This window comes from Cupressus sempervirens, chromosome 7 (genome assembly GCF_028749045.1).
Source record: "Cupressus sempervirens isolate cs-2001-9-10 chromosome 7, ASM2874904v1, whole genome shotgun sequence".
Lineage (NCBI taxonomy): Eukaryota > Viridiplantae > Streptophyta > Pinopsida > Cupressales > Cupressaceae > Cupressus > Cupressus sempervirens.
Window position 1 is genome coordinate 566267933 of NC_143124.1, and position 144179 is coordinate 566412111.

At 35.5% G+C, this 144179-nt stretch overlaps 2 protein-coding genes, 1 long non-coding RNA gene and 1 pseudogene across 5 annotated transcripts; 3 read left to right on the forward strand and 1 right to left on the reverse strand.

Annotated features, from left to right (window-relative positions):
• Positions 1-7636: 7636 nt before the first annotated feature.
• On the forward strand, positions 7637-94343 carry LOC149548017 (uncharacterized). Of its 3 annotated transcripts, none has more exons than XM_089792037.1 (3): positions 7637-7795; positions 7981-8296; positions 93781-94343. In XM_089792037.1, the coding sequence occupies exons 2-3, from the start codon at positions 8195-8197 to the stop codon at positions 93988-93990; spliced, it is 312 nt and encodes a 103-aa protein (XP_089648163.1). In that variant the 5' UTR covers positions 7637-7795; positions 7981-8194; the 3' UTR covers positions 93991-94343. The 3 variants fall into 3 exon arrangements, with proteins under 3 accessions (XP_089648163.1, XP_089648162.1, XP_089648164.1); XM_089792036.1 differs by having other exon boundaries at positions 8021-8296; XM_089792038.1 differs by lacking the exons at positions 7637-7795; positions 7981-8296 and adding an exon at positions 84975-85561.
• Positions 65594-66398, reverse strand: LOC149548018 (uncharacterized). The gene is made up of 3 exons (XM_089793651.1): positions 66383-66398; positions 66012-66256; positions 65594-65904 (listed from the first exon to the last, which is right to left on the reverse strand). Exons 1-3 carry the CDS (start codon positions 66396-66398, stop codon positions 65689-65691), a joined length of 477 nt encoding a protein of 158 aa, XP_089649777.1. The 3' UTR covers positions 65594-65688.
• Positions 67580-72904, forward strand: LOC149548019 (uncharacterized; annotated as a pseudogene).
• Positions 94344-106446: 12103 nt separating the features above from the next.
• LOC149548020 (uncharacterized) lies at positions 106447-107035 on the forward strand. Its single transcript, XR_016354438.1, has 2 exons — positions 106447-106644; positions 106763-107035. It is a non-coding gene; the product is annotated as an uncharacterized LOC149548020 (long non-coding RNA).
• The last annotated feature ends 37144 nt before the right edge of the window (positions 107036-144179 follow it).

Consider the following 144179-nt stretch of genomic DNA (forward strand, 5'->3'; position numbering starts at 1 on the left):
GAAGCATGTCAGTTTCTTACCAAAACTATCTCAATTTGTGTACCCCAAAATCTCAATTTTTGTGCAAAAAAAAAAGATTTGTGTACCCAAAATCACAAAATCATCACCTCAGGAAATGTGCAAAACATCTCAATTTGTGTGCCCCAAAATCTCAATTTGTGTGCAAAAAATCTCAAATTTTGTGCCAAAAATCACAAAATTGCTACTTCAGGAAATGTACCAAAAAAATCTCGAGTTAAAAAAAATTCTCAATTTGCATGCAAGAAAATTCTAAAAATTGCTACATCGAGAAAAGTGCCAAAAAAGAAAATCATCACCTCGGGAAATGTGTCTAATATGGGAACAAAATTTTTAGCCTCAAATTCCAATTGTGTCCAAATCGGACAAATTTTATATGAAAATAGGGGTTTTTGGGCACTCTAAGCTTAATGGTGATGTCCATTTAGGCTCAAAGTGCACCAAAAATGGTGAAGCCCCAAATACAATACAAAAAAACTTTGAAAAATAAAACTCTCTGAACAAAAAACATAGATCTGAAAGCCAAAGCAAACTTCTCATAAACAGAAAAGGGGCATGAAGATCTGGAGCTCTAATACCATGTTGAAGTTGATGAAAGATCAACCCCACAACTCCCCAGAATCACCTGCATGCAAACACCTATCACAAAGAAAGAGAGAAGCAAAAGGCTATGGAGGCTGGAATTGCTAGATCCATAGATGAGACATATTTGATGAGCAAAAAGATAAATTTCTATTATCAAAAGTGAATTAATAAATTACAATGAGATCAATCCTTATAAAAGGAGATCAAAACCCTAACAAGGTAAAACCTAGGTTCCATGATAATAATTAATAAAAGAATTAATTATCATATGCCTAAAGTTTAGCTTAAGTAAACTAGAGATAATAAGTGACTCAATAATTAAATCAAAATGATTTAATTAGAAAGGAAATATCTTATTACTCTAACATGATCAAGGACCTAGTAAACTTACTAGGGAAAGTTCAAAGAAACTTGAGGCCATGGAAGATAAAGAGCTTGATGAGCTAAGGACTTCTACAATTAAAATGAACATTATGGTTGATCAGGCTATAGACCTGTTGAAGACTTTCTAACTGTTCTTTTGCTGTCTTTTTTTGGGTTTTTTTTGTTGTCTCTATTGTTTTCCCTTTTGTTGAGGGCTATTTGGTTTTGGATGCCACTACTCTGGGTGTTGATGCATAGTTTCATTTGGACTTTTAATGCTTATGTGATTTGCTCTTTGTAAAAGGTTTTGCATCCTATCAAAACCTATTTTTACTTAATCAAAACTCAAGATGACATGAAGTCTTGGATGCCCAAACACATATTTTGCCTTGCAAAGTTGAGTTGATAGAAAGGGTGTTAAAAGGTTGGAAATATAAACCTATACATTATGTTGCCGCCAGTGAGTAACTCCAACCAGGGGTCATAGAAATTTTCATCCCAAATTCTCTTATGGTTTTGTTGGTATGAGTATTGGGAATTGAGTCAAATGGGAGGAGATCACAATTTCAATTTCCATCTAGTATCTATATCATTATTTTATTCAATTTGCTTCTCTCAAATTATTGTTATTGCCTCTATTCCATTCATCAATCTTTTTTTTGGCAATTAACATCTGATTGTATTTTATTTTTGGTTAGTCTCTAAGATCGAGAGAAGCTTTCTTTATGTGGATTATTAATTACTATTAGGATTAATGAGACAAATAATAATTACATGCAAATACAACCAACATCTGAAAATAAGAGCACAAGCCACAAAGATTTAACGTGGTTCACCCAATCCTTGGGGTACGTCCACTAAACAACGAGTCCAATATTCTTATTATCCAATGATTACAACCTAAATACAATCTATAATCCCTTACATCTCAACACCATTGTAAGAAGCTACAATCTCATCATACATACTAAAATCCCTAACCCTAAGCAATTTTATACAATATTTTGTTGCTTACAAAATTAGGGCTAGAATAAGCTAACCAATGAAAAAAATAACTCCCAACACCTTTTACAATATTAAATTTAGTTTTGGCTTTGGGGGTACTACCCCTCAACCTCGCCTTATATTGTGACAGGGAGTGTGCTTGGGGCTGCTAATCCCAAGACCCCACAAGGGGTGCTGCCCCTTGACCTCGCCTAGGGCATTGCCCTAGGAACCCGCAAGGGGCATTATCCCCAAATCCCCATACTAAAATCTAGGGGGAAACCATGCCAAATGAAGTGGGTAAAAATCAACCCTCGAGTTTGATTAGGCTCCACATAACAACAATTGTATTCATGACCTATGTTTTTGTGGCTACATGCGTATGTTATTAGTGATGATGTGGCATCATGGATGCTCATCTATCCTTGTCAATAGTCTTTGTTGGCATTTATTTTTTCTTCAAAGTGTCATTTATGGATGTGTAAAGGTTGTTCTCTTTCTTTCCCTGTTGGTTGCATCATTTTTTATTCAATGCATTCTCTTAGAATGTCGTTGGTATTGTTCTTGGAACCATTGATTCTTATTGATGTATGAGTTTGTTCATATTGGTAATGACACCTTGCATGCCATAGATCATTGTAGTAACTAATGTCTGCTCATTCCTAATAGTAGTTGAGAGTCTTTACATGTAGGTCTCTTTTGATTGATTTCATTAGGTTGCACATTTGTGTGTTACAAGGGTGATCATTTGTGTATTATTCTAGTTTGAAGATAGTGTGTGATTGTTCATGTTTCCCCACAGATATTCTTTGTTGACATTAACTATGTGATCATCCTGTGTTTTTATTCTACAACGTATGGAATTGTAAGTGAACAATGGTATTCTATATTTAGTATAGATTGAGTAGTGTATATATAATTGAAAAGGACATTCCATGAGTGATAGTTAAGTGTTAACAAGCTCAGCGAAGGAATCGTATAGAATCAAAAGATAGGTTTTCACATTATTGAATTTTGATCATAAACTATTGAATGCGTTTTTATATAATGGGTTAATATCAGGTTTATCCTTCTTGGTTGTAGGAAAAGGATGCAACAAGCATCATGAGATGAGGAGGGATCTTGTGATTCAAAGGAAGATGTTCAACTTCAAGGAGAGTTGATCTTGGATGAAAGGGAGTCTTTATAATATCTTTTTTCTTTAATCATGCTTTTAATGCTTGTGGTATTGTAGAATTTGATATTCTTGTTGGAAACAAGTCTCAACTCTAATTCTAAGTGTTGATTATGAGTTCTATTTCATGTGAAATCAATGATAGTTTTAAGGTCAACCTAATAAAATTTTCACTTATGAGAGATTTATAGTGAGCATCATGTAGAGAGAGTCCATGATGTCATCACGTTGAGAGGTTATGTGATGGGAGTTGGAAGTCATGTTGAGAGAGTCCATAACTATATCACATTGAGAGAGTTTGTGATAAAATTCTGGTTGTAACCTTTACCAACTTGTCATGTTGAGATATTTAATGAGAACATCATGTTGAGTGAGTCTGCGATGAAAAGTGATTGTGATTTTTGTAGTTTTGTCATGTTGAGAGATTCCATGACAACATCATGTTGAGTGAGTCCATGATGAAAGTTGAATGTGCTTTTTTTGGAGGTTTTTAATGTTGAGTAATTATGTGATTATTAGTTATGAATAAATATTTCCATCTATCATGTTGAGTGATCCCATGATTATTAACAATGAGTAAATTTCTCTCTTAGTGTCATATTGAAAGATTCCATAAATTTTATAGGATCCATGTGATTAGGTTTTTATTATTGGCATTTTGGTTGCAACCTTGTGTGTTTGTTTAGCTAAAGATATCTCTCTTGCTAAGAGACAGTGTTGGAGTTTGTAACTGTGATAAATATCTTTATCTTTGAGAATTAATACCTTACAATCACCTTCAATTGAAATAGACATTTATCTTGAAATTATTTACAAATCTTGTGCTTATTCAAGAAACAACATGAGAATTACAAACTTATTCAAGCTCCTTTCAAGCAAGCACACTAGAAAGAACATTTGGAAGACCAAGAGTCACAACTTAGAATCCACCTTTTACAATGAGACAAATACAACCAATAGAAGACCAAGGGTCACAACTTAGAATTCCACAAAGATGTCCCTCTTGGAATTTGAACCAGGGTCTCCACAATAAGAACTCATTGCTATAACCAACTAAGCTAAACCCCTTAGACTGAAAAGGACATTTATAATAAAATGTTATATCAAATATACTGAAAGTGTCATACAACATGCATTGAGGCATGTAAATATGATGAGTTGTATTTGAAAATAAAGACTTATGCTTTGGAAATTGTAGAGACCTTTGGTTGGAATGTGAAGAGTCTCTCTTTATGTTATATATATTGCAACAAGAGGAAGGAATTGTACAGTTGAATATTTTATGACCAGTAAAATGATATTTTGTTGTGTGGTTCGATTTTTCCCTTCATTCTAAAAGGGTTGTCCAAGGATATCTTATGGTGTTGATTGCATCTCTTTTCCAATTTCCTTATTCTTGTTTCTCATCTTAATTTTCTAGGCTCTATCTCCAATATCAAGAACATTAAAAGTTATATGTATATGCAACCATGTCACCTCTAAGTAGGGTCAGTTGTGGGCATGTGGGATATTAAAGACAATTATGTACTTTTTGTAAATGTGCCTAGCATGTCATTTAGGTTTAGGGGAGAGGATTTTTAGTACTTTATGCTTTGCCACGTAGGGGACTGGACATAGCTAGAATGTGGGAGCATTGACATATAAGAGAATAGAAAGAATGCAAAACTTGGTCATGTGTCAGTTGTCACAACAAAACAAGATGTATGTTTAAATGCATAAATGGATACAGAGACTAAAAGGTTAGGAACTTGTTCTTTTTGCAATGTTGAAGGAGAGGAAATCATGTTTAGAAGATATAACTACCCACATACCCTAGTCTTGTGCTTTTGTAATTTTTTTGTAAGACTGGTTTAGACTATATTCATGACAAGGTGTTTTCTTTGATAAAACAAGAATAAATATTTCATATTGCTGTCATTACCCTATTTCAGAATTTGGCAATAGTTTCAAGTCCACCTTCATATGAGTAAGGAAAACACATGATTTATCATCATAGTTTTAAATTTCACTTGGTTTCATGATTGGAATTTTAGTTGGGCTTCATGAACCAAGATCCATTGCAATTTAGATACATGATCATAAAAACAATTCCCTTATCAATATATTGTTTCCATGAGCAAAATTTCCTCTACACAAATAGCCACAAGAAATAATTTAACTAGGCGACCATACATGAACTTTATATTATATTCTCTTGCTATATGAAGGACTTTAATTTGATGAATGAAATATTTTACTAAATTCTAGCACCTCTTGAAACTCTATCCATATATATTTTTAAATGTTTTTTGCCTCTGGCAAGAAAAAACCAGAGATGAACTAGGAGTGGCAATGCCTTTTTCTCACTATTTATGGCAGTACAAAGTGTGTTAGGATTTGTAAGTGGTTCTTACAATAAATGGTAAAAAGTTCTTTTGTTCACAAGAACAGAGACCCATGGTGTCAATTGCGCTAATCTAAAGTTTGCATTTTTTTATAGCAATAATCATCTTAGTGTATACTATCATTCTTAATGTAGCAACCACCCCTCAAAAAAGATGGTCAAAGGCTCAAGTAGAAGCAAAAACAAGGGAAAAGGTAACATGAGGAAAAGTTCATGATCCAATTGATGAAGAAGATGATGATGAGGCTGATGAAGATCCCAAGAGACATTCATATTGGATGTATTTAGTACTTTCAGAGATCTCCCTTCTCCAATGTTGTGTTTACTTATTGTAACTGCACTCACATGGATTGTGTGGTTCCCCTTCTTACTATTTGACACAAATTGGATGGGTCAAGAAGTTTATAAGGAAAAGCCTTTTGGTCTTGAACCTCTTCCAAGTTTATATGATGAAGGTGTCAGAGTAGTATCATTTGGCCTAGTGTTAAATTCTATAACACTATGATAAACTTCTTTGATGATAGAAGCTATGGCTCATAGGACATGCCCTACATTATTGTGGGCAATATCAAACTTCATTCTGTGCTTTTTGCTTGTATGTACTATTATCATCACCAAACTTATTGTAAATCATGAACCTTTACCTCCTTATAGTTTTGTTAAAATTCAACTTTGGTTGTTTTTGCAACCCTTGGAGCACCTCTTGCAGTATATTTTAGACTCCCTCCCTTTGACTGTTATCTTAGATGTTACATATATACATAAATAATTTACCGTTCCTAATATAAAAGAATAATTCAAAATTGTAGTATCATGGTAGTCACTATACATTCTACCTTGCATCACTAATCCAACTCACATGAGATAACTAAAACATAGCTCCCTGAAAAAGATAGAATATATCATTTGTTGCTACTAGTGCCTTGAACCCTAGGGTAAAATGTCAACTAAATTTAGAATAAAAAATCCGAAATCTAAACTGAAAGAAAGGCACACCTAAGTGTAAGCGAAAATTGGTGTTTGGAAATGTAAGTCATTGAGTAAGAGACTAGATGAAAGAATAGATCCAATAGGGAAAAGTTTGGATCATATCTGTTGGTCTCTATAGAAGACTTTCCATTAGAAAAATGAAATTTTGATAATTAAGTCTAGTCAGAGGTTTCTAGAAAGATCCAGTGCATTGACTTATGTAGGAGTATAAAGTTTGGAAAATTTAGGTAGGAGTATATAGTTTGGAAAATTTAGCTATTTATTTATCATAAAAAATACTTTTCTCCTTGCTATTTTTCATATCAACCAATAGAAATTGAAATAATTAACTTTTCTAATAATTTTAAAATGCATAAATTTATAACCATAGAACAAATAAATATGTTCAAAAAATTCTGGAATACTATTGGTCGAATTACTTAATCTATTTGCATCGAACGAATGCATAAGTATCTATGAACTAATAACAATGATGTTTCTTATTTGATTACACAATTTTATATAATAATGTTCTAGTTACAATTAAAATAAAAGTTTTTGTTATATTTTGTGATACATCATTACGATAGAGAAATGATTTTGGGTTCAACCATTTACAAAGTTGCATTAAATCTAAATTATATGAGAATCTTATTTTCATAATCACTTTACCAATTAAAATATTGGTAGTAAAATGATTTGCACCATCATCTTTCTATACTAGTTTAACTAGGGAGTTCCATAGATCTATAATAATGTAAACTTATAATGTAAATAGTTTACTTTATTGTTTGCACCTAGATTCTAAATGGTTTTAAAAACTTTTTTGTCTTTGAATGTGTGTCACAATAGTGTCATAAAACATTGTGGCATTGAGTTTCGTGCATTTACTCTATTCTTAATTATTAATTTCAACATTTTCTATTTGTCACATTTATAAACATCTCTAAGAATACAACATTATATCACTAGACGATTGCACCTTATTTGATACAAGCACTAATATATATTAATATATCTTCATCTATTTCCACCTTTATAACTATCTAACAAATGTCCTCCCACACACCGTAATTGTATAAAAAAAACATATCATAATTTTTTGTAATTAACCTCCAAACATTGCACGCTAGGGTGCCGCAGCTAAGTTCATTTGTTAAATTAAAATATACAGGAGACCGTGTGTATCTTAAAGCCTATAAATATTCCACACGGGGAAAAACACAGCATAGTCTGGCTCCAATACAGGTTGCAACAAAGACGAAGTACTTGGGCGGTACTTAAATCGATTTTGGCAACGACAATCCAAATCATTGCAGGTATTGCGATTACGATTTCGCACTTACTTTTCCTGCGTGTATATATTTCAAGATCATCAAATCATTCTATCTCGTTTGATTTATTTAAACCAGTCACGATTGCGCTGCATTAATCATCTCGTAGAGTAATTCAGACCAAGAGTTCGTGTTACTTTTCTATAAAGCTGAATGGCTGTATTTTGTAGCAACTTTCTCACGGAAAGTTGTGAAAAAATCAACTTTCAGGCAAGTGGAAACTTTCCTCACCCCACGCTTGAAAACAAATTTTACCGCGTAACCTATATCTCTGTTTAAAAGGATGCGGAAAATGAGTCTAGTAGCCATTGCTGTGCGGATAATAGTTTGAAGCAGCACTCGAAGGGAGATTAGTTTTGGTTCGTCTCATTTAAAGAAAAAACAATGCTTTGGCAGAGTTTTAATTTTTTTCCCGTTAACTCTGCCCATTGTTTCTCACCGTTATCATTAATTGACAGCAGAACACAATTTGTGCAGATTCTCGAGGTAAGTCAGTTGTCAGGTTTCGGTGATTTTTTTTCGGACATCTATATGCGGCCGAATCATGTTTTGTTGCGTTTTATATTGTTCTAGACCATCTCTGTACTTATCTCGAAAAATAAAGGCATTGGCTCTATGGTTTTATCTATGCCTTTTTTAATGGTAGATTATCAAAATAAAAAAAATTCAAAATACAGTCACTTCAGGTGGAAAAGCGATTCAGAGGATTTACCAAGACATTACCAAGACCATAGACCTTGCAGGGTCTCTGAAAAAGAGATACAAAGTCAGCTACAAATGCAGAGTTGGGTCATACTAGTTCGTACACATTATGACATATATCGAAAAAGCTAAGCAAGGCCATCAAGCGCAGAGTTTGCAGGGAAAATGAAAGAAGAGCAGTAAGTATATAACACAGTAGCCAGCAGATATACAAAAACACAAATGCCAGTAGATATTACACTGTACCAGCATCTCTTAGAGATAGGTCTTTAAAAATTGCATTTTTTTACGTAAATATCAAATTTATTCCACTCAATAGCTAGGTCAAATTTATTAACTTTCATTATACGTGTCAAAGTTATTCTACCCAATAGGTGGGTCAATCTCTGAAATGTTATCATTGGACCTTACAACTTCAAGTGTATTGTCATTATGATGCAAGACCCGATCATCCTGAAGTTCTAAATTATTTTCCTAATTCTCATGATAATACATTTTGCTATAGCTCGTTTGAAAAGCCAGATAATTCTTCAGAAAAGCTCATTATTCTCTGTAGCATAGGACCAATGTCTATCATGCCTGACCTCAGATCTATTTATTTCCAATTGTTCCTCGTCCAGTAGCTTGTGAAAGAGATCTCTCCTCCAAGGTTAGTCACCTGCACAAAAATATCATAAAATTTGACTCATAAAGCTCCCTCCTCTAGACCTGGAACCAATTTTTGTTTCTCACTTTCCATAAGTACCACAAAATTTTGATGGAAAGAATAAGCAAAAGGTTTACCCAATTCGTTTTCTCTTGGCCAAAAGGAGTCTCGTGCCAATTCAAGTTGCCCCTATAACCATAACCCCCCTACATCAGCAAAGAATAAAAGCCAAATCTCTCTAGCATAAAAACAATAAATAAAGATATGTTTCACGGTCTCAGGGACCTTACAGATAGGGCAGAAGCACAGATTAGAGGGGAGCAGATCAATACAACTTATTCAGTACAAGCAGCAACCTATAGCAAGCTTTTTGGTGCTCCACAATATTAGACCTAAGATTTAAAATAAAAATAAAAATATTAGACCACCGGCTCGAAGAAAGCTATAATGTAGGAGCATCCTAGGGTAGTTGGCAATCCTGCATGGTGAAGCGGTTGGACCTTGGAGTTGGAGAACTTGGTCATAGAAGGACTGATGCTTAGTCATTATTGGGCAGTTCTTGGGTGTAGTATTGGCCGAGGAGCTTGGTTGCTGAAGGTTTTATCAACATCTACACTATTTTTCCAGTTATACTGTATTGCTCGGCATTTGAAGGAACTCGGCAATGCTTGTGGGAGGTCGGTCGTGCTTGGCTGGTGGTTGCTGGTGCTTGGCATTTTGGGCTTGCTGAATGAAGTTTTCGCAGATTTGATCAATCATCTTGCTGCATTTCATTTAATGCGTGAGTGTGATCGTGACGTGGAACAATCGTTGGAGTTTGTGTGGGCCTACTTGGGTCTTGTTTATTTGTCCTATGTGTATTTAATGGGTGTTGTAAGCCTTTTGTTATTTAATAGCTGTAGCACGCTGGCTTGTGGCTTGAATATGTATTTAATATGAGGTTTATTTAATTTGTAACTTACTAGGCTTACTTGTGGCTTAGTTGGGTATAAGTAGAGGGTCCTGTGGAGTCTAGAGTCATATCAGACTGCATGGAGAAGATGGAGTAGTTGAGAGGAGTGAAGTTTGAGTAGAAGTAGTAGCTAAGTGTGGCTTGGAGAACAAGAAGGTTGTTTGGAGAACAAAAAGGTTGCTTAGTGGCTTGCGAACACAAGCTTAGATTCTTCTTGAGGTTTTCTACTAGAGTGTGGATTTGGGCTAGCTAGGAGTTGGATCTTGTGAGATCATGTAGAATTACTATTGTAATTGCTTTGTACTTGGCCGTAACCGGGAAGGTCTTACAACCGGGTATGTTGGATGAAAATCTTATGATTTTATTATGAGAATTGGCATTGATGTGGGTCTTAATCTCTGTGTTATTGTTTATATTCCACTATATGGTTAATTGCTGGGGGCTAGGACATCTCCTTTGAGGATTCTCCTGCCCTGTACTACATCAGATGGTATTAGAGAAAGTTTTCTTGAGTGTAGACAGATCGCCAAAGTTGAGGTAGTTTGCACCAAGACCCAAGGTGAAGATTGTCAAAGTGAGGTTGGATTTGGTTGATTTTGTGGATTTGTTGCAGAGGGTTTGCGAAGATTTTGGAAGATGCCTTTGAGAAGATTGGACCCTAGGGCGATTGAAGAACTCTGTGATGCTATGCAAGCAAGGATGTCAGAGAAGGTTAAAATAGATTTTAGATTTGAGATGGAGTTGATGAAGAATGAGATCATGAGGGCTATAGCTGGTGTACCTCGGCATGTGGGTATTGAAGATGGTTATGAGGAAGTCTCTGAAGACTTCGAGGTTGCTGGATTGAGTGGTGAAGATAGAACCGATCGTGTGGAGATATCTATGGAAGACAGAGTTGGCCGGCCAGATAAATATGACACTTGGTTGAAGCTAAAGCACAAAATGGATATTTCTAATTTCTCGAGTACTTTGAATCCTGAAGACCTGATTGATTGGGTTGGTGAATTAGAAGACTACTTTGAGTTGGAGGATATTGGAGATCCCCTCAGAGTGAGGTTGGCACAAACTAAGTTGAAAGGACATGCTGCTCTTTCTTGAAAAGAATTGCAAAGAGATAGAGAAGAGGAAGGTGAAATAAAGATTACTCATTGGAGGTTGATGGTGACAAAATTGAAGGCTAAGTTCATACCTGCTGATTATGAACTTGAATTGTTTAAGAGGTTACAAAATCTAAAACAAAGGGATTTAGCTGTGAAAGATTTTATCGAGGAGTTCTACAAGTTGACTATTTGGCCTGGGCATAGAGAACTTTCTAAGGAGAAGGTGTCTCGGTACATTAATGGCTTGAGATTCAATATTCAGGATGAGATTGGTATGCTGAATTTTGCTTCTATTGAGGATGCTTATCAGTATGCTATGAGGTTAGAAGATAAGTTGAAGAGGTGAAATCAAGGTAGTTTTTGTGGAAAGGAAAAGTAGGATCACTTGGCAAAGGATAAACAAATTGCTGAAGATTAACCAAAGGACAGGTAGAGGTGCATTTAAGGGTTAGAAATCTTTTGAGTGTTCCCAAAGGGCTGGTGATAGGAAAGTTGCTGTGGTGAATGAAGTTGAGGACCGTGTCAGTGAACTTGAGTAGGAAGGAGAGAACTTGCTGGCTTGGCGAGTACTGTTTGGTAAGAAGGCACTGGAACCTTGTCAAAGGAGTAATTTGTTCAGGACTCATTGCAAGTCTGGTGGTAAAATCTGCAATGTGGTTGTGGATGGTGGTAGTATGGATAACCTTGTTGCTGAGGAGATGGTTTAGAAACTTGGTTTGAAGAGAGTGAGACATCCTTGTCCTTATAGGATTGGTTGGTTAAAACATGAACATGCTTTGGAAGTGAGGGAACAACGTCTTGTTGATTTCCAGATTGGATAGTATAAGGATCAAGTGTTGTGTGATATTGTGGACATGAGTAGTTGTCCCATATTGCTTAGTAGACTTTGGCACTATGATTGAAGGGCTATGCATGATTGTGTCAAGAATGTGATTATTGTTGAGAAAGGTGGCAGGAAGCAATCCTTGATTCCTTTGTAGAATGAAGAATTTGGTAGGAGGAACTTGAGTATTGGTAGTCGAGTTGAGTTGAAGGATTCTGAGAGGGTTAGAGATTAGAGTGGAAAACACACCTATGGAACACAAAAGAAAGATGTAATGAAGTAGAAATGGAACAAGGGAAAGAGTGTGCAAGTTGAAGACCTAAGGACATGTATGTGAAAAACTAGTTTGGGATTTATGTGTTGAATCCCATATGATGTTCTTCCAGCTACTGAGAACATCTTTTCGCACCTAAGGTGCCTGATGCAGGAGCATCCTAGAGTAGTTGGCAATCCTACACGGTGAAGTGGTTGGACCTTGGAGTTGTAGAACTCGGTCGTAGTACTGGTGTTCAGTCATTATTGTTCAAACTCTAGTAATGCAGCAAATATGGCTAAAGGAGTTTTAGTGTTCAGTCATTATTGGGAAGTTCTGAAATATTCAAACTCTAGTAATGCAGCAAATATGGCTAAAGTAGTTTTATATGATGTGAAAAACACTTGCAATGAAACAATACTTAAAATAATTACATCATATTTAGTTCCACTAATGGATTGTTGTTGAATGTGAAGTAAAGAGTACTGAACGTGATTAGTTCCACTAATGGACTGTTGTTGAATGCGAAGTAAAGAGTACTGAACGTTGTTACATAGCCTTATACATGATTTAAAACATAGACTTCCAATCACAAAACAAGGAAACAATGGAACCTGGAATAATGTGGATGCCCTGTAGGTTGTTTTGATTACATTCGTGACACTTTAAATTCATATGTTCTGAGGGTACCATCTTTGACCGTACTAGAGATTACCATGCCTGGACCCGTGACTTCCTCGTCCCTTTGTGGTGACCCTGATTTGTGGTGTCCTCGACGTAGCTATGTCTCCTCACTGTTAACGACTCTCCTGTATGCTAAATGCATTGATGGTTACACTGGTGGCTGTAGATGTATACCCGTCTGCAACTATTGTTGTTGCCATCATGACCTGAAGTGGCTGGCAGTGAAGACAACTCCACCCCTGACTGCTGCTAAAGTCCTTCTCGCCTGCATTTTTGTCCACTGTTGCTAGCTTCACGTCCACACTTATGCTTACTCCTCACGGGTGCAGATTGCAGTGCCACCTCAAACTGCTATCACAGTGACTTGACCCCGTGCTGCTATTGATGTTAATGCCGTCCACCTTCCACACCCAATACCACACAACTTCCTCTTGCTCTAACAATTGCGTAGGAGTTTAAACTATATATATTCCCAGTCAATATAAGGAAAACTTCTAATAATGTTTGTTGTAACACTTACTTCTGTCCAGCTGATTCGATTGGAAGCAAGAGTTTAATACTGCCACTATATGTTTGAACCTATTTGAACATTTGTGATAGCTTCTGGGGCTATGTCCAGTCTCCCAATGTCTTAAGGGGTTTTGTCCTTAAGATAGCTAGTCACATTCAAGCAACCGATTTCATAACAATATGTTGGTATATTTCATAGTTGTAAATCCCAGTGTAGCTCCTTGCTTTTATAACCTCGATGTGAGGGAAGATGCGAATAACTAAGCAATGTAGGATAAAAGCCAATTTCGTCTTTTAATCACTTAAGTTACTTTTGTCATGAAGTGACTTTAAATGATAAGGTAACTTTATAAAATAAAGTTACTTAACTTTAGGAAGTTCCCACTTAAATATCTCCTCATCAAACCAAATAGACTCCTGTGAGTGGCTAACATCTTCAAAATAAATGCCGTTAGCCTATCCAGATGGAAAGATAGACCAACAAGGCGCCATAAGGTCTAGTGCGAAGAAGGGGACGTTACAGTCCTCCCTTCCCGGGATAGCTTGCCCTCAAGCAATCTCAATGCCGAATGCCGCAGAATCGATTTGCCCTCCCAAATGGCATCTTCATATGGCAAATCCTTCTAGCGAATTAGAGACTCCCTAATGGACCTGTTGTGCAATTTCCTTTCTTGGATCTCAATCACCTCTGCTGGGACCAATACTAGCTTCCAAGTCCACATCGAGTGGGGGCAATCCAATGGAGGGTACTACATGCTGACCAACTGCTTTCTTGAGGCAAGAAACATGGAAACGTTTTGAATTCTGGAGTCATTTGGCAAGTCCAGCTCATAAGCAACCTCCCCAACCCTTAGAGTAATGCGATAGGGACCATAAAATCTAGGCTGAATTTTTTCAGACCCACTCTTCTTCAAGGAGCTTTGCTTGAAGGGTTGGAGGTGAAGGTAAACCATGTCACCCAACTCAAAACTCTTCTTTGTTCGACGACGATCAATATACATTTTTTGCTGATTCTGAGCCTATAGAATGTTCTTGCGAAGAGATTTGAGAATGTCTTGCTGATCCTGTATCCAATCTCCAGCCAGTGGTCCTTGCTGTCTTGTAATGCTAGATCTACGAACGATAGTGGTTCGCTGCCATAGAGAGCTCGAAATGGAGTCTCATTCGGATGGACATGTGGTAGGAGTAGTTGTAGCATGCTCCCCTAGATATAACCATTTAATCCAAGCTCTCTACTGTCTCGATACATAGTTTCGGAGATAACCTTCCACACATTTGTTTACTATCTCAGTCTGCTTGTCCGTTTGTAGATGGTAACTTGCGTTGGGTGTCAACTCCTTACCTGCCAATCTGAATAGTTCCTGCCAGAAAGTGCTGAGAAATTTGCTATCTTTGTCGCTCACAATGGTTCGAGGGAGACCATGTAGACGAAAAACCTCTCGAAAAAATAACTCGACTACTTGAGAGGCTAACCAATCTACTGGTATAGCAAAAAAGTGAGCAAACTTAGTCAATCTATCCACAACCACGAAAATAGAGTCTTTGCCCTGCACTCTCGGTAATCCTGTAACGAAGTCCATGGAGATACTCTCCCATTTCTGTGTTGGAATAGGAAGAGGCTGTAATAATCCAGCTGGAAACTCGTGCTCTGATTTGTTCTGCTAACAAGTTTGACATTCTTTGACATGTTGAAGGACATCATCCTTGAGGCCCTTTCATGAAAATCTTTCCTTGACCTGCCTATAGGTTTTGAAGAAACTTGGGTGTCCGGCTGATTGTGCATCATGAAGAGTCTATAATTTTTTCCTTGAGCTTAGACTTTGGTATGAGATAGATCCTATCCTTATAAAAAATCACATCATCAATCACCTTATACCTGCTGCCTTGGAGCTACCCATCCATGATTTGACACGCTTGAGAATACTCAACCAACAATTGAGACTTCCAATTTGTTGAAATCTCGGAAATAGTACAACACTCTACTACTGAAGGTCTCCTGGAAAGCGCATCAGCAACTATATTGTTCTTACCTTTGACATACTCGATGTCAAAATCATAGGCCTGAATCATACTAACCCACTTTTGTTGTCTTTCATTAAGATCCTTTTGTTCTAAAAAGTATCGCAAGCTGTTGTGATTTGTCTTAACTGTAAATTTGCCACCCACCAAGTACTGTCTAAACTTGGCTAAAGCGTGCATAATGGCTAACATTTCCTTGTCATAGGTGGAGTACAATCTCTCACCTTCCTTGAGTTTCTTGCTCTCATAAGCTATTAGATGCCTATCCTGCATCAAAACTACGCCATTTCCTCTCCTTGAAGCATCACACTTTAGGACAAAAGGGTGAGAGAAATTGGGAAGTGCCAAAACTGGGCATGTGCTCATCCCCTTCTTGAGCTTATCAAAGGTCACCTCTACATCATCGGTCCACCTGAATGCCCTTTTACGTGTGAGATTGGTGAGGGGAGTTGCTCTCTGAGAGAATCTTGTAGTGAACCTCCTATAATAAGATCAAAGACCGAGGAAGCCTCTCAAATCTGATACGTTCCTCAGAGGTGGCCAATCTAGGATAGCCTGTATCTTTTCCTGGTGTACCTTCACCTCATCAGCACCAATCACGTGACCAAGGTAAAGAATCTCAGTCAATCCGAACTCACAATTTGACTCCTTTGTAAACAATGAGTGCTCCTCCATAATACTAAGTACCTCATCTAAGTGCTGCAGATGTCTTCCCAAGTTTTGCTGAAAACCAGGATATCATCAAAAAATACTAACATGCTCTTGCACATCTGTTTCCTAAAAATATGGTTCATACATGACTGAAATGTAGCTGGCACATTGGTGAGCCCAAATAGCATAACCAAGAACTCATAGTGTCCATATTGACATCAGAAAGCTGTCTTGTGCACATCCTCCTCGCGAACCTGTATCTAATGGTATCTAGATCTAAGGCCTATCTTCGAGAAATAAACTGCCCCATGTAGTTCATCTAGTAACTCATCAATGCAAGGAATGGGGTACTTGTTCTTGATGGTCCTCTTGTTGAGAGAATGGTAATCAATACACATGCTAAGAGAGCTATCTTTCTTCATCACCAAAACAACTGAAGAAACAAAGGAACTGGAGCTAGGTCTGATGTGTCCTATGTCTAAGAGTTCCTTAATTGTCCTTTCTTTTTCCTCTTTATAGTGCCTGGGATGATGATAAGATGTAGTGATGAAGGGTTTGACGCCCTCTTCTAACTCAATGATATGCTCAAATCCTCTATCTGGGGGAATGCCTGCAGGTATGTCCTCAAAAACCCTCTCGTGCTTATCAAACATCGGCTGAATGTCAATATGAATCTATTGCCTTGAGTCTAAAGTAGCCTTAGAGGAAATGAAATAGTGTGCTGCCCACTCCATATCATCATGCCTCATAATAGCCTCCATCTTGTGGGCTGAAATCAACCTGGGTTCACCCTCTAGCATAGCCTTGAGGATCATCGGTCAGCCATCCTGTAAGAATTCCAGCTGCATCTTATCATGATCAACTTTATACGTGCCAACAGTCTGCAACCACGGTCTCCCCAACATGGCATCTAATCCATCCAAATCGACCACATAAAAATCTGCCTCAAGAAGAAAGTCATCAAAGTGAATTGGAAGTCTTGACACTTTCCCTGTGCACCTTAATCTCTCACCTCCTGCTGTTGTAATCTCAAACTCGGGTATGTCATCAATCTGCAACTTTCTCTTTGAAACCTAGCGCGTGCTTATGAAGTTATGTGATGCACCGGTATCTAAAAGACACAATACGCTGTCCTCTAACTACACCCTTCAAGCAAAAGGGGTGACCTGTGGGATCACTGGAAAGGGAAGCTATGATAGGAGATTGTCATGGAGTGGATCCCTTCTTTGTCTCTCTAGGTGGTTGCTTCTCACTTTCTTCCTCATCGCTGTCATCAACATTGCTTCCCTCTTACTGCTCATCCTCCTCTTCTGAGAGTACCTCGACATAATGTATTTTGCCTTTGCCAAGGCATTTGTGATCCGGTGTCCATGGCTCCTTGCAAGTGAAACATAGCTTCTTCCTCCTGAGTCCATTCGGTGTCTCAAAGTCCAACCTGGGAGGGGTAGCCTTATGCTTGTTCTTGTTCTTTTGGAACGAAGTAGACCCCTTATAAGGTTTCTTAGGAGGCTGTAGTATCGAAGAAGGTGAATCTAGATCATGTGGGATCTTAATAGCATCATCCAAGGTGTTTGGTTTAAGGGCCTTGACCAAACCTCTATATCTGTCCTGTAAACCCTCAATGAACAACATTAACTTACGCTGTTCTGACATATCCAGACCATCACCGAAATCCATTGAAACTAATCAATGAAGTCATCTAGAGATCCACCCTATCGGAACTGCGCCAAATCAATGTAGCAGACCTCAATGTCCTTCTTGTCAAAACGGGTGATCAGCTTAGAGCTAAGAGTCTCGTAAGACGTAATGAGACTATGATCTTGGGTGACTAGCACATGATGCCACCAATCATATGCTGCTCCCTCTAAATGCATTGCGGCAAATCTAATGGCTTCTATCTTGACATGGGCCTAAGTGTTAGGTAGGTATCTAACTTGTGAATCCAAGTCTCGTGGATGCCTTACTGCTGCCAGAAAAAATGGGGAGAGATTATTTGTTCATGGCGTGCTTCAAATTCCTATTTTGTGCCGTAGGCCTCCTGTCGTGCCGAGGTCTTTCTGTCTTCCTTTTCTGATTCATGTATTGAACAAAAGTCAGATTCTGTTTAATCTGGCCAGGGAACAGATCCCATTCATCGTACATGGCCATGACATTCTCTGGAAGTAAGCTTGGTGTTGCGGGTTGTGCTACTTCCTCCTTGGCATTATTCTCAGCAAAAACGAGCATTAGTGGCCTGTCAGTGTTCTGTGTGGGGGCCCTAGTAGCTCGGGGTGATCCTGCCACACTACCACCTCCACTGTGATGACTCGGTGCTCTCCTGTGAGTTGGAGCTAGCTGTTGCATAACACCTATAAGTTGTTGAAGTGCAGTAGTAATGTTATTTTGTCCATCTCTAATAGCCTGCAAGGTTTCCCTCACTTCGTGTTCTTGTTCATTCTCATAATGAGCCATTTGAGTGTCCTGTACCTGTTCAACCTGTTTACCCTGTTCAACTTGTAAGCTTGTCCCAAATGTTAACTCCTCATCAATTGTATAATTGTCCTCAATGTCAATCTGATCTAAAGATCCTGCCTGTTCAGGTCGGATGTGACTAAATTTATAAGGCTTCCTATTCATGCCTATTTGACATTGTCCCTGTTTAAACCAACCTGTAACTCAAACTTTACCCCCAAGTCGGTAGGCCTTGTGGCTCTGATACCACTAAAATATTCCGACTCCAGTAATGCAGCAAATATGGCTAAAGGAGTTTTATATAATGTGAAAAACACTTGCAATGAAATAGTACTTAAAATAATTACATCATATTTAGTTCCACTAGTGGACTGTTGTTGAATGTGAAGTAAAGAGTACTGAACGTAATCACATAGCCTTACACATGATTTAAAACATAGACTTCCAATCACAAGACAAGGAAACAATGGAACCTGGAATAATGCGGATGCCTTGTAGGTTGGTTTGATTATGTTCGTGACACTTCAAATGCATACATTTTGAGGGTACCAACTCTGACCCTACTGAAGATTACCATGCTTGGACCTGTGAGCTCGTCCCTCTGTGGCAACTCCGATTTGTGGTGTCCTCAACCTAGCTATGTCTCTTCATTGTTAATGGCTCTCCTATATGCTGAATGCGTTGATGGTTAGACTGGTGGCCGCAGATGTATACCTATCTGCAACTGTTGCTGTTGCTATTGTGACCTAGAGTGGCCGACAGTGAAGGCAACTCCACCCCTGACTGCTACTAAAGTCCTTCTTGCCTGCACTTCTGTCCACTGCTGCTAGCTTCACATCCGCACTTATGCTCACTCTTCACAGATGCATATTGTAGTGCCACTTCAAATTGCTGTCACAATGACCCGACCCCGTGCTGCTATTGATGTTAATGCTGTCCACCTTACTTCCACACCCAATTCCACGCAACTTCCTCTTGCTCTAACAACTGCGTAGGAGTTTAAACTATATATATTCCTAGTCAATATAAGGAAAACTCTTAATAACTTTTATTATAACACGTACTTCTGTCTAGCTGATTCGATTGGAAGCAAGAGTTTAATACTGCCACTATATGTCAGAACCTATTTGAACACTTGTGAGAGCTTCTGGGGCTACGTCCAATCTCCCAATGTCTTAAGGGGTTTTGTCCTTAAGATAGCCAGTTACATTCAAGCAACCGATTTCATAACAATATGTTGATATATTTCATAGTTGTAAATATCAATGTAGCTCCTTGCTTTTATAACCTCGATGTGAGGGAAGATGCGAATAACTAAGCAATGTGGGATAAAAGCCAAATTTGTTTTTTAGTCATTTAAGTTACTTTTGTCAGGAAGTGACTTTAAATGATAACTTTATAAATCAACTTTATAAAATAAAGTGACTTAACTTTAGGAAGTTCCCACTTAAATATCTCCCCAACAAAACCAAATAGACTCTTGCGACTGGCTGGCATCCTCAAAATAAATGCCGTTAGCCTATTCGGATGGAAAGATAGACCAACAAGGCACCATAAGCTCTAGTGTGGAGAAGGGGACATTACAAGTTCTTGGGTGTAGTATTGCTCGGTTGCTGAAGATTTGCTCGACATCTACAGTGTTGCTTGGCTTATACTGTATTGCTCGACACTTGAAGGAACTCGACAATGCTTGTGGGAGCTCGGTCATGCTTGGCTAGTGGTTGCTGACGCTCGACAGTTTGGGCTTGCCGAACTAAGTTCTTGCAGATTCGATTGATCGTCTTGGTGCATCTAAGCGTGAGAGTGTGATCATGATGTAGAGCGATCGTGGGAGTTTGTGTGGGCCTATATGGGTCTTGTTTATTTGTCTTATGCATATTTAATGGGTCTTGTAAGCCTTCTAAGGCATTTGGTATTTAATAGCCATTGTAGGCCGACTTGTGGCTTAGTTGGTTATAAGTAGAGGGTCTTGTGGAATCTAGAGTCATATCATCCAGCATGGAGAAGATGGATCAGCTGAGAGGAGCAACGTTTGAGTAGAGCTAGTCGCTAAGTGTGGCTTGGAGAACAAGAAGGTTGCTTGGTGGCTTGCGAGCACAAGCTTAGATTCTTCTTGGGGTTTTCTACCAGAGTGTGGATTTGGGCTAGCTAGGAGTTGGATGTTGCGAGATCTTGCAAAATTACTATTGTAATTGCTTTGTGCTTGGCTGTAACTCAGAAGGCCTTACAACCGGGTATGTTGGATGAAAATCTTATGATTCTATTACGAGAATTGGCACTGTTGTGGATCTTAATCTCTGTGTTATTGTTTATATTCCGCTGTATGGTTAATTGCTGGGGGCTAGGATATCTCCTTTGGGGATTATCCTGCCCTATACTGCATCAAGCTAAGATTCCAACAGACCTTAAGGTGCCTAATCACATCCCAGGATTTAACCAAAGAGCAATAAATTGCCTTTGAGTTTACTTTCTGAAATCCATTTCCATCACACCACTTACTGTTAACAAGCATATCAACAACATTGCTAGGTTGAACAAATAAGATAATCATTTGACAAATTTCCTAAGAATAGATTAAATTTTCCACTGGGCTTGTAGGAGGTAAAATCTGTACTTAGAGAAGCTCATATTTTCAACCGGTTCATTGTCAAAACTCTTTATGGCTTCAGCAGAGCATCCTTGCAACAGAGAAAGGGGCCTCTCTTTATTGTATAAGCTGGACCTGATAGATCTGGAGGGAAAATATTATTGTCTTCTTTATGAAAATTCACAACCTTTACCTTGCTCCCAGGCTTTCCATATACTTTTAAAGCCATTGGAACCAGCAGGGGAACAGGTAACTTGCCAAACAATAAGTCAAATAGTTGAAGATACTTCCAAGATCTAGCATGTTTTGAATTGCTCTCTGAATGTTGTTCCTTAGCAAGAGTTTTAAATATTTATTCCCAATTAAGGTTTATATGATCCACTTAACAACTAATGACACTCCATGTTTTCTCAAGATTTTCAAACTGAGACCACACACTGATTTATCAAGACAACACCAAACCCCCTTTATTGCATGTTTCTCTTTCTTTCCTTTGCCATCGAACTGAAGAACTTGTCTGATAATTTTCTGAATATAATCAACTTGATAACTGGAAGTAGCCACTCAGAGGAAAAGTAGAGGTGATAAGGTGAAAGGATTTTTCGACAAATTTTTATTTTATTGGAAAGAGAGAAATAGCCTCTATTCTGTTTATCAAGTTTTTTATCAAAATTTCCTATAATCCGTTCCCACATATCTTTCCAGGAGAGAGCCATATCAAAGGGAATACCAAAGTATCTAACTTGTTTGTTAGGTACCCCCATTGAAAGTCAATACTTTCTAATCCAATCAGGAGGACAATATTCCCAGCCAAAAATAATATTTCTAGGACTAATTGCTTTAGAAAGCTTTACAAAAAATGCTAAGTTTCTGCATTAAGATCTCCATGTTGTTTTCTTCAAGTCTCCCAAAATGAGCAGTACCATTACTAAATTGGATGTGTACAAAGATCTTCTGTGGTAACCCTGCTCAAATCTGATTGAAAACTTCTGATTGAAGGCTCAAGAAATTTTGTCAAACAACTCACATGCAAGGGTCATATGACTGATATAGTATTTCAGTTTGCTTTAATGACTCTTCTTCAATTTGCATCAATGAGAATCTTTTGCAAGAAGACTCAAAATTGACTACACAATGACCTAACATGAACGTGCAACTTATTTTGACAATATTCAATGCATATATATAACTAAAAACTACTTGCAATATGCTGTCACAACAAATAGTAATTATGACAAACACTTTGGATGCAACCTATGATGGCGTTAATGCACTTATAGCCAAGTGGTATTAACACAAACACTTGGTATGCAAAATTATAACATTATTTATGCCAAAAAGAGAACCTACAGGCAATTGACATTTTGTCAAACAATTGGTATGCAAACTAATAAGTTGATCATGAATGATAAACACATATTCAATTACAACTATATCAGACCTGTAACTTATGTCCCCTTTATTGCACATAAAATGTCAACTAAAATGCTAGTATGAAATGGCCAAGACTCTTGGCTTACATCCGCAAGAATAATGCTTAAATTTGTTACAAACTTTCACCTACAGCCATACCTTCTAATAGGCATCTAAATGATAAGAAAAAAATGCATGGAATATTCAAAAGAACCTGATTGTAGATGGCTGTAATAATTTTCTTTGCTTTTTCGAATTTGCTTTTTCGGATTGCTTTTTTCGGACTGCTTTTTTGGACTGCTTTTTTCAGACTGCTTTTTCGGACTACTTTTTCGGATTGCTTTTTTGGACTGCTTTTTGCACTCAAATATTTTTTCTCAATGTAGCACAAATAGAAGATTGAAGTATCTTCCTCCCAGCTGCAATAATTCAAGTGATATTTCACACCCTCAAAATTGCATACCAATTAAGAGTTTTCGTTCTCAATGGCTAGTTGTGACTACTGCAGAAACCTTAGGCTCCACAATGCACATCAACAAACATCAACATCAACAACAACAAATCTGCCTGCCGAGAATGAAGCCCAGGGTGCCTATTTATTCTTTTTTCTCCACTTTCTCCAGAAACTTCTAGAACATTATTTTATTTATTGACGTTATAAAATATTTTATAATTCAAGTCACTTTATTAAATTAATTAAATATAAAGTTACCTTTTAATATTTGTTTATTTGATAACTTTCTAAATAATTAACTTAATACCACTTATTTATTTAATTAAAATAATTAATTAGTCATCCTTATAAAATATTCATTATTTTGGACAACTTAATTAATTAAATTAATTAAATCAAATTACCTCCAAAAAAGGGACATGACAGTTCGCCCCCCTTGAAATTGCTTGTCCTCAAGCAATTCACCACCTGGATCCCACAAGAAGTACTGCATAATGTCCTTGTCATCACCGAACAATTTCTGCAACATTTGCTCAAACTAAAATTGTTGTACCAACTCGATATCATTATCAAGTGTTACAGAAGTATTAGCCTCAAGTGGGAGCAAGCCAAGAGACTGATCAACCTTGCCTCCAAACTTCGTACTATCATCCCAACTATTCAGCACATGCGCTCCTGAATTGTGTATAATGAATAGGTCATGTACATGAGAATCAAAAATGAAGTTGTGAGCATTCCTCACCATGTACACCTCTGAAATCTTCTTTGTGAGCCCCGTTTGCAATCCCGATGCACTAGTAGGATCACAAGCACTATCAACAATGCTCATCTCAAGACTGGAATCAAGAGAGCTATCATCATCCAAGCCATAGAGTGGATTTTCATATGACCAAGCAGCTTCCACTTTGAACAACGGATTGAGAATCATCTCATGTTTCTCCTGAATTACTTTTTTTTTTTCCTCTTACTGTCCAACCCTCTGATAAAATGCAAGCCTCCATCCGTAATCCCCCTCAATACATGCCTCCTACCATCAACCTCAAAAGACATTTCCATCTTAGGTACATTGAGGGTAAATACTCCCAAGTCTTGGAGCCACTTCATTCCCAGAACTATGTCCATCTCTCCCATGTTGACCACATAAAAATATGAATGTAACTCATAGTTGTTCAATCTCAAGGTTAGATTAACAACCTTTCTGATGCATGCGAGAGTATATCCATCTACTACTCGAACTTTGAATCCGCCAAAATCCTCAACCTGAAGTTTGCATCGAGCTACAAAATTTTCATTAATAAAGTTATGTGTCGCACTCGTATCAAGCATAGCGATGCAATTCTGTCCATTAACTGTCCCTCTGAACGTGAATGCAGTCTCATCCTGAACATTAGCAATATATGCCATGGGAGCAAAAGTCTCCTCACCCTAATTAAGTTCTGAAGCAACCTGCTGATCAATTTCATCAGAATCAGAGTCCTCATAGTATACCCACATGAAACGGTTCGCCTTGCTCTTCGGCCTCAAAGGGCAATCATGATCCTTGTTGTAATGCTCCTTGCACCAATAGCATAATTTCTTCTTCCTCAACTCTTCTCGTGTCTCCTCTTCCATCATAGGTGTTGATTTATTTTTCTTGTTTGATTGTTGGGGAGTCTCATTGCTTGTTGAAGGGATTTCCTTATGCAAGCTCTTGCTCTTTGGTGTTGCAAACTCCATGCTCCTAGCCTTCTTCATCGCCTCCTGAAGAGGAGGATCAAAGGCTTTTATCCATCCTCTCATAGGCTCCAATAAGCCTTCCATGAATAACACCACCAGTGGTCTCTTTGAGATATTGGGAACCATTACTGACAATCTCTGAAAGTCCTCGATGTAGTTCTCCAAACTCCCAACTTGCTTGAGTTGAGCCAAATCTCTGAAGTATGATTTTGGATCTTTCTTGTCAAAATGTTCCACCAATCTATCCACAAATTCTTGATAAGATGTAATCTGATTATGCTGCAATGTAACCAATCCATGATACCACCATTCGTGTGTTGTTCGTTCCAGGTGCAAAGTGGCAAACTTGATGGCTTCCTCTTTTGTCATGGGTCGAAGAGCCAAGAAAGTATCCAACTTATGAATCCATGACTGTGCAGTAGATTTGCCACTTCCATCAAACATAGGTAATGTAAGCTTATTAGTAGCTTGCTTGAGATCCTTATTCTGATTCCGAGGTCTCCTCTCTTGTCGAGACCTATAGTAGTCCATCCTCGTTTGTACAAAACGATCAAAATGCATGAGCTCTCAAGCTCCTGGTGTCAATCGTTGCCATTCATCATGAGCAGCCATATATACATCAGCAAAGGTAGGCTCCTCAACATCTTCATCATTCTCTTCTACTGTACGTTCTTCTCTCAAGAAGGTGGGTCGTGTAGGCCTATTTGCTGTTCTGGAAGGAGTTCTATAAACTCTAGGTGATCCCACTGCACTCCTGTTATCCTCTTGCTCTTGATTCCATCTGTTCTGTGTGTTCATGCGCTCAACCACGATAGTGAGTGCCTGCAAAGCCTCAGCCATCCACTCTTGTCCTGTAACCATTGCTCTATAAAATTCCCTTGTTTCTTGATCCTCATTCCTATTGTCTCTTGGTGGGCTATGCTCTTGCCTGTCACCCATGGTGTCTGGTTGCCTGTGAAAATCTTGTTCCCTGTCAAACCAAGCTTGCTTGCGAGTGTAGAATCTGGGTGGCTGCATGTGATTGCTAAACCCTCAGGATGGCAGGAATGTAGCTCTGATACCATTGTGGTAACCTTGCTCAAATCTGATTGAAAACTTCTGATTGAAGGCTCAAGAAATTTTGTCAAACAACTCACATGCAAAGGTCATATGACTGATATAGTATTTCAGTTTGCTTTAATGACTCTTCTTCAATTTGCATCAATGAGAATCTTTTGCAAGAAGATTCAAAATTGACTACACAATGACTTAACATGAATGTGCAACTTATTTTGACAATATTCAATGCATATATATAACTAAAATCTACTTGCAATATGCTGTCACAACAAATAGTAATTATGACAAACACTTTGGATGCAACCTATGATGGTGTTAATGCACTTATAGCCAAGTGGTATTAACACAAACACTTGGTATGCAAAATTATAACATTATTTATGCCAAAAAGAGAACGTACAGCCAATTGACATTTTGTCAAACAATTGGTATGCAAACTAATAAGCTGATCATGAATGATAAACACATATTCAATTACAACTATATCAGACTTACAACTTATGTCGCCTTTATTGCACATAAAATGTCCACTACAATGCTAGTATGAAATGGCCAAGACTCTTGGCTTACATCCGCAAGAATAATGCTTAAATTTGTTACAAACTTTCACCTACAGCCATACCTTCTAACAAACGAACCTGATTGTAGATGGCTGTAATAATTTTCTTTGCTTTTTCGAATTTGCTTTTTCGGATTGCTTTTTTCGGATTGCTTTTTCGGACTGTTTTTTTCAGACTGCTTTTTTAGACTGCTTTTTCGGATTGCTTTTTCGGACTGCTTTTTGTACTCAAATATTTTTTCTCAATGTAGCACAAATAGAAGACTGAAGTATCTTCCTCCCAGTTGCAATAATTCAAGTGATATTTCACACCCTCAAAATTGCGTACCAATTGAGAGTTTTCGTTCTCAATGGGCAGTTGTGACTACTGCAGAAACCCTAGGCTCCACAATGCACATCAACAAACATCAACATCAACAACAACAAATCTGCCTGTCGAGAATGAAGCCCAGGGTGCCTATTTATTTATTTTTCTCCACTTTCTCTAGAAACTTCTAGAACATTATTTTATTTATTAAGTGACTTTATAAAATATTTTATAATTCAAGTCACTTTATTAAATTAATTAAATATAAAGTTACCTTTTAATATTTGTTTATTTGATAACTTTATAAATAATTAACTTAATACCACTTATTTATTTAATTAAAATAATTAATTAGTCATCCTTATAAAATATTCATTATTTTAGACAACTTAATTAATTAAATTAATTAAATCAAATTACCTCCAAAAAAGGGACATGACATCCTCCCCATTAGGGAGAGTCACTCCTCTAACCACAGGGATGAGACTTGAGCACCTACAAATGCAGAAAATAGCATTAGATGCAATAGCAAAAATGGAAGGGGAAGAGGACATCCTTGCCTGATAGGTCTCTGCAATTGAAACTGATCATATCAAGCCGTGACACAGTTAGGTACAACAAACTACCAGCTATACATTGTTTGATGTGTGTGTAACTCATCATGCTTAGCTTGCAACTGGTGATCATAAGAGTACTTACAAGTTTGCAATCTTCCATCTGAAATTTCTTAAGCATCTCCTTGGTATACTTAGTCTGAGATAAAAATATTCCTGCATCCAATTGAGATAATTGCAAACAAAGGAAAAAATAAAGTTCTCCTAATCATTTCAAATTCCATTTGGATTTGTGTAGTAAAATCCAACATATGGTACTACTACAAACACTTGATCATCAACTGCTTTGAAATATAAGTTGGTACTTGCATTACCTTTGTGAAAGCCTTGTTGTAGAAAATATTTATCAAGCCTAAAATACTAAGCCCTAGGTGCCTGTTTTAGACCATATAAGACCTTTTTTAACCCGCAAACACAATCCTCTTTACCTGCATCAACAAAAGCTTTTGGCTGTTCCATATAAACTGCCTCTTCCAAAAATCCATTAAGAAAAGCTGATTTAACATCCATTTGCCACATATAACATTTTATAAACTGAAAATGCCAAAATATGTAAATAGCTTCTAATCTGGATATAGGGTCAAATGTTTCTTCAAATTCAGTGCCCTCAATGTGTGCCTACCCCTTGCATACAAGCCTAACTTTGTTTCTAACTATTTTGCCAACTTCATTCAACTTATTTCTAAGCACTCATTTAGCACCAATTTCAACTTTATTTGTTGGCCTAGGAATCAACTCCCATGTTTTATTTTTCTCAATACGACTTAATTTCACTTTCATGGCCTTAATTCAGTTTTCATCCTTACTAGCATCAGTATATGACTTAGTTTCAAAATCTGAAAGTAAAGAAAGACATACCTCTTTTCCATTATAGGATTTTACCCTTTTCTTCTTGTCCAAATACCATCATCAATAGGTCCTATGATTTGCTGTTCTGGATGATTTCTTTTTACAAACTTTGAAGGAATCTTGTCAGTATATTCAGAACTCATATTATTACCACCAGCTGAACTTGTTCAACAACATGTTGTAATAGCATCAATTTCAGAATTATTGTCCTTTTCAGATTGTGTTGTACTTGTATCTTCTGAATCATCTTCCTGCAAAACTCATTAATTTAGACATTAATAATTTCATCGATTCTTTTCAATTGTTCATTATAGCATCTATATGCTTTGCTATGAGTGGAGTAACCAAGAAAAATCCCTTCATCACACCTTGAAATAAAACTGCTCAAATTTTCTCCATCTCATCTAATGAAACACCTACTTCCAATTTATTTTGAAATATTGAACAGAAGCAGTTTTACCATACCAAAGATCATATGGGGTTTTCTTACTGCTAGGTTTCAATTGGACCCTGTTAAGAGCGTATATTGTCGTATGAACTGTCACCCCCAAAGATCTGACAAGTATTCTAGCCTCATAAACTCTGTGCGATCACTTTAACTGTTCAATTCTTCATCTCAACCACGCCATTATATTGTGCTGTCTTTGCTGTAGAAAAGTCCTTTTTGATGTCGTACCTTTCACAATACTCAATAAATTCGTTAGACATAAATTCACCACCATGGTTAGATCTAAAACATTTAATCTGACAATTACTGTCTTTTTCTTTTATTTTTTTTGGGTCAGTAATATAATATTTTATTTATAATAAAAGGATTACATCATTATTACAGCTAAGGCCTATAGAGCTGAAGGCCACATCTTACTAAAAAAAGACATAGACTTTTGCACCCCCCTTTACAACCACATATAACTAACCTTATTAACACCAAACATAAAGCCATATAAATTTTAATCTTTCATTCAACTACTATCCAAAGTTTTAGAAATCACTAAATTGGAAACCACCTTGTCGAAACCACTAAATCGGAAACCACCTTGTCGAAACCACTATCTGTCTTGCCATACCCGCGTTTGTTTTCCTTCCATTCTAGACTTCGATGCATCACTCTATTTCACCTTTCTTTTGATTGGTTGAAAAAACTACCATCTATTCCCCTGCACTTTCTTTGTTTTTCACCAAAAACAGATCAGACACCCTTTGTCAGACTAGTCACATTCGCAACTATTTCAAATCTATTCTGCTTGCGATGACAATAACCCTTCATTTCCCTCAACCCATCCCATTTACTTACCTTTGGGCTTCATAAAAAAGAGCCGAAAAAACCTCTCTACAACAAAATTGTCAGCCTTGCATCCCTATTTAGGCCAATGGAAACTGCATAGGAACTACCAATCTTGGACGACGAACTCTTGCCAACCTCCTTTGAGGTTGTGCAATTGGGAATCCTCTGACCCTTCTCCCCTGCCTCTCTTGGAAGAGACAGATTTCATCTTTAAATTTCAACCACTCCATCACTATTTGTTCTTTGTAAGCTTCTCAAACAACTCTCGAAGGCCACCATAGGAACAAAATCTGTCCCACCTCCATCCCTTCCTCCTTGTCTTCAAAACACTTGCTATAATCAAAACCAAACCTCAGGCACACCCACTCTAGCAGAGAATCTAGTCTAACTAACAAGTCGTTTGCAAACAAGGATTCCAAAAGTCTCTTCACTTCCGCTTCACTTTCATTGAGCTCTAAACCCGAGGCCATAATTGTTGCAACGATATCAATGTTAATCTTCCAGTGATGTTTTGCTTCTTAAACAAAATCCCTAAAGTTCCTTGCACAACTCAAATTACACTTGGCTTAGGGCATCGCAACAACTTTAGTCTATGATATGCAATCGAGCCAAAAAGGGCTTTCTATTGCTTTGCTGTTTGGAAAGTGAAGGTAGGCTCCATCGTCAAATTTCAATATTGCAAATACTTCAAATTATTTCTTTATACACTACTACTTACCATGCTCAAGCTTCATTCGTTTGTAGTTTGAAAGAACTTTATATGCTTAAACTGCATTAAACATCTGTCACCTCATTAAAGTTGATTAACTCATTTATGATTTTCTTTGTCCTAATTCTCCTTCCTCCCCGCCCACACAATTTGATGTCATCCACAATATGCCATCATTATTACGAAGTAATTGGAAAATATTTGTTTGTTATTAACAGTGATCAAGAGATCAATTTATACAAGAGATTGAATGATGTTTCCTTAAGAAACAATCGTAAAGAATAGGACCATTCTATTCTAGAAACAGAAAACTAAATATTAGAAACATTCTAATATTCACTAGAAGATTATAATAGATAACCATTAGATACTAAACAGAGATAATAGAAACTTTCTATTATCGTAATACCCTCCCTTAATAGTTAATCTATCTAAAGCATGAAGCTGTCAAAAAGCATAGAAGACAGATTCTGTTTGTTCAAGGGGCTCCGCATTGTTTGCTTTGGGTTGCGAACCAGATTGCTTAGATAGGGCAGCTAAGCACTTCTGACATTCAACCTTCATGTGGCCAAACTTGTGGCAATAGTTGCATTGAATGTTCTTTCTGGAGCCTTTTGAATCTGGAGCAGAGGATGTCTGTTGATGGTACTTTGGATAATGCTCCAAAACTTTGTAGATGACCATAACGCTCCAAAACTTTGTAGATGAGCATAATGCTCCAAAACAAACTGCAAAAAGCCATGATTTTTAGAGAAAATAAAAAAAACCGAACATGATTTTTGGGGTGAAAAATCAATCAAAACCCAACATGATTTTTTGAGATGAAAAATCAATCAAAACTTGACAATACAAAGCTTCCCTTTTTAGGAAAAACAGTAAAACCCAATAGATAATTTTTGAGGAAAAATCACTAACCCAACAGAGGAATCCCACACAGCTTTGTGAATTATAGAATAATTTTTTTTTTAGAAACCCATAAGAATTTTTTTTTAGGGAAAAAAATGAAAACCCATTAGAATTTTTTTATTGGGAAAAAATAATTATGAAAAACCACCAGAATTTTTAAGGGAGGAAAACACGAGACTTTACATGGTAAAGCAACACATGCAACAAACATGCAAGTATATGTTTTCTCAAAAATTTGAAGGGTGACCCAAAAGAGAGCTTGAAAAACGTAGAAAGAATATGTTGTCGGTTTCTGGATCAGCTGGCTGGAAAATCAAGACACCCAGAAAAAATAGACGGCAACCCAATTGAGATCTCAAAAAACCCACCAAGAATTAGAAGTCGACGGATTCACATCTATCAGAACGGAACCCTAGTTGAATTACAGAGAGAGTTGGAAGCAAATATGCATGTAAATAATTTCAAAAAAAAAAGGTAGGTAATTTCAACCAAGAAATTATAATTATTTTTGAAAAAATTTAGAGTTTTAGTTCTGATACCATATTACGAAATAATTGGAAAATATTTGCTTGTTATTAATAGCGATCAAGAGATCAATTTATACAAGAGACTGAACGATTTTTCCTTAAGAAGCAATCGTAAAGAATAGAACCATTCTATTCTAGAAACAAAAAACTAAATATTAGAAACATTCTAATATTTACAGAAGATTACAATAGATAACCATTAGCTACTAAACAGAGATAATAGAAACTTTCTATTATTGTAATAATCATAGCCTCCCTTCTCACCTTCATAGGCTCAAACGTTTCTATTAATAATTACCAACTCCAACCTATCAAAACATGAAAGGTGGAAACTTACCTTGATGCCTCTTCGTTTCATAGCCCACCCAAACAGTCAAATTTTTCAAAATGAAGTTCACACCTGTCTTTAAATTCCACAGCCCATTTTGACAACTTATCTGCCTCAACATTGCCCTCCCTTCTAACATGATTAACAAAAACATCCTCTAAACTGCTTAACATCTCTCTTATCTTTTGAACATAATTTTCCAAATGCCAAGCATCAATCCTGTTCTGGTTAATAGCCTCTACCACCACCTTTGAATCCCTCTCTAAATGTAGCTTCGACACACCCAAAGATTGAGCACATTGAACTGCGAGAAGAGCAACTTTCATCACTGCATTATTATTTGTCCCTTCTACCAAACTCTGTGCAGCAAAGGCAATTATTTCTTCTTTATGATCCCTAAGGATTACACCTGCCCCTGAAGGGCTGGATTCCCTTTAGCTGCACCATCAAAATTTGCCTTGATCCATCCTTTCTCTGTGGCTTCCCAACAAACCTCCACCCTTCCTTTACTCTTCCCATCCTTCTTCACCCCCCAACTTGCATTCCTCATCTTAATACCCGACCACTGTTTTTGAATTAAGCTGTTCGTCTTTGAAAAGGAGAGTTTAGACATATTACCTCTACAAGAAGCAACACTCATTACCTCTTCAATCAAGTGATCAATCCTCCAAATCAGCCTCTCCAAAGACTCCTTATTTTGAAAAATCCATCCATTCCTCTCCTTCCAAATTTCCCATATCACTATTGAGGGGATAACCATCCATATGTTTGACAACATAGATTTACTCCGCTGTCTAGGCCAACTTGCAAATAAAATCCTTTAAAGAATGCATCCATGGCCCTGCCATCCCAGCCTTCCCCTCACCATATCCCAACAAGCCATTGCCATTGGGCAATTAAGTAGAAGGCTGTCTACAGATTCATCCTGATTTTTACACATCTCACACCTACTAGGACCACAAAAAAAAAATCTTCTCCTTCGTTCCCCTGTTAAGATCCTGTCTTGCACAGCCAACCATGCAAATGAACCTGCTTTCGGGAGGCAATCTTGATGCCAACAAAGATCAGTAGCATCAAAACTTGACTCCTCATTCCTTGAAACCAGGCTATAGCCTAGTTTAACAGAATACTCCCCTGAAAATGAGGTGCACGAAAACACTCTATCTTCCTTATTAATTTTACAGACTTCCCTCTCACAAAAGATATATCTTAGCTGTTCCTGCTGTTGTGCTGAAAGTTCCTCCACCCTATGATTCTTCCATCTTCAACATCCTCTTATATGATTATCAACCCACTCCATATAATCAGTTACCTTGTCACCCCATAACCTGGTTAAAAAACCTTTAAGTTCTTATACTCTTAGGAATCAGCAAGAGCTGGATAACTATTCCAAGAATTATCCCAAAACTCTACCTTGTGCCCATCCCCTACCTTACAAGAGACATGATCAGTAATAACATATCTACAAGACATCAAAAAGTTCTAAATGGCTGAACCTGCAGGGGGGTTCCCCATAGTCAAAATCCTCTTATCCTCCTGTGAATCTAAGTACTTAGCTCTAAGGATTTTGACCCATAATTGATTTGAGTATCTATAAAGATGCCAAACTAACTTTACTCCTTGTGCCACATTCATTAGATTCCAATCCCGCAAGCCAACTCCAGCCAAATCTTTTGGTTGACAAATTTTTTCCCATGCATTCAAACGAAGTTTATCATCCTCACATGTCCCATTCCAAAAAAATGTCGTCATCTTTTGCCCTATCATTTTAATCACCTTTTTAGGGATATCCAAACACATCATAGAAAAAATAGGCACAACTAAAACTACATATTTCATCATCAATATACACCCTGCTGAAGTTAGCCATCTACCTTTCCATCCCTCCAATTTATTCATGCATTTATCAACCAAACTATTCCACAAATTGGTTTTGTTTCGACATTGGAACAAAGGGATTCTAAGCAAACGGCCAGGGAGGGAACCAATTCTAACCAATTCTAATATTTAAAATTCTGCTTATAGCTCTCTGCTTACTTAAGGACACATTAAAGAAGAAAACTTCCAACTTCTGCCAATTGATTTTTGGTCCAGTAACCCTGCCATACAAATCTAAAGTCTGTTTCATAACCCTGGCTTCCCTCTCTGAAGCTTCCCCAGCCAAAAAGGTGTCATCCATGAAATGCAAATGGGAAACAGCCTAAACACCATCAACCACCTTTACACCCTTCCAATTACCTTCATCTCTCTTCCAACAAATTAACCTTCCAAGACCCTCTACCATAATAATAAACAATAAAGGGAAAAGAGGATCCCTTTGAGGAATTCCCTTTTCAAGTTCAAAAAAACCTTGTGGTTCCCATTTACTAACACTGAGAAACGAGGAGTGAATATGCAATTCCTAACCCATTCTACCCACCAACATTCGAAACCAAACTGAGCAAAAACCAACAACAAAAAATCTCTATTAACCTCATCATAAGCCCATTTAATGTCAAGTTTTACCATCCTCTTTTCCAACTTAATCCTAAAAGAATGAATCATTTCGTGGGCAATTATCACTCCATAGGTTGAGCAACCGGGAGGAAATCCACTTCGTCTAGAAGACATAATCTCAGCCAAAACCTTTTTTAGTTTATTAGCCATCACTTTTGAGATTATCTTATAAATGGTGTTACACAAAGCTATGGGCTGAAAGTCTTCAAAGGAAGCAACTTCTTCTTTCTTTGGGACTAATGCTGTAAAAGCGTTGTTCAAATCTTTTAGAGTAAAACTCCCACTTCGTGACTCCTCCACCACCTTCCAAATATCCATATTAAAAATGTCCCAGAATTCCTGAATGAAAAGGGCAGGACATTTGTCAGGACCAGTGTGCTTTATCCCTTCCCAATCCGCACAAAGCTTTCTTCACTTCTTTCAAAGAGACCTTTTCCATCAGCATTTTATTCTGTCCCTCAGATATAACATGGGGAATTACATTCAACACTCTCTCAACTTCTACCCCATCCAAACCTTCTTTCTGCCCTCTCCTTTTAAAAAAGGGTACACCTTTGATGATGAACTCTTCTAAATCATATAACTCTGTCCCTGCATCATCCTTTATCAAGTAGATTTTGTTATACCTCCTCTTCATTTTTACTGAACTATGGAAGAACTCTGTGTTTCTATCTCCCTCCTTTAACCACATCACTTTTGATTTCTGCCTGCAAATTTTTTTTTCCATGAAAGCTTTTTCTTGCATGAAATCTGCCTCTGTCATGCCAAACTTGACGACATTTTCATTCAAGAGTTTCAACGAAAGTTCCAGATTAAGTTTCTTCTCAAAAATATTTGGAAAGTGTTGATTCCACATCTTCATCTGTTCCTTTAAGTATTGTAACTTCTTAAAGAAAGTAAAAGCTTTATTACCTTCTATAAACAGAGCATTAAACCACCACTCCTTGACCAAGTTTCTAAAACCTTCCTCTCTTAGCCACATAGCTTCAAACTTGAAAGGACACATGTCTGGAGAGGAATCCTCTTGCAGGTATAAACTTATAGGAAAGTGGTCAGAACTGGATAAGGGTAAAATTTCAGCCTCACACATCCAATTAAGATTTGACCATGCCCCTGCAATCAAGACCCTGTCCAATTTCTCAACAATATTGACAAAGCCGGAACTTATAGGAAAGTGATCAGAACTGGATAAGGGTAAAATTTCAGCCTCACGCATCTAATTAAGATTTGACCATGCCCCTGCAATCAAGACCCTGTCCAATTTCTCAACAATATTGACAAAGCCCGAGCTTCTATTAGTCCATGTGAACTCTCCCCACTTAAAGGGAACATCAAACAAACCATTGTCAGCAGCAAAGTTATTGAAATCGACCTGGCTGGAGGATATCCAACCTTGTCGACCCCTCTTCTCAGTTGAGCTGAGAATTGCACTAAAATCTCCTCCTAGTATGACCACTTCATCTTCTAGAGCCTGCAACACCCCTGTTAGAGACTGCCGCACAAACCTTTTTTGCCCATTTTGAACCTGTCCATACACATTATTGATATTAAACTCACCTCTCAATTGTTTAGACATTACTTTTAGCCACTGCCAATTCTGATCCTGTTGGATCATCTCCACAATTATCACTTTAACTTTCCATAACACCCCCATACCACCCAAAGCACCTAATGCTTCCATCCAAGAGCATTTCCATCAATGGAAACATCTATTAATAAAGGCAAAGTCATCTTGTTTAATTTTGTCTCTTGCATCAACACTAAATTCGGCCTCACTTGATCAAAACCTCGCTTGATCAAGTGAATCTTGTCAAGGGCATTGTAACCCGTGACATTCCATGAAAGTAACTTCATTGCTTTCAGGAAGAGACATAACCTCTTCCCGATCTCAATTTAGTCTGCCTAGCTGCACTCACTGCTTGTGTCAGTAGAGTTTTATTAGATTTCCTCCTTCTCTTCTTACGTTCCCCTACTTTCACTTTTGGGTCCTCTGCTTCTCTCTGAGAGAGAGATCTTTTCTCACAGAGGACGTAGACATCCTCCAAATCAAAAAGTTCCTCTCAGCCTCATCTTTGTCCTCCTTTGAATCAATCTCCACCGCATTGCCTCTCGAATCCTTTAAAAGTCAAAATAACTCTCAAGATTTCTCATAGGAGAGATCTATATATCTCGAACTTCCTCTCCCATATTTGTGTCTTCTATTATCCATAAACCTGATCCTTCCCCATCTTTCCTAGATTCACTGCCCTAAACCTCCTAATCTGCTTGACCACTAAGCTTCATCCCGTTGACACTCTTCCCCCAGCTTATTCGAGACCAGTGGGCTCTTTAATGGTCCCAAATCCTCTAACCCTTCATCCTCCTTTTGGTTTTGCATCTACTTAAATTGATCATCGTCGCTTAATCCCTCTACCATTACTTTGGAAACTTTCTGCCGCTCCACTGTTATCCCCACTTCCTGAAGGAAATTCTTTGCACTCATCCAATCTTTTCTTGTTTTCCATATAAGGGTTACCTCGACTTAATTAGCTCCCCACATCAGCTCTCTACTAGCCTAACCTCCCTTTCTACTGTCTCATAAGAAGGCATTTTATCTAGGGTAATAGCACATTCCCAAGCTGCTGCCATTGATAACCGTTTCTTACATGAAAGATTCTCTCTTTGTAATAGAGAGTCAGATAACGAAATAGCCCTTAGCAATAACTTGTCCTCATCTTTATCTTTGACCTTTCCAACAGCCACACAACCATCCTATTCATGGTCTTTACTCAGACAATCTGCGCAGACCATCAGGTCCTCTTCTATTGACAAGGTTTGTCTCCATACACCTCCGTGGAATGCAACTCCAGCAACTCTGGCACTGGATGACAATCATTCCAAAGAACGCAAATGCGTGGGAGCATTTCAAAGGTTACCTTATCCACCATCTTCGCCGTTCTAATATGTCTGCCCAGCTTATTTCCTATCAGCCTGTAGTATTCCTCATTCCATAATTCATGAGGGAGATTTCGCGGGCCTACACAATCAGGATAAGTCTGGATTTTTTCCTTTGTGGGATCAAAATTTGTTTCCCAAGGCTTCTTCATATAGAAATCTTTTCCCTCCAACATATATTGACCACTATTTAGAATATACTCTCTATCATGGGCGCTATCCACAACTACCACGTAAAAACCATGTTCCAACATTTTAAAACTTCTGACTTGCCCCCATTGCCTATCACACCAATTCTTAATCTTATTTACTGCTGGCCAAACTGCACCCCATTTAAGAAAAAAAGGCATGGCTCTTCATGAAACTTACTGAATCTTTCCATCCTTGGCCTGACACCTCCAAACCATTGCCTTCTTCTGTTCTGTCGCTATCTTTGGTCGCCAAAACTTCTTCTCTATCGATTTGAAATCAATTTTTCCTGCCCAAATTGATTGATGCAAACCTCTTCATAGGATGCTCTATCCCTTGCTCTTTCCGTTGGCTCCCATGCTCTGATTGCGTTTCCCTCTGGACCATAGTCCTATTTACTTGATCTGGGTCATAGCTTTGCATGCCATTCGTCGAAGACCATTTACTTCCCCGGATATTGAAAGGCCACTGTGGTCTCCTTTGTTCTACATACTGCAAATCCTTATGTTTCCTAAAAAGGGCTCCTCCCTTACTCCACGGTGCTTGCCTGTAAAGTCCCTGCCAGCGCCATTGCTGCCTGTGCTGAAACCCTACACCCGGTCTTTCTGCCATTGAATCGACACACTTAGGACAATTACTGTGTTTTTCAATCATATCCTTGAAGATTTTAAACTTTTCAAATACCTTTGGTTTCTCTTTAAGAAATACCATCCAAGTTATCCTGGAAAAATCATCTACAAATAGCATGAAAAATCTCTTATTTCTTAAACCTTTGTCTTTTTGGCCCACGAAGATCAATGTGAATCAGTTCAAGAGGTCACAAACTTGTGTGTTCTTTTGATTTAAAACTGACTCTAGTCTGTTTGCCTTGCTGGCATCCTTTACACAGAATATTTTTAGGTTTTACAATTTTAGGCATATTTATAGCAAAATTCTAATTGCTAAATCCGACTAAATTATCAAAATTTATATGCCCTAGTCTTCTATGCCACAGCCAACTAGCATCATGTTGATTTACCACGCATTTTTTACCTTCGCTTCTCATAGATCATACACATTGTTTTCTATTTGCATTCCTTCTGCAACTAACTTTCCTAATTGATTTTCCCGACTTCACAACCATGAGCATTAAATATAATGTAGTATCCATTGTCACACATCTGAGCAACACTTGATAAATTATACTTCAATTTCTCAAAATACCAGACATTGTGAATTGTAAAAGTACCATTTATACTGAAAGTACCTTTACCTCGAATTTGTACAGGTGACCTTTCACCGAATTTAACAGCTCTCCTATTCCAATCAATGAATGTGGTGATTTTATTTGTTCTTATCTTCTGTCATGTGATTTGAACAACCACTATTGATCAACCAAAGATTCTACTTCTTGGCATGTAATGCTGTCTAAGGAATCATTTATTTCATTTTCTTCTTCCTTCATACCTTTCCTGTTTCTCTATTCATAAATTTGTTCCCTATCTTCTTCTTTTCTCCAAAATTAAAGCGACAATTTCTTGCTACATGACCAAAATTCTGACAATTCGAGCAACCAAACTGTATTCATATAAGGAATTGAAAGGATTCCAACAAAAAAAAGTAACTTCTCTTTTTGGCACAACCCTACAGTTTACTGCTTTATGACCATAATAATTAGAAAGGTTACAATAGCCATATAAGGAATAAAATCTTCTTGTAGCTGCCAACCTGAATTTTGTTTTTTGTTTCTGGACTTTAATGAATCCATCACCCTCATCTTATGAATTAAAATCATTACTAGAACTTTGACCTTTTTCACAAACTAGACCAGATTTACTACAGTTTGATCTTTGCTTAGCCAACATTTCTGATGATAGTTCTGAACATTTTTCAAACTTCCATTTGTTTGTCGAAACCTACATTTAACTGCTTGGGTTCATTTCTTAGATTAACTACTTCATTTTCCAACTTTAGACAGTTGTTAGATTTTTACTTAAGTTCAGAATGCATTACTTCTTGCCTCTTAGCTTTTTCTATTTTGGCCTTCAAATCAATGATCATCTGGTTTCTATTCTCAATATCTCATAATTTTCTTTTTGTTGAGTAATTGCTCTCCTCAGTTTTTAAATTTGTTGTAAAGCACATGAAAGCTTTGTCTCAAGTGTCAATTAACTTAATTCTCCTCTTTTTGTATTATGCAAAAAATCTTCATCACTGAAATCAGATTTAGAAGATTCCATTGGCATCATAAAGTTTTTGAAATAGATTCTTCACTACCCTCTGAATGTGAAGTTTCTTTCTTCGTGGACAAATTCTTCTTCAAAAGTTTCGTTGTTTATTGTAATACTTTGTTTCATCTTGTTCATCTTGTTGATCATCCTTGATATAGGGACACTTGACAGAAAAATGTCCAATTTTTCCACAGTTAAAACACTTCAAGGGTTGTTTCCCTGTTGATTTCTTGAAACTTTTTCAAGTTTCTTCATCAGATTTGCCAATGCTTTTTCAATATGAGAGTTTGTTTCTGAACTTCTTCTTTTGTATTCTTTGTGGATTCGAAGGCAGTTTCTCTCTTGATGACCTGTTCACCAAATGTTCTTATTTCATAAGCAGTTAGTATCCCATGTAAATCATCAGCAGCAAATGTTTTAAGATCCCTAACTTCTTCTATAGCAGAAATCTTAGGACTATACGTGGATGGTAATGACCTCAATACTTTTTGTGCAACTGCTTTGTCCTCCACTTTTTTCTTCAAGGCCTTTTATGGTAGTCACTATATCGTCATTTCTCAACGAATACACTATGATTTGTTCTTTGTCTTTCATCCTTAAACTTTCAAATTGAACTCTATATGTTTGCAGCTTGGCCTGTTTCCCCTTGTCATTTCCTTTGCAGATGCTCTTCAGCTTATTCGGGTTCTTCTTCGCTGTTTTACAGTGCATAACTTGACATAATTTGTGTTAGATAAAACCACACAACAGAGCATTTTTGGCTTTTGCATTGTTTTCATTATCCTTGTATTCTGTAGGATCAGTTAAGGGATCCTTAAGTATAGTATAAACATTTTCTAGTCACCAAACATTATACCCTATTGAAGCAATATAACTTTCCATCCTAATGCTCCAAAAAGCATAGTTGGTGCCATTGCATAGGTGTGTCCTATTTGAAGAAAAGCATTCTAAATTGGCCATGTGTTCTACGACAGGATCTGTTTAAACTTTAGATTGACTAGGTCTTTTTAACAAGCACTAACTCTGGTACCAATTGTAGAGCACAGATTTACTGGTGGGAGAGGAGGGGTGGGTGGGGGTGAATCAGTAGTTAATAAGATTTCAATCCAATTTTAATAAATTAATTTTAACTAAAAACTGAAATTGAAAAGCACCAAACCAAAAACTTAAAGTTCAAAGGAACCACCACATAACAGAGAGAATGCACCAAATTTGACGTCAAATTCCCAGGAGGGAAAAGCCACTGTGAGTAATGCTGCCAGGGTCTACAGCCCTTATCCGGTTTTACAGCTAAAAATGATAATAATTGTTTGGTGGCATCAACCCAAGGAGTTGTTGCCAACACCACCCACTTTAAAAGCACCAACTTTTTCAGATACAATCTTAAAAAGGAGCACCAACTCAATACTCTTTAGAGCATCAACTCAGAACACTATAAAGTTTTGATCTTTGTTTGAAGGTTTTAACAAATGTCTTTTGACTGACTGATATAACAATGGATTTCCTTGATGACTTTGAAGAGTGAAACAAATTAGATATAAGAGATCAAATTAATGTCATGAAAAGTCTTCAAGATCATGTAATGGCACAAAAATATTCTTTGGAAGTCTGCAAAGATATGTATTTAAATAAAAACAAACTGTCCTTGAGATCTATAAAATGATTTACTGGAGTAGTCGGATTGAACACACAAAATAATGTCTTTGTATATCTGAATGTTTATGGTAAACAATCACAATTTGAAAATAACTCCTCACTGTATGCCTGAACTCTGTTTCTTGTCAACCAAAAAATCTTTACAATGATGTGACATCAAAATATTGAACAATCACTGTAGAAGTATTTTGTGTTCAAAATTAAAATTTCAATATCTGAGACATTGAATTCTATTGCCCACTGGCTTATGGATTCACAGGCTAACGTTCTTGTCTTCAAGCTTCCATGTTACTGAAATACCTCATCACAGCCTCTTAATTGTCCACACTTTTCATCTCCACACCAGATGACACTTCTGCATCCCTAATCGGTGAAGTGTATTCAGAACATGTCATCAGCCTTGCATATATATGATTTTATGTCCAGGATTATCAGTTCATATATTTGATTATCATATTATTTTCGTAAATATTCATCACTTACCCACATCTCTTCTCACTCAAATGAAGGCATTTGTATGTGTAAAATTCAACATATTTCACCGATGGAAGCCCTCAAGCACCATCCATTGGGAAGTTGTAACTATTCAACTTCCGTACAATCATCAAATGCAACCATCTTGAACTTATAGCAAACGTATATATGTCTTTGGTGACTTCGAAGAAGTTTCTGAAACGTATATTCATACTGGATCAAAGCATATTTTATAAACCTCCTTTCAATGCTATTGCATGTCATCACTTACTAGATTCCATGGCATTGAACACAGCAATTTGTTGGGCACTGTCATCTATGAATCAAGTTATGGTACTGTAGATAGATATTTGCCAAGACCAATACCAAATAATATTACTGACTGCATTTTCAGAGGCCACGATGTGCACAGAAACAATACAGTTCCAAACATTATTTATTGTATAAGCCAGTGATTAAAATACAAGTGAAACTTCCAACAGATGAAATGGATCGAATGCAAGAATTATTTCTTTTATGCATAAGACAAAATAACTTTGTCATGTTTCCCTTCTTCTTAGTCGAGCCTTCTTATTATGTGGTACTCAACTTAGCAGTAACCACTGCATATAGTTGCCAAACATAGCCTTTAAACGAAATTGCTGCTTATTTCTTTATTGATAAATGACGTGGCTGCTTGTTTCCTCCAAACAGATCAGCACCTATCATCATATATTGTACCTGTCAAAGCTACTGTCATTGGGAGTTTATTAATCTTTCAATACATCTGATATGTAGAATTTGCCAGGTATGCAGATGATGTATTCATATAACCACCTCTGTGCAGAAAATATATTCGACAACAACAGGTATAAATATATTTGTCAAGCTCTGTTTTTTATTTGTAAAGCTGTAAGTTCGAAAGGGTATTTTGATATCAATGACAAATTACAATAATGTCTAACAAAGTTGGCTCCCATGGATAATGAAAAACAAGACTTTAGGCAACTAGTAGGTGTACTCCTATATACTGTATGGGAGTCTCCGAAGATGATGACAAAGCACACAGTCTTAGGTTGGCAAGTGAGAGCGGTTGTTTCCTTTATTCGAACAAGGAACTGGAAAGTTTCGTCCCCTCTGATGGAGCCCCAATTTTTGGGCCTCCATTTGTAGAAGATTGCTACAATTCAATGCCCAATTTCATATACACATGACTGTCAAATATACGAAGATAAGAAAGGAAACACAAATGAATCTATAACAGTCTCATCAAGATGAATAGTGTATAAAGATTCAATGTCTCTTACATTGAGATAAACAGGTTTTGAGAGAGGGCATTCCAGACAAGGAAAATATGGATAGGTGCCATCATGAAATTCTCCTGAGAGTAACATTTGAAGATACATTCCAATGATTAAATAAGATTGTATCCCTATTCAGGCCACTTGACAGTTAAGCACAAGCCTTGGAGAGTTTTGTTTTAGCACAGGAAGATTATATTCGTCAAAAGTTGTTGCTACAGGAACATGATTTTGTATTGGTGATAGAGCAGCATACTTCAAGCACATGTATTGACGATTGCAATATAAACAGGAATTTATAGGACATTGATTGAAAGAGTTAAAGAGCAATGCCAAGAATTGATTGAAAGGCCAGATAAAAGACAGAATACAGTCATGGATCCTATTCACCAATGTGGAAAGTTGCTAAGTAAATAAGGAACACTGGAGGGCTACAGGTGCACAGAACAATGTTGCCAAGTCCCTTGAATATGTTGAAGTCTATAATGAGCACTAGCATACATGACTTATAAAATAAAATCTTGATGAAAGGACAAATAACGTTGAAAATATGCTATCATCAGCAGACCAAAGAAACCCACTAAGGAAGATAAGAATATTTGCAAAAGTGCCTGACAATGGATAGTTAAAAATGTTAGAAAGGATCTCTGGAAAGCGCCTGTGTCCAGTTCTTTCCGGAATATTAGTGAGAAGATGAAGTCAGATAGTCATAGAAATAAGAGAAACTCGTGGATATGCATTGCAGAGAATATGAATGATGAAGAACAAAAGTTTGACGAAGATTCCCGTGTCTTGACTTTGGAAGAAGCGGATTGCAGTTGCATCTAAATATGTTAGTATAATTTGAAGCATAGTTCATGGTTGATGGGAATCAAAGGAACAATGTCATACAAATTAGCACAGTAACAAGGACGGGATGAAGAACAAATTTCATATGTACCGTGGTTGAATAAATTGAAAAAAAATTCTATGACCACATATATGTGCGACTTCATAGGTGATGGTGATGGAAGGGACAAATTGAGACCAAGACTTGTGAACAGAGTATCTAACCATAAATTAAAATTTACAAAAAGAGTCATGCCACTGATGATGTGAATAGAAAGCCAATAATTTATTTTTATCATTAGAGCTTACAGCTAAAGATATGTTCCATGGAGTTTCCGGGACAGGCACGTTTTAGGGGATGGGGACGTGTTTCCAGTACGGTTACAGATCAAAGCCAAAATTTAGGGGATGGGACGTAAGGGGACGGCTATTAAAAAAGAGGAGAATTTTTATATAGAGAGAGAATTCAAAAATTCATCTCATAACATTGATAAACCATTCACCATAGACATTTTAGAAGCTCAATACATAGCAAATCAACAAAATTCAAATACTTTTATTTTGAAAAACATGGCGTACATATAGTGAAAATGCCCCAAGGCTCCTAGTTTCATGCATGAAATGACATAAAATATTGAAATCTAAACAATGAACATTCTATTATAACTAAAATACTTAACAGTAAATACTATACAAGAACATAGAAGTCCAACTCCATAATTAGCTGTTCATAAAAATATTAAAATGTAAATACAATAACTAGACTACTAAACAATATATACATAGGAGATCACAATAATAAATAGCTGCCCATAATTAGTGGATAGTATGTCTAAGAGTCTAAATCAAGTAAATTTGATGCCATAATTTCCTCTTTCAACTATTGTCTAGTGTTCACTCCTTGACTAATTGCTCCTCTTCTCCTTTGTAAATGTGAAAATGATTTAATTTTTATTTTTTTGGTTATTTTATGCTTAGATTAGGTTTTGTTATTGTTAAATGTGGATTGGGTGTATTTGGGGACAAGCCAACCTTCTTTTTCAAATTAAATAATGTCTTATTTTTTAACATTGATAGTCCAAAAATGGCTTGAGCCATAGGGGACAACTAGAAGTCCCTGGGATAGGTAGGGGACTTCTAGCACCCGGGATAGGTAGAGGACTTCTAGCAGTCCCCTAGCCGTACTGGAAACTTCTAACCATCCCCCTGTACCCTCCTACTCTCAAAGTGTCATTTCAAAAACGTCCCCTCTTTTTTGGGAAAAAGGAAATGAATTTGGGGACAGGAAATTCCCGTCCCCGTTTCATCCTTGATACAGGTACGAGCAAAAAACAGGTGGGGATGTGTCCTTGTGGAGCACTAGGCTAATTAGAAACCATACGATTATGATTAAGGAGGATATATTAAATAAAAGTTATAAAGTAAGTTTTGAAGAAGATTCAAAAGACATAATTTTTAAAGAGATAAAATATATATAAATAAAGAGTCTATTTTGAAGACAAGGAGAGAATACACTTGACAAGAAAAAATATTCATATATCTATTTGTATGGAGAGATGAGGAGTAAGAAAGATGACTTTGTAATATAAATATATTTATTATATTTTAATGATAAATAAAAGCCCTTTTTGCTTTTTGTTTATTTAAAAGGCATGGAGATTTTAGTTGCAGTTGATTCATCCTTTATAATCATCTGGAAATTCTGTAAACAATTTAAATGTCAAATAAGTGGACATGGTCATTTATGGCATTTTAAACTTGATTATCATAGATATAGTGAAATATTGAATTGTTTCCGTATCTATGTTAAGTTTGTCTCCCTACCTTGGGAGTTAAAGTGCAATTTGGACCTAAGTCACAAGGTTTGAGTTCGGCAACTATGAAATTCAGATAAAATTCGAGACCTCAAAAAAGTCTGAAAAAATTCGACATTAAATTCGCCTATATAAATTAATTTTTAAAAACTATAAATAAGAAAAATTTAAATTTATATAATTTTTTTTTTTTTGATAAGCTCTGCCTAGGGGGCAGTACCCATTTACATCAACCAAAAAAATACCCTCATAAATTTGACCAGATTATTCTCCTCTACAACACACTTCTTGAAGATCTTCCAGGCTTTCTTCATGAATTTCTTCTCTTTTACTTCAGAAGGATCAAAAAGTGCCTTTAATAACCTCTTGGGAGACTAGGGTCAGTGACATCTAAAGTTGCAGTCATTTGCAATTAGATCTTTCAAATCTGTTGGAATAGATTTGCCCTTATCCAAACTCATCAGGGAATCATTGTTAATGCTTGCATTTGCCAGTTTTTCAGCTACTCTCGATTACCTTCTTTGAAAACATGTTGAAACTTGTACTCCGTTAAACATAATAGTTGTGCTTTGATCTTGGGCATCCACTCAACCAGTTTCCAATTTTGCAATGAGCTGTTCGCAATTCCATTTATGATTACTTGTGAGTCGCCTTCTATTACAACTTTTAAATGGTTGTTCGACACACACCAATTTAATCCAGCCTCCAGCGCTGCTATTTCCCGCAAAGTTGTTAGATGCTATGCCCAAGCGTTTGGCGATGCCTCCCAGAACAACACCCTGTTCATTTCTAATTACAGCTCCGATTCCACTTGCCCCAGGGTTGTTGCGACTTGCTCCATTGAAGTTTAATTTCACCCAAAGTAACGTGAATCGGAATCGTATCGGAATCGGCACGACCGAATCGAATCGTGAATCGGGGGTGAATTGCCGGTGAATCGACGATGAATCGGCAAATTTGAAAAAACCTTTTAAATGTAAAGATTTTAACAATTTAAGACTTATTTCATGCACCCTTTATTGAATATAACTTAAAAACACTATAACATCATCAAATAGAATCTAACATACATAAACATGAAACATAAAATCCATCACATACGTATCTATGTTATCATTATGTACTAAAATGTAAATTGTATGCTAGCTGAAGTAAATAAAAATCAAATGATCATAATGATTCAAATCATAGAATCAGTAAGATGAAATCATGAAGATCTATAAGATATCAAATCATAAATGTATGTATAAATCTAAGATGAAGATCCATGAAAGTTTGAAACATATGTCTATCAGTGATTCAATATCACTATCAATATCTATACAGTGTAAACAAAATATAAAAACAAGGCTCCAGCTCAAGCCTCATCATCCTCATCATCATCCTCTAGCTCTACTGCAGCCTCAACCTAAGCCTCTGAGTATCCAGTTTGCCTATGAGAAAGGCATGTAAGGTAGGTCCTAGAGGACCGCCGAGCCATGTCCCCTGCATGGGTAGTGGGCTCATGAATAACGTCGCTAGGGCCTGCGTCTGTGCGTGCACGTGTGCGTCTACCAATGCCTGAACGTGCTCTAGTTGCCTCCTCTGCCCTGGCCACAGCCTCAGCCTCTACATCCACCTGGTCAACCCACGTGCGGTCTTCCTTAGTGAAGATTGGGTCCACGGTCTCTGTGATCCACTCTGATTCTGGATCAATCTCCTCCAGAATGATCGGAGAGGAGTCAGCGCCCAAAATCTGTCTGATCCTAAGACGAAGGTTGTAATGAACAAAGACAAGATCATTTAACCTCTGCATTGTCAACCTGTTTCTCCTCTTCGAGTGGATGTGCTCGAACATGGACCAACTGCGCTCACATCCAGAAGCGCTGCTCGGCTGACTCAGAATGCGGATGGCAATTTTTTGAAGGTTTGGGGTTGTGGCCCCAAACATTTGCCACCATCTATCTGAAATAAGGAAAAAACAAAAACAATTAGTCTCATTTACAAATTACAACTCTAAAATTAATGCATTATATAATCAACTTTAAGTTTAGAATCTAGATTCATGAACATTGAATATATTATTTAATTTTTACCTGGCTGTAGTGTTGTCTGAGCATTTATGGCCATCCTGCTAGAGAAAAGTTGCCCCTCCCTATTGTTGAACTGGTCTAGCTCAACAATCGCAGCAGCGCTATTTTCATCGCTACTCAATCTTTGAATCACTGTGTATAAGCCAGTGAGAACCTCCGCATCCACCTTGAACTCAGGACGGAAATGAAATGCCGGATTCAAATAGTAAGCTGTTGCGTGGATGGGTCGATGGAGCTGATTCTGCCATCTCCTATCGATGATGTCCCAAATAGGGCCATACCTCTCCTGCACTCCTGCATATTGGGCTCTGATGGCCTCCTTGGCCCTTTCCATGCCCTCATAAATGTAGCCCATAGAGGGCTTCTCCCCATCAGCAGTTCGTAGCAAAGCTACAAGGGGCTCAGTGACCTACATATAAAGTAAAACAAAAAAATTGAGTCAAAACTTAAATATAAAATAATATAACTTAAAGTAAAAGCAAAATACTAAATGTTAAATTGCAATAAATTTACCTTAAGGATTTCTCTAGCGGGTTTTTAAAAACCATCCTCATCAAATATGCAATCCGCCACATCTAACCCTACAGTGGTCGTAGCATAGGAAGAGCAAATCCACTCCTGCCCAACAAACATGCTCCTCAATCCATCCCTTGATGTCAACAAGGACTGCAAGGTGATGAAATTCGAGGCAAACCTCATGATACCTGGGCGAGTTAACTCCTTGCCTTTTGTGTACTTCCTCATTGTGCTAAGGACAAATGCATGATTATAAATGAATTTGCATATGTTTTTTTCCCTTTCCACACATGACTTGACAAACTCAAGTTTGCCAATTTCCTCCAACATGAGGTCAATGTAGTGTGCCGCACAAGGGGACCATAATATGGTGGGGTGCCTCTCCATCAAAAGTTTACCTACAACAATTTTAAGTCAATTAGAAACTCAAATTTCAAAATTCAAATAAATTTATTTTCAAAACTTGCAAAGTTAAAAGTTTACTTGCTGCAACATGACTTGACAAACTCAAGTTTGCCAATTTCCTCCAACATGAGATCAATGTAGTGTGCTGCACAAGGGGACCATAATATGGTGGGGTGCCTCTCCATCAAAAGTTTACCTACAACAATTTTAAGTCAGTCAGAAACTCAAATTTCAAAATTCAAATAAATTTATTTTCAAAACTTGCAAAGTTAAAAGTTTACTTGCTGCAACATAATTTTCTGCATTATCCGTCACCACCTGGATCACATTTTGTTCCCCCACCTCTGCTATAACTTCCTCAATAGCCTCACATAAATATGTGGCATTTTTCACATGTGTGGAAGCATCAATGGATTTTATGAACATGGTATATCCTACAAGTAACAAAACAACGAATTATAATATTAAATGGATCATTAACGAATTAGCATTCAACAAATCAAAATTTACAATGTATGTAGGAAAGTAGAATGATCAATCACCTCCACAGGATACAAGAAAATTGAGGAGTGTTCTATTCCTCCTATCGGTCCATGATTAGTCATGATGGTGCAACCCTTTGCAATCCATTCCTTTCGGTTCTTCTCGAGGTCAACCCTCATGTCTTCTACCATCTCATCCAGGAGTTATCCGTTCAACTCAGCCTCAGTTGGGGCTTTAAACCCCGGACCACAAATAGCAACCGCATCTATCATATTCTGCCAATAAGGAGCCTTGTCACAAATAAAAGTTTAGATGTCAAAGACTCAAATTATAAAACAAGTAGATATAATTAAAGTTTTACTTTTACTTTTAATTTTAACTTTAAAGAAAACGAAGAAAAAAGAATCAAATACCTGGCTGCAATAAATGGAATGTTGCAAAAGTACCAAAATTTGCATATCTCCTTTCTGGCAGCATCGTGAATCTCCTTGTTCAAACCCATGCCCTTAAGCGTGGGTTGGGAACCAGGAGTAGTGCGGGGCACAAAGTAACTATCCATTCTGTTTTTTCGCACTCTAGGCTGCAATAGGTTGGTGTGGGACTCTGTCTCAGTATGTGATCGACTAGCACTAGCACTAGCATGAGCAGAAGAACTAGGATAAAAAGGAGGCCTAGAAGAACCCTCTCCAACATAACCTACGGATGCGGAAGCTGATGCAGATGCAGATGTGGATGCGGCTGCGGATGCGGGAATATGGGAGCCAATACCCCTTAACTCTTCAACTTGCATTTTCCTATTTGCTTTGTCTTTTTCAATTTTTTCTAATGCCATTAAGCAAGTGCGTTTTGCCTCAGGAGTTTGGTGAGTGCAAACTGTAACATCGTGTCCAGGTATAGCAGCAATGTGGAATTTCAATCTATAAATACCCCCGGAAGTTATTTTTTCTTTACAAAACATGCATTTTGTTTGATATTTGGTTCTTCCAAGAAACTCTTCATTATATTTCCAACATTCATCTTTTTTACCCATTGGAATTTGCGAAAAATGAGAGCAAAGGCTGCTGCAATAAATTTTTTTATGTAAAATATCAAAGTTTGAAGCTAATAAAAATTAGAAAACAACAAACCCTAGCTTGCAACTTAGTAAAAATAAAGAACATTCAAGATTTACACTAAAATTCTTGAAAACTATAGAAATTTAACAAAAAACGCATAATACACTAAAAATTTAACAAAAAATGCATAATACACTAACATGCAAGAAAAAAATAAGCACTTACCTCTTGCAAATGAGTTGAGGAGTGTTGATATTGGCTCCTTAATGCTCCCAAAGCAATTGATGGGCTCCCCAAATGGCCTGCTGATCTCTTTGATGCTCCTCCTTCTTGCCGGTTGGAAACCTATGGCTTTTCTTTTCTCTTCTTCTCTCTCACTTTTCCTCTCTTCTACTTATGCTTAACAAATAGAAGGCCCTTTAGGATTATAACAAAGAGAATAGGTCAAAAACAAAGTGAAAAAAACAAGTGATTTTTTTAAAAATTTCAACTTCCCTTTTTACATGCCGTGGGCGATTCATGGCCGATTTTAAAGGCGATTTTTGGCGATTTTTACATGAATCGCCTGAATCGGCGACTCAGGCGATTCATGGCCTAGAAATTGGCGATACCGATTCACGATGCAAAAAAAATCGCCCTTCATGAATTTGGTCGCTGAATCACCGATTCAGGCGATTTTTGGGTGATTCTCATTACTATGCTCACCCAACCCGGTGGGGGAGGCATCCACTTCGTGATTGATCTCTCGGCCTTTTTAGCTTTCAAGCAATGCTCAGCCCTGATCTTGATATTCCACACCTTTTCCATATCTAAGTCCCACTTGACTAGATATTTGTATTTCAGTCCAACTATTCTGTTGTTAATCACTTCTTCAATTGCAAATTGGACTTTACTCAAGAACTGATCAACCTGCATCGATTTGTCCTTGATTAATCGTCAGTTTCTTTCTTTCCAGATGTGCCACGACAATATCGCAGGGAAAACATGCCAGAAAATACTCCATTTGGATTTTAATCCGTTTATTGGCCATGAGAATAGAAAATCCCAAAATCTCTGATTCTTGACTCCCTGCCATTGCAATTTGTCTAATAGTCAATCCCAACAAGCCTTAGCAAAAGGGCACCACAACAACAAATGGTCCACCGATTCCATTTCAGCTTTACACATAATGCACTAGTATGGCCCACAAAAGTCGATGGCTTGCAGTCTCTCCACTGTTAAAATACGTCCATGCAATGCTATCCACAAGCAGGCCCCTGCTTTGGGCAAAGTCCACTTGCTCCAACAAAGCTTTGACGGCCAGTACGAACCAATCTGTTTGGCTCTGAGTAACTCATATCCGAGATTAACTTTATATGCTCCTGACTTAGCTGCACACCAGATCAGGAGATCCTCTTCACCAGTTGTCATTACCATTCTATCTAACAATAACTCCTGCAAATAAGAATTATTGGTTGAGCTTGAATCTCCCAGGGATCTCCATCTAACAAACATGCAGGAGACATCTGTAACTATATAATCAGCCACTTTTCAGCCATATACAGCTTCCATATTATCAACCCAGTCCTTGTCCTAAATCGGATGATCCAAAGGGGCTTCCCCTTGCCACGAGTCCCTCCAAAAAAGAGCTTTCCTACCATTGCCAATCCGCCAGGTGAGATGCTCTGTTAAGAGGAATCTGCAGTCCCAAAGAAAATTCCAAAATGTTGAACCAGCATTAGAATTTGCAACTGTCAAGATTCTTTCCGGCTCTCTAGAATCGAAATATTTTGCACACATTACTTTACACCAATGTTTTTCTAGGCATTGATACATCCTCACACCAACTTCACCCCCAGGGCAATATTTTGTTTGGTGATGCTTCGAAGACCGGCTCCTCCATTTGTCTTGGGTAAGCAAGCCGTATCCCACTTTATAAGATGAATCTTTTTCTCCTCCTTAGCTCCTTCCCATAAGAATTTTTTGAACAAACTTTCAAAAGCTGCTGCACATTTCTTAGTAATTTTATACACTGACAGATAATAAATGGGAATAGCAGATAAAACAGACTTAATCATGGTGATTCGTCCTGCTTGAGACAACCATCGATTTTTCCAGGAGGAAATTTTATTACTAATTTTGTCACCAATCCCTGTCCACATTCTGCTGATCCTGCTTCTTGCAAATAGTGGTACACCCAGGTAATGAATTGGAAAGGACCCCTCCTCAAAGCCCATAATCTTGATGATAGCCCCTTTCAATTTTTTACAAGTGTGAGTAAAGAAAATCTGTGACTTCTGGACATTCATGACCGGTCCAGAATCTCTTTCATATCTAGATAGCACTGACTTAATGCATTTGGCTTCCCAGATGGTAGCTTCTCCAAATAATATTGCATCATCCGCAAATTGCGAATGAGTAACAGGATCTAAATCATTAGATATCGACACACCTCTCCAATTCCCAAGACTAGAGCAAAGCTTTATAAAGCGGCCTAATGATTCCGCCATTAAAACAAATAGAAAAGGAGATAGGAGATCTCTTTGTCTGAGGCCATTTGTTGCTTGGAAAAAAATGGAAATGGAACCATTGACAAAAATTGAAAAATGAACTGTAGATAAAAAAAATTGTATGCATCTAATCCATTCAGGGCAGAAGCCAAACCTTTTTAGAAGATCCACTAAAAAAGACCAGCGTACTCTGTCATAAGCTTTACTCACATCCAATTTGATAATCATGCCCGGCATCCTTTTGCAATTCATGCTATGTATAGTTTCTCCTGCTAATATGATACTGTCTGATATTTCTCTACCCGGAACAAATCCATGCTGTTCTTCTGAGATAATTCTACCAAGCAGGGGTTTAAAACGGTTGACCATTGCCTTTGCAATAATTTTATACAGGGTGCTACAAAGAGCAATTGGTTTGAAATCATCCATTGAAATCGGATCACTCTTCTTCGAAATCAGAGCAATAACTATATTGTTTAATTCTTTTACAAATTGGCCCTTATTTCGAAAGGATTCCACCACCCTTAAAATATCTTATCCCATGAACGTCCAACACCTTTGGAAAAAATCAACTGGGAATCCATCCAAACCTACCGCTTTGAATGCGAGGTTATCAAAGATTGCCTTCTTGATTTCTTGCAGAGAGAAAGGCTTCATAAGCATTGCATTATCTTTGGCTGTAATAATATTAGGAATGACATCAAGTAATGAAACATGAGCTGAATGTTGGGAATCAACAGAAGACCCCAATATCTGTTGAAAATGGGAAATTGCTGCAGCTTCAATAGATTCTCTGTTCTCGTGCCACCCTCCCATACCATCTTGAATTCGATTGATACTATTTTGAGCTCTTTTAGCTTTAACAGAGGCATGAAAGAATTTTGTATTGCTGTCTCCATCTTGTATCCAAATTTCTCTAGATTTATCTCTCCAGTAAATTTCTTCTCTTAGAAGTAGCTCCGCAAGTTCTTCTTTTAATGATTTTTCTTTTTCAAATTCTACATTAGTCATCCCCGAGGCTAACACCAAATTGTTCAGATCTTCCAATTCTTGTTCTACTCTTAGCTTCTTAGAAAAGATGTTTTTGAAAGAGAACTTATTCTATACCTTAATTCGTTTTTTGATCTCCTTTAAACGATTAACCATAACGAAGCTAGGGGTGCCCTTAAAATGATCACTTGATTTCCACCAATTCTCCAAATTATGCAGAAAGGAATCATCTCTCCACCACATGTTTTGAAATCTGAAACTGCTTTTATTCTTCACAAAAGAGGATGAAATAACAAGCTGAATAGGAAAGTGATCAGATAAGGATAGAGGTAAGATGAATGATTCTACCTTGAAATCAGAAGCAAACCATTCTGAGTTAATTAAAAATCTGTCTAATCTTTCAGAAATCCTAGTGAAATTTTCTCTTCGATTCGACCAAGTGAAGAAACCGTTTGAAGTTACAACATCAAACAACTTGTTGCCATTTACGAATGCTCCAAAATCCTCCATAACTTTCGACACTTTCTTACTTCCTCCGGCTTTCTCCTCTAATGCCAATGTGGCATTGAAATCCCCAGCCAAAATGAACTTGCTTGTGCCTAATCCGACAATATACATAGAAAGATCTTTCCATAACGCACATTTGTCTTCGGTGCGGATACGGCCATAAATATTAAAGATTAGAAAGGATATATCTTCCTGAATGCTGTCCACCTTGCCTACTATCCAGTTTTCATGCTTTTCCAAAAGAGACATTTTAATTGAGGAAGGTTTCCATAAGAAACCAATTCCTCCTGAAGCCCCTCTTGCTTCTTGAAAATATCCTTCCGATAGTTTGCTTGAATGGATGAGGCTGAGAGCTCTGTCCAAATTAAGTTTTGTTTCTTGAGTAAGAATCAAATCACAATCCAGTTTTTGAAGCGCTCTCAGGAACAAGCGCTTTTTGTCAGGGGATGCCAATCCCCTGACATTCCAAGATGAAATCTTCATTTCTCACCAAGGGAGTGCATTCCTCCCTTGGCTTTCTTCATAAAATCCCTGACATTGACAATGCCTTTTTCATTTGCTTTCTCCTCTCTTACTTGCTTGTTCGACCTTCTTCCTCTGCCCACTTTTGCTTTGCCCAGAAGAATGTTTGCCAATTGACTGATACATCTTGGTTCAATGTTATCGAGTTCATCATTCAAGAAATCCTCAAATGAACACCTATCATACTCGATATCTGAATCCGATTTGCATTGAATCTTCGGGGATGTTGCCCTAATGCTCGGATTGCCCTTGGCCGAATCTTGCCTAACATACGAACATTCCCCCTCTTTCTTATCAGCCCCTGCCATCGGAGAGATCGGCTTATCCTTCGTTAAAGATTCCATGCTATTGTGCGGAGGGGATTGCTTTTTCAACGATATTGCCTCCTCTCTGGCTTCCTTTCCAGAAACCATTGGTCTCTCCTTTCTTTTCCAAATTTTGACTGGTTTTACAACGGTTCTGCAATTATTTGTGTCATGATTCTTTAAGCCGCATCTCATACACATCTTCTGTTGTCATTCCACTTCTATGGATTGTGTCCAACAAAAATCTCCAGACACCAATTTGATTGCTGTCGGAATTTTCTGTACAGCCGCAATTTTAATCCTAGCGAAAAGATATGAGTCACTATTTACAATTGACTCATCAATTTCCAATAACGTTCCCAATGATCTACCAATATGCTCCAACGATGAGTCTACCCAAAATTCTAGAGGTAAATTGTACAAATGAATCCAAATGGGATATTGATGAACACCCAGCGGCAACGGATCAAAAAACGGTTGCCAAGGTTGAATGAATAATGGAGAAATCCCAAAGTACCAAGTCTAGCCAGAAAGGATTGAGTTTTTGGTTCCTTCATCCTGGAAGATAACTATGAAAAAATTCTTGGGCATGAATTTAACAATGGCTTCTTTGCACCAGTTCTTAGAGATCCAAATCCTGGTTTGCTCCCTAGAAACCCTCGTACCAATGAATCTTCCAATGATGGCTAATTTCTTCCATATATCCACATCTTCCTCCGCTTCTTTGGGCATTTGAATTTCCAAGAAGTCCGCCTCCTGAACAAGATTCTCCTCCTTGTTTCTACCATTATTACGTGTAGGTTGTAGACTCTCCCTTTCGCCATCCTCTCTTCCTTCACATCATCCCATTCGTTCAATCAATTTGTTTGCAAAAAATTATATAAATATTATATAGAACAATATTGTATTTTAAATCGATAAATTATAGCTACTACTATTTATCACATAAAATCTTAATATTATCTAAATACAAAAAAAAACTATATAAATAATAATAATGATGTTGATAACATAAAAAAGTTAAAAAAACTAAAATATCACAGTATAATAATATTATCCAAGCATATAAAACTATAATATAAATAAATAATATATACCACTTATAATTATATTTTAATTCGACTTCAGATATATAGACTTAATAACATTAAAAATTAAAAATGTACCCGAATGGCATTACAATTATTATTATACAAATAATAAAAATAATAGTAACATACAAAACAATATATAAAAATATATTACAGATAAATAATTTGGAGTAAGATCATTCATGCATCCTATTGAAATCTCGACTTTATCTGATCGTGTTTGAAGTTGATGATGATTAATGTGTTCCGCTTTTCGTCCATGACTTTAACGCGAAACCTTTGCGTAATGGCGCTCTCAGAGACGATAAAAACACAGACATAAACCTTTGTGTAAAGCTCTAAGAGATGATAAAAACACGAACGGAAAAAACATGGATTAATGCCTCTGTGTGTAGGTAAAAAAATGCCGAAAACCCTTGAAGATGTTTTTATTAAAGACTAGTTGATATATCCATATGAATATTAGGTGAACTTTAACGAATTTTTTGTGCTATTTTGAAGTTTGCGGAATTTCGAACCTGATGGCTGAAATTCGCTGAACTCTGTGACTTAGATTTGGACTAGTTTAAAAGTGTGTATATATACTTGATCCATCACTTTTTGATTATTAAATTGCATATAGTTTAAGTGCATAGAACTTTATAAAGTTGTACGTGATAAATTGTCATTGCAGTTGACTTTGTTGCCCAAAGAAGCAAAGGCATCGATCTTTTAAAGTCATTGAATTGTAGATATTGGATCTATATTCGAAGTCAAAAATCTATATATTTCCTTCTTGCAAACATCAAATCAATTATTGATAACATTATACAAAACATTCAATCAATTCAAACATTCAACATTCAACCATTTTAAGCACTCAGCATTCAATTTCATTTTGATCGAGTTTGAGGACCTTGCCAATCGAAGAACTCACAAAGTTTAAATTTGTAGTAGAAAAACTTTAGATCAGGTGGTCAAGTTTGGAGTGAAGGTTTGCCCGCCTAGGTGTAGTGAAGCTTGAAGTGCAGGGAAATTGAAGTCATTTCCGTTCATTGGCCAAAATTGATTGTGGAATCCTATTGGAGAATCAACAAGCTCTTGGATTTCCAATCTATGGTTTTGGGAACCAACACTGTCAACATCATCATGCAAGAAGGAAATAAATTTAATCATTCTTACAAGTACAATTCAAAATATTAAAGAGATATTAATAACATATACTTCACTTTTAATATTTTTGTCATCATGTGAAGTACTCTTAGCATGGGAAAATAATAAAAGATATCACTTGTAGTAAAGGATACCCAGATCCTTTCACTCTGACATAATTGACTATGCACAAAGAAGTGGGATCTTGGTACCTAGAGCATTCATATGATTTATCATGGCAAAGGATGCAACACTTTACTATTGGCTTTGATGTTTCCAATGTTAATCAAGAGCTTATATGTAATGACCCAAATTCCTAACCTTTAAATAAACTTCTAGTTAAACATTAAAAAATAAGCAAATTTACATATCCATGAGTAAGGGGTTACTTGTTATAACTGATTTACCGATTCTCGTGAAATATCATATCTAACAAATGGTAAAGAGAGATCCTTATCTAACCGATGCATATATGAAATAGAAGGATAATTTACTAATTGCTATATTTAAATATTATTTCATATATGGAAAGAAAATAATGCAACAATAACATAAATAATTACATGTCTAGCCGAATTTGAATGCACATAGAAAGGAAATAAGATACCTGTTAACTGCATTAGGCTAAGAATGTAATCTTGATATGTCTTGTCCAAGTCTTGGCATTGGTGGAGAGGAGAAGCATTAACAGAGGCTTAACCAGCCAACCACAAACCTAGTGTATCCCCTCTCGCTCTCATTTGAGACTGGCCTTATCTTGTATGGGAGAAGTCACGGGAACAACATCTTGTCCTGCCACTTGAGCATCTTAGAGTGTAAACCACCCAACTGGGTAGACCCTGGAATCCCTCCTAATAGCCTATGCATCCAACCAGTGGCTATTCTGACCTGTAGTGATCACAACATCAATTGCCACTAATCCTATCCTAGCTAGGGATTTACATGGACATTGTGTGCCCAATCACCCACTGCTCGACTTGACAAACCAAACATTTCTCAATGAACCACCATAGGCTGACTAGGTTATAGTTTTCTAGACTTAGCTTTACTTTTCTCTTTACTTTTCTTCCTTATATTATTACTGATATTATCTCAATTTTGTAGGATATTCCACATAGTCCATGGTTCCATGATTTACACCTTTCATCTTGGCCTTACTTGGCTGTCCTTGATGATCATTGGTGTACTTATCCAACATTCATTGTATTCACAATTTCTATTTTGTAGAACAAGTCTTTGCACTCCTTAAAGGTGTTCTTGCATGTGATTATGAGATTATTTCATGGTTCATAACATGAGTAAAGTGTTAGATGATACATTGCTGGTAGGTAAGCCACTCAATTTCAGAGACATATAGGTACTTAAATGTCTCTACTTGCGGCTTTCCTAGCTGATCAATATGTAAGGTTTCATTATAACATGGCCATGATTTATACTACAACAAGCTTTGGCACCCACTGGGCCATTTGGATTTTATGATAGAACGAGTTATACAAATCATGTCATTCCATATCGGATGTTTTATGAGAGTATGCAGGTAAAATTTAATAATATTTGCAAGGCTCGAAGGGCCAAATTCAAATGGACAAAACATAATATCGACAATGAGTGATTATGAGCATTGAGGGATTCAACTTGATGAATATGAGACACAGTAAATGTGATGCAAATGCTCCAACTGTGTGCTTTTATAATGGAGGTTGCTAGGAAATGCTATACCAATAAGAGGTTCTTTGAACTCTTGATGATTCTTAGTCTTTGCTCCAAGGGCGATACCACACTAGCAAGAAAAGTATAGCAGAATAAGAGTGCGGAAATGTAAGTATGCTCTTTAGTTGCAACCTTTGAATGGTTGTGATCGGATATCTTATAGAATGAAGCTTGGTTACACGATTATATGAACCTGATCAAGATAAGTTATGGGCATGGAGAAAATGCAAGGTAGCGAGCAAGAGTTACAATCTTGAATTTAAATGCAAGACCGAAGTAATGAGTAAAAAGAAATGTGGCCAATGGGGTCTAAGCATTAACTTAATTTGTCATAAGATAGAAATAATAAAATGTTCCTCATGATTTACTATAATGATACTTATATTATTTACATATATTTGTGTGTCATCTACACATATATGTACATGCACGTTATATTTCAAATACACGTATTACTTCGTATATGTTATAATTTAAATACACACACACACTTATTCTCAATATACATCTACATACATATATATGTATATAACATGTACAAATGTACGTAAATACCATGACTATCATTACAGTAAATCATGCTTGACATTACATGAAGAACTGCAGATCATCCAAATTCTCAAATCAAGGTAGCTATTTATTTTTACTCCGCTTATCGTTCAAGTGAATATACATTATGCATCTATTTTTTATTAGACGACCTAGTTAGCTAATGGTGGACACTTGACATATGTCTAGTTTGTCCTAGTCTGCATTCTCTGCCATTGTGGTTTAGATTCATACCTGTTAGCCTTGGTGGCAGGTTGGTGCTCTTGTACCCTATTCCCTCACTGCCAATGCTTTCCCCATCGTGGCACTTCCTGCAAGAAGAATTGGCAAGGTGAAAGCATACTTACATAATGTTCAAGTGAAATTAGTAATCATAACTAATAACCAAATTAACTGTAATAGCAGGTAATTTAACCAACATCTTCCTCTTCACGTAAAACATAACGATTAACAAATGCTTTCATTCATATGAACTGAAAAAATGAGCAACTGATTTAACTAACCACTTGAAATATCAATGGTTAAATGAAATTTCCAAATTCAAGGGAATAGGGGATGTAACATTATATTCATTGCCCAGGCAGGATATTTGGTCAATATGTTATGAGATAAAATGAGTACGGCAGTGCATCATATCATTCAGTTATGATCAAGTCAATTTGTCTTCCTTTTTAAGGCCTAAATCTGTTGAGGAGAATACATATGCTTTTGTCAATACAAGTGTTCCACATGGTAGTTGAAAGATAGACCTATTGTCAGATGTGTGAATGAGTAGAACTTTTATAGTACTTGGGTTGAGCAAAGCATATTGTTTCAAAATATGCCTCTAGGAAGACAACCTAATGGAGGATGCAACATGAGAATGGAGTTTTCTAAGCAAGGAGTAACTTGTGAAGGTTCCCTTTGCTGGTAGGGGAAAGTAAAATGGTACAAAATTTACCATCTTCTTATTATGGTATTAATTGGATAGAACCTTTGCTCTGAAGGTAACATCATCCCACAAAACACACACAGGTACATGTTAGTTTATTCTGCAGATGACAATAAGTTCCTGGAATTATAATAAGAACATGCTTCTAAGATCTATCTGCAAACGAAATATATTGCAGAGTGAAGATCTTTTTGTCATCATTGGAATTTGGAAATGGGGAGGAAGAATACATATTCACCACTATTATAAGCTAGCTAGTACCATCCATAGTGCATAACTATTATGCTCCTATGTCTTACATTTTGGATAATTAGGCAGGAAGGCAAGCATTGACAGAACATAGCATATTGGTTCTTGGATAGAAGAGCCAATGAATAGCTGATTCAAAATTCATCTGCATAGCTGTTGCATTTCTACACTGCAAATATTAGAAATAACAAAACAAAAAAAACTGTGGTAGTGATCGCTTAGAAAGAATAATCTCAGCCCCAACTGCTGGTGGGGTGTTTGAGAGTTTGCAACAACTTAACAAAAGTTAATTTGTTTATTTTGTGTGCAATATACATGTGTAGTTGTTGACTTGCATGTAAAATTGCTGCATGTACTTTCCATGGGACCGCAAACTTAACACATTTTTTTCAATAGATTTTGATATGTAGGTCAGGTAGAAAATTTTCCTAGAATTTAGTTGCTTCGTTCTATATGTTTTCAAGCATCATGCTTGATAAATTTGAAACTCAATTAAGAGGTTCAACCTATCCTTGAAAGTTACTGTGGGCAGACAAAAATAATGTTTTCTTGGATAAGGTTCATTTCTGAGAAGGAAAGAAGAATAACCTTAATAGACTATTCATCAAATGTAGAAAATGATTGAAATTATTAATCTTGATCTGGAGTAGTTGTAAGTGTTACTGATATTTTGAAGTTATTAAGGCCTCCACAATTGACCTAAAGTTGGATGATTCCATGGCATGCTTGAAGGGGATTTAGTTAATGGTACATCAGTGAGCTGTAAGTTGTTGGGAGTCCGAGACAGTTATGTTTCTTCCTATGACATTTGATAATTTTCTGTTGGATGTCATTTTTTAGTTCAACAAAGTTTTGGGATGTTTATATAACTCTATGGATAGTATTGAAGATGAACTATGAAAAATTAAGTGGGAGGATTCAATTCTGAGAGATGTTTACAATTGCAAATCTTTTTCACCCAACAGCAAAGTGGGCTGGTTCTTATGTTTCTGAAATGGAATAGTAAGATGCGATGAAGCATATTGACAGAGCATTTAATTATATTTTATCTTGAAAAATGATATTAGCTTTAGATTAGTCACAGATTATCTGCAATTTGAACCAAATTTCCTGTCTTTAGCAACATCTCTAGCCACATCATGTTTCAGTATTTGTAAATAATATTTGGCATTCCCTTTAGTTTCATCAAATTTCCTAGTTTTCTATAGCAACATCGCCAACTACAAAAGGTTACACTCTTCTTAAAAATGTAAGGCATTTGCTTCAGTTTCTTAACTTAGGCCCAATTGTTTCTTCTTTTGTTATTCAACGCTGTTCTATCAGCTACAAAAATAAATTGTGTCACTTTGCTATATACTATCTGAAATTTTATATTTTGAAGACTACCAATTGAAAATGAAAGGAATTGGCCCTTCTCAAATTTCCCATCAATTGATAATTAGTTGGGACCCTAACTGCTAGAACCTCTAGTGTCTATGAAAGACAGTCATTAGGATGTATTAAACTTTAGGTATAAATACTATAGTGTTTTTAAATTTAAATCATACACTATGAACAGTACTTTTTCTTTTTTTTTAAATTAAAATTTATTTGTAATTACAATTTGTCAATAAGAACAAGCAAATATATGTTTAGGGGTTGTCAGTTTTTAATTGGCGATTGAAGAGCTATTGGTTAGCGGCAGTTCAAAGAGAATCTAAAAAGTAATAATGATTTTATATTATTCAATTCTTTGTTTATTAGTTGTAAATTTGACCTTAATTGTTTGCTCTCTTTGATCTAATTATATGCAATCTGACCTTAATTATTTTCTCTCTTCTCAACTCCTCTCTTCCATACACAATCCAATTGTACTCTAGCATATTACCTTACATGTAGTTTTCTATCTGCATAACCATTGCTCCTTCAGGTGCAAGTGCTAGTCATACACATTTGACACCCTCATCTTCTAGGGTTGTCACGTATACAAGGTAAACATAATATTTTTTGTCAGTAATAATAGATATTTTATTCATACTGTACCAAAGTTACATATCAGTTATACATCCTCATCTTCTAGGGTCGTCATGTATACAAGCTAAACATAATATTTTTTGTCAGTAATAATAGATATTTTATTCATACTATATCAAAATTACATATCAGGTATACATCTTTATTCAGCGTGCACTTCAACAGTTCAACTACCCCTGCCATCACTATGCTATAGTTTTCAATTGATGCAGGAGCACTGAGCTTGGATTTCTGGTGGAGTTATGCTTTTCATGGTTAGGTATGTGTTGGAGACACATTGGAGAACCTTTCCTCATGATTGCATAGTGATTGGATGGATTGAGTTGAAGTTTGAGTCGTTTTACCTTGCTTCTGGAGATATATTATTTTGGTGCTTGTTGCAGGCCGTGTAATTAATTTTCTACAATGAGTTAGAGGATGAAAATTTCAGGGATTGAAGAGGACTTAGATTTCTAACTATGGTTCGAAGCGTGAGTTCTAATTCAATCGGAGCTTGGAGATATCACAGTTTTACTTAGACATCAATTTTGGGCATTTAATTGTTGTTGCAGGCCGACTTGTGGCATTTAATTTATGTATTTGTATTTAATTTGTGTTTTGGGCTGACTTGTGGCTTGGATTGGTATAAGTAGGGGTTGTGGGGAAGTCTTTAGTCATTATCATCCATCTTGGAGAAGGGGGGTAGCTGAAGGGCGAGTTTTTCTTGAGTTTTTGGACAAAGCGCCGAATGTGAGGCAGTTTATAGCAAGATTGTGATAGAAGTGTGAATGTGTGGACAGAGCACCGAATGTGAGGCAATTTACGCTTGGGTCTTGGATGAAGTTGGAGCAGAGCTAGTAGCTGCGGCTTGAAAAACAAGGAGATTGCTTTGATAGGCTTGTGAGCACAAGTTGAGATCTTTCTTGGAGGTTTCTACCATCGTGTGGATCTGGACTAGCTAGGGTTTGGATTGGATCTTGAAGGATCTTGCAAAACTATTATTGTAATTGCTATTGTATTTGGCCATAACTGGGAAGGTCTTACAACCCGACACATTGCATGTAACAGTAATTTTATAAATAAAGAGTTGTGATTTGATATCAGATCTTGCATTATTGCTTCTTGCTGTTGTGTTTCCGTTGTGTGGTTATATTGTTGGGGGCTAGGACATCTCCTTTGGGGATACTCCTGCCTTGCACTGCATCATCAATGTACTTGCAGAGATTTGCTCGACAACCATATAGAGAAAAAAAAAAGTCCCCAATCACCCATACACTTGTTCTATGCATTAATAGATATGCCACTTCAAAAAAAGCTTCCTGAATTCTCCACACTGCTTCCCTTTTAGCCATTGCTGGCTGCAAGTCATCATTAAAACCAGAGCCTGCCCCATTACAAATGTCTCATTTAAGCCCATACCATCATCCTTCACATTAAAAAAAATAGAGTGGGGATAGCTATAGAGAATTGTGGTACCATATTACTAAGGAACAATCACACTTAAAGAAAAACCATCCGAACATTCATTGACAAAAGTAAACACAAAAAGACTCACTGTATCCAACCCTACTCCATCAATTACTTGAAAACCCAGCTCAGTTAGACCTTGCTTGCACTGCTTTTGTAGTCTGATGCTATTTGGGTACCTGCTGAGGAATCTCCATCACTATGAGCTTGTCATTCTCCTCAAACTCCTGTTGACTTAGTGCCAATTTGAGCTCTTCCCAAGCTGTGAGTACCTTGAGTTTGTACTTATTGTTGTTAATCCTTCTTGGTCAATGCACAATGGAACAATTCCAAACTCCTTTGCCTCCTCAGGTTCCTCGATGCCTTCTAATCTATCAAATCCTATTCCTGGGATTGCTCATTCAAAGATTGATTCCATTTCATACATCAGGTCCTTGTCCAAGAGAGAATTCACCACCCGCCTGATGGTTTCAACATCCTCAATTAGCTCCAGCCCCCATGCTAAAACCAGGGATATGATATCGACATTTAGTAAAAATCTATGCTTTGCTTCCATGAAGTGTTTCCCTAACAGCTCCAACACAACTTTTATCACATTTGGGCAGTTTGCATCTCAAAAACCTTTTGAGATGCTGCTCCTATACTGGCCCATAAAAACCTGTTGCTGCTAGTTAGTGACTGTTGTGAATGTGACTTCCATCATTGCATCTTTGTAATGTCCTCTTTTTGAGACATTAGAAATATTGAAGACTTATTTTATATAGTGTTAAAATTGACTATGAGACGAAAACTCAAATTATTTAAAGGTCAATTTAATGTTATAAAGATGGCAAAGGTCAAGGAGGAATAAGACAAAATGTTAGTTGCTGATTCGTGACACGAATCCGATTCGGGCATGTGAATCGGATCTGTGGATTTGGGATTTTTTTTTCCCCAATTATGATTCGTGGAGGATTCGTGCATATATGTATATATATGCATTATATATACTAAAAAATAAGAGAAATATACATAATTCTAAAACTAAATCATTTCATAGTATGAATCTATGATTCTAGTATGCATCTATGAATCTAGTACACTTGATCAATGACATTGATAATTAATCTATTTTCACGATTATAAAGAAAATCAACACATTCACATTGAATTACTGAAAGTGAAAGTTTGTAACATTCAAAATATAGATCATTAAACTTAAAGTTTGTAACATGATTTACTCATAAAAGAGTCAAGAGTCAAGACTAAAGTTTTTGATTTAATTGTCAAATGGATTTTCAAGAAAATCCATATTAGAGGGGTACTGATGAGCTGCAAGTGCTACATTTGTATCAGTAGAGGAACCCAAACCACTCGTAGTAGAGGGGATTGTTAACTCATAATCCTCCTCCTCATCATCCACATCAATCAAAGTGGATCTAGCAAGATCTCAGATGGTTATATCTAAATCAGGAGTCTCGGGTGCTACATCCCAAAGCTTTTCGGGCCCTTTCTTGTACTTAGGATCCTTCCGTGACAACAAGCGCAAATTTTTGTGAATGAACACAAGGTCTTCTGATTTTTTTGGAGCCAACCGGTTGCATTTGACTGAGTGGGTAAAGGAGTAAGTACTCCAATTCCGCTCAGCTGCAGAAGAGCTGGCAACCTAAAGAGAAATTAAAAATTATCAATACAACAATCAAGATAAATAAATTAAATAATAAATTCAAGGAATTGGGAATGTTAACCTTAAGCTTAATTTTACAAACTTACTTGGGATAGGACCTTTATGGCAAGAGGTTGGAGGTACGTGAAGGCTTGCCCATGAAGGTACCACCATTTGATGGCACCCATCCTGCTTTGGTCTGCTATGGCAATAGGGTGGAAATCCTCACCTGAGTTGAAAGCAGCAAATTCACTCCTCACAATTGCCCCAATCTCTGGATCTTGGAATATCTTAGCTAGTGCCCTTTTATACCCATCTGCAACCTCTGCATCTCTAAATGGTGGCACTCTACCTGGAAGGCGAAGTACATCTGCACTATAGTACCTGGGGATAGCAAAAGACAATTGAACACTATCAAATATCAATAGCAAAAACATTGGATAAAATAAGCACAAACATTTAATAAGAACTACAATACCTTGGGGATAGAGCATATGCAAGGAGGTGCAAAGGTGTGGTCATCTTGTTCCATCGATGATGAACAATTTTTTCCACCTTCTTGTAAAGGGTGTCCTCAGGATCATTCTCCCTCCTCTGTATGACCTAGGATATGAAATATGAATAATAATTATAATTAGTGAATATGTCAATTTAAACTTTAGAATCTAGATATCTCTCAAATAAAAAATTGTTGTAAAAGAGCGTAAAATTTAGCATTTTAATTTTTTCCAGCATACTATCCATGGAATCATAAATATCCCCAAGGCATGGCTCATCACTATCTGCAAAGCGAAGCATTGCCATTATTGGATTGGTGATTTCCAACACATAACTCACAAGACCCCACCAATCCTCATCTAGTATCATTCTTCTCACAAGTAAGGCCCTTGTTGTATTGGAATTCTTCCAAACGCCCCATTGGGGGCTAATGACCATATGCTTCAATGCTTCTTTTACCTTCACAAGTCGTCTCAAGACGATTGTGTGAGAGGCAAAGTGGGTTTCAACAACCTAAGAACATGTTAAACTCAAGTTAGTAATACATTTAAAAATTAAAACATGCTAATGTAAACAACAACAAAAATTAATAATTGTGGAATCCAATAATATTCAATTATATATTAAATATACAAATTTACCTTCAATAACTCCAAGTCTGAGAAACTCCTAAAAATTGCTTGTGACATGTGGTGATTTATCACAAACATCTCTTTAGCTTCCTCATATATCCTTTTCACCCAATCTATTTCAGTGCCAATTGCTTTCATCACTAAATTGAGAGAGTGGACGGTGCATGGTGTCCAAAAGATATGATCATATCTAGACTCTACAATTATCCCTGTAGCCTTGCAAACTTTTGCATTGTCCGTGACCACTTGGACATCATTATCGGACCCACTGACTCTATGGCATCAACGAGAATGCATGAAATAAATTCTGCATCTTTCACTTGCCCTTCGCAATCAACTGCCTTCAAGAACATTGCCCCCTTAGGGCATACAACACTAACATTGATCAATGGACGGTTTCTACAATCTTTCCACCCATCCGAAATAATAGACACACCCGATTGAACCCAAAAATCTTTTATTGGTTGAAGTTGAGCCTCTACATTTTTCCTCTCATCATGTAATATGGTAGTGTGCAACTTCTCATAACTAGGCGGTTTGTAACCATGGGGTGCATCATTTATTGCTTCCACCATCTCCCTAAAATAAGGTGATCTAGCAAAATTAAATGAAACACCATTTGCAATTAAACAACGTCCAATTTTGTGATCAGCAATGTCTCTCTTTTCATTTTGGAATGCCCTATCTAGTGGGCCTCGCTTGCGTGTGAGTGGAGATGCGTCTTCATCTTCATCATTTGTAGTTGGCATAGGCAAAAAAGGATGTTTTCTTGTGTTTGTTTGATCGGATGATGGTGTTGGTGTATTTGTTTTTTTGGAAGCACCACGTTTTGCTTTTGCAACTGCTCTATCAGCATCATCTTGCTCTTTTGCTAACGCTGCTATTTGTGCAGCTGGTAATCCCTTCTTATCACTACCCTGACACATGTGAATTCCTTCCGCTGCAGGGCCCAAAAAATGTAGTTTCGCTCGAGAATAGGAGCTTCTATGTTGTATGTTGCAATAATTACATTTCCATATGTATGCCCCACCCCCAGGACATTGTGCGACTCTTGTTGTGTGTCTCCATAAAGGAGACCCCTTATCAATTTTGAAGCTTGGTGATGCAGCCCCACCCCCACCCACTGAGTCTTGACTACCCATTGTTCTATTCTTGCAATCTAGAAAAAAAAATGAAAGAAAACCATGCTTCGCACTTACACAAAAACTTGGAAATTTGGAAAACTAAAAATAAATCAATAATCTATGAAACAACTCAAGAATATGGTTGAAATGCATGTCTTAAACACTTCTTGCAAGGTATTTGAAGCTCCACAACCGATCTCCTTTGAATCCAAGCACTTTACTTCAAACTAGCAAGTATGAGAGAGCAAAATAGAGAGTAAATGAACTTGCATTGTGATTTAGAGGGTCGTTTTTAGGGTTTAGGGCCTTTAGGAAAAAAAAATTAAAAAATGAAGTTGGGCCCACTTTTTTGCTTCTTTATTTGGGCCCTGCCGCAGATTCGCGCGGATCTTGGAGGATTCGAGTAGGATCCGTACTGCGGATCCTTACGGATCCACAGGCAGGATTACGGATCCTGCCCAAGTCCTCACAGATTCATACGCGGATTCGGATCCGAATTGGACCCGAATCCGGATCCGTGGGTATATGGACGAATCCGGTAACTGAGGACAAAATGTCATAAGGAAGTTGAAGAGCCACAAGGGAATAGGACGAAAGCCAAAGGGGAGTCGAAGAGTCTTAGTTTGTGTATTAAAAGGGGAAAGAGGCTCATTACTAGGCATGCTTGATTTATTATTTTGATTTTCAGTTCTCTCTTGTGAGAGTCATTCAGAAAGCTTCAGCTTTTAGCCAGTGTGAGGATGTAGCCCCTCGTGCAGGCAGGCAGTGGATGCAAACCCATTGTCCGTGGAGATATAATTTCAGGTGTCTTGTTTGTACTTACAGGTTCTTCTCTTGTTTTCCAATCTGACTGTAAAATTGTGTATAAGATTGGATTGTGGTTAGCTGGTTATTGTATTGCTGTTGTATGATACAATAATGTTTTAGAAGTTATTTGGAAGTTGCTGGTTGTTATATTGCTGCTGTATAATGCAATAAAATGCCTCCGGATTGTTGACAAGTTGTTGGTTTAGTGCTTTTGATTTGTACTGCATTTTCATATGCTTGAGTCTTTAATAACATTTTGAAAAAAGTAGATTAATTGAAGAGATTTGGGTTTTATTTACTATCTGTATTTTCATCTGCATGTGGATGTATTTTTGAATATATTATTTAAGAATGAGTTTGAGCAAATATCTATTTGGGTTATCATCTGTTATTCATATTTTTGGTTATTTGTTAAGTGGGTTCGTACTCTGAGATTTAGATTAAAGAAAAAATGGAAAAATCCAATTTAGGATAGTACAGTGCTGGTACGGGTCATTACAGTGGTATCAGAGTTGGTTTTCCTCCCAGCCTATGAAGTTATATCAGAACCGTGCTTTCTGCTAGCCTGTATGGTTATGGGAAATCAATAATAAATCCTTATCAAAATTTATCAGCAGACAAATTTTGTAAGAAGCAGAATTAAGTATCTACTAAAAAGTTAGTCTTTTGTCGGAGAAATTATATTTGAAAATTGTTTTCAGGACATTAAAGGTGGCACCTAGTTGTAGATATACATATACAGTTTTGATGTACTTTGACAATCTGAGCTAAGGAGCTTATATTTGATAAAGGAGTTGCTCTGTCTAAAGCTTATAGTATGCAGCCACAACGGCTTAATCAAATGAAGAATCGAAATCGGAACCAACTGTCAAATTCTCAGTAGAAGGTATAGAAGCTACAGGTTGGAGTCAAGTGGATTGTCAGACATGATTAAACATATCCCTTTGGGCATCAAATAGCTCAGTGAAAGCTAGTAGTGTAGAGATTTGTCATTATAAGTGCCATTGTGACAATAGTGGTGGGAGCCCTGGAAATCATCTACGCCTAGTTGGCAGTATCTGAACCGAACATACACCAGATATGATCCAGTGTAGGAGAGATACGTTTGAGTGAAGAAGGAGAGACGTCTTCTTTACAAAACCGTTATCGAATTGATCCTTGATGAGGACAAAAATAGTGGGTTGGCCGGAAGAAGCTATGGTGACAGTGGTATAGTTGAGTTTGGACGATAAGATTCTAAGAGTTTGGAGTTATGGTATGTCTAAACTGTAGGAACAAAATTCAATTGCCAAGCGCCATAGTGGAAGCACACTAATTGGAACTCCGTGTGGAACAAAGAAACTGTTACCGTGGGAATCCAAAAAGAATACTACCACTGTTCGAACGTCACCTGGCACTCCACGCGAATTAAGAATAACCTTAAATAGAAGGAAAACGTAATAGCTGAATAGAAGGGAACGTGTCGTTACATATTCAAGATTTAAATTTGTGAGCTGCCGAGTGTATTTCAGGAGCTGGAAATAGAGATGAGATGTGTCTGGATAAATTCATTGTCGTTACGTGGATGCTGGAACAACTAGGTAATGTTTGGTTGATATGGTGGAAACGATTGCACGCCTTCCTTTGGTTTGTCGTAAATGAGTGAAGGAGGATGCCACGTGTTTGAAATTCATTGGCAATATCAAGTCAGATAAAAATTAAAAAGACCACCTTCAATTGAAAAACTTACCAAAGGCCTTAGTTATATTTTGCATGAACAAGATACATCTTATCTATCACTAACTTCAGAGGATCTTCTCTTTGCATATAAGACTCCAATTGTTGCTGCCGAGATAGGACTTGGCAGTGTGCTTATTAGTTAATCATAATCCAAAATGTGTGAAGAGGAATCAGAGGCAAGTTCACTTTTGGTAGAAAATAAGTATAATAGTTTTGGTTTTGTAGCTTAGGCTGATTCTGAGCTAGTAGCCTCCTCCACACAGCTTTAGAATGAGGATGAGTATTTACTTGGTAGAGAGAAGAAAAAACCGAAGTATAGAATGGATAATGAAGAATTTTATCAGGAGCATTCAAATAATTTTTTAAAGCCTAATGGTCGTTTGGACAATTTCTCTTATGGAAAATATGATGTTCTGCAAAGTTGTCATTCACCACTAATTTTGGTAGAACTGAAAGATATAATAAATTTTGACTCATTTATGGAAATTTTGACGACACAAGATCAAACAAACTTAATGAAGTATGTATCTTTAGTGGATGCTATGGAAGTTCTAGAAAGCTTAAAGTGCATGTTTAACAGTGTCCAATTTGAAGAAGCTTTAACCAACTTTTAGGACCTACTTTCTGAAGGCATCTTTGACATGTACACATTGGGATTAAACCCTCAAGTACAACAGGTTGTGCAAAAACTGATACTCACAGATTTGACAAAGTCTAAATGGATAGAAAGATACTCCTAGTTGCCAAACTATAGTAAGCATAAAAGAGTTCCATGTTCCACAAAAGTTGTACAGAGCAAAGAAACATTGAAGACAAAGAAATCGAGTTTACATTCCAATTGTGGGATTCATCCAACAGTCAAGAACTCTTTGGGGTTGCAACCTTGTAAAGTTGCTACAGGATCAGATAAAAGTGTGGAGAGGCCTGGGAATAGGCAAAGAATTTGAAATACATGTCATGAGAGCATGCAGATAGGATATACTCCCAAGGGCTCAATGGAACTAATTGTTGATGAGGGAACAAAGGCCTGGCAACAACAAGTTTGATGAGGGAACAAAGGCCTGGCAACAACAGGAGTTGGCATCCACTTGAATTAAGTCTGGTTCTATAAATAATGGATTCCACTCTTTTGTCTCAAGACCAAATCCAAGAGAAAGTGTTTTGCTATAGACAAAGAATCGAAATGAGGATGATACTTGGATGGATTCTATGTGGGCACCAAGTAGGACCACAAAGTCATTGACCAAACATGAGCCAAAATTGAAGAGTGCGCATGGATCACGAGTATGAAAAAAATTGTCAAATAGTTCAAATTCATTGGCAGCCACAAACGTCACAGATGCATTTACTCACAAAGATGGCAGAAGTTTATAACCATGGAATGATGGTGATAAAATAAGGAAGGTAGGAAAAGAAAAGCATCAACTATCACAACTTCTTGAGCATTCAATGATTAAGGAATCAATTCATTTTCAGCCACCAATGTTAGATTGTTCGAATAAAATCCCCTTGCAAGATGTCTCTATGAGTTATAGCAATTCTGAAGAAAGAGTTGAATATTTTGGACCGTGGGTACCCCAATCAGCAGATATAAGAAGAAAAATACTCAACATTTACAAGGAGTATCAAAAACTTCCTACTCAAATTCAGAATGTTTTACCATTCAGTGATTATACGGATTTTTATTTCAAGCAGCAAAATAGGACTGATATGGCAAAAAGAAGGTATTTGGAGTTGGTCTAGGATCTCCTTGCAAATGAACAACACACAGGGGTGTACGAGGAATTTTCGATAGACCAGAATTATCATTTGGATGGTCTTGAAATAGAAGAGCAGACAACTACCAGTGATTTGCAGTCTTCTCGCAATTACGTAGAAGATGTTATACAAGGTGTAAGTTTCTTCGTTGGTGATTTGGAGGTGAGCTTTGTTAAGCAGAATAATGGAGTAAATTGCACACAAGGTAATAACAGTTTGGGACCTTGGTATCAGGAACCATATATTCATGATACTCGGAATATGAATTTAGAGGAACAATCTAAGATGACACTGCAAGACAATGAATAGTTTCAGCAGGGAGATAATGAAATACATGCCTTACAGAATCAATTGACAGTTAGTAAATACATGGTTGTGGCATCCTTGGTGCAGTATGACAGTACCCACAAGTTGGTTGAGGAGCTCTACAAGAAGGTCCTAAGGGAAGTTGAAGGTGACTAGCATGTGGCCGATTTATAGAAGGTCAAAACAGCCCTCGAGACTATGAAATCAGATTACTTATATCTGCTGTCCGGCAAGGATTATATTCTTAACGTTGCTAAGATTTATGCAACATTGTCAAATAAGGAAAAGGACGAGATTGAGGATCTCAATAGGAGGCTTAAATATGTTCGGGAGGCACTGAGTGAAACTCAGTTATCTCTATAGGGAGCAGAAAATCAAATGAAGCTCATGGAACACTCTTGGGAACATGAGAATAGAATGAGGCAGGAGTTCTTCTAGGAAGTCATTGACGAACTTGAAAGCATTAAGCAGATGTATGACTTGGATAGCTGCCCCAAACGGTTAAGTAACAAAACTTCAAAACATTTTCAGCTTGTTGACAACCCTATGTTTGAAGTTGTTGCTGATTGGACGTCCGACAATCCTCTTTTTGTGTTAAATAAAGGATCATCTCTTGTTTGCCATGAAGAGGAAGAGCTTGATTTCAGACTTTGGGATCCTAGCTCAGATCCTAGCAGTGAATCCGGATTTCAGCATGGGAATGATGAATCAACTTTTGTTGCTTGTCATTTGATCAGCCCCAACATGTTTTCCAATTTCACCCCATTTAGGAGTTAGGTGAATTTTCTTCATCAGCCTCTGAACAGTTCTCGATAGAGTTTTTATGTGAGGTTTGTGGTTAGATTCTCAACATCTTTCATATTTTTATAGCACCTATGCGCTTGGGAATTCTCCAAGTTTGTGCCGACAATATGAATTTTGATGTCCATGGGATGGTGGTTTCAGCTTATGAGCAGCTCATTTCTGACATCATCCATTTAGTTCAGGTCTTCACATGCTACTGGATTATACATGGACCCTGGATATATTTCTATCTCACCATAGTAGCGAGGCAGCATAACAGAGTTTGGGATCTAGGTGTAGGTAGATTGTATCTATAGTTGGACGAGGATTTTATTGTGGTCCTATTAAGTTTGAGGTTGAATATGGTGATGATCAGTGTTGATCAGTTTTCAGGTGCAGTCTTTTTAGAGAGCTATATGGGATCCAGGGATCCGGTAGATAGATAGATTTCAGAGTGACATCTTGCATCGCAGTGTCGCTGGAATTGTTTTCCATTTGGACTACTAGGCTACTTGTAGGCTCATATGGGATCCTGTTATTGATTGCTTGAGGACAAGCAATTTTAAGGAGGGGAGATTTGTAATGTCCTCTTTTTTGGACATTAGAAATATTGAAGATTTATTTTATATAATGTTAAAATTGACTATGAGACGACAACTCAAATTATTTAAAGGTCAATTTGATGTTATAAAGAGGGCAAACGGTCAAGGAGGAATAAGACGAAATGTCATAAGGAAGTTGAAGAGCCACAAGCGAATAGGATGAAAGCCAGAGGGGAGTCGAAGAGTCTTAGTTCGTGTATTAAAAGGGGAAAGAGGCTCAATGTTGGGCATGCTTGATTTATTATTCTGATTTTCCGTTCTCTCTTGTGAGAGTCATTCAAAAAACTTCAGTTTTCAGCTAGTGTGAGAACATAGGCCCTCTTGTAGGCAGGCAGTGGACGCAAACCCATTGTCCGTAGAGATATCATTTCAGGTGTCTCATTTGTGCTTACAGGTTCTTTTCTTGTTTTCCAATTTGACTGTAAAATTTATGTATAAGATTGGATTGTGGTTAGCTGGTTATTGTATTGTTGTTGTATAATACAATAACGTTTTAGAAGTTATCTGGAAGTTGCTGTTTGTTATATTGCTTCTGTATAATGCAATAATGTGCCTCTGGATTGTTGACAAGTTGTTGGTTTAGTGCTTTTGATTTGTACTGCGTTTTCATATGCTTGAGTCTTTAATATCATTTTGAAAAAAGCAGATTAATTGGAGAGAGTTTGGGTTTTATTGCTGTCCGTATTTTCATCTGCATGTGGATGTATTTCTGAATATATTATTTAAGAATGAGTTTGAGCAAATATCTATCTGGGTTATCATCTGTTATTCATATTTCTGGTTATTTGTTAAGTGGGTTTGTACTCGGAGATTTACATTAAAGGGAAAACGGAAAAATCCACTGCTGGTTAGGTTTATTATAGTGCTGGTACGGGTCATTACAACCTTTCAAACAAACTCTTCATTCTGCTATATCTTTAAAGCCAAGAGCTGAATTGGGTCTTCAAAAGCACAACTACTTGCACCAAAAACCTTTCCACCATGCCCTAAATGCTCTGTCAACAGTGCACATGTAATGATTTCGGAATGATGTTTGCCCCACCAATTCCTATTCATTAAAATCTTGTCCATCGTCACACACAAACAAATGCTCATTTTCGTTAAAAAGATTTTGCCAATCTTTCCATCGTACTTCTTGGGTGGTTTTCACCATTCCCAACATTTCACTCCATTCAAATTCACACCCCTTCCCATGCACTCGTGCAATCTTCTAGCAACTAGAAGAGGCATTAAACTTTGAAGGGATCCTTGGGATTGAATTGACTGTCAGCCATTTTCACGAATGTGACATCCCATCACTCCCATTATTTTGTAAGGTGATCTTGAATATGATAGTATAACATTAACATTAATGTCAATTAACTTCCACAAGGCCAAGCTCTACTCCTTTATCAGCGATACTTTTGTGTAATGTCCCTTCTTTGGGGACATTAGAATTATTAAGAAAGAACAAATTTACAATATTAAATTGGACTAGGTGAGCTGGATATTTATTATTAAAGGTCAAATTAATATTCCATGTGGTCACAGGAGGACGAGGGGGAATAAGACGAAGGCCAAAGGGAAGTCGAAGAGTCTCAGTTTGTGATTAAAAGGGGAAAAGACTCATGGTTGAGGGGGGTTTTTATTCTTATTATTCAATTTAGATTCCCTCTTTTGTGAGGGTCTCAGAAAGCTTCAGCATTCAGCTAGTTGGAGGACGTAGCCCCTCGTGCTAGCAGACAGTGGACGTAAACCCATTGTCCTGGGGAACATTACTTCGGGTGTTTCATTCACGCTTATAGATTTTTATCCTATCGTTCCAATCCAACTGTTGAATTTCTATTTAGGATTGGTTTCTGTGTATTGGTTATTGTATTGCTGTTGTATAATACAATAACGTTTTAGTTGCTGGTTGTTATATTGCTGCTATATAAGGCAAATGACATGGATGAAGATATTATAAGAGTTTGCGAGTTTTGTATTATTAGTCTGTAATTCATGGGTATCTGTTCGACATCTTGGATGTTATTGTGAAATAATGGTTACATTCTTGTGGGAAATCTTCTTGTCTTATTATAGCATTGTATTCCATTTTTGCTTATATCTGAATTTGAATGTTGTATTTGAGAGAAGTTGATAAAATTTCTATTGGAATTTCTACTGGTTATCGGTGGTGCTAGAAACTGTCTGCCAAGTTTTGTTACTATATATATTGCTCAAAGAGAAACCAGCTAATATCTGGATCAGAATATTATAGTGGTATCAGAGCTAAAAATCTTGCCATCCTGTGAGGTCTATTCAGAAAATAATTATTAGCACTAGTTTTCCTAGCCGCTCGTGAGATCACTTGAATTTATCAAATTGGGAGATTCATAAAAAACTACAGCAATAGTAGCATGTAGCTATGCATTGACTGAGGTAACCATGGTCTATGGGAGTTGAATATAGTTTCCAAGGAAGGTGAAAAGTCCACCTACATTAAAGTCCATCATAGCTTAACATTCGAAAAACATTACAGAGCAGTAGAATGGAATGGGCCTAATTCATCAAATTATAGTTCACCTAGAGAATGTGCAGATAATCCCATTATGGATGCAATATCATCATTTATGGTTTAGGCCTTCACATTTATAACCCCAGATTGGAAGACATAACAGAAGTGTTTAAATTAAGTTACATAACGCTTACAAATATGAGCGACTACCACAATAGTTAGCTACATGCAGCCAATCCTGTTCTGAAAATGCATGATAATGTGAAGCATCACAATTTTATCAGTTTATGCATTGAAGATGGTCTCTGATCTTCAAAATAAATTTCGTTTCTTGAACTGCGAAGACAATGCAAATAGTTGTGGATGTGTAAGTCTTGTTGCTGTCTAAACTACAGAGATATATTTCTTTGATTTCGAGGCCCATTTCGGAATCCAAGGGGGATCAAAAAGAAAAAATTGTTAGTGGTGGATGCCAAGAAGGCACAGGCGACAAAATCGATTGTCGAGAAGAGTTTGTGTCAGCAAAAAACAATTTCTTTCTCCACCGGTATAGATTGGGAAGTGATTTTCAATAGTTACAAATGGTGGTGACATTCCAGCAAGCATTGGAGGCACCCCCGCACAGAACATCTTCAAATAGGCACAGAAACGGCTTGCTAGTTGTAAGAAAAATGGACCAAAGTATTCCAAAGATTGTAACTGTGCAATATTTCTTGAGCCGGTTGAGTTTGCGTGTAAGTAAAAATAACAAAATCATGTTCGAAGTGGTGAAGATGGGGAAGAGTGATTTCAGATTTTCACGTATATAATGGTGGTGATAGAGATTTGTGTTGGGCATAGCTGTGGATGCAATCTTTAATGAGGAAAGAGTTGCTACAGAGGTTCTTTGTGTGAGCTAGTTTGGGCGGGCGTTTAACATTTTTGGCAACTATAGTTTTCCTTGAATAGAAGTTGCAGGCTATGAAAGATTGTGGGAAGCCAAGACGACACGTCTGAGCAAGTTACGATAGTTTTTCAATAATTGGACGAGTCACATTTTCGGATGCCAACAAAGTAGGGTCATTGGATAGAATCGATGACAGGATGCTAAGCGTTGGTATGCTCATGCCTTTAATGCAAGAGATTTGAAGATAAAATTTCCAAACACCATTAGAAACAACGGTACGTTGGAACTTGGAAGTAACAACTTTTAGTGGTATCAAGACAAGCCACGTTTCATAGCAGGGAGCTGCGTGTAAGATATTAGTGCAGATTGGTTATAACAGATGGAGCTTCCGCACGAATTAGTAACGCCAAAGTAAGACGAATCTCACAAGCAGGAGTAATAGGTGTCTTGGGTGCAGCAGTAACGTTTGTGCCAAAAGTTAAAATATTTCAACTTATTTGAAAAATTGCCGTTATGAATTATTAAGGGACTTTGGTGACCATTTGTCATTGGCTGGAATAAATAGAGGACAAAGTTTTAAATGAGTAACGTTCGCGCCTATGTAGAAGGCTGCCAATGCTGGAAATTAGAAGTCTGCAGCGTTCCAAAAGTGAAGAAGATTATACTTGGTTAAATACACATGGTGTACTTGCATATCCTTGTTGGTCTGACATTGTACATGTATCACTTCTTTTGCCGACAGTTTTCTTGCTTGTTGACTGGGCTCCTCTCATACGCATCTTTGATCTTGGTGATTTAATTATTCTTGAAGCCAACCGTTTCTCAGTAATATCACTTCGTTTCATCTTATAGGGTGTTGCAGTTCCCAGGGGTGAAAAACATCTGATACATTATTTGTGCGGTTGAAGCCTACATTCTCTGCATCAATAATTTTCCTATGACAAGTAGCCAAAAACGGTGACATCTATGCTTACCATAGAAGATTGCAGATACGTGTGCAGGAGTAGGAGGACCTGAGACCTCATCTTTTCTTTTATGAATTATTGTGAAAGCATCTTCAACTATTTTCTATGTGGTTTCAGTGTACCTACAGAGCAGCACTATTAGTTCATTGAGTATAGTTCGAAGCTTCATTTTTGGTTAAGTAACTCTAATCAATGCATAGCATTCCTTACAAGTATCAAGTGGGACAAACTATTGTGCCTTTGAATGAGCATATTAAGAGAGATATCCTACAAACAGGTTCTCAACACAGAGTGGTATTATCCGAAAGGATTTGGTGACAAATTGGTGTATCATCAACACATTCAGTGTACGTGCCTGGTGGACAGAAGTTACTGATTGCAGATTGGTAAAGACTTGAAAACCAACAAAATGTTAGATAACTGTTGAAGAGCTGGTTATTACTGGAGGAGATATTTAGTTTCTGAAAGCTGCAACTTGTAGAAGCCGAGCTTGAAGATATTATTCTTCAGTCACAAATTCCCACATTCATGTTTTCCTTACCCAGCTTAAGAAGTGCTCGATACAGGTGGAAAAGGTAATATTGCAGGCCTAGTAAACTGACTCGGAAGAGAAAGAAAGTATTGAGTAATTGTTATTTCAGAAGCGCTACAGAGGTTCTTTGTGTGAGCTAGTTTGGGCGGGCGTTTAACATTTTTGGCAACTGTAGTTTTCCTTGAATAGAAGTTGCGGGCTATGAAAGATTGTGGGAAGCCAAGACGACACGTCTGAGCAAGTTATGATAGTTTTTCAATAATTGGACAGGTCACATTTTCGGATACCAACAAAGTAGGGTCATTGGATAGAATCGACGACAGGATGCTAAGCGTCAATATGCTCATGCCTTTAATGCAAGAGATCTGAAGATAAAATTTCCAAACACCATTAGAGACAGCGGTATGTTGGAAGTAACGACTTTCAGGGGTATCAAGACAAGCCATGTTTCATAGTAGGGAGTTGCGTGTAAGATATTAGTGCAGATTGGTTATAACAGATGGAGCTCCCAAAGTAAGATGAATATCACAAGCAGGAGTAACAGGTGTCTTGGGTGTAGCAGTAATGTTTGTGCCAGAAGTTAAAATATTTCAACTTATTCGAAAAAATGCCGTTATGAATTATTAAGGGACTTTGGTGACCATTTGTCATTGGGCAAAATAAATAAAGGACAAAGTTTTAAACGAGTAACATCCACGCCTATGTAGAAGACTGCTGGTGCTGGAAATTAGAAGTCTGCAGCATTCTAGAAGTGAAGAAGACTATACTTGCTAAAATACACATGGTGCACTTGCATATCCTTGTTGGTCTGACATCGTACATGTATCATTTCTTTCGCCGACAGTTTTCTTGCTTGCTGACTGGGCTCCTCTCATACGCATCTTTGATCTCAGTGAATTAATTATTCTTGAAGCCAACTGTTTCTCAATAATATCACTTTGTTTCATCTTATAGGGTGTTGCAGTTCCTAGGGGTGAAAAACATCTGATACATTATTTGTGCGGTTGAAGCCTACATTCTCTGCATCAATAATTTTCCTATGACAAGTAGCCAAAAGTGGTGACATCTATGCTTACCATAGAAGATTGCAGATACGTGTGCAAGAGTAGGAGGACCTGAGACCTCATCTTTTCTTTTATGAATTATTGTGAAAGCATCTTCAACTATTTTCTATGTGGTTTCAGTGCACCTATAGAGCAGCATTGTTAGTTCATTAAGTATAGTTTGAAGCTTCATTGTTGGTGAAGTAACTCTAATCAATGCATAGCATTCCTTACAAGTATCAAGCGGGACAAACTATTGTGCCTTGGAATGAGCATATTAAGAGAGATATCCTACAAACAGGTTCTCAACATTGAGTGGTATTATTCACAAGGATTTGGTGACAAATTGGTGTATCATCAACACATTCAGTGTACATACCTAGTGGATAGAAATTATTGATTGCAGATTGGTAAAGACTTGAAAACCAACAAAATGTTAGATAACTGTTGAAGAGCTGGTTATTGCTCGAGGAGACATTTAGTTTCTGAAAGCTGCAACTTGTAGAAGTTGAGCTTGAAGATATTATTCTTCAGTCACAAATTCCCACATTCATGTTTTCATTACCCAGCTTAAGAAGTGCTCGATACAGGTGGAAAAAGTAATATTGCAGGCCTAGTAAACTGACTTGGAAGAGAAAGAAAAGTATTGAGTAATTGTTATTTCAGAAAACACAGGATTTGGATAATATCAAGAAAGCTACTATGAGGCCACAAGAGCAGTTAGTCTGGAATTTAGATTTTGTTATAAAAACTGAAATACTCAACATTTACAAGGATTATCAAAGACTCCCTAGCTGAATCTAGAATGATCTACCATTCAGGGATTATATGGATTTTTATCTTGAGCAGCTAAATATGATTGATATGGCAAAACGAAAGTATCTGGAGTTGGCCTAGGATCTTTTTGCAAATGAACAACACATAGGGGTGTACGAAGAAATTCCAATAGACCAGAATTATCTTTTGGATGATCTTGAAATAGAAGAGCAGACAACTACCAGAGATGGGCAGCCTTCTTGCGATCACACAGTAGATGTTACATGAGGTACAAGTTTCTTCGTTGGTGACTTGGAGGTGAGCTTTGTCAAACAGAATAATGAAACAGATTGCGCACAAGGTAGTAGCAGTTTGGGACCTTGGTATCATAAACCATATACTCATAATACTCAGGACATGAATTTAGAGGAACAACCTAAGATGGCATTGCAAAACAATGAATAGTTTCAGCAGGAAGATAATGAAATACATGCTGTATAGAATCAACTGAAGGTTAGTGAAGACATGGTCGTGGCATCCTTGGTGCAGTTTGATAGTACCCACAAGTTGATTGAGCAGCTCTACAGGAAGGTCCCAAGGGAAGGGGAGAGTGACTGGCATGTGGCCGAGTTACATAAAGTTAAAGCAGCCCTAGAGACTATGAAATCAGATTACTTATATCTGCTATCCGACAGGGATTATATTCTTAAGGTGGCTGAGATTTATGCAGCACAGTCAAATAAGGAAAGGGATGAGATTGAGGATCTCAGCAGGACGCTTAAGAATGTTCGGGAGGCACTAAGTGAAACTCAATTATCTTTACTGGGAGCAAAAAAATAAATCAAGCTCATGGGACACTCTCGGGAACATGAAAATAAGATGAGGCAGGAGTTCTTCCAGGAAGTCATTGACGAACTTGAGAGCATTCAGCAGATATATGACTTGGATAGCTGCCCCAAACGGTTAAGTAGCAAAACTTCAAAACACTTTCAGCTTGTTGACAACCCTTTGTTTGAAGTTGTTGCTGATTGGAAGTTCGACAATCCTCTTTTTGTGTTAAATGAAAGATCATCTTTTGTTTGATATGAAGAGGAAGAGTTTGATTTCAGACTTTGGGATCTTGGCTTTGATTCTAGCAGTGAATCCGGATCTCAGCAGGGGAATGATGAATCAACTTCCGTTGTTTATCATTTGATCAGTCTCAACATATTTTTTGATTTCATTCCATTCAGGAGTCGGGTGAATTTTCTTCATCAGCCTCTGAACAGTTCTCGGTGAAGTATTTTTTTGAGGTTTGTGGGTAGATTCTTAGCATCTTTCATACTCATAGCACCTATGCGTTTGGGAATTCTCCCAGTTTATGCCAACAGTATGAACCTTGATATTCATGGTATGGTGGTTTCAGTCTTTGAGCAGTTTATTTCTTACATCATCCACTTAAGTCAGGTATTCACATTCTACTGCATTATACATGGACCCTACATATATTTCTATATTATCATAGCAGCAAGGCAGCATAATAGAGTTTGGGATCCAGGTGTTGGCATATTGTATCTATGGCCGGACGAGGATTTTATTGTGGTTCTATTCAGTTTGAGGCTAATTATGGTGATGATTAGTGTTGATCGGTTTACAAGCTCAACACTTCTTCGAAGAATAATATGGGATCCAGGAATTCGGTTGACATGTGTTTTGTAGAGTGGTACCATGCTTCATAGTTTGGCCGGGTTTGTTGTCAGTTTGGGCTACAAGATTAACTGTAGATTTATATGGGATCCTGGTACATATTGCTTGAGGGCAAGTAATCTCTAGGAGGGGAGATTTGCAATGTTCCTTCTTTGGGGACATTAGAATTATTAAGAAAGAACAAATTTACAATACTAAATTGGACTAGATGAGCTGAAGATTTTTTATTAAAGGTCAAATTAATATTCCATGTGGTCACAAGAGGACGAGGGGGAATAAGACAAAGGCCAGAGGGAAGTCGAAGAGTCTCAGTTTCTGATTAAAAGGGGAAAATACTCATGGCTGAGGGAGGTTTTTATTTTTATTATTCAATTCAGATTTCCTCTGTTGTGAGTCTTAGAAAGCTTCAGCTTTTAGCTAGTTGGAGGACGTAGCCCCTCGTGCTAGCAGACAGTGGACGCAAACCCATTGTCTCGGGAAACATCACTTCAGGTGTTTCATTCGTGCTTAGAGGTTCTTATCCTATCATTCCAATCCAATTGTTGAATCTGTATTTAGGATTGGTTTCTGTGTATTGGTTATTGTATTGCTGTTGTATAATACAATAACATTTTAGTTGCTGGTTGTTATATTGCTGTTGTATAAGGAAAATGACATTGATGAAGATATTATAAGAGTTTGCTGGTTTCGTATTATCAGTTTGTAATTCATGGGTATCTGTTCGACATCTTGGATGTTATTGTGAAATAACGGTTGCATTCTTGTGGAAAATCTTCTAGTCTTAGTATAGCATTGTATTCCATTTTTGCTTATATCTGAATTTGAATGTTGTATCTGAGATAAGTTGATAAAATTTCTATTGGAATTTCTATTGGTTACAGGTTGTGCTGGAAACTGTCTGTCAAGTTTTGTTACTGTTTATATTGCCCAAAGAGAAACCGGCTAATATTTCTGGATCAGAATATTACATTTTGAAATCTTCAATTCTAGTTTCTTCACATTCTCTAAAAGTTAATGCCCATTTAGAGAGGTAGTCCGCTTCTATTACATCCCAAATTTTTGCCTAAATTTTTATTTTGATCATAGCCATTGGTTTAACTTATTATTATCATGTGAAGTGAGTTAGTTAATTATAGACGTTGGATCAATTTATTTCTTCCTGATCATGTGAAGTGAGTTAGTTAATTATAGCCGTTGTATCAATTTATTTCTTCCTAATCATGTGAAGTGAGTTAGTTAATTAGACGTTCATGAAATCTCTAACGGTCACTAGATGATCGACAATGGTTTTGAATTAACAATTAAATATATCTTGAATTAATGTCTTGGTGAGAATGTTTGTTTGAATGATTGCAGGAAGAAGATTGAAGAGAGGGGAAGCATTGCTAAACAGGATCATCGAAAGGGGATGGTCGAATAGTCCAGTCATCTGAATCGACAGGTTTGACCTAAGACTACCCTGGCAAGGATACTAGGATTTGACACATGTTGCATTATGGAACCGTATGAGCTATTAAAGGAACAATATAATAATCAATACAAATCAAAACTAAAATTCATACCTTTGAAGAAATTATTAGTGAATTCATTATTTAATCATTATTATTCACACTCAAATACGAACATATGTATATAAAAATAAGGTGACACCAATAAATTATAAGCTATAATCTAATGATGCCATTTTATCAATACTTACACATGAAAGTATATAAGAATGAACAATAATAATAAAATAATAAAATCAAACTTTTCAACTTCTTATTCTTCCTTCTATTTTTCTTTCTTTTAAAAATTCGATTTGTTTTGCGTTCGAAAAGTTTTCTTGTAACTGTTGGAAGCCGAAGAGCCAAGTTATTCTTTTATATTAGAGTCTCGCGATCGTATTGGCTATCTATCCTTTTCCTTCTCTGCTATCAGTGGGTTGGCCCTCTATGTTTAGGGAAAAACTGAGAATAATTTTCGGCTACATTCTTACTCTTCCGCTTTCCCACGTTTCCATATTTGCGAGCTCTAAGCAAGGAGTGGGTCATTCATCTTGCAGCAAGGATTCAAGAGCAGACAGTGTCATGTAAGATACCACTGATCTTTGTTTTAATTCCTTCCTCATTACTATGCCAGTATGAGTCTTGTTTATCGTAGGAGCCAAGTATTGAAACCATCGATCCTGGTTTAAATTCCTTTTCATATTGCTATGCCTGTTGTGAGCCTAAATATCATAAGAAACAAGTACAATAACCATCAACCATGAATGTATTCCTTTCACATTCCTTTACCAGTCGTGTATCTGGTTTATATTATATTCAAATTGCTGATACTACTTTTATACAGACTGAGAATCGAGATGGATACGAACAAAAATCTAGTCCATTTGATCTGTTTATTATTTCACTGATGTTATTGTTTCATGAGTATCAACCTTATGCATAAGGGATGGATAAATGATGAAACCGTGAACGATTAAATTCTGATCAGAATTTACCACATGCATTTATACCATACTGAGATGGGAATTTATATCCAACATCGAGGAATTCATTGGCGATAATGCCATTATAGGTGAAGAGGTGTAAAGCAAATATAGTGGATATGACTCGTGAGCACCTAGGAATGACCGGCATGGCAGCCTGAGAAGGTGAGGAGGCGTAGAGAGTGCACAAACAAGAATGGAATCAAAATAAATTAATAATAAGAAAAAACTATAATAGCTCATGCATGTTCCAGTTATGAAATATGTTGTCAAGTCGAGTAGTGGAGATCAGGTTTGTAGACCCAACTTGAAATCCTTGGCCAAGGTAGAAATTAGGCAGATGTGCTGAACATGTGATCTTTGTTGCTTGTCCATACGCTTCAGTTATTTTGGAGAATAACTGTTGGGACACTCAACCCACCTGATTACTCTGATGGTTGGGCTTATGAACATCCCAAGCTCGATCTCGAGGTAGGGAGGGCCGTTCTATTAAGTTAGGATGTGTGGGGATAAGTAATCGTCCGCAGTTGGGAGGTTAAGCCTATGTCAATGCTTCTCCTGTCACCAATGTCGAGGCTTGGACAACGAGATAGATGGATTCTTTCATTATTACTGTATGTCTCTTTTACTTTTAACCCTTAGAAGAATAGATAGATATTGTAATTGCTAGATGGAGTAAACATTTAATTTTATGTTGTATAAGCATTTTAGTTGATATAATTAGCCGTTACTTTATTTTCAGTTGAATATGTTAGAAGTAGTTAAATTGTTAGCAATACATGTATATTACTTTATTTCTCGTGAAATCAGCAGAATATGTAAAACAGTTAGATTGGGAAGAGTTTCTTACAGTTATAATCAGATGGTAGAAAATCATTGTCATGTGAATTGGAATCAGTTACTTATAAAATTAGATTAATATGAGATTTAAATTGGTTATGAAATTTCGTATGTTACAGCTTCTTTGTTCCCTAATCTTTGAATATGACTAGTTTTAAAATATTCAAAATATGTCATTTCATTCAGTATAGCTGTGCTGAGATTTTGAAAGTGCCATGCAACCGATTTCCCTTTCATGATTGTGTTGGTTCCCAAAACTGCAAATTGGAAATCCAAGAGCCTGCCACTTCTCCGATAGGACTTCTCAATCAGTTCTGGCCAATGAATGGGAATACTTCTCGATTCCCCTGCACTTCAAGCTCCGCTACACCTAGGTGGGTAGACCTTATCCTCGAATCAAATCACTTGGTTCAGAGCTTTTCTATAGCGAATTTAAGCGTTTGGAGTTCTCCAGCTGGCAAAGTCCTCAAACTCAATTAAAATGAAAAATGGATGCTGGATAATGTTTGAATGTTTTGTATAATTGAATAATAATTAATTTGATGCTTGTAGAAGGAATATATAGATTTTCTAACTTCAATAATAAAAAGACCAGTGCCTCTGCTCATTCGAGCAATAGAGTCAACTTCAGTGAATTTTCACGTACAACTTTATAATGTTTTACACACTTTACTGCCAACAATTAAATAATCAAGATGCGACAGATCAAATATTATACGCAATCTTAAATTAGTCCAGATTGAACTTTAACTCCTCTAGCAAGGAGACAAACTGGACATAGATACGGAAACAATTTAATATTTCACACTATTTGTGATGATCGAATTTAAATGCTAAATGACCTTGTCCACTTATGCGACATTTAAATTGTATATAGAATTCCAAAGAATAATTACAAAGGACGATTCATCTATAGTTTAAATCTCCACGCCTTTAAAAATAAACAAAACACATTTTATTTTATTATTCAACTAAAATAATGGAATTTATAGTACAAAGTCATATTAAACTCCTTATCCCTCCGCACAATAAAATAATATAAAATACTCCTCCTTGAGAATGTGTGAATGTTGGGATATGTCTTCTTTTTAGTTACAATTCATCCCATATTTATATCTTTTAATTCCAAAGGATGTGACTTTTAAAATATTTTAATACATCCTTTTATTAGGAATACTCGATTATCTGATTAGTCACACCTTTTCAAATGAATTGAAACACTAACAATGTTAATCGCTCCCTTAGCATATTCTGGATTGCTATAACCATTCTTTGAAATAAGATATGAATTATTGTGCCACGATGTAAGATGATATGGCAAAGACTTGTCCTATTTCCCTTTGAAGTGGTGTGTCAAGCTGCTCCTGATGCCATATACTCTATTGCAGAGATGCCAAGATTGATACTACAGAATCACTCAACCAATTTGTAGCATCGAATACAATATCCATTGGTGTTTCCCATCACCGAGTGTATCCATAACATTTTGAAGCCATATATAATTCAATTGATTTTGATTGCTCGTGTGTGTTTACTGCATATACGTTATTGCCATCTATGGTGACGTAGATTTTCATTTTGTCATGGAACCTTGGTCTTTGCAAGTCTTGCTCCTTCATATTTTCGCTTACTGGTCCATGCTGGAGTCACATTTGTTACATAGATAGTCACCGCTTCAAGCATGAGCAATCAATTATTACCAATACCTTTTTCGTTTCCATGATTTCTTTGATGACATATTATTTTTGTGGATCTCTTGTATTTCACTTTTGTGTATTTCTATGGAGACTGACAATGATTGATGTTTGTTGGTTCTGTGCTGATGTGTGTATCTCATCGGACTGGACTCCATGTTTTGTTTTAGCCGATGATTGATAAACAACACCCAATACATCTGGCACTACTGAAGGGCAACAATATTTCATGTTCGAAACACATGATTGGGGATCACCTGTAGGACTCATTATTGTGCTCTTAAGGATTCTCTTCAGGCATCTTCTATAATCCTCGATATCTCACTTCCTTCACAGCAGTATAACAGATTTCTTGATTGGCTTGTCTTCATAATCATGCAGTGCTAGTGTGTTCCAAAATCACTGTTCTATAGAGTCATTTGATCCAGTGATATCCTGAGCAAACAAAGGTGTCACGTAGGTAGTTGCAAGGAGAGAACAAGTCGTTGAGCTTCTTCAGAATAAACATGGGGTCTCCTTATGATTACCAGTTTCACAACTACATGTTGTGATTTCCAGTTACGTGTAGTATAATTTTGCCCATTATGAATTAATTGATCTTCAAAAACCACAATATCTTCATTGAGCAAGCACTAACTTTGAATGCCCCAACATCTGATCATATTCTCCACAACAGTGGTGGCATTAATCTTTCTCTATTCCATGTGTTCGTCTGTCTACAACAGGTTCAGCATTTATAGAAGACTTCCATTTATTTCATCTTCCTGTGTGATACATGAATATTATCTGCTACACGTCCCTGGTTGGAGTATTTTTCATTCTGCTGTTAAGTTTGGTATTTTCAATTCTGAAGGTATCAGGAATGCAATAGAACAACCTCCAGTTATAAAACAGGCTGTAAGCCCAACACAGTGAATATAAGATGGTACATCTTCTGGGCAATCCTCCTAAATAATCCAATCAATAGTTGGGAAGTCCAAGCCTCTTGAAGCAATATCAGTTGCAAAAATATTGTTCCTCTGTATATTCGTAGAGTACCAATAATCCTTGACTCTGTTTCACGTGGCAATGAAGGCATCTTATTTGAGCACCAGGATGTAACTTCTTAAAAGCTTCATAAACAAACTTCACCATGGACAGCTATATGCTCTGGACCTTTTAACCTGTACTGATTATGTCTGAGTTACAAAGAACATCGAAGTTGACATTTCTTCTTGGAAGTTGTGATAGGATTACATTCAATAATTTTGAGAACCCCATACCAAAATGCGGTCTGCCTTATCAAATACCCGCACCTGGAGCTGTGAATAGTTAAAGAGAGGAGTCTCATCCATGTGCTGAAGTGAACAAATATTTAAGGTGTGTATAACATATGCGCAATTAACATATAGAGCTATGCTCCAAATCCTTAGCATGAAATGGTTACAATAGGGAGTGTGCACATGGAGGTCCTAATTTGCAAAAAAATTCGGCTCCATCAGATTGCTTGTTTTATTATTAAAGAGTCCCCTTCTAAATGATTTTTTTGCATCCCCAAAGATCTTCCCAAATATACAACCATTAATTCTGCTTTATCCTCAGCAATATTATTTGTCCCATCCTCTAGTTCCTTGGCTTTTATCACTAAGTTGTCTCCTCGTCAATCTTGAACAATGACACCTGCACCAGATGGCCATGGATTTCCTTTTGCTACCCCATCAAAACTGATCTTGAAACATCCTTCTGAAGGTTCTTCTCAAAATACATCCTTATATAAAACATCAAGTAGATTAAACCCAGTTAGGCCCCTTAGCAGGCCTAGCAAAATAAAAAAATTAAATAAACAAAAATGCTTAATTAATTTTTAAGTGTTCTTAAAGTCTGTTCCCAATTTCACTTAGTCATACCAATTGAAGCGCACAGCCTTGTAAAAGTTATTTATGTCAGTTCATTAATTATTACAGGACAAGAGATCACATTTGGATAGGACAAATAATTAAATTATCAAGCTATTTCAGAACTTGCTGAAAGTCACCATGTTTATATAAATGCCTTTTGGGGAAGTAATAGCTATAATTTCCAAAAAACAGTTACTCTCCCCATGTTTAGGAGCTCCGATATTGCTCAGCAAGTTGACTAAGGTTGAGTTTGGATCTACAACTACCAAAAAATCTCGTAGTTTTTTACTTCAAGCCCATATTATGCACATCCAATGTGACAGATGATGGATCCACATTTCATTAATTCAATTTTTCACAAGAATTTAAAAACTTTCTGTAGGCTGCCTTTTTGCATATATACCCCATAGATGTCCCTCAGTTTCCAGAATTACTTTTGTTCTATTCTGTGACTAAAGCTTATTCTTTTTGATTTTGTGGTATGATTTATACATCTTTTAATCTCATACCATGTCTGGTTCCCAACATTATATGCTTATTGGTTCAAACAGAGATTCCTTATCAAATTGCTTTATTGTGAGCCCTAAAGCAACTTCCTAAGTGCTTCATCCTCATGATCAACAGAATAGAAAACATAATAGGTGCATGATGCATTTGAGAAACCTTGACTTTCAGGATATCTGACTCTATATATGAGTTTGGATAAATCAAGTTTGGAGAAATTAGATATCTATGCCAGCATGATTGTATTTTTTTCATATTTCTTGATCAGCAAGTTGAGGCCACATATGGGTGGCCTAATACCCAAGCCAAGACCCATGAGAACAGAAGCCCAGCTGTGGCATAGAGCCTGTGAGAGCACCAGCCCAGCAAGGGTCTAGCACAACAACTGGTCTGAATGCTGTAACAGTTCACAATCAGCCTAGCAGGGATTTGAACCTTGTGGCACATTTAATAATGCATTAAGTTGTTTCTTATCCTCATGTTATTTTCATTTTGTTGTAAACTTAAGCTAACACCTTTGCAAGGCCTACAACTGGAATATTTCGAGCATGTCAAGAATGACAATATGATAACTCGGATACAAGGAAAGGAGTCAGGTGGCAAGGTAGAGAAATGGTCATTAGGATTTTATTTGATAAAAAGATGCTTAATAAGTTTTTATGGCTTTCCATGCCCATGTTTAGAAGCTCTAATATTGCTGAGCAAGTTAACCAAGGTTAAGTTTGAACAAATAATCTCCTAGGATTCTTGATCAAGAGATCATGTTATACATATCCAACAATGTGACAGAGGATGAAGCTACAGTTCATTTATTTATTTTTCCATGAGAAATTGAGTGCTTTCTATATGCTGACCCCTTTCACATGCATGTCCATCATAGTTGTGGCGTTTCTCCCTTATTTTTTTGATTTCTTTCGTTGATCATTTCTAGGGCTCCTTTATGTCTCATTTCCTTCAAAATTGAAAATGTTTCTATTATTCTAAAATTAATTTTTCCCCATTCTCTGTTTCAAGCTTTATCTTCCTTAGTTTGTGGTATAATTTGTATATCTTAGAACTTCGTTACTTGCTTGGTTTCCAACATTGTAATTTGATTGGTTCTATTAATGATTCCATCTTGAGTTACATTAGTTTGGATCTTTAAGAGATTTCTTGAGTGCTTCATTCCTCTTTATTATCAAAAGCTAAGGTACCTATTCTCTCTGGATATGCTTGGATGCTGTTGCTGATGTGCGGTGCTTCAGGGATGCCCTGTGGAGGTGCTCAGGAAGTGCTGCACTTCCTGAGGCCTCCACAGAGCCTCTGGGGGAATCCAGAAGCATCGGCGGGATCAGCCAATTTTCAATGCCCCCAAAATCACATAAAAACTGATTTTTGCATCTGCTAAATTGATATATTTTGCTCTTTTTTTGCTCATAAACCCTAAAAACAGCCCTAAAAGAGGCCATTCATTGTTCATTCCTCTCATTTTGTTTGCAGCTGGGCTCTCTCCTCATTTTGTCTCCATTTTGGCATTTTGAAAGCAAGGTCATTATTTTTGAAGAGGATCATTCTTACCATCAATGGTGAAGTACTAATTAGTTATTTCAATTTGTATATTTTAATTTTTTGTTTGTGAAGTTTGAAGTTGAACTAGTAATGGTGAAGTATCATGCTATGGAATGATTTATTTTTGTATATTTATATATATGTATATGTATGTGTATATGTATATATATATATATGTATGTATATATATATATATATATGTATATATGTATATATATATATATATGTATATATGTATATATATATATATATGTATATATATATATATATACATATATATATATATACATATATATATACATATATACATATATATATATATATATATATATATATATATATATATGTACACACACACATCCAAAATCGAAAATAAATAATGATATAGACGCATCTAAAAAAAAGAAAGAATCTCATACATCCGCACATCTGATTCTCGCATCTGCATACGCAACTTAGATCAAAAGAATAGAAAACATAATAGGCACATAATGTAATCAAGAAACCTCAACTCTCAAGGAATCTGATTCTATCCACACATCTGATTCTCGCATCTGCATACACAACTTAGATCAAAAGAATAGAAAACATAATAGGCACATAATGTAATCAAGAAACCTCAACTCTTAAGGAATCTGATTCTATCCACCAGTTCTACATAAGTGATTTTGGAGAAGCTACATATCTCTCAGTTATACATCCTGAACTATCCCGACGGGAAGCAGTTATTACCCTCTGGCATCAGGAGCCTCACCCTTAAGTTTGGTGTTACTTATGTTCCTTGTCCCTCTATATGTGATACAAGTTGAATGCAGGTTAACCTATATGTGATAAATGTACGCAGACATGAAGCTTTCTCATAATGGCTTTCTGCTTCTTCAGTTACCTATAGGTTTGAAATTAAGATAACAAAATTAATTTTTCAGGGTGTAGTGAATTTCTGTGCTAACCTAGGTTTGTGGTTTGCATTTTCATTCCTACCTTGATTTCTTCTATGCATGTAAAAGGCCCTATATCAAAACCATGCACTTAAAAGTAAACCATGTATGGGCCATGCAAATATTGAGCATATACTAACGTATGTAAACTTTGCTCCATACAATTGCAACTGTCAAAGTTGTCTTAAGGCATGATAGGTCCAACTACGAGCTAGAAGGTATTTTTTTTGTGCAAGGTATTTACACTTGAACCTATTTAATATGTACAGATGATAACAAGCATGGTTGTTGTTTATGGTGGCAAGTAGAAGTTAAATTCATTCACATGATCAAGGAATCAACCTATTCTTTGTTGCACTATTGGTTTTCTGTGTTAATGAAGAGTTGCATATTTGTAGTATTGCAGGAGTGAAATATGATATTTAATGAATTTAATCATTCATGTGAGCATGTGCCAATTGCATGGTGGATATAAGATGTAGATGACAGATAGGTTTGTAGCTACATCAATTTGCAGCTTTGAATTGCTGTTTCTATCCCATTGAACGTGGAACAGTAAATAAGAAAAATGTTCAATTGTGCTGGCAAACCATGCATTGAGATATCCGTGTCACTTACAGATCATTCTAGTTGCAAAATTTAGGGTATGATGCCCTTCTATTTTTTCCCATCCACTTTGAATGCATCGCAAGCAATTGTAATGCTTTTCTTGGGTGCCACTCAATCCTGAGTGATTGGCTCCAAAACCTGACCTGCAGGGGAATCTAAAATGGCTGGCTACCTTTGTGTGACATTTAGAGGCATGATGGCCAAAATAATTTATTCTTGTATCTCTTTGTTTATTCTATGCGTCTCTTGTATCTGCTGAAACCTCTTCCCTGTCAGTCATCAACCAATTTGTGCCCTTGTCTGTGGAAGCCTAATCTTTGACAGTTCTTGGTTTCAGGCAAGGATGCAAGTCTATCAAGAAGTCATAGAGCCATCGGCAAAAGTTGGTATTTATATTGCAAGAAATTCCCCAACTATAATGAATGAGTTTGGTTCCCCTTTTATTGTATTTGTTTCTGTTATCATAATGATGTCAATTAGCTTCTGAGGTAGCAATTTTTCTACATTTGTGAGGAATATTTTTGCATTGTTGTTGTATTCTCTCATATTTTCTTTGTTCATTTTTTCTGCATCTTGTTCAATAATGTTTCATGCAAGATACTAAGGACGTGTCACTCATGATTATTTAGTGTGTAATTATCTACCTTTTAGCATATTCTGCATTTTTTCTGGTGTCTTGTATTTTTTTGTTTATTGCATTTTGTGACTATTCAGGCCCTAAGCATTGAAAATACGTTGTACTTTTCTACTGTTCATTAGTAGGAGCTTTCGGACATATTATTGTTTAATACTAACTTCATATATTAAATTTTAACTGTCTCAGGGTTTGACCATGCCTGGATTCTCAAGCCCGATTCGTAGAATAAAGAACATGGTTGTGGCAGGATGTTTAACAGGTTTAGTTGCAGGTGTGTATATTTACACAATGCGGGCAGTTGGGGGCACTGATGAATTGCAGGCTGCTATTGACACCTTTGAGAAGCAGGAGAGGCAGAAAGATTCCTCAGCTACAGTTGAATCAACACGAACCTGAAATGCATTTTTAAACATTTGATAAGCTCTCAATGTTAAAATTGCTTGTCAAGTGAGATTTTAAAATTATAAAAAAAATGAAACTGTGTATAGTTTTAAAATACACAAGTACTTGGAAATTGTTTTAAAGCTTTTTTCGCTATTTTTGGAGAGACAGACAGAGTCTTTATGTATAGTTGTAGAAACAATGTGAGCCTGAATGTATTTCCAAACACCTGATGTGAGCCTGATGTTAAATATTGCATGCAATGTTTCATCAATATAAGGGGTATATTTTCCCTGCCAAACTTGTTATAGGCGTGTTATAACTTACTCTTGTATCATAATTCTTTTAAGTACATTCTCCCAATATTATATTCTTCTATGTACAATAGATATTTGGATGTTGTAAATGGTTCTTTCTCAAGGGCCTAATGCCACAAGATGATTATTGATCGATTAAATAAAGTGGAGTTAAGGCAAGATAGCTAGAATTAGAATGGAAAGCACATAATAATGAAAACTCTATGACTGCTTCCAAATGTGATTATAAAATTGCTATAAACTATAAATTTATTTGCCAAATGTAATTTATAATTGCTAGTCTACCTCCCTGCCATGTGCTCAGAAGTATTGGCCACCCATCAAATTGACAATACTTGAACTTGAGTATACCGATACAGAATGCTCCCTGCTACTGTTATTATAGACAAGAGGTAGCAAGAAAGCACAAATGGTAAATGGATATTTTAAGGTCCAAATGACTGAAAATATTTGGCACAAACAAGAGTGATTTATTTGACATCGATACATATCATGGGGGATAAAACATGATACCTTGTAGGGACTATGTTCAGCATTTCAGTTTTAAATCCTAGTAGTACTTAGAAGTAAATATGGGAATGCCAAAAGAAAAGGGTTGCGGCATCTTTGAAGGTTTTCCAATCCTTTTAAGGCTGTTTGTTTCAGTAGTTTCATACAGAATTTGATTGATTTAGGACATTTATATGTAGACACAAATTATAGTGGCCAATTCAGAAAATCCAAGGTGTGTTGTAATGGCCTAGAAACACAGAAATTTAAATTTGTTGGGATTTGGCTATAGGAATCTGCCTTGTTCTTGGCTTGAAATGTTGCATGTGGAGGTAATGCTTCATGAAAAGTATGGAAACAAATCTAGATGCAACATTCCACCACATTCCATCCAAGCTTTTTATTTGCCTTGAGAAATTTCATCACAGTTTGCTTGACTGATCTGATTGATGTTTTCAAGTTTGTATGTGAAGAGTGATCTTCTTATTGCAGGTTTGTAATTTTATTCATTGCTGAGTTATGTCATGCTGGAACATAATGGACATTAACAGTCAACCAAGAATAAAATGACAACTGCAGTATGAATAATTCTTGCTATTCATGAAGTATTATTTCTTACTGTAGAATTTCCAATATACGATCTTGAATGTTAATCCAAACAAGAGGACATATACAAATTAAGATCCTTGCTGCTACATGTCTGAGAACGTACCAAAATAAACCTTAAAATGTTCACTGAATATCTTCACAAGGTCAGATTTGTTTTCAGTCACATTTAACACCAACAAATGCACACAGTTCTTCCTTCAAACTGAAAATTACCTCGGTCCCATGTAAAGGTACAAGAAAGGCTCAGGGTGATCTAAAAATATATGTTAAGTTACCGGTTTGAGTTCTGTTCCTAGTTCAAAGTTCCAGAACCAGTTTGCAAGTTTGTCAAAACTTTGGAAAGGGGTTTGGGTTCGTTAGTACAAAAACATGTAAAAATTATATATATCATGAATTAAATTATAATGTAGCATAGTAGCATAAATACATTTAAACAACAAAAACTTCATGCACTTGTAATCATAGTGATCATATTATCATATAATTCAAGTAACAAGTTCAACATCAAAGATTCAAAACATTAAAAATAAATCATAGCATCTAGTTCAACTATCATTATTCAACTAATGGAATAAAAATTTATTGATATTCTAAGTAATTCAATATTCATCTTCTTCATCATAGTCATCTTCTATCAGGGCCTAAGTTTCAACATTGGGAACTCTGGGCATTATGTGCGCCATCACTTGAGCAATTAGTAAACTTGCAACTTATTTAACCGACAAACTTATATTGACATCAAACTTGAAACCAAACTGTTGAACAACAAACTTTGAAATGATACAAATTCTAAACATGGAACTAGAAAACTTATAAAACTTTTTGGATTATTGCTTTATGTCAGTAAGTTATGGCCCTATGGTTATGATGGATTCTTAGATGTCGTTGTTGTGTTTGGGTGTTGTAGGAGAGATGACTTTTGGTTCTAGATCCATTGCAAGGGGTCGTAGCTCAGGATGTGGTAGAAGTCGTGGGAGAGTTAGTCACTGTATTCCTTCTTTGGTCCATTTAGGGGACCCTATTCAAGAAGAGGCTAGAGAGGATGATAGTGTTAAGCAAGATGCTGAGACAGAAGGACCGGTTACTAGAGACTTGGTCAAGGAGATCCTAGCACGCCTACCTTTGTAGGATAGATCTCATCATTCAGAGCATGGAGATAGAGATAGGTCCATGAGTCCTAGAGGGAGGAACCTAGAGAGCATAAGGCGGTCTAGCCAGTCCATCCAGATGAAGGACCTATTACGGGTCAAGATCAAACCTTTCAATGGAGAAGGTACTGGATACGATGTTGAGAATTGGTTGATTGCACTAGATAGATGTTTTTCCATGCAAGACTTTGACTCCAATGTCAAAGCAAGATATGCCATCACCCATTTAGAGCACTTCGTAGCGATTTGTTGGAATATAGAGGAGAAGAAACTTGGGATAAATATGCAGACTGTCACATGGGAGTTGTTTCTTGAACACTTCCATGAGCGATTTCTATCAGAGCAGTGGCAACTTCAGAGGGCAGATGAGTTTCATGATTTGAGACAAGGTACCAAGACTATGGTGGAGTATGAGCGTAAGTTCTTCGAGCTTATGTCTTATGCAGGAGTTAGTGATAGCTCACCATTGATGGTCCAACATTTCATTAGAGGACTTAATGCTAACATCATTGGGGGTGTTAAGGTTTTCCAACCTAAAACCCTTAAGGATGCAATTTTGCGAGCTACTTTGGTTGAGATGAGTGTGACTTCAGGTCAAGGTGGCTAACCAGGTGTTCAGACTAGAGGGTCACTTTATTCAGGAGCATTTAGGGATAACCAGTCTCAAGGGGCTGGAAGTTCTAAAAATTCTCTTAACTTCTCTAAGGGTAATTAGGAGAAGCTAGGAAGGAAGTTCTTCCATGGTAACAATGGTGGTTCACAATCAGGGAACTATTGCAACTGGAAGCGTAGTATGCACAATAGGTTGGATCGAGTTCCTCAAGCTCTTAGTCAGGATGGTAGTGTTGGTAGTTTTGATCAGTTGCGTGCACTTGGAGCTCAGGGAGGCTTTAGTGAATCTACTTTTGTGGACAATATGGTCATAGGGCGACCAATTGCCTCGATCGTGGACCTTAGTTTTGAGTTTGATTCATGTCTCTTAGTAATGGGCTTCCAGGAGTAAGCCTAATTCTAGGGGGGGTGGATGTAGTGTCTGCTCTTAGTTCGCATTTCTGTTATCATTGTCAAATTCTTTTAGGCTGATTTTATGCATTGATTGGTTTTAGAGATACTGGATTTGCAATATTATGATATTATTTCATGACTTGGATTAGTGTTATATCAGTGATGATTGCTTAGTTGATTTCATTTCACATGTTGTTAATGATGTCTTGATGATTCCTAATTAGTAAATGTGGTTTCTTTCATAACAATGTAACGTGATGTCTTTAATGTTGATTATGTTTGTATTGATAGAGATGCATTATCATACCTGAGTATTTGATGTTGACTTGTGAATTTTATGATACTTACCCCATACTTGCATGTGTATGGTGCGCGTGTTTATTTTATCTTTCTATATGACGTGTTTGATATGGTTAAGGGAGGGAGTCGTAGTCACCTGCTAGTTGGGATCTACACGATGAATCACTCTGTACCATTGCACGTTTAGTTTAGATATATTATATACATGTACATGCTCATCTTTTATGCAGGATGCAGGTACCGGGCATCGACTTTCTTGAATTGCTAAGATGAGCGTGCCCTATTACAAATACTCAAATGGTGAGAATGGGAAGATAATGATCAGGTCCAATCCTAGCCATAGCCTAAAATAGTTGTCTTGCAAGGAGGAATTGTAACAGACTGTCTACCCTTTTTAAAACCCGTGAGTATTTTTGTGCGTATGTTGTTTTGTGAGTCTTTGGTGAATTTTCTATTAATTAAGTCTAATTAAAAGATTAAAATAATGATTTAATTTAATGGAAAATTAATTATTACATTTCGAATATTTAATTATATTTAATTAATTAAATAAAAATAATGGAATTCGAAGATAAAAAGTTATAAGAATAAATTTAGAACGTGATGATATTTATTCAATTTAATAATAATATATTTAGAGTTCATTTTTAAGTAAATGTTAAATATTATTGTTATTTAAGTTAATAAATATTTATCAAATTAAACGTTCAAAAGTAAATTAAAAAGTGAAAAGAAATTAAATTATGAAAATGTTTTAAGTTCGCATGATGTGTATGAGTTTAAAATATAGGAAATTAATTTAAAAGATAAAATATGTGAACTTGATGAAGATATTTTAATGAGATTAAAAGTTATAAATTAATTAAAATAGAAGTCAAGTGAAAAAAATTAAATAAAGTAATTTAATAATTCACTTGACGTGCATGAAAAGATTAAATTAAAGATAAATAATATCTTAATTGAAAAAAAAACAAATTAATTGTGCATTAAAGAATTAATTAAATAAAATAATAGTAATTTAGAAGTGGGGGTGACAGAAATCCTAAAAGGTAATTAGATTCTATATTAGAGGGTTTTGGGTAATTATTGCACACACAGGTTTGAAGAGAAAATCAGAGGGTTTGGAAAAGAAAGGAAGTTTTTCGTAGCTTGAAGGATTTCGCTTGCAGTAGGAATCTTTATCTAGCTGCCAGAGTTTAGCATTAGATCCAGGTACGATCTCGTGGTTTAATTGTATAGTAGTTTTTGCTCTTCAAACTTCTGTCTGCTTCGTGTCTGTTGCATGTGTTGTTTTTCTGGTATACAAAAAATTGTTCTTGATTGAAAAATATCTATTTGTTCTGTGTTTGTTTGGGTGGTTGAAATTCTATTTGTCGTCTTGATTATTTTTCCAGATCTGGTTGATTGAAATTAGTCTCTCATCATTTATATTTACAGAAGAAAATCGTAGAGAAAATTAATTTAAATTACGCAGGGTTTGAAAGAAAAGAAAATTCTAATATAGCAAAATTTGATCATTGCCCATACTCATCCTATCAGATTAAGATGACAATTGTTTAAAAAAATTTAAATTAAAATAAAATAAAAATTACCAAATTATAAAACAGTTCTTAAGAAAATAAAATAAAATTATATGAGTTGGACGTGGGCAATTTAACTATTATAATTTTAAAAAAAAAAAAATATGGGGAGGGGCGGGTTTTACCCACCCCCTACCCCCTTGTCCTCCATAATATGGCGGTCAGCCGCTGTCGTAGCAGTGATTGCTGCAACAACAGTAGTACTATGTATTGTTGCTACGGCAGCAACCTTCTATGGTAGAGTTGCCGCAGATTTTAGTAAGGTTGCGACCAATTTTTAATAGCCGGTGGGCTATAAACGTTTTTTTTAATATATGTTTTTAAATTTTATTTGAATTATAATTTAGTTTTATGATATTTTAATTATATTAAAATTTTAAGTTATTAAATTTAAATTATATTAAATTTTTAATTATTAAACTTCTAATCATATTGAATTTATATTACCATTTATTAATAATTTTATAATTAGATAAATTGTTAATAAATATAATATAGATTTTTAAGAAAAAATAAAATAAAAATAAATATTAATTAGTTTAATTAAAATTTGATTTAATTAAGATTAATTAATATAAGAGAGTACTTAGTGGAATTCAGAATTATTTTAATATTAATGATATTGACTTTAATGAAATTGAAAATTAATTTTACTGGAAGAACAATTATTATTATTTTAATAATTAATTGATATTAGGTAGATGGGGGTAATTTTATAGTTTATCCAAATTAATGAATGAGTTGACTTCTAGAATAAATTGAGAATCTTCTTTACTTAAAACGTACATTGAACACAAACTGAAACTTTATTTTTTATTCTATTGTGTATTTTAAAATCAAACCCAAACTATGAATTGTACTGTTTTGCTTGTATTGTCTATGGTTTGGGATTTGCGGGTTGATTAGATGTTGACTAGTCTAGGATGCACACCAGAGACTTTGTGAGATTTCTTTTATACCATTTATGTGGCTAGATGTCATGATGTGTCTTGTGATTCAAATTGAAAATTATGTTTATGAGGTTTACTTTGTGGAGCTTTTATGTGTACTTGGATGGGAGAACCATCTTATTTTCAGGTTGCCTGTTAAGGAATCGAGTTTGATCATTATGGGTGTTGTGGTATGGGATACAACTGTGTTATTATGTGCTTAGGAGAGGTTATCTAGGTACATGACTTTGGGAGTGACTTGCATAGGGGTCCGGGACCCAAAGTGGTTAGTGCCAAGGTAACCTAATGCAAATTATGTAATAAGTGATAATCTAGTAATTAAAAATTGTTTGGGGGGGAACACACTAAAAAGATAAGTTAGAGATATTTGATCCACCCATGCCTTGAGTGCTTGCATAGACTAAGGATGGGAAAGGGATGAGTGCCTCATCTTCTTGAGAGGGCTTTCTGGTTTCCACATGTGTGATGTTGAGTGTCTGGGGTTCAGAGTAACTAGTCCAGGGTAACTCAATCAGCCATGTGATGACACTCCCTAGTATGTAGCCCGAGTCTCCTCTGTAGATCTTTGTACATTTTGTGTGTACCTCTGGTGGTGTACTTATTGTTGGACGTGTTTATTGTGGATATTTACTTTCACTGATGAGGATTGATGATTCATAGATGTTGTACTTTTGACATTTGGCTTTTGACTTGAGGTGATTATCTTTTGTTGACTTTATCTTATGATCTTGGTATTGGTTTATACTTGGTTCGTGTATGTTGTTTGGTTATGTGGTGTCGATATTGGATTGAGAGTTCTTACTTTTGGATTATTTTATCTTCTTGAGTAGCATGTGTTATCTTTGAGGTAGTTTTGGCTATTAGGGGTACCTTGCTTAGGTATTTTTTATGTTTGATTTTCCGTATGAGGATTATTCATTAACTTCCTTGCACGGTGGGAGTGGAAGCCTGATTAGGTAACCACACGGTCGGGAGGTAGTGTCTTCTTACGATTTGTGTCCCCTTCACATTGCTAGCTGTTGGATGTTCGTTGCAGAAGATGTACCTTTATCATTCTTATTTCTTATCTCAGAGACTTCTTTTCAGATGATGTATATGTACACTCGAAAGTGTCCCACTCTAAACCCTTCTATCCAAACGATTCCATGAGTTCGAAATGTTTGGATGCCGGCTTAGAGCTCCCTATCCACGGAGTGCAAGAGAGTGTATTTCAAGTTCAAGGGCTCTTAGATGAGCCTTAGAGATACTCTTCTTGCTAGTAAACCATGCAATGGGAGGTTCCAAAGATAAGAGGCAAGAATGCAAATGTCCCAAGGAGTTCCTCAAGGATGCAATGCAACTAAAGATTAAGCTAGCATGAATATGAAAAGTGCAGCTATTCTAAGCATGGATGAGAGTGTTACAATCCAAATATTAAGCTATGTGAGATAGATTATTGCAAAATAGAAGCTAAACTAACATGCAACATGAATCTAAGCTAAAATGCTATGGTATGAGAGAATGTAGACAAGAAATAGAAGTTCTCCACCAAGCTCCAAAGAAACCTATTAGAAAACCTGCAGCATAACAATATTCAAAATGAGGATCGATTGAGGGGGAAAGCTCTCTCCCTTTTAAAGATGTACGGACGGTAGAGATCAAGATGAAGATGGTGGATGATCAACGGTTGAATTCGAAAAGAAGAGTGATCCATGTGCACACACAAGTCAACCAATAGAATATAAGTTGACTTGTCATATAAGACAAAAGTCACAAAGCCTTTTCTTTTAATTGCAAAATAGAAAAAAGGACTTTATGTGTGCACTTTAAGTGGGTTATAAGAATGGGGTCTTTTATTTAATTAAAAGTGGACATGTTCTTTTAATCAAATAATGAACTTAGGATAGCATAGTCAAACTATAGGTTATAATCAAATAAATTGATTATTAGCAATTTGGCTTAGGTAAGTGATTAAATTAATTTAGCCAAAATGTTGAAAAGGGGGCTATTAGGGGTACCTTGCTTAGGTATTTTTTATGTTTGATTTGCCGTATGAGGATTATTCATTATCTTCCTTGCACGGTGGGAGTGGAAGCCTGATTAGGTAACCACACGGTCGAGAGGTAGTGTCTTCTTACGATTTGTGTCCCCTTCACATTGCTAGCTGTTGGATGTTCGTTGCAGAAGATGTACCTTTATCATTCTTATTTCTTATCTCAGAGACTTCTTTTCAGATGATGTATATATGTTATCATGTATTATGATGTATTGTATCTATTCTCACATACCTTGCGACATGTGCAGTGGATGTTATTAATTGGATGTACTTTCATTGTATTCATTATACTTATGCTTTGCTTATGCGATTATGTATCTATTATTTCTTTATGATCATGTGGCATTGTACTTGAAACTTAAACTAATTAATTTAAACTACTTAAATGTGACTCAACGTAAAGGAACCCTTGAGGATTTGAAACTATATTTGTAATTGCAGATGTGTATGTTCATATTGCTTCCGCATTAATGTTATCTTGATGTTGTTTAAACCTTAAAAAAAAAAAATAGTTTAGTAAACATTGTAACATATTAGGTTTATTTCTCTTGGGTTCCTGAGAGGGGTGTTACATCTTCTTCTCTGACATTAGTTGAACTAAGGTCAATCGGATCAACGATAGCAACAACAATGGTATTGACATCAAAGTCATCAAAATCATCTAAAGTAAGCTGAGTAGTGGAAGCATCCAAGTCTGCAACCTTTGAACCTACATCCCACTTCTTGTCCCCCCTTATCTTTGGTTATTGAGACACCACTAACTATGGGCATCCTTGAATCACTGACAAAGAGCATCACTACTTAGACCCCTAGCATTCACAAACTTTATGAACTCATCTGTGATTACATCTCTCATATCATCATCACAATATTGAGAGCTATAGTATTTGGGCGTCAAGGCATAGGCAAGCAAATGTAGTGGAGTGGTCATTTTGTTCCATCTTTCAACAATAATTGCTTGCAATTGTTTGAAGGAGGTCTCTTATGGATCTTGTTCCTTGTTATTTATAATTTTCTTGATCTTCTCAAGCATTGAGTTATGCCATCATAGATCTCTCCAAGGCAAGGCATAATCATGCTGATGTACCTAAGCATGCTCATAATGGGCTTAGTGAACTTAAGGAGATATTCCACATGTTCTCACCATCAATCAGCCAATACCCTTTCCTCATGTTGTTTGTCGTATCAGTGTTCTTTTGCTTCTATACACCCCAATTGTAGCTTATTACCAAACTTTGAAGTGCCGCTTTCACTTGCACAATTCGTTTCAATGATTATACATGATGCAAAACGAGTCTCAACAACCCGTGACATAAATTAGCGCAATAAACAACTATTAGATACCAAGTCCAGTTGCCATACATCCTCTCTCTTCTTGTGCCTCATGCTCTTCAATAAATATTAACTCGATTTCATTTGGTATAGGGGCACCATTTTTTGCCAAGGTATTTTTTGACTCCTTTTCCAGTGTATCCACACCAATGACCTACTACATGATACTAATAACTATTTCTTTCTACATCACAACCCTGACATCTCCAACAGAATGCACCACCTCTTGGAAGGGGTTTCATAATTGTTGGAAATCTAATAGGGAAAGTGTGATACTGTGTTGCTTGACACTAAGACCATATTGACACTTGACACAAACTATTTCATCATGTTGTACCTCGACCTTAACTATGCTTGACATATATTGAATTACTCGGCCTTTATATCACTCAACTTCAACTACTGTCCCTGATAAACTCGGCAATCTGGAGAACTTGACGACCTCTGGCTTGCATTCTGGTAACTATTTCTCAACACATAACTTGAAATATAGACAAGTATTCAATACATGACTCACCCTATATAGGATGATTCGGTCACACTGATGACCAAACAACCTTGTCTTGTGAATGACTAAGAGTTTGACACTAATAGACAACATGACTTAAGGATCAACAATCTCCCCCTTTGACATTTGTGGTAAAAACACTATCATGATAAAAAAAAATTCATTACAAAAATGAAACACAAGTACTCCCCTCCTTAGTATATAATCCATACCTTAACCCAGTAAACATTGTACATGTTTTCACTCTGCACTCGGTGTATATACATGCTCAAAACTTCAAAACTCAAAAATTTGCAAAACTCCCCTTGATCATCCTTATCCATCATCAGTGTCATCTTGATCATTATCATTATCCCCCTTGTTTTTGTCACTAATGGTTATTGAAGTGGAGTCAACCCAAGCTTACCCAAAAATGGTTTGTGAATTTGCAAAATGTTACTTAATGTGCTATCCTAGTTAGTCTGTATGGATTTAATAGCATCAATCTCTATCTCCAATTTTGCTGCAAGATCCACCATGCTATCAACAAATGACAAATTTGGATCTACTTGGGCTAACTTTTTTGCATTCTTTAAAAGCATTTGCATAACCTCAAGATGAGGTGTCATCATGGTTTGAATAGAAATAATTTTTTCTCTTATTCTACTCTACTCGACAGCTAACCCTATAAGCCTTACCTGTTGAAAATTGACCTTGGATAAATGGACTGCACTCGAATTGGCATTTATAGTTAGTGCATTGGCACTATACTGTAAATTTTCTTCTAACTTATCCATCCTTTCTCTGATGTCCTTTTTGTATGTTCCATTGTCACACAACTTCCTAAACATTATATGTACATTATTTGAAACTTGTTCCAAATTAGTCACAATTTTTGACAGGTCAACTTGTCTAACAACAATCTCTATTGTTACCTTCTTCATTACTATCTTCTCAACTTTCTTTTCCAACCATTGCATCAATATCTGGGTTGTTTATTCTTTCTACAATCTTAATCAATTGCTCAACAATGGGAGCATTCTCATCTAGCTTATCAATAACAAAAGAATCAAGAAACATATCCTTTCCTATTTTTGTGCTTGCTTCTGCTAATGTTCCCTTCTCATCTCGGCCTGCTTTGCCTTCCTAGCAAACAATTCACTTAGAATCTTCATTTTCTCTTCAGTTAAGCTATATTTGTCCCAATTAGGTATGACCATGTCCTCTACAAATGTAATAGGCTTAGCTTGGAATGAAATTGGGGATTGTTCTCATTTCTTCTTAATCTTCTTACCTAGAGTGCTAGAGCTCAGCATTGAGACTTGCAAGCTTTGCATTTGGAGCTCCTCACTCGATCTCTGAGTCTTAACTTTTGTTTTTTTGACCTTCTTAGGCTCCTCACACAATTTCTTCTCCTCTATAGTTTTGAGTTCAATTACGGGACTCCGTTTTCCTGCCTCCTTTGTTCCCTCAATTTGAGGTCCTAAGGCTTGTGGCCTTTCCTCACCAATAGTAGATTGCTCCACTTGATCATTCTAATCCTTTTATACCTTTTCTTCCTTGACATTTACATTAGTGCTTCCCTCTTATGCATTAGTTTCTTCATTTTCCAACACATTCTGCTTCTCGGCAATAGTAGCATCATCCTTTGTCTCTGTTTGTACTTGAACATTTGAATCAATGTGAATTGATGTATCGATGATTTTAACAATTACTTGTTGAGATGTTTCTTGACCTTTGATCTTTGGATATTCTTTGATTTGCACAATGACAAGATTGGGGTCCAATAAGGTGTCTCTTATTGGCTTTAGATTAGGAGCTTTCCCCTTCATTTCTTGCTCGGTCTTCCCAATATTTTTTGGCTTCGCTTCAACCTCAGTCACATCTGACAACATATTTTCTATGGGTTCATCCACTATTATGACTATATCAATTTGTTTCTCACTTTCTTGTGCCATTTGATGTATAGTTCATACTAACCACTCAACGTCATCATAGATGTCTTCTTTATCATCAAGTTCTATTTCTCTACTCTCCTTCATTTTTTCATCAATTGTCACAACCCACTCTTCCCTTACCCGAATAAATCAGCTCTCATTGCCACCTGTTTTTATTTTATTATTATTATTATTATTTTTGTTGATAACCTAATAAATAAGAAATTAAAATTTTATATGGGGGTTGGGGAAGAAGGAAAGTTAGGTCAGTTGCACGTCTTGTTGCAAGAAGAGATGTTTTTAAATAGGGTTTTGGAAAAACAAAGACACACAGCCGATAGGTAAGAGGAAGGGAAGAGCAGAAAAGACAGTTACAGTATAAGGAAGAAAACATTAGTGGCATATAGGGTTTTCCAAGGATGGCACTCTAGGTAGAAGGGCTATCGAAGAAAATGCAGCAATAAGAGTCTTCAATTCCAGGTTCCTTCTCATTATACATTCTCTTTATTTGCATTTCACAGTGTGTGAGAATAACTGGGTAACAAATTGCTTAGTGAATGATATCTATAGTATGCCTTTGTTCTTCTAAGATGTGTAGGAGCCATTGATTTGACTGGAATAATAGCAAGCCACAATTTTTCCTTAGATTTGGGTGTGAGTGATTGGTTGTTTGAAACCCCCCTTGTGTTACCTTATGCTGTTAATATTGAGACTGTCAATGCTGAATATGTATTGTTGTTTCTTATTATAAAAAAAAAAACACCTTGCTGTCACCCTTCTTGCAAAAACGTATTTCTTCTACTTTTCTTTCAAACGTATTTGCTGATTCCTTGATACTGTTAATGCAAAGATGATATTGCTGTTACCTTGCTATGTGATATTTTTAAATGCAAAAATGTTACTTGCTGTTACCCTTATACGAATTGCTGATATTATTTAAATCTTCATAGCTATACCCTTTAAATGTAATCGCTAATACTGTGATCCTGATATTGTTTAAAACACCATGGCTGTTACCTTAAAGGCATAATCACTGATTATTGTTAATTTTGTTATCTTTAAATGTATTTCCATTACTCGAGAAGACCCCACCCTATACACTTAACTATGGGATATATGAAATGTATTATGGATTCCCAAGCATTAAATGGGTCTCTATTTCAAGTTAAACAAATATTGATAAGGGTTTATGTTTTTCTTTTAAATTCTAAGGATGATTTATGTGTTATTGTTAGGATATTTGAAACCTAAATGTTGAACTATGGTCTTCTTGTCTTTACCTGAAGCAAGACCATTAAGATCTCTTTGAGATATAGCTGGGTTATCTGTATGGTGAATAGATATAGTACAAAACCCTACTACTAGCAAGACAGATCCTCCTTTTACCTTCATATTAATTATGTCCCTTAAACCCTCTTTTGTTATATGAACTGTCTATTGCAAAGATATAGTTGGAATTAACTTCAAACTTTTGTAGGTGATTTTGTTAACAGACTAGACTATCCTACTTTATCCATTAGTCAATAATTAAGTGAATTCTTTTCATTAAAACATCCAACTCAACTTGATGACCCCTCTATATACTAATATCATGAGGTAATTAGGTGTTGAGTTGTATCAACTTTATCTACATTTCCTAATCTTTTAAAACCTTTCTCTTTCTCTTGGAAATTTTTATTTTAATCTATTCTTGTTCATTGATTAGAAGCATATTCAACAACTGATTAGTTGTAGGAAGAATATTCTTTATTTATTCTTTTAGGAAAGTCTTCCCACTTAAGAGTACCAGTAAATGAAACTCCCCAAAACAATTTCCAACCTTCTGAAAGACTGGTTATTAGAAAACCCAGTGTATATAAAGACTACATGTCATAGTACTTTTTCTTCATTTTATTTAGAATAGAATCAATCTGCTATACCTTCAGTAGTGACTGGAGGATTAGATAATCTCTTTCTAAACTGTTGTAATAATGATACCCACAATCACTAGGTGGGGGTTTATTTAAGGTTTTTGTTGTACTAGATTTGTCTTTTCTATCATGTTTGTGTACATTTTAAGCATGAAGATTAAAATGACCAGTGTAGTTTCTTCTTGAGCTTTAAGCCTTATACGAAAACTTAATAAGCAATGCAAATTATAGAGCCTTTTTTCAATAGATAATTGATGGTAATAGTTGTGTGGCCTTTTGGAAATTGGACTAATTTTCTTGCTAGAGATGAACTAAGATGATGTAATTAATTATCCATGATTAATGGACCTTAAGGTTTTGCTGTTGGAACTTACTCAATACATTGACATCTAGAGTTTGCTAGAATTTGTCCATGTTATTGCTGTGAAATCTTGGTAAATGAGTAAATTTTTACTTGTGAGAACATTTTTAGAAATTATATTAAGTTTTGAAAACATCTCTTGGATTAAAAAGTGAAACTGCTTCTTTAGATTATAAAGATGAGATGTGTTTTCTTAGCAATATTTTACTATGTTATCACATTTTATAGTGAGTGTGTCATTGTGCATTGTATACAAACAAGCATTCATGAAAAGGATGTTGACCTGTAAATTATCATGTTACATGGATGTGGTCATTTCATGATACATACATGCCATTTTTAGGAAAGACATTATTGCATTATTTCCTACGTTATATCGAATCTATAAGTTAGGAAAGAGAATATGATCTCATGATGAATGAATAGCAATGGTGTCATTCTTGTTACTCATTATACATCTTGTGTATTTATGTTTTATGAGAGGAATTCAAGATAGGATAACATATGAGGAATATGAATTGATGGAGAAAGAATTTCATTGTTAGCTATGTGATTGGCTTAATATATCCATATTTATAACTAAGAAAATGATTGCCTTGTTATCTTGTGACCGATTAATGTTCTGACATTATTGTGTAGCACAATTCCATTACTCCTCTAAGTTTTACTTGTTTAGACTATCTCAATGCCGGGCTGGGTATCTTTCATATCAGGAAAGATTCCAGGGAAGCTTAACAGCTTCGTGGTAGGGTGGTAAAGAACTCCTACAATATTCTCGCCCTTGTGTTCTTAGACAATTTCTAGAGCTCATTTCAACTTGGTCATCATGGTTAGACAATCTGGTATATGGTATCTAGTATCTAGTATTGGTCATCTGGTAACGAAATTATGGTTCTTTTAAATTTGAGCATATATGTATATGTATCATTTTATTTAAGTTAATGATAGTTAATCAACTCAAGTTGACTGGTCAATATTCAAAAGACTTTGACTCTCATTGATTTTTTTTTCATATTATGGAGATTGCTGATGTGGCAATTTGTATTGTAGGGTAGTCCTTACATCAATTTTCTCCTCATTAGCAGGCATTAGGCCAGAATTTTTCTTCCATGTTATCTTGCTTTCTTGTACAATTTCTTCAATTTGGTTCTTCAAAATCATATAGGCTCTTCTTTTTGGTACAATTTTTTTAGCATAACCATCATGTCAACAACAACTTGTTCTACCTTTTCCTTATCAACCTTGCTCAAGGTATGATACTTTATAAAATTGAATCCTGATAATCCAGTCATACTCCTCAAATTTTCACATATTTAATCAATATCTTGAGGCTTCTTATAAGTAACCACTCTAAATTAGCTCAAATCACCAGTTTCTGTTTTCTCTAATTCATTTTCATCATCATTGGGCTTTACTATTAATCATCTTCTTTGTTTCTTCTTTGGCTTGTTCTCCTTGGCCTCTACAGTATTTGTTATCCTTTTCTCCTCGACAAGTTTTTGTTTTGTTCTGCCCTTCCAGCTCTTTTTTGACCTACATGTGGTTTTTTGGTCGTAACTTGCTCATCTAGACTCTATTTTTCGATATCGTTGGAAAGCTGATTTTGAGCACATTCCGATGGTGTAGTTTATTTGGACTTTTGATGTTGTTTGGTTGCTAGTTTATGCAGTCAAAGTCAGAGGTTCTATTTTACAATCTAGAAGACATATATTGATATATTCTATTTTTCAGATTCTGCTCCAAGCACATCCCATTCAATTTTAGTTTTTTGTATTTTGGTGAATATTTTGGTTGTTTTAGGTTCAGAGATTGATCTTGTTGTTTCAGATGATTTGTCATGGGTTGTACCATCTCTTGTATCAATCTTATATTTCTTTTGATCTTTGTTGACATCCTTTTGTAGTATTTTTGCAAACACGCTGAGATAAAGTTCCACTCTATTACATTTTAGGATCTTCCACATCTATGTGTTTTGTTGTACTCACACTACATTATAAAGTGCCTTGGGGGTTTCATGTTGGCCATATTTTCCATCTTCCTTTTTCAAGTGAGTGTTCCTTTAATGACATTAGCCTCATGATGTGTCAATGACATGTGTCATTATAGATGTTTGTACTTTTTTGTACTCTTGATGTTCCTTGTTCTTTCTGTAGGAGATATTGCATTCAATGTCAGTGTTCATGTCTTAGCTCTCAATATTATAGGGGGTTTATGTTAGTTCTATTGCTTTTTTGGTTCGATGGAGTGAACTATGTATTTAGTCTTTGATCCTATGTACTAGGTGACTGTAGTGGCTGGATACCTATGCATTTTGGTGAGATGGATCATTTACTATATAGATATTCTTTCATTCCTATCTTCTTGAACATTCCCTAGTTTGGAGGCTTCTTCAGTCCTTCACTAGTTCTTTTTGACATTATTTCTATCTCTTTTGGAGTAGGGTTTTTTCCATGTGGTTTTCTCTACTTCTCCTCTTTTCAGAGATTTGGGTGTGCTTGGGTACCTCATCAAGCCTTGTTGCCAGGACCCAAATTTACTTTTAGTAGTAGTTTCTAGATTTTTATCTACTCCCGAAGTTTATCTTAAGGGAGGGTGTTAGAGTAATAAAGTTTTTTCTTATTAATTAAATCATATTGATTTAATTATTAAGTCACTTATTATCTCTAGTTTACTTAAGCTAAACTTTGGGTATATAATAATTAATTCTTTTATTAATTATTATGATGCAATATAGGTTAGTTACCTTTTAGGGTTTTGGTCTCCTTATAAGGATTGATCTCTTTGTAATATTCATTCACTTTTGATAAAAACTATCTCTCTTTTTACTCATCAAGAATGCCTCATCTATGGATCTGGGAATTCCAACCTCCATAGCTTTTTCTTCTTTCTTTCTATTATAGGTGTTTAAATGCAAGTGATTCTTGGGAGTTGTGGGGTTGATCTTTCATTAAATTCAAGACACTATACCTTTCTTTGGTGGCTCGCTAATTGGGGTGCTAGCTTCTCTTATCTTTGTCTTGTTACCCTTTCTGATGTGGTTGTGGGCTTAGTGTTAGATTATGGTGACTGATCAGGAAAGTACTGTACATACTTCATAATTAGTGGGGGGCCATGGCCAACGTTGTAGCTGACATATTATGGCCGACATATGGCCAACATTTTGTAACCCTAAAATGGATAAAATACTTGTATAAAAGGGTTTAGGGTTAGGTATTTTTCATTATGTTGTGATGCGAAATTTCTTCTTGCTGTGGTATTGAGCTGTAAGGGATTATAGACTATAATCAGGTTGTAATCACTGGATTGTAATAAGATCGAACTTGCTATTTGTTGGACGTAGCCCAAGGATTGGGTGAACCACGTTAAATCTTGGTGCCTTGTGTTCATTTCTATGTGATCCATTATTTTTCTGTTATTGGTTATATTTGCATGTAGTTTTTATTTCTATCCATGGTTTATCCTAACAAGTGGTATCAGAGCCTAATTATTTTTTCGGTTATCCTCTGTAGGAAAGTTTCATGATTGAGTGGGAGTCTCATGGTTGAATGAGAGAAATGGCAGATGAGGGTAAGCTAAAGGTTGATAGGTTTAATGGGCAGAACTTCCAGTTATGAAAGATGCAAATGGAAGACTATATGTATCAGAAGGATTTATGGAAGTCGTTGGAAGGCAAAGCCAAGAATCAAGGATCTATGTCAGATGCTGAATGGGATATTTTGGATAGAAAGGCACTCAAAAGCATTCAGTTATGCTTGGCACCATCAGTGACATTTAATATTACAAAAGCAAAGACGACAGAAGAGTTGATGAAAACCCTAGCGACATTGTATGAAAAGCCCTCCACTTCAAAAAAGGTATTTCTCATGAAGCGTTTATTTAATATGAAAATGGCAGAAGGTGGATTTTTTGCAGATCATTTAAATGAGTTTAATACAATTACTAGTCAGTTATCTTTTGTGGGTATCAATTTTGATGAAGAAATTAGGGATCTCTTGATTTTGTGTTCTTTGCCTAAAAGCTGGAATGGCTGGGTAATGGCTGTGAGTAATTCTGTTCTTGGATCTAGTACCCTAAAATATGATGATGTGATCGGTGTTGTTTTGAGTGAGGAAACTCGTAGGAAATCCTCAGGTGGATCTACATCAGGAAGTGCTTTCAATGCACAAAGCGGGGGCAGAACAACTAAGAGAGGAAGTAACTCTGGAAATCATGAGAAATCAAGAGGAAAGTCAAAGCGAAAGAGGTCTCAATCAAGAGGATTAAATGATTGCTGGTACTATGAGAAACCAAGGCACAAAAAGAAAGATTGTTGGAATTGAAAGAAAAATGAAGGAGATAAATCAAATGGAGACAATGAGGCAAATGTGGTAAGTAACAAATCCGAAAAGGATGCTTTACTTCTATCTTTAGAAAGTGTTGATGAGTCATGGGTTTTAGATTTTGGTGCTTCATTTCATGCTACACCTCATAGAGGTTATTTCATTGATTATGTCTAAGGGGATTTTGGTCTTCTTTATTTGGGGGATAATGAACCCTGTCAAATTGTTGGAAAGGGAACAATTAAGATTAAGTTGTAGAATGGGAATCATTGGCTACTACATGAGGTAAGACATGTTCCAAAGCTGAGTAGGAATTTAATTTCAGCGGGGCAACTCGGTGATGAGGGTTGTGTAGTTACTTTTAATGATAAAAATTGGAAGGTTTCAAAAGGTTCCTTTGTAGTAGCAAAAGGTGTGAAAGTAGGCACCTTATATCTTTGTACAGGTCATATTGTTCCTTATGACTTCTATCCATACCATTTTAAGTCTTGTGGCTACTAAAGATTTGCATTTAGAGCAGCTGGATGTTAAAACAACCTTCCTTCATAGTGATTTGGATGAAGAAATATATATGGCTCAGCCATAGGGATTTGAGGTCAAAGGTAAGGAGAACTTAGTGTGCAAATTGAAGAAAAGTTTATATGGCTTGAAGCAAGCACCTTGGCAATGGTATCTGAAATTTGACAATTTTATGCATGAGCATGGATATATTAGGTGTCATTCAGATTACTGTGTTTATTTTAAGAGGTTGGATGATGATAGCTACATTATTTTATGTTTATATCTTGATGATATACTTGTAGCTGGGTCTAACATGGATCATATTAAGGGGCTGAAATGTCAATTAGCACATGCATTTGCTATGAAGGATTTGGGGGCAGCAAAACAAATCCTTGGTATGAAGATTTGCAGAGATAGGAAGAACAGAACATTGACGCTATCTCAGGCTGATTATGTTGAGAAGGTGTTGCAACGTTTCTCTATGGAGAATGCTAAAGCTGTCAGCACACCTTTACCTGGTCATTTGAAGTTGACTAAGGAGATGTGTCCTAAGACACATGAAGAGGAGGATAAGATGTCCAAGGTAGCCTATGCTTCAGCTGTAGGAAGCTTAATGTATGCTATGGTATGTACTAGGCCAGATATTGCACATGCAGTGGGAGTCGTTAGCAGGTATATGAGTCATCTAAGATTTGAGCATTGGAATGCTGTCAAGTGGATTCTCAGATATTTGAGAGGAAAATCCAATAAGTGTTTACACTTTGGGGGCTCTAATACTGATTTATAGGGCTATGTTGACTTATATTTGGTAGGGGATATTGATACCAGGCAGAGTACTACAGGCTATGTCTTTACTGTTGGTGGGGCAGCTGTGAGTTGGGTTTCTAGGTTACAAAAGATTAATGCTCTATCCACTAGAGAGGCAGAGTATGTTGCTGCTACAGAGGTAGCCAAGGAGATGATATGGCTTTAGTTCTTCTTGGAAGAATTAGGACATCCTCAGAAGGATAATAATTTGTTCACAGATAGTCAGAGTGTCATTCATCTTGCAAAGAATTTAGCTCTGCATTCTAAGACCAAACACATACAGTTGCGGTACCATTTCATTCGGTCAGTTTTGGAGGATGGACAATTAAAGTTGGAGAAGATACATAGCAATGAAAATCCAACAGATATGTTGACAAAGGTTGTAACAAGGGAGAAGCTAAACTCCTCTTCAACTTCAGTTGGTCTTCTAGACTGAACATGAATAAAAGAATAATAGAGTCCAGGGTGGTTTGATCCAGTGGGAGCCCCATGTGTTAGTGGTATTGCTATAGGATCAGTCTCCAAGTGGGAGATTGTTGTTTAGTGTGGAACTTGATCAATCCCCAAGTGGGAGATTGTTAGATTATGGTGACTGACCAGGAAAGTACTGTACATACTTCACAATTAGTGGGGGGCCATGGCCGACGTTGTAGCTGACATATTATGGCCGAAATATGGCCGAGATGTTGTAATCCTAAAATGGATAAAATACTTGTATAAAATATTTTAGGGTTAGGTATTTTTCATTATGTTGTGATGTGAAATTGCTTCTTGCAGTGGTATTGAGCTGTAAGGGATTACAGATTGTAATCAAGTTGTAATCACTAGATTGTAATAAGATTGGACTTGCTGTTTGGTGGATGTAGCCTAGGGATTGGGTGAACCATGTTAAGTCTTGGTGCCTTGTATTCATTTCTGTGTGATCTATTATTTTTCTATTATTGGTTATATTTGCATGTAGTTTTTATTTCTGTTCATGGTTTATCCTAACACTTAGTACCCACCTTCTTCAAATGTTTCTTCACCTCTAATTGAACCACAACTTTTTTATCCTTAGTTTTCTTTGGCTCAACAACTACCAATTCTTCTCCTTTATTTTCTTGGTCTTCATTATCATCACCTTCATCTTCACTGCTAAGGTCTTCACCTTTTCCCTTTGTTATCTACAGTAGTGCTTCACCACAAGTACCCTCTAAACTTTCTATCATCTTCTTTCTTTTCCTTTCCATCTTAGGAACCTTAATTGTATTAGCATTTTCAACTTGGTTGTCTCATAAGTGCCACCTGGTTCAAAATTCTTATCTATCTCTTCAGCCAAAAATGTAGTTGTAACAATTGGGACTTCATCAATGTTCACCTCATATTGAAGAGGTCTTAACCATGTGACTCTAGGTATAACAACTTTAACATAAGTATAATAAGTGTCAACAAGAAAATACATGCGATCATAATATTAATCAACAACTAACTTAGGGATTCTAAATTTGTTTCTCATCTTATGTTTGAAATCCTCAAAATGATCATCCATTATAGATTCAAAATTTTCACCCATTTGATTGATATATTCAATGATTTGTTGAGTTATTGGCCTTTGTTTATCCCACACTACATCTCCTATGGTAGGGAATGATTGTTGCACATAATAGGAAAAAAAAAAAATGTAAACTAAGCTTACATGAATTATTCTTCACTTTCCTTATTTCTTGCACGTTCTCGGCCAATTGAGTAAGTTGTAGCTTGACCAAATCATAGTTGTGATTTTTCTTAACTAGTTCATGTCTACAACTACACATGACATTGTTCAGTCGACTCGACTAATAAAAATTGTGTGCAATGATCCTAACAACAAACTCAATCTCTATATTTTTAATAGTTTTGATCAACATGCCTCTACGGTTTCATTTTGCCTTGGTGGTGTTCTCAATTACATCACTCTATCATAAGCTATCATTAATGGTGAGGTTTAGATATATATGAATGTAAAACCAATACTATTCAAATTATTAATAGTAGATTAAAATATACTCATTAAAATCAATTGTATAATGGTTATAAATGCATAGTAAATCAAAATATATTCATTGTATAATGGTTATAATGAATATATATTGATTTGCTATGCATTTATAACCATTATACAAGGAAATTAGAAACAAAAGACTTTAAAGGTTTTAGAGTAGCCTTTCCCAAGGGGAAAATTGAGCAATGCTCTAAAATTGTTCCTAGTCTAGAAATTAAGTTGGGTGAACACACTATCAAAAGAAATTTCTATGTGGCAAACTTACAATATGATGTAATTTTGGGACTACCCTGGATAGATTCCCTAGGGCATTTTATCATGGATCACCCCAACCTAGAAATGTGCTTTAAACATGAAGGGAAGGAAATCACCTTAAAGGGGCTACCAAATGGAACTCCTGAATTGGTCTCATGTAACAGAATCGAGAAAATATTTCAACACAACCAAGTAGAATGAGTTGCATAGTGTATGATTATAGACAGATCTTCACCATGGAACCAAGTAACTCATGTGGATATCCAACCTATTTTAAAAAAACATAAAAGGGTTTTTGAAGAACTCCCTCCAAGGCTTCCCCCTAAGAAAGGATTTGAACATTCAATAGAACTAGAAGCTGGAGCCAAACCTGTCATAACTACACCTTATAGACATCCTCATAAATTCAAAGAAGAGATTGAAAAAACCATTAAAGAGTTACTTGAGATGGGCCTCATTCAACCTAGTTCTAGTCCCTTCACCTCATTCATAGTATTGGTAAAAAATAAAGATGGAATGTACATAATGTGCATAGACTTAGGGCTCTTAATAAAAAGACAATAAAAAATAGATACCCTATACCAATAATCGATGAATTATTTGATGAACTTCATTGTGCACAGTATTTCTCCAAAATTGATTTACACTCTAGTTACCATCAAATTTGTATGAAGGAAGAAGATGTGCATAAAACTGCTTTCAAATGTCACTATGGACACTTTGAATTCCCGGTTCTTCCATTTGACCTTACTAATGCACCAACCACCTTTCAATCATGCATGAACCACATTTTAAGGAATAAATTAAGAAATTTTTTACTTGTATTCTTTGATGACATTCTAATTTATAGTAAAACATGAGAAGAACACCTTGCACACATTTAGGAAATTCTAAGAATTTTAGAATCAGAGTCATTATTTGCTAAGGCCTCAAAATGTGAATTTGGATTAGAAGAGATTCTTTATCTTGGGCATAAAATCAAAGCTAAAGGAGTGAGTGTTGATGATGAAAAAATCCAAGTCATTAGAAATTGGCCAAAACCCAAAACCCTTACACATCTCAGAGGATTTGTGGGACTATGCAGCTATTATAGGTGCTTTGTTAAAGGATTCTCAAAAATAGCCACTCCTTTAACTAACTTAACCAAAAAGGGAGCATTTTCCTAGGATGATATGACACAACAAGCATTTGACAAATTAAAGGAAGCAATGAGTACATGCCTAGTTTTGGCTATTCCAGATTTCACACTACCCTTTGAACTTCAATGTGATGCATTAGGAGAAGGAATCAAAGCAGTCCTCATGCAAAACAAACATCCCATAGCATTCAAGAGTCATAAGCTTATAGAGGTTGAAAGACACTATTCTATGTACAAAAAAGAAATGTTGGCAATAATGCATGCACTAACTAAATTTCAATAATACTTGGTTTGTGGTAAATTCAACATCAAAACAGATCATAACAGCTTAAGATACTTTATGAACTAGAAGGATCTCAATGATTGTCAACAAAAAAGGGTTAGTAAGATTGAATCTTACGATTTTGACATTGAGTATATCAAAGGAACCAACAATGTAGTAGCAGATGCATTGTCACGACAAAATTTTATAAATGCAATAACCAACATCATAGCAAATTGGAAAAATGATATTATCGCAGAATATATTAAGGATCTACAAGGTACAGAAATAATGGAATGAGCATTATGTAATGATGATTATAAGATAGTGAACAAACTCATCATGCATAAAGGAATGGTATGGCTAACTTTGAATTCCAAAGTAAAAGAGAAGGTATTAAAAGAACATCATGATAATCCATTAGCAGGACATCAGGGATATTATAAAACCTATAAACAAATAAGAGAAAGATTCTAATGGAAAAGTCTCAAGAAAGATGTATTGAAATATGTCCAAGAATGCATGATATGTCAAAGGAATAAAGTAGAACCAAAACATCCAGCAGGCCTTCTACAACCTTTACCCATCTGTGATAAAAAATGGGAAAGCATTTCAATGGATTTTATAACAGGTCTACCCAAGGTACAAGGGAAGGATTGTATTTATGTAGTAGTAGATCGATTGACTAAATATGCACACTTCCTCACAATAAGAACAGACTACAAGGATCCACAAATTATAGAAGTATTCTTTAAAGAAATTTTTAGATTACATGGATTACCATAGCACATGGTCAATGATAGAGACAGTAGATTTCTTAGTTAATTTTGGCAGGAACTATTCCGATTGGCAAGAACAAATTGACTCCTAGTACAAGCTATCATCCAAAAACTGATGGATAGACAGAGATTGTAAATAAATGGATAGAAGGTTATCTACGAAATTATGTCACAGGACAACAAAAGGCTTGGACCAAATACTTACATCTGGGGGAGTACTGTTAGAATACTACTCACCATATGTCTATAGGCATGACTCCTTTTAAAGCCCTATATGGCTACGAAGCTACATCATTTGGGAATTTGATTCTTAGAGACAAAAAAGTACTTGAGCGAAAGATTGCATTCTATACAATTTAGATCTACTGAAAGCTCTAAAAGAAATTATTCACCATGCCCAAAATCAACAAAAATTATATGCAGATAGGATACGTATTGAAAGAACATTTGAAATAGGAGACATGGTTTTCTTGCGACTGCAACCTTACAAAAAAACAACAATAAAAGCAAGTGGAGCAAAGAAACTTAAACCTAGATTCTATGGACCATACAAAGTTATTAAAAGAATCGATGAAGTGGCATATGAAATTGAATTACCTGAAGATAGCAAGATTTACAATATTTTTCATGTATCCCAACTAAAGAAAGTTCTAGGAAGACAAATTACCCCATGCATCGAACTACCACCATTAGATGATGAAGGCAAGCTCATGTTAGAACCAGAGACTATCATTGGTAAGCAAGAAAAAAGATTGAGGAATAGAGTTATCTCAGAATTTTCGGTGAAATGGAAAAACCTTCCACAGGAAGATGCTACTTGGATGGGTGAAGAAATCTTGAGCCACCCCAAATTGCTTTAGGACAAGCAAATTCAAGAGGGGTGGTTTGTCATAAGCTATCATTAACGATGATGTTCAGATATATATGAATGTAAAACCAATATTATTCAAATTATTAATAGTAAATTAAAATATACTCATTAAAATGAATTGTATAATGGTTATAAATGCATAGTAAATCAAAATATATTCATTGTATAATGGTTATGAATATATATTGTTTAAAATTATTAATCGTATCATTAATAATAGTCAGATATATAGAGTATAAATTTATATAATAATAAGATACACATATTGACATTAACCTAATTATTAATACAATGAAACAATAAAATTAAGCAACGACTATTATAAAAAGCAGACAATTGCTTCATACTATTTAGAAATAATATTTAAGGTAAAAGATTTCAAAGGGGAGAGGGGACAGTTTTTGGGAGGAAAGTGAGATAAAGTAGAGATTAGAAGGATAATACATGAAGCCAGGGAAGTATAGCTATGCCAACCTTAAGGAATTTAATTAACTGAACAACCACTCATAGTACCCGCATAGCAAAGGAAGGGGGAGGATTATGCCAACCTTAAATAGTGAGTCATATAAAACATGATATGATACACAATTAGAATGGTTAAAATTTATTGTTTTAAGGTTGAAATCTGATCAGTATAAGTATTGCATGAGACAATAGAGGGTGACATAACCATTAATTATAAAAGAAAACCCAAATCCAATACATATACATAAAATATTAATTAGACAGCTTAAAGATGTTTGATGTATATACATTCAGATATGGAATACAAAAAATAAGTAATCACTTGTTGATTTAGAATGAACAAGTAAATATAAATATTATATAAACAATGAATTATATAATGGAAAGTAAATAACTTAAAATATAATCATATTTCAAGATTCCTACGTATTGTTTAATTACAAGAAACCCTAATTCAATAAGAATAAAAATAATTATTAATAGGCAGTTCAAATGTTATATACATAAGGAATAATTCCCACTATATAAACAAAGTAATCATATGTTGTGAAAATTGAAAAATAAAAAAAACTTACATATATATATATATATATATATATATATATATATATATATATATGTCGAATGAACAAATTGATAGTATAATGAGAATAAACAATTTAGTTATGAAAGGCACAAAATATTTCAAACTAAGTCATTACAGAAGCAATAACGAGCATAAGAAAAAGATAAAGAATAAATAAAAAAGTTGATTAAATAATGGTTTCCCTAGAATTGCATTCAATAAGAGCAGAGGTGGATAAGAGGGTAGAAGCTGAGTCCTCAGCCAAGAGGAGGGGAAAATGCCCTCTCTTGGGTTTAGGTTTATCGAGCCATGGAACCCCACCACAATGTTTGAGGACTGAGGTATGGTATATTATCTAGGCATGGCGAGAGATGGGAGGCTCAAATTTGAAAGGTGCAGACCTAGGGTCTTATCAAGCCTTTAATGTATTGTCCTGACTCAGTCTTCGGGTGACCTAGCCTATACATACAATGTAATAGTTTGGGAAGAGAAAGAAAAAAAAATATAAAGAAGAAGAAAAGAATATATAAAGAATTACGTTATTTTAATACAATAATAAAACTGGGACTAATTATCTAGAATTTACAGGGTAATTGATAAGTCCTTACAAGGAGGGACATTACACACACTCTTGACAATGAACGATCTTTAGCCTATCTAGAACAGGGTATCCAATGACATGATGAATGATTGACTTCATGATTTTTATTGGTCCATTCTCCAACCATAGTTTCATATCATGTATGCGGCTCAACACAATCTTGATCCACTCTACCTTAAAAACCTTTGGAAAATCTAGGCTAAGAATTAACCCTTTCTTAGCCACTACTTTGTGCTCATCTTTTAACCTACCATTTTCAAATAGCTTGTACATGTAACATGATCTCACATCATGAACCATAATTAATCAAGGTGGAATTGATGATAACATACCAAAAGAATCTCCCTTCAATGCGATGCCAGGTATGCCTTGAATTTTGGCGGAGGGCAAGATTTATTTTGAGCTATTTGAGCATTACTTTCCTTCAATGTTATTTTCTTCTCACTTGTGGATGTCATTTCATACTTAGGGTTTGAATTCTAAAGTTTCACAACTCAGTTCACAATAAAACTAACCTTGTATTGCTAACATCACGCAGTGAATTGTTTCACAAATTTGCTCAAACTCTCTCTTCAATTGCCTAGATCCTTGCTCTATAAATTCTCAATCACAAGGTGAGAGAAATGATCAATAAAATTTTCTATATAGGTTCAAATGGTTGAATTAAGTCTTCAATTAATGCTCCGTACATAGTGTAAGTACCCAATAGCTATCTCAATCAACTTTGTGAAATTCAACAATCACATTACCACTCATTTTGCTTAGTCATTACCTTGGCTTGGTTCATACTGAATTTCCACACATCACTCTAATCTCTACTTGATCATATAGTAGCTCGATCCATGCTATAAATTGGCCATGCCTAATTTTCAATTTGCTACCACAATTCATCTCAGCCCTTATGCATCTAGCATTATTCTGATTTGGACGTATATGCATGTAATAGTAGGAATTATGTAATATATATCAATTTTACACACAATTCCATACATACCTCTTTGCTTTAGTTTGAGGTGGGGGAATCACCTAATCCATTGGACTTGATCACAAACTTCTTCCTCCATATTTGATTCAGTTTAGCCCTTAGTTATATAACATTGGGTGCTGGTGCTTAGTTCATATAGTCCTTTCTTAGGTGACCGACCTTCTAACAATTGAAAGATACTGGTCCAAAATTTCTCTAGTTTCTAGATCTTCCTTTGAGATGTATCCTAGCATAATTTGTTGCAACATGTCCATATTTTTCACAATATTGACAATTTACCCAAGAATTGTAATCCCAATTTATGGTATTACCTTGCTTAGGTGCTTTGCCTTGACCTTTTGGTGTCCAATTGTTCTTTGGTTCAAATTTGCAATCATGTGCCTTATGACCATATTTATGACATGTATAACAATAACCTTCAAATCTAGAAGTGGTTGTTGTCTTATTGCCTTTTGATCTACACTCATGTGCTTGATGACCTTGTTTGTTGCAAGTGAAGCAACAAATATTAAATTTAGGTTTAGGATTTGACTTACCAATCTTGCTTCTTGAAACATTTTCTATATGGCTTGGTTTTCCATAGGAATAACATCAGGCTTCTTGTTCTTTGGTTTTGTAGTCACATTTCCTTTTTCTCCTTTCTTTGATGATTCTCCTTGCTCAACACCTGATAGGAACTCAACATAGCCTAGTCTAGAGGTGTCATGAGGTCTCCTTGGTGCATTCACCTGTTAATTGAGAAATCTTATAGATTTTTTGGGTTTGTTCAACCTCTCAACAAATTATTTTTTAACTTTTAACTCATTCACCAATCTGTCATTCTTAGATTTTAGATTTGCAATCTCAACCTCCATTCTTGCAATCTCATGATTTGTACTTAATAACTAATTGATCACGTCAAATTGATTATGGGTCAGCTTATGTACTTCATTTTTCCTTTCATCAAGTCTTGTATCCATCTATCTTTTATCTTTTTCTACCATTTCTTTGGCTTCTTTAGCTTTTTCTTTATCTTCCTTAGCATATTTAGTTTGTTTGATCACTTCACATAGCCTTACTGTCATGTTCTCTTTTCAATGCTTAGAATTCTTCATTCAAAATGTTGTTCCTCTCTAACATATTTTCTATTGCTACATTAGAGTCACTGGAACTTCCTTCATCAAATAGTTCCTTCAACACTCTCTTCTTTGTATTGGGTGTCATTTTGTTGAATTTCCATTTCTTTTTGTTTCTTCAAGGATTGCCTTAATGTATTTTTTGTAGCCTTGAATTGTTCATATGCAAGCTGAACATCAATTTTCTAATTTTCAATGATCTTTTCCAATTTGTAGAATCTTTAACTCCCAAGTGGTTAGATTTCTTCCAATAGTACACATCTCTAATACATATTGTTGGAAAACGTTTGATATTGAGTACCTATAAAACTTATCACACTTCAAACATGAAACATATTTGATATCTTTACATAAATGCTCCCTTGAACATTAACGTTACATCAATGTAATCATTCACATCAACATAATTTCAGTTCTAACTTCTAACTGCATAATGAAAACTCATAAACACATAACACATTAGCACACATATTTGGTAACATAGAAACCCTCCAAGGTGAAAGTAAAATTATGGTACAAATGACACCCACAAAATCTTCATTGCTACAATAATAAAGTTCTCCTATTAAGGCTACAATGTTTGATCACTATTGATGATCTATCATGTGAGAGGTTTGCCCTATTAAAGGCTAAAAGAATTGCTAGGTTTTACCTTGATTAAAGGATTTTTACATCGCATCTAAGTGAGTACTCTACTAGGAGATTTACAAGATCTTATTAAAGATAATCTGTTGAGATATTTGAACCTTGAAACACCTGTTAGAATGTTTAGTACCTAATCCTTTGGTATGTTCTATAATGTTGATATCAGATCTCCTCTATATAATGTATTATCAGACTAACAAGAGTTGAGCAGGGGGATACAAAGTCAATTATTTTCTTTGTTCTCCATTGAAAATAACCATGTTACCTAATTGACAATTTATGTGAGCATTAGTAATTGCTAACCAAGGTCTCCCTAGAATCAAAGGATATCCCCCAACTTAACTTTTGGCTATAGAATCATAAAATCAGTTGGATAATCCCAATTATCAATGGAAAGAACAACATCTTCTATAACCTCCTCTGGTTTGACTAAGGATCAGTCATCCATTTGAAGTATTCAAGGAGTAGGTCTAAGTCTATCCAATGATAAGTTGGTTTTTGTTTCATTGTTCATCACATTTATAACCATACGTAAATCCATAAGTGTATTAGGAATAATTTTTTTTCACCTATTCTTACATGTATGACTGGATTGCTAGGATTTGCATATTTTGAAATAGTTACATTCCCCAACATTAAATTTACCAATTGTCCAACAACTTGAATAGTCTTTGGATACTCCTTCTATCGTTGAGTGCATAAATCTGAAACCATTTTGTTGTATACTAGAACATCCTTAAGGGCTTGCAAAAGATGAATCTTGGTATTAACATTGCTTAATTCATTTAAAATGTCAAAGTCTGAATGTATTGGTTCTTTAGGCTCTTATTTAGGAATGAACTGATTAGGAAAGGGGGGCTATTTTTTGAGCTCTTCCTTGGGTTCATCATTGACCTCTGTGATAGTAGGTTCTTTAAGAGCCTTCCTAGATCTTAGTTGTACTTTATCCAAATCAACTGTGTTTATAGGATAAGTAGGGTAATTTTTTATCTCATTACTATAAAGAAGTTGGGAAGACTTACTATTTGGATTTGGAGTTGGTTGAGTTGGCATGGATGTGGGTTTCAATGGTTGCAGTAGATTAGAGGAAGATGAAGGTATTGGAGGAAGAAATGTTGAGGTTATTGGTAGGGACTTATCATAGGAGGAGGTGGAAAAGAATGTTGTGGAAGATAGTATTATGTATAAGGTTGTGGAGGTAGATAAGAGGGTTGTGGCACATGTGGCCTTCATGCCTGATGCCACGGTTGTGTACTAGGTTGGAAAGATTGGAGCCATTGAGGATAGGGTTGAGGTTGTTTCCAACCTCCATACTATGGACCTTGGTTAGAATTTTTTTGAGATGGTCCAAAAAAATGTTCATTGGGGAACCCTCTTGGTAGGATATGGCGTTGTGGGGCCATAAAGTAAATTGGCTCTTCTATTTACTCCATAGGGGTCATCCCTTTGGTAAAATATTGTAGTGTCAAAGTTTTGCTAGCCTCTTCTAGGGATGCCATGTAATGCCTATCCCTACTTGACTTTTCTGATTTGTTTTGACTAGATTCTTTTAGGCCTGTTCTATTATTATGTTTTATGATTAGCGGTGTTGGATTATTGAAATTGATTAGTTTTATTTTATATTCAGTTGATATATATATGTTGAGGTACTTAGTGCCAGTTATTTTAGTTATTGAATGATGTTAGTTAGATGAATGATTTTAATGCAGTTTCTTGGGATACTTACCACATACTTGCATGTGTATGGTGTGCGTGTATGTTTTATTTATGTTTGACATTTTTGATGTGGTTGAGGAAGGGAGTCATAGTCACCTGCTAGTCTAGATCTACATGATGAACCACTTCCTACCATTGCTTGTTTAGTTTAGAATTTGTGTTTGTACATGTGTGGATTTTATGCAGATTGCAGGTACTAGGTATCAACTTCCCTGAATTGTTAGGATGAGTGTACCGTAGCACAATATTTCAATGGTATAAGTGGGGAGATAACTCTTGAGTCCAAATCCTAAACCCTAAGACAACTGTCCTAGAAGATAGAAAAAGTATCTGAGTTAGTTTACCAATTTGAATTCGTCAAGTGACGTGAATTCATGATTGACCCTGGAGTTTGATTATGTTCTTTACCTTCAGTTGAGTTGTCATTTTTAGTTTTGTGGGTATGTGGTGCTTTTCTATTATAATTAAATCAAATTAAAAGATAATTTAATGGAAATTTTATAAAGAAATTTGATATTTAATTATATTTAATTAATTGAGAAATTAATTAAATAAAAGAATTAAATTTAGAGATTTTATTAAAGTTCTATTTTGACATATATATATATATTTAATTTAATGATAATTATTTAGGTGTTTTATTTTACTAATAAACTCTAAATAATGTTATTAATTAAGTTAATAAATATATTATTAAAAATGTCTTGTGAATTAATTAAATAAAAGAATTAAATTTAAAGATTTTATTAAAGTTCTATTTTTGACATATTTATATTTATTTAATTTAATGATAATTATTTAGTAGTTTTATTTTAATAATAAACTCTAAATAATGTTATTGATTAAGTTAATAAATATATTATTAAAAATGTCTCGTGATTTTTTTTGATTGGTAAATGAATGAAGCCTATAATTATATTAAAGAAATCATAAAAAAAATAAGATTCTTCGTTTTGACGGGCACTGGTAGGAAAGATGGAGAAAGAAAACCTCTAGTCTAGCCCAGAAATGAAGTCTTATATTATACAAAAAATAAAAGGGCCATACCCCAATCAAATTTGAACAAATAAATTTCATAGCTTTCTTCATACAAATATTCTTTTAGTAATTTTAATGTTGATAATTCGCCTCCATTCCAAGGAATGTTGTCTAGTGTTTGGAATAAGAATCTTGCTAACATAAGAAATACCACCACTAACCACCATGCAATGTTAATTGTTAATCCTAATTAGAATAAAATTAGATACCATATTTTTATAATCCAAAAAAAGGGGGATTAATAATAAAGGATCCAGCGAGCTTCAATATGAACTCCATAATTGAAATATAAGTGACCAAGTCTTAGCAAATAACTGTTCTCTGTAATTATTGAATGGCTAGAAGTTAGTGTCTAGATTAATTAATAGATTAAATTTCAAAATAAGGGTGAAGGTACTCTTTAATAGATTATGAGGTGTATTAAAATAATTGTACTACTATCAACTTTATTATAATGTTACCCGTATTCCATTTTAATTCTGATATCTTTAAGTGTTAGTAACAATCTTGTTCGCCCATGCCTAGATGTAACCTTGTAAACCAAATTAATGTAGAGCTATGATGAATTGAGATTAAAGATAGAATGTAGATTCTTTGAAAAATTTCTGGCCAGGAGCCAAACCAGGCCTAATCAGAGATGAGTCAAGATGAGCTAAATATGGGTTTCATATTAATATTGTCTGATTTATACAATACAAACTATCCAACCTTAATTCCTCAAAAAACTATCCTAGCTGCCTATGTCAAGCACAACATGATTGCATCTATAAATCTTTATACATAATATATGCTGCCATGGTAAAATGCAACTTAGCTATATCTGAAACTTTTTACTGTATATACATTGATAAGGGCAAAACCAACCAAACAGATCCTCAAAAATTATAGACTAACTACAGTTATATCAACTTCGAAGCTATATAGATGGAAGAGGGAAAAAGAAAAAACCAAAGCAAGCATAGGTTTCACCTGCAAACCTAGTTAAGCTGCCTAGTTCCATTTATTGAAAACCATGATAATTTCTGTTGCTTCTTGGAGGTTTCTTTCCCTTGAACTTGGTGGAAATTTGTAAGTGTTCTTGGTCCTGCTTGACTTGTCATAGTTGAGTAGGCAGAATTCAATTCCATCCAGGTTAGAAAAATCCACCTTCAGGTGAAAGTAGGCATCAAAGACCTATAAGTAATTTTTGAACCAATCCCTCGAAGGGTCTTCTATGATGGCTCACCAACATAATAAAAATTTCACACTTGCCTCCATTCTTGGCCATTCTTTGTAAAAGAGGATGATGTCTCGAATTACCAAACTAGGTCGTTTTGGGCTTCTAGCTATTTTAGGGATGCCTAACTAGTACTCCATATATGCCTTCGACGAAGGAATTTTTAATTTGTCATCAATATTGAATACTACTTCCTCCAAACCTATCAGCCAGCTCAAGTTGAATAGGTTGAGGCTCAACCTAATAATATCCCATTTTGCTACTTTGGCCCTTGCCAAACAACCTATCCATAACCCTAGTATATCATTATTGGTTCACCATGGGTAGTCATAGTTGAAAACCCCTTCCCCTAGTACCCTATTAACAACCACTCTACTCATGTCATCAATGGGTCAAAACAACCAGTTTTATCTTTCTGGCTTAACAAGGCCACAAAAGGCCATTGTTCTACTCTCAAAGGCATGATACAGGCAAATGTTAGTTTCCATAGTGCAAAAGCTAACCATCACCTATTGCTAGGAAGGAGGGGTAAAAATGAGGAAACTAGATTAAGTGAGGGTTTTAAATAATATCTAGATGGAAGGATCTAGAACTATTTGAGGTGACGCCATTCCAAAGTTCTTTTGATGATCGTTTCCTTTTCAAGTCATAATTAAAGTATCACTTTGATATCTTTTATTTCTGCAGACCAATATTATGCGATCATTAAATTGTGAGTCAATATATAAACCACTTTTGGGAAATCATAAAGCCAATTATCAAGGGGGATAATTTTGGTGAGTCTTCAAATAATACATTCACTAGTAATGATTAAATAAAAAGATGTGTTCTCCATCTGTACCTATGTTAGCTAGATGATTTGCTTCATAGTTGCCTTCTCTATATATCTGGGCGAATCTAACTTCTTCCAATAATTTTAAAGTTTTTTCCAATTGAGAGCTTATAATCCAATTTGGAGTTTTTCCTTTCCTAAGTGCATTTAGGATTATCAGTGAATCTCTTTCAATTATAATTTTCTTAATTTTTAGTTTGATACAAATTTTTAATCCTTCTTCTACCGATTCTATTTCTGCCATGTTATTTGATGTAACCCCCAAAGGTTTTTCTCTTTTGGCTATCCAGTTCCCCGTTTCTTCCTTAACTATACATCTTATTCCAGCCTTACTAGGATTACCTCTGGAGGCCCCATTGAAATTCAATTTCTTCCAACCTTTCGGGGGTGGTTCCCATTTACATTCTTTTCTGGCCATTTTATTATTCTTCATATATATTTGGGGTGGATTGATTAGAAGTTTCCAATGTTTTTCGATTTTGGCATCCCATTTTGTGAATGAGCCTTCCTCTATCATCTTTTTCCTTAAGTCACTATTTATAACTTCCACTATATTGGCTTCAATTATATTATAGAGCGATAATGTATTTAGCTCTTTGTCTTGAAAGATCTATCTATTTCTCTCTTTCCAAATCTCCCATACCAGAATTGCTGGGGTGACGTTCCAAAGCTTTCCATATACATGCTTGCTAGTTTTTTTTGTCCATCCAATTATATGATCTTGCCATTTTTCTGGTAGGGGGGCTAACCAATTTAGCTTTGATTTGAGCCATGTCCAACACTCCCTCACAAATTCACTTTGATATAGGAGGTGCTCTACAGTTTTTGATTCTTCTTTACATAAGATTCATCTTCGTGGGCTTGCTAATCCCATTTTTCTAATTATGTCCACTATGAGGATTCTATTTGGATTGCTATCCAAAGGAAGATACCAGCTTTTGGCAGCCTTGCTAGGTCCCAACATAGGTTCATTGGGATGTTTAAAGTTTCCCATCTTTGTGAGTTAGTTATTTGTTTATATCCTTCTTTGGCTTTATAGTTTTCGTCTTTGGATGCTGCCTAAATAAGCCTATCCTCCCTATTTTCAACTTTGATTGGCCTATCTTTCAAATTTTTCTAGGATTTCTTGGTCCGTCTGATTCAAGCCACAATCCTCTAAGGATTTCCATTCCCAGGAAGTTTCTACGGGGGTTTTGGTTACTCTAATGTAATCTTTAACCTTGGTGCCCCATCTATTTTTTAAATGATAGATAACATTGTGATTTAGACCTAATTTTGCAATGGTGGGGGGTATCCATTCCAGGAGTCTTCCCAAAATAACTCTTTATCTCCTTTCCCAATATACCAAGTCATATATTTGGTTATGAGAGGCCGACACCTCATTAATAAATTCCAAGCTGTCAAAACTCTAAGGGGCTTCCTTGTTCTAAATAATGAAGTGCTTTTATTTATATCTAGGTATTTATTGAATAGAATTCTGGCCCATTTACTATCTCTTTCTTGATACATTCTCCAAACTTGTTTTGCTCCTAAAGGTTCATTCTGCCATTCTAGGTTTTTGATTCCTAGACCTCTTGCTTCTTTAGGTTTTCATATTTTCTCCCATTTGATTAGTGCTGCTTTCTTTTTGTCTTCTAAGCCATTCCAAAATAAGTCTGTAAAATTTTTTCAATATTTTGATTTATGTTCTTAGGTAGTTGTAAACATAAGAGTTGATAGATGGGTAACACTGATAATACTGCTTTGATTTTGTAGCTTTTCTTGACTTGGTTAGCCATTTTCCTTTCCATGCTTCTATTTGTTTGTCTATTCTTTCCAAATTTTGTTCCCAGCCTTGGCTTTTTTTGTTTCCTTTTTCTAGATATATTCCTAGATACTTAAAGGGGAATTTACCTTTTTGGAATCCTAGTTTATTGTGGATATAGTCTTCTTTATCCACTGTTGTATTTAAGAAAAAGATTTCCATTTTTTTTGCATTGATTTTTTGACCTGATGCTTTAGTATAATTGTTGAGGATAATTTTGAAGTGATCTATTTCTTTCTTAGTGCTCACTTCAGCTAGAATTGTATCATCAACAAATTGTTGGTGAGTAGTATTTTCCACATTTTTGGTGACCTTTACACCTAAGATTTTGTTTTGAAGTTGCACTGCTTTGATTGCTCTTTTAAAGGATTCAACCATAATGATAAACATGAAAGGTGAAATAGGATCACCTTGTTTGATCCCCCTTGATATACTAAAGAATCCTTCTGGGGTCCCATTGATGAGGATTGATATTTTAGGGGTGGAGATACATTGAAAGATGATATTAATCCATTGTTTTGAAAATCCAAAAGCTTCAGGATTTTTACATAAAAATCTCTAGTCGAATTTATCATAGGTTTTTTGTACATCTAATTTTAGTAACATACATGCTTCATTATTTTTTATTGTTGAATGGATTGTTTCTTGAATAATTGAGATGCCATCTAGGATAGATCTCTCGAGTACAAAATCTGTTTGTTCTTTTGATATTAACTTAGGGAGAAATTTTTTGAGGCGATTAGCTAAGGTTTTGGAGAATACCTTGTATATAGTGTTATAAAGAGCTATAGGTCTATAGTCCCCTAGTTTTTTACTCTTATTTTTCTTGGGTATAAGAGTAAAAAAGGTGTGATTGATTTCTGCTAGAAGTGTTCCTCCATTCCTGGATGCTTCCAATGCTTTCCATAAGTCTTCTCCTATTATCTCCCAACATTGTTGAAAGAAGAAAGCTTGAAATCCATCAGGTCCGAGAGATTTGTCTGGATTGATATCAAAGAGAGCTGTTTTGATTTCCTGCAACATGAATGGTTTGTTGAGAATTTTGTTATCATCAGGTGTGATAATTTTGGGGATAGTTTTCAACATTTCTTCTTGTTTTAATTTGTTAGATGTTTCATAATTATTGTGAATATCTTTAAAGTATTCTACAATTTTTTTTGCTATATTATCTGGATTATCAGTAGGTATTCCTTGCTTGTTTTTAATTTTTGATATTTTATTACAATCCCTGTGATGTAAGGTACTGTTATGAAAGTATTTTGTGTTACGGTCTCCTTCTACGAACCATTTTTCTCTAATTTTTGCTTCTAGTACACTTCTTCTTTGGCCAATATTTCTTCTTGTTTTATAAAGTATTCTTTCTCTAGCTGGTAAGTTTCATTATTCATTTCATTATTAATGACCTCTTTGTTTAGTTTTTCTAGTTTCTCTTCTATATCTAACTTTTCTTTAAATATATTTTTGAATTATTTGTTATTCCATTTTATTATCTTTTCTTTTAAGCTTTTAAGTTTAGATACAAAGAAGAACATTTTAGATCCTTGAAATTGTTCTTCTTGCCACCAATTTTTTATATTATTCATGAATTTTTTATCCATAAACCACATCTTTTCAAATTTGAAAGGGTTTCTGCTAGGTTTGGTTTGTTCTTTGATTTAAATGTTTACCGAAAAATGGTTCGATCCTTCCATTGGTTGCCTTGATCTCTTTGTTCAGGTTGCTTAATTTTCCTTTAAAGAAAAATCTGTCCAATCTTTTTGTTATGTAGCTAAAGTCGTTTCTTCTATTGTTCCAAGTGTACACTCCATTAGATGTTGGAAGGCCAATGAGAGAGTTCCTATTTATCCATTCTTTGAAATCTTCTATAGCTCTAGATATTGTTCTGGCCCCACCATATTTTTCTTCTCTGTTTAAAATTGCATTGAAGTCGCCCCCAATAATGATGTTCTCTTCCTGTAATGTGTTGAGGTATGTATTAATCTCGTTCCAAACTGATAATTTTTCTATTGTTTGTAAGGGTCCATATACATTAATTACTATCATCTAAAAATTTATCTTAGTACTAGAAACTCTGTTTCCCATCTAGTTTGAGTGTGAAGTAATGTCTTCTATATTAACTTTTCAGTTGTTCCAAATAATGCCCAATCCTCTTAATGCTCCCTGAGATGGTTTAAATTCTAATTTCCAGATTCCTAGTTTCTAGCCTAATCTGAGACCTTCTTCTTTGCTTAGTTTTGTTTCTTGAATTAATAGGATCTCTATATTAAATATTCTTAGGTTATGCTTCAATAAGCATTTTTTGCTATGGGCATTTAGGCCCCTAGTATTCCATGTAGTGATTTTCATTGTTTCTTAGGAAGGTTCTTCCCCTTCCCTCCTTGTAGGATTTTGCTTATTTTAGTTTGTTCCTTTACCTATCCTGCTGCTTCCCTTAACTCTTTCAATGATTTTCATCCTCTTTTCTATTTTTGTTTCCCATAGATGGGCATCTTTATACCTTCCCGATTCATTGCTATACCCAAGTTTTCCATATTTTTTGGTTGATTACTCTTTCTGCAATTTCAGATTCTTCTTGTATCTGTTTATTCTCCGTTAAGATTTCTTTGATAAGTTGGTTATTTATTTGGTCATCTTCTACTTCTAGACTTTGCCCTTCTTCCTCCAATCTTTTTTCTCTTATTTCATTCTTCCTAGTGGTGGTTTCCTCCAAAGGTCCATAATCTTCCCCTATGTCCTCTACTTGATTTTCCCATTCTTCTTTTTGCATGCTTATTTACTTTTCTTTTTTCACTATTCTTGATGTCACTTTTCTTGTTTCTATCTCCTTCCTTAATTCTCTTTTATCCCAATTGAAAATATCCTTTTCGTCACTTGGTGTCTGCTAGAATTTGTAGCTCTTCTTTTTTTGCTTTTTTCCTAATTGTTTTATTACTCCATTGTGCTAATTCTGCTGGTGGGATATTTGGGCTTTGTTCCTTCTACTTCATTGTTTGATCTTGTTCTTGATTTGTTTCTAGCTTTGGTTCAAATTCACTATGAGTTTCTTTTTCTGACTGGTTGTTACAAATATCTTCCTCTACTTGCATTTTGTTGTTGTTTAGTTTTTCTTCCTCTGCATCTATTTCCAAAATTCCCTTACCTTTGTGTATTGTGTGATTACCTTCTGCTATGATGCACTAGTCTTCCAAGTCATTCTGTAATAGTAAGAACTCATGAATGAGCATTCTTATTCTTTTAACATTGGTCTCTATCTCATCTATTGAATCCTTCTCTATTTTGTAGTCTTGGCATTTCCTGTATTTCTCTAGTAAATATTGATAGTCTACGTTTGCCATCCATCTGTATTTTGCCTCTTCTTTCCTTTTCAAGTCCTTCGTTTGTGTCTCTTGGTTTATTTTTGCTTTCTCTACATCTTTATTTCTATCCTTCTCTATTATTCTTCTTGCCATGTTTTTCTCAAGTTTTCTGTCCTTTTTTCTGTCTGCCCTTAATAATTTCTTTATGTTTTTTTTATTGTAGTTTTATTAAAGTCAATTCCTAATTGATTTCTCCTGTGTATTAAATAAATGTAAGTTTGTATATTGATCTATTTGTTATTATTTTCTTATTTATGGAATTATTTTGATTAGTTTTCACTATAAATATGAATTTTTCTGGTTTTGTTTTTATTTGATTCAAAATCTATTAATGTTCCTAGAGATTGATCTATTCTTTTTATGATGTGGTTTTCATTTAATTCTGATGGTATGTATGCACATTCCATCCATTTGATTTTCTGTTTATGATTATTATCATTTTCATCAAAATTTGGCTTGCATGCTATGAAATCTATATGATGCCCTTTGTAATAACAATTTGATAATTCTAAAAGTTCATTTCTAGATTGTATGTTCAGACATTGCAAAAGAAAAAAATGCTTAGTATAGGGTATTATGATACTTACTTTTCTTGAGAGATTTCCACTAGATACCTTTCTAGATTAGTTTTGTATTTGTCTAGACCATTCCAGTATGCATAAATACCTTTTTTTGTGCATTCCTTTCATTTTGCTTCACTATATATATTGCTGATGATTATAGTATCGGTATGATCTTTTTCCACAGTGTAGCTTTGCTTAGGGTTTCTTCCATCACTTGATTTGCTTGATATATTATGCAACTTTTGATGAGGTGGAATGTAAACTGACTGGGGCCTTTCTTTAAATCCCCTCTGACTTGATGCTATATTTTTTGGTTTGGTTTCATCTACTTCCTTTTTATCAACAGGAGCCCATGTTTGTGGTGATGAGTGATCAAGAGGTATATTGTTGGGTTCGAATATCTAGAAAGGCTGATTTACATGCTTATAGTCTTAGCTTTGCTTCGAAGGAGATTTTTGATTTACTCTGCTAGGGTATTTGGTTTTATTAAAAAATACCTCTTGATTTTTGATCCACTAGTTTATATCTCCACTCCCTTTGTATTGTTTTGAATTCTAATTTCTATTGCTTCGTCTCTGCTTCTTTTTGTTTGCCACATTCTTCCATTCTTGCTCTTTTGTACTATTCTAGGACCTATGAATGTTTGCATTGTGTTCTGAATGAAGCTGAATTAGGGTTTTGAATCCCATTTCTTTTTTTGGGTGTTTTGCCCTTTTGTTGACTTTCTTGAGATTTTGTAGATACTTCGAGTTGGTGTCTAACTAAGTTAAGATGATTTTCCTTAGGATGAAAGAAAGGCTTAGTATTGGACACTAATGTTTCTTCTACTATCCGAGCTCCATGTCTTTTAACCATATCTCAGAGAGCGTTTTCCTTCTGATCTCCATCTATGAGTGCTTGGAATTCGTTACTGATTAGAATGTAGGGGTGTACCTGCCTTCCTCTCAGTTCCTTTGCTGGTAATAATTCTTTATTTATGTAACCATTTTTAGTTACTTTGCTTCTACTACAGGAAGGTTTGTGATTTGCTCGAAGGTTATTTTCGCAATAGGCTACTTTTTTTTTGCTTTCTCTACTTTTTTGCCATTTTAAAAATCATTTAATCATATAGGGTCTAATTAAAATGTCTCGTGAAGTACTTAAATAAATGAATAAAATTATAAAATTATAGTTCTAATTTTAGCATATTAATAATTATTTAATTTAATAATAATTTATTTAGAAGTTTTATTTTAATTACTAAACTCTAAATAATATTATTAGTTAAATTAATAAATATGATATTAAAATTGTCTCATGATTAATTAATGTGAGAAAGAAAATTAATTTAATAAAGATATTTTAATTTAAATTGCATAAAGTTGTTGCATGAAAATTGTATATAGAAAATTCAATATTTAATTATATTTAATTAATTGAAAAATTAATTAAATAAAAGAATTAAATTTAAAATATTAAATTAAAGTTCTAATTTTAGTATATTTTTATTTATTTAATTTAATAATAATTATTTAAGAGCTTTATTTTAATAATAAACTCTTAATAATATTATTAGTTGAGTAATAAATATTATTTGATTAATTTTTTAATTAAAATATGTGAATATTTGATTAATTAAAAACTAATTAAATTTATGCTTTAAATAAAAAGTCTAAATTTAGAAGTCTAAATTAGAGGTCTAAATTTATAAAATTGGTTAAAGAAAGATTAGAATATGTTGTTATTTAATGAATTAGAAATTAATTAAATATGCATTTCAATTTAAAATATTTATTTTAAAATTCTAATTTAAGAAATTGAAAAAATAGAATTAAAATATTAAAATATTAAAGATTTAATATTTTTTATTATGATTATTTAATTAATAATTATTAAATTAGAATTGTATTTAAATAATAAGCTTTAATTATTCTTATTAATTTAAATAATAAACTATGCTTTAAATAGTGCTTACACTAATTAATAAGTGGAGGAAAAGAAAATATAAAATAATATTTTAATTAAAAAGTCCTTTAAATGTCCATGAAAGAATTAAATTTAAAAGATTTGATTAAAGTTCTAATTTAGGTGTATTTATATTAATTTAATTTAATAATAATTTATTTAGAACTCTAAATAATATTTTTAGTTAAATTAATAAATATTATATTAAAAACGCCTCATGATTTAATAAGGGAGAGAAATCTTTAATTTAATAAAGTTTATTTTAATTAAATTGCATAAAGTGTGTGCATGAAAATTAAAATATAGTAATTAAAGACAAAGGGTTTTCGCATGATTGCAAGATCAAAGACTTGATTTTGGGAAAAAACTATTTATTAAGGATTTAGAGCTCATTTTCAGATACATAGGATTGGAGGAGCCAATTTTGGAAAAGTGGGTTTTCGAAGGAAAAGGAAGATCCTTGCATGTTTGTGCATTCATTGTTTTAGGATAAGATCTAAGTAGGATCTTGTGGGTTTGTGTAGTAGTTGCTCGTTCTTCGAATTCATGTCTTCTTTGTGTTTGTTTTGTTTTTGTTTTTAAAAGTTCTTTGGGTTGAAACTCTTGTTTGAGAAAATTGATTTCCATTATAGAATTGTTTGTGATTTAATCTGAAAACTTGTAGTAAATATTGAACTTTAGGGTTTTCAAAACCTAATGAATTATGAAACTCACTTTTGTATGTGCTTTATGTGATGTGTGATTTACTAGTGTTGGGGTTTTTGGGTTTGTCTTAGCTTTGGCTAGTCAAGATGTTTACTAGAGGCTTGGGGGTTTGTTCTATGATGTTATGATGATGTTTGTATACGATCTTTTATACTCAACCATGGTAATATGTCTTGTATGCTCTATGAGGTGTTTTGATCTATTGATTGTTATTGCTTTCCAATGTTCTTGTATGAAATTGAGGTGAATGGTGTGACCTATCTGATATAACCTTTGAGTCTTCGATCAAATGTATTTGGATTTCTTTCTAGTCACTTTTATAGGACTGAGGTGTTTGTATGATTTGTTCTTGATGATGTCATGTTATGACATGGATTTGTTTATGTATACTTGATTTTGTGATCAGTCATGTTAGGATGATCGTATTGGTGGAATTTGTGATCATGATCAGTGTTTTTCAATATTTGTCAGAGAACTGATGTATGGTATGTGGTCTTTTGTGATCTTTTGATTTTACTGAGCTTAGGGTAGGTTATTTGTATGTTAAGTTGGGAAGTGGGTTGCAATGGAGGATGAGGCCCAAAGTGGTTGCCAAGGTAACCCATTGTAGGTTATTTAGTAAGTGATAACATTTCATTAATGAGTTTAAAATGAATTAACAAGATATTGGTACCACAAAAAGTCACTAAGGGGTTGAAGGATTAAAAGACTAGTTGGGTAACCTTAGAGTTGACTTGTTAGTATGCCTTGTCAGTATAAAAGGATACTAGTGCCACATAGAGTCACTGGGGGGCCAAAGGATTAAAAGACTAGCTGGGTAACCCTAGAGTTGGTTCGTGCGATGATACTTGCCCACTTGCATAGTAGATTTCCTACATGTCTATGTTGCCTCTAGGATTAGTTGATACTTGTGCCTTGGTACTTTTGAGTTAGATTGCTTTCAGGTGATTCCTTGAACCTAGATGTTGATTTTTGACTTTTGAGTTTGATATCCTACTTGGGACTTGAGACTATCTCCTTAGCGTGGTGGGAGTGGGCCATTTAGTTTCCACGAGGTTGGGTGGTAGTGCTTTTTCTTATACCATTGAGATCTGACTGTCGGATGTCACTGTTGGATGTGTTTGTGCAGATGTTCCTTTCTATCCGTTCTTGTACTTCTATGATGGATGGTAGTACCATTGTATTGTATTTGATTTCATAAGATCTTAAGAGATGATGTAATTTATTTTGTGATGTATATTATTTCAGCCTTTCACACCATGTGACCCGTACAGTGAATGGTTGTGCATTTTGTTCATCACCAAGTGGCATCATATATAATTGTATATTATTTAAATAGATTCATACTGGTATATTATTATTTGATGTGGATTTATTATATATTAGATTTACTATTAATTAAACTTAAATGTGATTCAACATCATGGGACCCTTAAGAATTGTAATTTGTTTCATGGTATGTGTTTATGTGAATGTTAATTGCTTCAGCTATGTTATAACTGTTGTCGTTAAGTTAGTATCTTTAACTTTAAAAAAAAAAGTTTGACAAACTTAGTAAAACTTTAGCTTAACTTCTTTTGGGTCACATGGTGGGGCATTACATGCCACATGAGTTTGATTATAGGGGTAGTCTTCCAATCCATGCTTCTTACAATAAGTCAAGCAATATATTGCCAAGGCCTTTTCAATTTCCTCTTATTCCCTACAAGTATAGAAAGTATAAATTTGTTTTCCTGTATGATTTAATAAATCAATTTTGAGATCTTCAAATAAATTACCAATTTGTTTGCTTGGAAATACCAGATGTATTACCCATAGTAGAAAACTTACTTGAGTGTCTACGAATAGACCTATGAGACCAAGAATAATTCCTGCGAATGTCACAAAGGTAACTTAGAAATATCATCTTTTCCAATTAAGTTCAAAAGCATCCAACGTCTCATCTCGAATTCCCCTCAGGAAGAGAATTTTGATAGTGTTAGTGGTTAAATTAGGGCATCTCAAATGTTGTAAACTAAAGCCAAAATGCTCTAGGAAATCTTCTACAAACTCTTCTTCTCGTTGAGTCATACGAAAGATCTCATCCCATATTTCCTTGGTCTTTCAATATTCTTGATATTTTTCCAGAAAATAATCTTTCATTTCATCCCATGTTTAATGTCCCTAAGGATCATAAACCATTGTGATGCAACATCTTTCAATGTGGTTGGAAATAGCTTCAATTTTTGTGCATCACTTTGATAGTCATAGCTATTACAAAGGACATCAAATTCAAATAGGAACATATCAAGATCTTCAGTGGTAGACCCTCTAAATATAGGAAGTGCTAAATGAGGGATAATCTTCATAGGGGCATTATCCTCGAGAGGATGGATAGGAAACTCAAAGGTCATATTATGTTGAACGATTGCATTGCCATTGTTTCCACCATTATTACTTCTTGCTATATTTTCGGTATTATCATCCATGGATTTTTCCAAGACTTTTGTTGTCGAAGGTGTGTAGCATGTTTTAAAAGGCTTCTCTGGTGGTTCTAGATTTTTACTACACCAGTTTGATATGAGTCTTTGAATTGTTGAAAGGTTTCAGGATCTATAGTGATAGAGGGCCACACCACCCTTACCCACTACAATCAAGATTGCAACAATATGGAGACCAAGAGAAATAAAAAAAATGCTTCACAAGAAATTTTATTATACTTGAAGATCCTTACAACACCCACAAGATGATATCATAGTTATGACTTCTTCAAAAAGAAGTCTGCAAATTCTTCAACATAAGAGAAATCCCAAATAAGAGTCTTCACACCAAGAGCTTCACCAAGAATTTCTACTTTAAGAGCTACACCTTTAGAGCTTTCACACCTTGAAGTCTTCACACCTTCTAGCTTCTACTTCACAAGCTTGATTAGAAATGCTCATATGCCTTGCTTAAATAGGCACTTACCACCCAATGCATGACTTATCCACAACCTTCTAGAATTCCACCTACACAATATCCACAATCTTCTAAAACTTCCATAATCTTCTAGAATTACAACTAAGCACCACCATGTGGCCCAATTAGAAAATTACATTTCCTTTATGGATCACAACAAATATTAAATGCAAGATTTAAGAAACTTTCCACAAGCTTCTAAGATGCCACCTATACACCTCGATTAATGTAATGACAACTATTTTTCTTATTTTTCTATTTATGCCACCTATGCACCTCGAAAATAAAAATCCTCTTTTCCTTTCTTTTCTCTTTTTAATTTTTTAATTATTTCCCCTCTAATTTTCGTCACTTTCTCTCTCCTCCACAATTTTTTTTTTTTTTTTTTTCTCAAATTTTTTTTTCAATTTTTTTATTTTTATTTTTATTCCCAATAATTTTCCATGCAAGATGCTCCTGCATCATATAGTAGGGGAATCTAATTGGGAAGGTGGCCACAAACTGAATTCTTCTTTTGGTTTGGCTTCGATGTTCAGTGGCCTTTTTCTTTTTGTGGTTTTTGAATTTTTAAACTGTTTACTAAATCTTTCGTAACAAAACTTCCTTGGCTATCCCTAGGCCTATTCATGCACCTAAATTATTTACTCTAATGCAAACCTAAGGTATCAGACAAAACAAGGTCGACACTTGACCAAACACTCCCAAAGATGCAGTATTCCTAACTTGACTTATTATGATTTCATGCCTTTAATATCTCTCCCTGGAAATGATGCCAAAAATGCAGGGAAAAGTTGGGGTCTATCTTGATGGGTTGTTTTGAGATATAATTTGGACCGAAATAACCTAATAATGTCAATTCAGGATTTGTAAACAAGTGAGAGATATAATGTTTATTTTCTCAAGGGATGAAGATAATAAATCAAGGGTTGATGGATGCAATTCGCTCTAGCTATACTAAAGCTTTAAATGCAAAAAACTCAATTACTGAATCAATATATTCAAAAGAATTAAATTAATTTTATCACTTCCAAGAATTCTTACTAGAAAAGAGAATTCAAATAAATCACATAACCACACTTTAAATATTTTCTTAAAAGAATTTCACTATTCTATTCAATCATACACATTAGAGGCTAGACTCTTATGTTCATATTTCATAAAGTTGTTTCTTCTTATTGATCTATAGTTTAGCCTTGGGAAGGGAGTGATTCTTCTTCATATCATTGAAGTGACAAGAAGTAGAATGACACAAAAATATCAAAATTACTACTTCCTATCAATTGGGTTTAATGATCACTGATTTGCAAGGTTTTCGAATTATATATTATGACATATACGATTCCACTTAACACATGCATATTTTGATTGATTCAATTTAGTGATTGATTGAACTAGTTAAAATTTATTTCTACCGACTTTTGAAAGTTTAGATATCACAATTAATCACACACAATAGATTGCAATAAATAAAGATTACATATAATAATTATTAATAAAGATCTCCTAAAATACAAATGACAACCAAACACCACAATAATTAAAATCAAAAAGATTAACTCACATCACACTGTACATAAAAGTATGCCAGATAATGCGAGCAAAGGGGGCTCTTCCTCTCCTAGTTACTAGGTGTTTAAAATCTTTTGATTACTTCTTCAAAGCATGCACTCAAATTGGAAAAAAGATCATACGAATAGTAGCAATTTCATTTTATATATCATCTTAAGTGTTTCAGTGTTTCCTTACATATTTATATGTTGATCCTTACTAATTCAGTCTTTAATATATTACAAAGTATAAACCATACATCTTTCAGTATAAAAAACAAAATAACAACCTTCTTAGCTAGCTTAAACCATGGCCATCAAAATACAACTAAGCTATAACAATTTGAATTGTCTTTAAAGATCAGAAAACTACTCACCAAAAATAGGTGATTATTTTATCACAATCTTGTTCACATGATTGATGCACTAATTGGTCATGTTGTCCACTCATTTGTCTCCCGTTGAATCCCCTGTCATTGAAAATTATGCAATCCAATCAGCATTTAGTCCAAAGTTTTCTTCTTTAGCCTAAGTTTAACTTTCCTTTTACAATTATTAAGTTTTCTACCTCTTCCTTAACAAAAGGTGTCTGCATTGTAACAAGAAATGGAAAAATAAGGATAAAATGAGGGAAATATAAGTGCATACCCTAGTCTCATCAAAACAAGTGATACAACCCATTCAAGAAAGGAACAATAGGAGGGAAAAGAAAATATATTTGAAATAGGTTCCTACAAACCTACTATTTCTAATACAATTGTAGTGTGGCTATCACAAATTTTCCATAAGATAAAATGGATCTACAAGGACATTTGAATACAATGTATTGTGATTTTAAATAATACATTTAAGGCTAAAAAACCAAGGAGAACAACACAAGAAATAACTCACATACCTATAAATTCAAGAGGGTCTCATAAATCATAAATACCAGTACCATCTAGTAGATAAATTAGAAGAAGATATGCTAGAGGATGATTATCAATTGCGGGAGATAGACTTGGGTGTGCTAATTGTAGAATGATAAATTTACCTTTTGCATAAACTATTGAAAGTGACAGTTCTTAGAAGTTGTGCTACCAAAAGTCAAGTTCTAATAAAAAGTTGACTTGGGTGGAAAATCGAGCTGGTATAAAACAGAGTGACAAAATGACAAAATTTACAACTTCTAGAACATTTCAAGGTAGTTGTCAGTGCTAATAAATAGGTGAACCAAGATTTACAAGGTAAGCCTTGTTAGTTGAACTTGTAGCTCTGGATTGTAGGGTTTTATATGAGAGTTGATTTTCTTTCTAGTGACTTGAATCCACATGGTTGTAGCACACAAATTTTTAAATGTTGTTATTCTCATTTGTTTGGCACAATGGAAAGAAAAAAATTCTTTTCTTGCACTCTTTTAGTTTATTTCTCTGTTGTGTTGTGTATTTTTATTTGTAGGGGGTGTTCCCTTCATCAAATTTATTGGAACACAAATTTCATTGAAGTTATAATTAATTGGCATTACATGTAAAAGGGAAAGGTAACCAAGTTTTAATGGTTTATCATTATGTAGATGATTTAATTTATAAATTTTATAATTCTAGCATACAACATGAATTCAAGAAAATAACAATTTTTTGATGAATAAGCCTTCTCTATTGAATTACAATATTACAATACATACTCACAAATAAATGTTGGGGGACACATGATCACCCCATGAGAGTTCACATGGCCTTAGGTTAGAATCATAAAGCTATCAACTATTCATCAAGCACAACCCAAAGAAAGCCACCTCAAGTGGCCAAAGCAGTGCCATCCAAGGGGGAGGATCTTGGTGATCTCCTTTACCCCATACATTAGTAGGTCCAAGGGTGGGGTCTTGAATAGACCACCCATCTTCACTATCCTTTTCTTAAATTAATTTACTATTTTCTTGGCATATGTGTATATCAATTCATATTTGTATTTGCAAAATAGAGTGTACTCGAAATCTATTGAAGTGATTCAAAATTGAAAAGTGCATAGAAACAAAAAAACTATCAATATGTGGTTATAGTTATATAAATAAATTTTAATTCTACTTTTTCATGATATCTTGCATCTTTGATTGCATCCTTTCATGAGCCTTTAATTTAAATATACCCTTCTACTTTCTAATTTATGATTGCAATTTAGTACTTGCATTATGGTGTTAAACAATGCTTTGGTAGAATATGTATTAATGTACAAATGAGTGTAGAATGGTGGGTGAGTTCAACATCCTAGTAAGCTAGAGCTTACCTAAAAATACTATGAGAGATATTGGACATAGCTAACCAATGCAACTCCCTATCATAAAAATTAAAATATGTAAATGAAGATGTCATAAATGGGTTGGTCTCATGAAGGTAGAAGCATAAACCTACATGGATTGACCAAACATTAACATAACAAAATCATTTATGAAGGTAAAATATTTTTTTTTATCAAAATCGTAGAGTTCACACCAAAAAATTACAAAATCATAGAGTTCAAAAATATATATCTTATTAAGTCATGAGCATTGGCTGCCTTGATAAACTCAATCATCTCTATCTTTGTTGCATACTTCTTTCTATAGAAAATATTGTCTTGAATGCTTCTCACAAAGAGTGAAAGCTCCTAGCCAACTATGCACATGTATGTTGTCTAAGACTCCTCATATTTTAAAAAACCCAAGACTAATCCATGGTTTCTTTACAAGGTTCCTCTTGAGTCTTTTCATACAAATCCATAATTCTCTATTGTGAAGAGAAGG

Excerpts from the sequence above, each read along its gene's own strand:
- LOC149548018 (XM_089793651.1), bottom strand. Across the intron at positions 65,905-66,011 it reads CCATAAAGGTCCTATCCCAA|GTTGCCAGCTCTTCTGCAGC; the intron begins GTAAGTTTGTAA and ends ATTTCTCTTTAG.
- LOC149548017 (XM_089792037.1), top strand. The coding sequence starts at position 8,195 with ATGCTTTGGCAGAGTTTTAATTTTTTTCCCGTTAACTCTGCCCATTGT. Across the intron at positions 8,297-93,780 it reads AATTTGTGCAGATTCTCGAG|GGTTTGACCATGCCTGGATT; the intron begins GTAAGTCAGTTG and ends TAACTGTCTCAG.